This window comes from Artibeus jamaicensis, unplaced genomic scaffold (assembly GCF_021234435.1).
Source record: "Artibeus jamaicensis isolate MK-2021 breed Jamaican fruit bat unplaced genomic scaffold, CSHL_Jam_final contig_589, whole genome shotgun sequence".
Taxonomy (NCBI): domain Eukaryota; kingdom Metazoa; phylum Chordata; class Mammalia; order Chiroptera; family Phyllostomidae; genus Artibeus; species Artibeus jamaicensis.
Window position 1 is genome coordinate 2,185,618 of NW_026521896.1, and position 113,130 is coordinate 2,298,747.

At 38.6% G+C, this 113,130-nt stretch overlaps 1 protein-coding gene across 5 annotated transcripts; it reads right to left on the bottom strand.

The window, feature by feature from the left end:
- Positions 1-7,243: 7,243 nt before the first annotated feature.
- On the bottom strand, positions 7,244-75,008 carry ZNF569 (zinc finger protein 569). Of its 5 annotated transcripts, XM_053670542.1 has the most exons (6): positions 74,653-74,673; positions 54,181-54,238; positions 29,051-29,124; positions 26,866-26,992; positions 26,452-26,550; positions 7,244-10,811 (listed from the first exon to the last, which is right to left on the bottom strand). In XM_053670542.1, exons 4-6 carry the CDS (start codon positions 26,897-26,899, stop codon positions 8,989-8,991), a joined length of 1,956 nt encoding a protein of 651 aa, XP_053526517.1. In that variant the 5' UTR covers positions 26,900-26,992; positions 29,051-29,124; positions 54,181-54,238; positions 74,653-74,673; the 3' UTR covers positions 7,244-8,988. The 5 variants fall into 5 exon arrangements, with proteins under 5 accessions (XP_053526517.1, XP_053526514.1, XP_036997758.2 ...); XM_053670539.1 differs by lacking the exons at positions 29,051-29,124; positions 74,653-74,673 and adding an exon at positions 74,830-75,008; XM_037141863.2 differs by lacking the exon at positions 29,051-29,124 and having other exon boundaries at positions 74,653-75,008.
- Between the last annotated feature and the right edge of the window lie 38,122 nt (positions 75,009-113,130).

Genomic DNA, 113,130 nt, shown 5'->3' on the forward strand with positions numbered 1-113,130 from the left:
AATCTAGCCACTGGGTTGCCCGCCTTGGTGAACACCTAAGGCTTCACCACTCACTATACAACAGGCGTGACCAGATCAAAAAAAAAAAAAAAACCAAAGGCTCAAATGCAAGAACAAATCAAAGCCCCAAAGCCAATACTTTTAAGCGACAAAGAGATAGCCAACCTATCAGATGCACAGTTCAAAGCAGTGGTGATGAGGATGCTCACAAAATTGGTTGGTTTTGGTTACAGGTTAGATGAAAAAATGAAGGCTACACTAAGTGAAATGAAGGAAAATGCTCAGGGAACCAATAGTGATGAGAAGAAAACTGGGACTCAAACCAATGGAATGGACCAGAAGGAAGAAAGAAACAACCAAACAGAAGAGAATGAAAAAACAAGAATCCAAAAAACTGAGGAGAGGTTTAGGAACATCCAGGACATCTTGAAATGTTCCAACATCCAAATTATAGGCATACCAGAAAGGGAAGAGAAAGATCAACAAGTGGAAAAGTTACTTGAACAAATAATAAAGGAGAACTTCCCCAATCTGGCAATTAATAGACTTCCAGGAAGTCCAGGAAGCTCAGTCCCCAAGAAGCTGGACCCAAGGAGGAACACACCAAGGCACATCATAATTACATTAGCCAAGATTAAAATGAAGGAGAGAATCTTAGAAGCAGCAAGAGAAAAGGAGACAGTTACCTACAAAGCAGTTCCCATCAGACTGTCAGCTGATTTCTCAAAAGAGACCTTACAGGCAAGAAGGGGCTGGAAAGAGGTATTCCAAGTCATGAAAGGCAAGGAGCTACATCCAAGATTGCTCTATCCAGCAAAGCTTTCATTTAGAATGGAAGGGCAGATAAAGTGCTTCCCAGATAAGATCAAATTCAGGGAGTTCATCACCACCAAGCCCTTATTATATGAAATTTTAAAGAGACTTACCTAAGAAAAAGAAGATAAAAAATATGAACAGTGAAAGTACAGCAAACTCACAGTTATTAAAAGCCACACCTAAAACAAAAGCAAACTAAGCAAACAACTAGAACAGGAACAGAAACAGAGAAATGGAGATCACATGGAGGGTTAGTAAGAGGGGAGTGGGAGGAGGAGAAGGGGGAAAAGGCACAGAAAATAAGTAGCATGGACAGTGGGGAGGGCAAGAGTAATGTGGGAAACGTAGAAGCTAAAGAACGTATGACACCTGGACATGAACTAAAGGGGGAATGTGGGTGGGGGATGTGCAGGGTGGAGGGGAATAAAAGGGGGGAAATGGGACAACTGTAATAACATAATCAATAAAGTATATATTTTTCAAATGGACAAAAGACTTGAATAGACTCTTCTCCAAGTAGGAGATCCAGAGGGCCCAGAGACAAATGAAAAGATGCTCAGCATCACTAGCCATCAGAGAGATGCAAATTAAAACCACAATGAGATACCATTTCACATCAGTCAGAATGGCTATCGTAAACTGATGGGAACCCCGACTCCTGGAGTCCACCACATTGTGGATGAGGAACGAGAAATTCACACAGACTACCGAGTCCTGTGAAGGAAAAGGGGCAACATGGCTTCTCCCTCAAGAGGAGAAGAAGCCTTGGCCGTTTCTACGACAGCCCTTTATTTCTTTTCTGGGCAAATTACATGATGGCCCTCATTTACTATGAGGTTTGCTTTAAGTGGTTAACTTTTATAGAAGACAAAGTAGACGATGTTGATAATCACATCATAGAAGAAGGATATTTGCAAATGCAAAGGGAAAAGTGGTTGAACTGGTTACACTTATCCTTGGAAGGTTTAGCATGGATTTTAGGAAGTTACAGTAAGCACTTGCTATCTCAATTCAGGGTGAGGGAGTTTTAGCAAAAGCAAGTCTCATAGCAGTCTAGGAGCAATGCAGGACTGATTCCCCATGGGAGAACCTATCCGTGGGCATGGGTCCTGTGCATCAGACCTTGCTTTCCACTGGGAGCTGGGCCCACAGCACACAGAATGGTATCCTACAATAAACAAATCAACAAACAATAAGTGTGGGCTAGATTGTGGAGAAAAGGAAACCCTAGTACATTTTTGGTGGGAATGCAGACTTGTGCAGCCACTGTGAAAAACAGTATGGAATTTCCTCAGAAAACTATAAATGGAACTGCCTTTTGACCCACAAATTCCACTGCTGGGATTATACCATAAGAGTCCTGAAATGCCAATTAAAAAGAACCTATGCATCCCAATGTTCACAGCAGCACAATTTACAATAGCCAGGTGCTGCTATGGTGCTGCTGGAAGCAACCTACATGCTAATTTACAATAGCCAGGTGCTGCTGGAAGCAACCTACATGCCTATCAGTAAATGAATAGATCAAAAAACTTTGGTATATTTATACAATGGAATACTGTGCAGCAGAAAGAAGGAGCTCGTAACCTTCATGACAGCATGGATGGAACTGCAGAGCATTATGCTAAGTGAAACAAGCCAGGCAGTGAAAGACAAATACCACATGATCTCACCTATAGTGAGATCAACAAAACAAGCAAGCAAAACACAACCAGATACATTGAAATAAAGAACAAACTGACAATAACCAGAGGGGAGGGAGGAGGGGGATAATAGGTGAAAGAAAGGGAAAGGTCACTGAGAAACATGTATAAAGGGAGAATGGACAAAACCAAAGGGAGGAAGGATTGAAGGTGGGAGGTGGGAGTGGGTAGGGGAAAGTGGTGGTAGGAAAATTGAGACAATTATACTTGAACAACAATAAAAAAGAAGAAAAGGAAAAAAGAAACAGACTATAGTATGGTGGTTACCAGAAGGTAGGAGGGTGGAGGTGCAGTGGGTGGAAGAGGGTGGAGGAAAGATTTGAGTTTGGGTGGTAGGCACACAATCCAATGTACAGAGCAAATATCATAAAATAGTACATTCGAAACATATAATTTTATTAACTAATGTCATCCAACATATTTAATTAAAATAAAAAACCTTAAAATATCTACTGTAAATGTTTATATCTACCTGGATTATTAACTAGAGAACTGGAATTTTATCTCTGTAGTTTTATTGAGGTATAATTATCATATAGCACTATGTATTTTTAAGGTATACAACATAATGACCTGCATTGTACATATTGACTTGCACTGTACATATTGTGAAATGATTATCACAATATGTTTTGTTAACATTCATCAGCTCATGTAGGTTTAAGAAACAGAAAAAAGAAAAAAAGTGTTTGTAGTAAGGACTATTAGGATCTACTCTTCAGGAGCTTTTAAATATAGCAGTGTAAAATGTAGTTATCATGATATACATTATATCCCTAGTACTTATTTATCCTTTAAGTAGAAGTTTGTATATTTTGACCTCCTTCATCCAACTCCCCCTGCTTTATTCCCACCCTTTGTAACCATGAATATAATCTTTTTTTCTATGAGCTTTGTTTCTTTACTTGTCTTTGATTTTAGAGTCCACATATAAGTGATATCATAAAATATTTGCATTTTTTTCACTTTACATAATGCCCTCAAAGTCCATTCACATCAGAAAATGGCAAAATGTCCTTTTTATGGCTGAATATTTTACTATATTCATTCTTCTCTATCCTTTCATTCATTAGATACTTAGGTTTTTTCAATTTCTTAGTTATATAAATGCTAGTATGAACATAGAGGTGCAGTTATTTCTTCCACAGTTTTTTTTTTGGGGGGGGAGTTGTTTATTTCCTGTGGATATCTTTTCAAAAGTGAAATTGGCCAAATGTTTACAGTTGTTTTATTTGTAATAACCCCAAACTGGAAACAACCCAAATTTCATCCAGTGCCTGAATAATTAAAGAAACCACAGTAAAATTGTCCATACCATAGAAAATTATTAAATAAAAAAAAATAACCCCCTCTTCAGAGCAACAAATTATTGCACCTGAAAAAGTGGGATGTATCTTAAGGGAATTATATTGAGCATAAAAAGCCTATCTCAAAATGTAGTGTATAATTCCATCTATAAAATACTCTTGACATGACAAAATGATCAAGAACAGATTAGTGGTTGCCAGGGTTGAGTGGGAAGCAGGGAGAGGAAAGAACGGATGTTACTACAAAGGGGTAGAACAAGGGGTCTTTCTGGTGTCAGAAGTTCTATATTTTTATTGTGATTGTAGTTACACAAATTTCATAAGATAGAATTATCTAGAATTACATAGACACATACACCGGTGCATGTAAAACTAGTGAAATATGATAAGTCCTGTGGATCATTCCAGTGCCAAAGCCGACACTTTAACTAGTATAGTAGTTATACAAGCCGACACCTTGTATAACTACTACTGTACTGTAGTTATACAAGATGTTACCAATAGAGAAAATGGAATGTAAGGCACACCAACTAAATAGAACCATAGGATATTTTTTCTGTAACTTCCATAAATCCATACTTACTTTTTTTTTGTCAAATTCCTCTGTATTTTCAAAATGTTTTTTAATTCTTGTTCAAGTACAGTTATCTCCATTGCCCACCACCACCACACCCCCACCCCAACCATCTTCACCTCCCACCCTCAAACCCACCTCCCTTGGCTTTGTCCATGTGTCCTTTGTGCATGTTACTTGATGGCCCCTTCTCTATTTTCCCTGATTATCCCTCCCCTCTGGTTACTGTCAGTTTATTCTTCATTTCAGTGTCTCTGGTTGTATTTTGCTTGTTTGTTTTGTTGATTAGTTCTAATTCTAAACATTTTTAAAGTCCCAGTAGAGAAAATATAATCAAAATATATGAATGGGCTGTTCACACAAAAGGAAATTTGAAGCTCCAAAATATTTGAAAGTCCTCAATATATTATAAAGGAGCTGTGGCAATGACCTTTCACATCCACTGGGCCCTTACCTGATACATATAAAACCACTAGCATCTGCATCTTAATTTAAGGCTCCAGAAACCTTATTTTGTTTTTTTTAAATATATTTTATTGACTATATTATTACAGTAGATCCATTTCCCCACTTCACTCCCCTCTCAGGTACATGACCCCTCACCTATATCCGCCCCCTTTAGTTCATGTCCATGTGTCATAAGTTCTTTAGCTTCTACATTTCCCATACTATTCTTGCCCTCCCTGTCTATTTTCTACCTACCATCTATGCTACTTATTCTCTGTACCTTTCCCCCCCTCTTTCCTCCTCCCACTCCCCTGTTGCTAACCATCCATGTGATCTCCATTTCTGTGGTTCTGTTCCCGTTCTAGTTGTTTGCTTAGTTTGTTTCTGTTTTTGTTTTAGGTGTGGTTGTTAATAACTGTTAGTTTGCTGTCATTTTACTGTACATGTTTTTTATCTTCTTTTTCTTAGATAAGTCCCTTTAACATTTCATATAATAAGGGCTTGGCGATGACGAAGTCCTTTAACTTGACCTTATTTGAGAAGTGCTTTATCTGCCCTTCTGTTCTAAATAAAAGCTTTGCTGGACAGAGCAATCTTAGATGTAGGTCCTTGCATTTCATGACTTAGCATACTTCTTTCTAGCCCCTTCTTGCCTGTAAGGTCTCTTTTGAGAAATCAGCTGACAGTCTTATGGGAACTCCTTTGTAGGTGACTCTTTCCTTTTCTCTTGCTGCTTTTAAGATTCTCTCATCTTTCATCTTGGGTAATGTAATTATGATGTGCCTTGGTGCGTTCCTCCTTGGGTCCAGCTTCTTTGGGATTGTCTGAGCTTCTTGGACTTCTTAAGGAGTAGTCTCCCAAAGGAAGTCTATTTCCTTTGCCAGATTGGGGAAGTTCTAATTTATTATTTGTTCAAGTAACTCTTCCACTTGTTGCTCTTCCTCTTCTCCTTCTGGTATCCATATAATTTGGATGTTGGAATGTTTAGATGTCCTGGAGGTTCCTAAGCCTCTCCTCATTTTTTTGAATTCTTGTTCCTTCATTCTTTTCCAATTGGATGTTTCTTCCTTCCTTCTGGTATACACGGTTGGTTTGAGTCCTAGTTTTCTTCCCATCACTATTGGTTTCCTGTGCATTTTCCTTCATTTCACTTAGTGTAGCCTTCACTTTTTCATCTAATTTGCGACCAAATTCAACCAATTTTGTGAGCATCCTGATTACCAGTGTTTTGAACTGCATCTGATAAGTTGGCTATCTCTTTGTCACTTAGTTGTATTTACTCTGGTGCTGTGATCTGTTCTTCCATTTGGGCCATTTTTTGTTGTTGTTGTCTTGCTGTGCCTGTTATGTATGAGGGGCGAAGCCTTAGGTGTTCACCAAGTGGGGCAACCCAGTGGCTAGGTTGTGACGCTGTATGTGGGGGAGGGGTCCAAGAGGGAACAGTGGTGCTTGCTCTGCTCTCTGATGGATTTCAGTTACTTCCCCCACTTCCCACAAGCAAATTGGGCCCTTCTGGTGCTGATTTCCATGTGGGTGGGTTTGTGTACATTCCAGGACCCTGTGGGTCTCTCCAATGAACTCTCCTGTGAGGCTGGGAATTTTTCCTGGCACCTCAACCCCCACAGTTGTTTTCAGACTGTGCTTTGAGGTTTTATTTCCCCACACTGGGTCCCTGGGTTGTGTGGTCTGTTGCTCCCCAGTTTTGCCTGGTTTATCTGCACGAGAATGTGGGACCGCCTGGTGTGCCAGCTGCTTTGTGCGGCATGCCCCTCTACAATCTGCTGCCTGGCTTGGTCCACCAGCTGCTGCCTTGCATGCCTGGGGTCCACTAGCCACCATTTTGCTGCAACCCCTCTCCGCCTGGCCACTGGACTCTGCCCCTTCTACTGGTCTGGATGAATGAGTCTACTTTAAATTCTTAGTTTTTGGACTTCCATACAGTTCAATTTTCTGTCAGTACTGGTTGTTTTTGTTTCTAAATTGTTGTAGTCCTTATTTTGGTTATGCAAGGAAGCACAGTGTGTGTACCTATGCCTCCATCTTGGCTGGAAGTCTTATTTTGTTGTTTTATTGTTGTTCAGCTATAGTTATCCTCATTTTTCTGCTTTTGCTCTCCCCTGACCCATCTAACCTTTTGGGTACATTGGAATTGCTGCTGCTCTGATGTGAGATACTATACTTGGGCTTGACTTGTTAGAACATTAATCACATATTATAGTATGCATGGATGATTTTTCCACTCAATCTGAAACTAACCCAATGCATTCAAATTTTTTTCAACTAGAGTGTCAGTTATCCCAAATACTGAATATTTATTTTGCTATTTTACTACTTTTAACTGGGAAAAATAGTATTTGAAATAAAAATTAAGTTAAAAATCAGATGGCAATGACAAATGCAATATACCGCTTATTTTTATTATCCTAATTCAAATTATGAGGACACAGTAAGCAAAGCATTATCTTAATTCAGGTTCATTTTGCGTGTTAGCAAAAGGAAGTCTCTGTAAATGTTAGTATCTGATAAAAATAAGAATCCACTTAAAAGTTATTTACATGGGTCCAGGTTTCCTGTACCAACTCAATTTATTTTTTAGAATAGGTAATAAACAAAAGCAAGAAATAGTACAAAAAAAGCAATAGAATTTTCACAACCAGATTTGTTACCACTGTCATATTTGCTTTAATTCTTTAAGAACTATTACAGGTAAATGTAACTACTCCCTCCCTACCTTTCCCATGCCCTAAAAGTAGAAACCACAGTAATATATGGATCCATCATCAATACACAGTACCATTCTCTGCATTATTTTATTATATTGATACAAATGTATCATATTTTATTGTACACTTTGCTTTTTACTCCTTTTATGTTGTAAACTATCCAGGCAACTATGTCAAATTTGCGTTCTGTAAATACTGTATTATATCAAATAAGTAATCACATCATAATGATCTACCTCTATACCATAGAAATTTATGCTATGCCCAATTTATAGTAATACAAAGCATAATACAGTAAATATGTATCTCTTTGTGCATATATATTGGTGCTAATATGACAATATACCATAACAGAACACAGTGAACATATATAGTTTTTGAACACATATTTGGGTGCCTCTGAAAACAATACACCAAAATAGAATTGTTTCATGTGTTTTTTAAAAAATATCCTGTTACTCTATAGTAATAAATACATTATATTTTCATCATAGTTTTAGAATTTTGTTTTTTATATTGTTCTTTAATCTATTTGAATTTTACTTTTATATATGGTATAGAGAGCTAATGTTTCTTGTTTATATTAATCTTCCACTTTCCAATAGGCCATTCCTTCTCCAATGATTTCCATAGCACTGTCATACACAAAATCCACATATCTTTTTTCTTCAATCCTCAATTTGTTCCTAGTGATTTACTCATCAAGAACACATTGTTTAAATGATGCAGTTTTAAATAAAGTATGTGATATCTAGTAGACTATTTTCTCTTTTTTTGTTTTTAACATTTTCTTCAGCTACTTACAGTACTTTACATTCCAATATAAAATTTTGAATCAGCTTGTAAAATTTTTAAATTATAACTAATGAAAATTCTGAGTAAAAGTACTTTACAAGTATGTTAGAGATTTGTAAGAAAAAATATTGTTTATAATGCCAAGACTTTTCCATGGTATTTTTCCAAAATTTTAGCATTATCTAATGCTCTTCAAAATGTGATACATAATATTCATTGTGTCTATTTCTAGATATTTTATATCAATACATTTTCTAATTATTTCTCATATTAAAGTTTATTTTTATAGTTTCTTTTCCCCTTCAATCTTTTTCTTGATAATACATTGGCTAGGAGCTCAAGTATCATGTTGATAAGCTGACAGAAAATAACTTGTTTTAAGCTTTACTGCGAATGATTAATAAATAGCAATAGATATCTGCTAAAAGTTTTGGATAATCAGCTTTTTCACTACACAATTTGTAACCTTGGCAGTAATTCTCATATTTCACAAATGTGTGACTTCTTCAAAAGCTTTCCCATATGCAGTTTTTGGCTCTAGAATCAATTATGTAATATGTTAGAAGGTGCTAATTCCTTCTGAAGGTGTTTCCATATTCACAATATTGATAAGGTTTCTATTTCTAATAAGTATGAATTTTCTGGTGTCTAATAAGATGTGACTTTTGACTGAAAGCCTTACCACACTCATCGCAATGATAAGGCTTCTCACCTGTATGTTTTCTCATATGAAGTGTAAGAGATGAGATTTGAGAGAAGGCTTTTCCACATTTACTACAGTCAAAGGGTTTCTCACCTGTATGACCTCGTACATGTATAGTAAGGGATGAGCTTTGAGAGAAAGCTTTTCCACATTTATTACATTCATAGGGTTTCTCACCAGTATGACCTCTCATATGTACAATAAGGGAAGTTCTTTGAGAGAAAGCTTTTCCACATTCATTACATACATAAGGCTTCTCACCTGTATGACTTCTCATATGTAAATTAAGCAATGAGCACTGAGAAAAGGATTTCCCACATTTATCACATTCATAGGGTTTTTCCCCTGTGTGACTTCTCAGATGAAGAGTAAGGGATGCAATTTGAGAGAAGGCTTTACCACATTTATTACAATCATAAGGTTTCTCTCCAGTGTGAACTTTCTGATGTGTAATAAAGTTTTGCTTTTGGCTGAAGGCTTTACCACATTCATTACATTTATAGGGTTTCTCTCCAGAATGAATTTTTTCATGAGCAATGAGATTTGATTTCTGGCTAAAGGCTTTCCCACATTCTTTACATATATAGGGTTTTTCTCCAGTGTGAATTCTCTGGTGTCTAACAAGATTTGACATCTGAATAAATGCTTTCCCACATTCATTACATTCATAAGGTTTCTCTCTAGTATGAATCTTTTGGTGTGTAATGAAGTTTTTCTTGTGGCTGAAGGCTTTTCCACATTCCTTACATTCATAGGGTTTCTCACCAGTATGACTCCTCATATGTACAGTAAGGGCTGAGCTTTGAGAGAATGATTTTCCACATTCTTTACATTCATAGGGTTTCTCACCTGTATGAATTCTCATATGTATAATAAGCATGGAAAACTGAGAGAAGGCTTTTCCACATTTATCACATTTATAAGGTTTTTCTCCTGTATGACTTCTCATGTGAAGACCAAGAGATGCAATTCGGGGGAAAGCTTTACCACATTCATTACATGCATAAGGTTTCTCCCTAGTATGAACTTTCTGATGTGCAATGAGGCTTTGCTTCTGACTGAATGTTTTTCTGCATGCATCACATTCATAAGGTTTCTCTCCAGTGTGAATTTTTTCGTGATCAATGAGATTTGATTTCTGACTGAAAAATTTTCCACATTCTTTACATGCATAGGGTTTCTCTCCAGTATGAATTATTTGATGTCTAATGAGATTTGACACTTTAATGAAAGCTTTCCCACATTTATTACATTCATAAGATTGTTCCCTAGTGTGAATTTTCTGATGTTTTAGGAAGTTTTCCTTCTGGCTAAAGGCTTTTCTACATTTTTTACATTCATAAGGTTTCTCTCCAGTATGAATTCTCAGGTGTCTGATTAGGTCCAAGGTTTGACTAAATCCTTTTCCACAATTATCACACTTAAAAGGGGTTATTACAAGATTTGATAAGCTATTGCCAGATGATTTTATGGGTTCATTATATCCACAGTATTCCTTTTTTATAAGAATTCTCTCATTATTTTGACAGTCAAAATTACATTCTAGACATTTTCCAAATAAGTTATAGTCATGAAGGTTGTGACTAGAAGAAAAAAAGTCTGAATTTGGAGAAAATGAATCAGAAATTTTTTTATGACATTTACTGAATTTTTCTTCAGTTAGTGCTTTTATAAACTTATCTTCAAGTTGTGTCAAAAGTTTGTCCTGTATATTCTGATGGTCATCAATTCTGCAGATTTCTCCTACAACAGAATACAAATAAATATTACTTATAAATTCTTCCAATATTATAATAGCAAGAGGATTTCAAAAACATGCTATTATAGGATTGATTCATGGCTTAAGGCCTAGTTTCCCATTATTAAGTAAATTCCAGGTATAGATACCTCCTATTTTCTAAGTTTTAGAAAATTTCAGAAATGTAAATATGAGTAGAAGCAGACATTTATGAATACAAACAGATTTGATTGCTTTTAAATGGGATCTGAGAGAAAATGGATTAACTGTTGAATAAATTAAAAATGCAGAATTTACAAGTAAAGTAAGAAGAAATAATAATAAAGAAAAAAGACAGGAAGTAAAAATCATAAAATTTAGGACTCTACTAAAATACATTATTGCACATTGTTTGATATAAATAATTTCCTAGAAAATGTAAATGACAAAAATGACTCTAAAACATATAGAAAATCTAGTAGACCAATTTCCATAAAATAAACAGAAAAACATAAAAAGAAATCCCCTAAAAACAAAATAACAGAGGTTCACATGGAATTTTAACAAATATTTGAGACAACACTAATGTGCAAAATGTTACAAAAGAAAAAAAAAGAATTTTCACTTTTGTGTGTGTGTGAAATAAGAAATATTAATACCAAAACCTGACGAAGATGACAATAAAAAAAAAGCAAATTATGTACCAATTTCACTCAGGAATTTCAAAGTAAAAATTCTACATAAAATATCACAATGACCTGGAAGAAAAATAAAGCACCCAGAAAGCACATTAAATATAAGATATATCACACATGAGCAGATTTTTTTTCCCAGGAATATAAGTATGTTTCAATATTAGAAAAATTATTTACTCTCAGTAAATTGGTCAAAAGTGAAAAATCAAGAAATGATTTCCAAAAATATTAAAGAGATGACAAAACTCAGCATTTGTATTGCATTAAAAAATAACCTTAAAATTGGACTAAATACTTTATTTAACTTGAGAAATAAAGTACAGTGCAACTTAAACAAAAGCACCATAGTTAATGGGAAAATTCCCAAAGCATGCACATTAAAGTCAGGAATAAGATGAGTACTATGCCACTATTATTACAGGACTGAACAGTAAGTTAAATAAACAAAAGGTGTACAAAGTTGGAAAGCAAAGGTAAAATTAACATTATTTGTCAACAATAAAACAATTTACCTGCAAAATCAAGAGTCAGTTGACTTTTGAGAATATAGGTACCTCTATGTTCATTAGAGCATTATTTATAATAGCCAAGATATGAAAACAGCCCAAGTACCCATCAGTAGTTAAGTGGATTAAAAAAAAAAGCTGTGGTGTGATATATTTACACAATGTAATACTACTCTGCCTTTAAAAAACAAGGAAATGTTATATTTTGCAACAGCATGGATGGACCTGGAGAATATTATGCTAAGTAAAGTAAGTCAGTCAGAGAAAGACAAAAACCATATGATCTCACTTATCTGTGGAATCTAATGAACAACATAATTTAGCAAACAAAACAAACAGAAGCAGAGATATATAGAATGGACTGACAGCTATGACAGGGGAGCTGGGTTAGAGGGCTAGGTGAAGAAAAGGTGAAGATATTAAGCAAAATATGTATAAAACACACAGACACAGACAACAGTATGGTGATAGGGAAAGGGGATTGGGGGAGGTGATAAGGGGAAAAGACGGGATAAATGTGGACAAAAAAAGACTTCACTTTGGGTGACTGTTGCATAATGCTGTATGCAGATGTTTCACTGAGATGTACACTTAAAGCATGTAGGTTTTTGTCAACCAATGTCACCTGAATAAACTCAATTAAAAACTTTAATGATTAAATCATTCCCATGGCAATGAAAATAAAACTAAAACTTTAAAAATATTAACTTTTTAAATCTAGATGTACTTTTTTCCTTTTTAAAATACTATGTACTATATTTTTGCCATTACCATTTGTGTCCTTAAATGCATCTTGCCCCAGAAATCACCACCCTGTTGTCCATGTCCATGAGTCCTTTTACTTTTTGGCTTGATCCCTCTACCCCACTACCCTCCTGCCCCACTACCTGGAGGTGTGTTTTCCATCTATGAGTCCGTCTCTGTTTTGCTTGTTAGTTTCATCTGTTCATTAAATTCCATATGAGTAAAATCATACAGTATTTGTCTTTCTCTCACTGGCTTATTTCACTTAACATAATGTTCTCCGGGTCCATACATAATCTTGCAAAGGGTAAAATTTTCGTGTGTTTTTCTTTGAGTAGAATTCCATTGTGTAAACGTGGCACAGTTGTTTATCTACTCGTCTACTGATGGACACTTGGGCTGCTTCCATATCTTGATGATGGTAAATAATGCTGCAATGAACATAGGGGTGCTTATTTTCTTTTGAATTAGTGACTTGAGTTCCTTCAGATATATTCCAAGAAGTGAGATCTCTGGGTCAAAAGGCAGATCCATGTTTAATTTTTTGAGGTATTTCCATACTGCTTTCCACAGTGACTGCACTAGTTTGCATTCCCACCAACAGTAGAAAAGAGTTCCCCTTCTTCCACATCCTTGCCAGCACTTATTATTTTTTGATTTATTTATGATAGCCACTCTGACAGGTGTGAGATGGTATCTCACTGTGGTTTTTATTTGTATTTCTCTGAGGATTAGTGACGTTGAGCATCTTTTGATATGTTTACTGGCCATCTCTATGTCCTCTTTGGCGAACTCTCTATTCAAGTCCATTGCCCATTTTTTAATTGGGTTGGTTTTTTTGGTGTTGAGTTTTGTAAGTACTTTATAAATTTTGGATATTAACCCCTTATCAGATGTATCAGCAAATATGTTCTCCCATTCTCTGGCTGTCTTTTTATTTTGTTGATGATTTCCTTTGTTGTGCAAAAACTTTTTAGTTTGATGAAGTCCTATTTGTTTATTTTTTCTTTTGTTTTCCTTGCCTGGGGAGAGATATTCACTAAACAATTTCTATGAGCAATCTCTGAGATTTTGCTGCTTATGTTTTCTTTTAGGGTTTTTATGGTTTCAGCCACAGCAATCAAATGAGAAGGAGAAATAAGAGGCATCCAAATTGGCAAGAAGTAAAACTACCTTTACCTGCAGATGACATGATACTGTGCATAGAAAACACCAAAGACTCCATCAAGAAACTACTAGAACTGATAAATCAATTCGACAAAGTAGCAGGGTACAAAATTAATATTCAGAAATTAGTTGCATTTTTATATGCCAATAATAAACTAATAGAAAGGGAAATTAAGAAAATAATCCCATTCACAATTGCTTCAAAAAGAATAGAATACGTAGGAATAAACCTAACCAAATATGTAAAATACCTTTACTGAGAAAATTAGAAGTCACTGAAGAAAGAAATTGAAGAAGATAGAAAAACTGGAAGCACATCCCATGTTCATGGGTAGAACAGATTAATATGATTATTTTAACTTTTATTTAAGAGTCCACATAAACTTGTAACTTTTATTTTTATTATTTTCAAAGAGAGTCAATTGAAAAATAATTATAAAAATAAACTCACTAAATTCACCATATATAGCAAATATTCAGTTTCAATATGCTTCATATAAACAACTATTTACAAAAATAAAACAGAGGATTACACTTGTAAATGTAATAAAAATATTAAAATATGGAATAAATTTAACTAGAAAGGTCCCAAAATTATAAGGAAACTTTAAAATCCACACACAGATTTGAACAAATACAGATGTGCCATGGGTTGAACTATGTGCCCCTCCCCCACCCAAAAGTATGTGTGGAAGTCCTAACCCCCTGGAACCTCAGAATGTGAAGTTATTTAGAAATGGAGTTATCACAGATATAATAAGTTAAGATATAGTCATAGTTGACTAGGGTAACCCCTAAATTAAAATGACTGGTGTTTTTATAAAAAGAATAATACATGAAGAAACAGGAACACAAGACGAATGCCTTGTGAAGGTAAAGACAGACTGTAGCTATTATGTCACAAGCTAAAACAATTTCTGGGGCTACCAGAAGCTGAAATGGGCAAGGAAGTGTCCTTCTACAGGTTTCAGAGGGAGCATAACCCTCTGACACCTTCACTTAGTATTTCTAGTCTTCAGAAATGGTAGAATAAATTTGTGTTATTCTAAAGCCACCCAGTTTATGGTACTTTTTTATAGCAGTCCTATAAAACTAAGGTAAAATGCATATCACATTCTTGGAAAAGAACATTCAACAGCAAAGATGACAATTATCACAGGATAACCTAATAAATTAAAGTGGTTTCAATAAGAATGTTTGAAAATACAATTAAGTAATAGCTCAAAGGAACTACAGTTTCCTGATGCTAGGGTTTCCACTGTGACAGGATAGCAAAAAGCTAAGAAAATTCCTGGCAACTAGAATAGGGAAACTGAGACAAGAAAATTAAACAAGGCCAAACAGTAATTTACAGCCAGCTGGTAAATCAAACGACCTTATCTCCCCTAACCAGGGACACTTGAGAGTGAATGCTTTATATCACCTTGGTCTGGGAACATAAAGAACAGAGGCCCAATTAATGTCATTTGTGCTAGCTAAATAACAACAACACCACCACCAAAACCACTGGGAGCCAGACTCAACATAAAAATAAAACAAAATAGCAGACCAGAGAATAATTCCAAACTTCCCATGTGTTCATTTTGAAACAACAACATATTAAAAATGTACCTGGAAAGTTGATAAATATTCTGCTGAAATTCTCTCCTAAGATTCTCTACCACAGGAAAAAAAAAAGATAAAAAGCCCTTAGGACAAAGACTCAGCACAGGCTCTCTCTAGCGTATTCCATACCCCTTCCCAGGCATGAAGTTTTTACTTTCTCCTAAACTCTAAGGGGCCCCATGAGACTTGCAGCCAGGGTAGCAGCAGGCAGCGGCAGCTCAACCTAGGCTTACCCTGTGACCCTATCTCCAAGGCCCCCTTTTTTTCTGACTTCCCAGTGAGCTAAAAGAAGCCCTGCCTTGGCTTACTTCTGTATCTGTGACCTTCACTTCTCAGTGAGCTAACAGCAGCCCAGCCTTGGCTCACTCCTTTCCTATAACATTTCTATGGAACCAAAGTAGAGCACTGCCTAGGCTCTCTCCTCACTCTCTTGTTACTTTTTCTATCCTAAGTCCTTCCTTTATTTCATTGTCCCCAGCTTTAATAAATGTAGTGTCAATATCCGCTGGACTCGTGTTGTGAAATCTTTACTATAAGATATGAAAAACCCACATACTACAGGACAGCCCAAGGGAAAATTGTTAAGAAAAGTTTAATTACTTTTCAATATATATCTTTCAGTACTTTAAAAAAACTTGTAAGATAAGCATGTATTGTATAATTTAAAAGGTAAATACATAAAATTATTTTGAGTAATGCAGTAATTAATAAAAGGGGGAACAAACAACAGGAAGGTAACTATTAGGTGAAAGGGTTAGAACATGAAACTGAAAGAGCCTACCTAGCATTACTGGATAAGGAGTAAGTATAGTGAGTGGAAGGGAAAACAAAGAGTGAGAAACTGAGCTTAAATATGATATAATAAAGACATTAATTTATCTCTGACCCTATCTAAAATCACACTAATATGAGATAAGGAAAAAGGTATAAACTAACAAACACAAAACTACTGCTTTACCCTAGAGAGGTTGAAAGATTTCTCTCAAAGCAATATAGTTGAAAGGTGCTAGATTCAGGGACACCAGGCAGAAGAATACAGAAGAACTGGCTCAAGCACAGAGAGAATAAGTGAGGTCTACATTCTGAAGGGAAGACACATAGTCTTGTATTGCTGCTTAGCTTTAAGATGGGAAAATAAAGTTTTCTCCCCCTCCTAGACTGAGGCTAACTTAAGGGGAAAATTCCTGTGAAGAGGTAAACCAGGTAAATACAGAGACTTGGTTGCAGACAATAAATATAAAGAAGGAAGAATACTAAGCTTTTGGCTCACTTCATTTTGGGGAAAAAGAAGCTCAATTAAGCAAAATATGTTGAGGGAGGAGGTAAGATTAGGTCATCAAGGTACTATTCAAGGAGAAGTGAAAAAAAATTCCAAGGGCAAGGTCAAAATATCAAATGTGAAAGAGAAGATTCCATGATTTAAGATAGTAGAATTATAAACTATCTAATCTCCTTTCCTCTCTATAAACAAGAAGAAAGAAAAGTCATCAATTCTTCAATGTTCCTATGGGATGAATGGAGTTTTATTTATATTAAATAAACTAGTGCTAACAAATACAGTAGAGGCGGAGACAGAGGAAGAAGGATTCTAAAATAAGACACCTATTCATGCAGATGTTGGGTAGAGCAAGCAGCTGACTGTGTCAAAATGTAGATCACATCTTGAAGGGCAGAATTAATTATCTCATGATTACAACATTGAAATTCAAGAGTACAGATTAGCTGCAGGAAGATTTGATATATCCCAAGATGTCAGAGAAGCCAGGAATGAACAAGGAAACATTCTGACATACTATCTCTTTAGGAAAGTCTACTGAGGTTAGAGTGTAAGATTCAATTATGAGAAGGCTTGCAACTGCAGTTTCCTTTTTGAATGAAAATAAGTAAAGCCTAAATATCCTTCTATACACACAAACATGTAGAATAAGAGGCTTCAATATGAAGCACAGTCATATATAATGAATTGGCAAACTTTTTCTTAAAGGGTCAGATAGTAAATATTTTAGGCTTTGTAGGCCATATAATTTTAAATGATTTTATTTATTTATTTTTAGAGAGAGAGGAAGGGGAGGAGAGAAAAAGAGGGAGAGACACATCAATGTGAGAGAGAAACATTGATCAGTTCTCTCTCATATACACCCAAACTGGGCACTGACCCTGAAACCCAAACATGTGCCCTGCTTGGGAACTGAACCAGCGACCTTTTGCTTTGTGGAATGATGCCCAACCAGCTGAACCCCGGTCAGGGTTGTAGGCCATATAATTTTTGATGCAACTAGTAAACTTTGCTGTTGTAATGTGAAAAAAGCCACAGATAAGATGTCAATGATTGAATGTGACTGTGTTCCAGTAAAAGTTTATTTGCAAAAACAAGTGGTTGGCTTACATTCCAGTTTGCTAATCCCTACTCTAGATCGGAGCACTCATTTTCCTTCACCAAATATCATTCTTCTTTAAAGCAAGTCAGAAAAGAACTATTCTCACTCAAAAATCAAAAGGTGCTGGAATTCATCTATGAAAAGTATTACTAGGGTCTTGTCGTTAGCCGAAGATACATGCATAACACAGACACAGTGTGGTGATGGCCAGAGGAAATGAGACTGGGGGCAGGGGAAAGACGGGCAAAAGGAGGGAAAATTGGAATGTCTGTAGTAATGTAAATAATCAAAATAAAGAAAAATTTATAAAACATGTTCACAAAAAAGTATTACAAGGGAAAAATAACAGAAGCATGATATAAAGCAAGCAAAAAATACAAGGATATGAAAATCCTGATTAATTGTATTGCCATGAATTAAAAAAACAATGAAGTCAGCACCTATAAATCAGAATGTCAAAATATAAATGTAAATACTTCAAGAAGAAACAATGAGAAGGTAAACAGGGATGAAAAATTAACTAGCAGAAACAAGGGGGAAAATGGAAGAGAAAATAAAACCATCTAATACAAAAAACACCAGGAAGTGGTGAGGGAAAGAAGACACTAGTTAGGAATTTTAGTATTGAAAATATGGTGGGGTAACCTCACATTGTAAAACGGAAAGATAATGGATAAAACAGAAATTAGGATGCATCACTGGGCTTATAGGAAGTGGTATAAATATTCCAAGGGCACCTCAGTACTCTTCACCAACCACACCTGAGCACCATACACACAAAAATTAACAAAACAAAAATAAACAACTACTAGCCAAAATCAGATCTAAGAGAGGAAATTAGAAAACAAGCTGGAGAATGGGTCTGACTTGAATACCTATACAAACAAAAGCCCTGTTAACTGAAGTATAAGTCTTGGGCCAGCAATAAGAAAGAGAAACTCAACTGAGGTTCCTACAATAAATCAGGACCTTCAACTGGTCCTCACTTGATAATGTCTATTGGCACTCACCAGAAGTATATGCTAATAATCTTCATAAGAAAGCAACCTTGCCCCGGCTGCTGCTGTGGCTCAGTTGGTTGGTTTTCCCACGACAGAAACATTATGGATTTGATTCTGATCAGGGCACATACCTAGGTTGTGGGTTCAATCTCTGATCTGGGTGCCTATCATCCCTGGTCTTGTGGCATACAATAGTTGACTAATTGATGCTTCTCTCTCACTTGGATGTTTCTCTCTCTCCCTTCCTCTCTTCCTTCCTCTTTCTTTCTCTCTCTCTAAACAAAGAATGAAAAAAATGTACTTAGGTGAGGATTAAAAAAAATCAAGCAACCCAATTTTGGACAATAACATTATCAGAAGATTTTACAATTTCAATTTGTATTCAGAAACCATCAAACATGAAGAAGCAAATACAATAAGTGTGTCACTGAAAACACTATATTTAAAAGATACAAAATAAAAAAGAATGATGTAAAGATTTTTTTCTCAGAGAAGAAGAGAAAAACTTTCATTTCTAATTTTAATTCTAAACAAAATTTACAGTAATACATCTTTCAAAAAGGAGTATTCAGATCAGGAATGGTTGCTTTCAAATGAAAAGTAGTTTTTATGAAATTATGTACTTCAGGTACAGAACTTCAGAAACTTCAGAAAATTGAGTCAGTGGAGAAATTATTTTAGAATTAATAAGTGTGAATTCCAGATCCAGGAGCTGCAATAAGGAATACGAGAAGAAACACAGCAGTTAGGGAAGCAGCAACAAAGGGCACATCACAATGCTCCTACACTTTTTTAAAAGATTTTATTTAGTTAGTTTTAGAGAGGGTCATAGAGAGAGAAAGAAAGGAGAGAAGCATCAGTGTGTGGTTGCTTCTCACACACTTCCTACTGGGGACCTGGCCTGCAACCCAGGCATGTGCCCTCACAGGGAATCGAACTGGCAACCCTTTGGTTCATAGGCGGGCACTCAATCAACTGAGTAACACCAGCCATGACTCTCCTACACCTCTGAGTAAAACTACGACACAACTCATGATCTCAACATGCAAAACAAAATTGTGAGTTTGATTAAATCTCCAGCAATACAATTTTGTATCTCACAAAAACTGCATGTTCTTTAAAATGTCTACAAAACCTTGGTATATGTACTTTTGTGGATGTGTGGGGAGGGTTTAGAGGGGTAGTCTGTCTAGAAAGTATCCATCTATGCACTATAAAAAACAGAGACATTAATTGAAGAAGATACAAACTACAAGAAACACTGTACACAGGACAATGATGCCTCAGTCCCCTTCAAGGTAGGCACTTTGGAACCACACACGGTTCTCCCAATTATCATCAGCTGTCCCACAGTATTTTCCTGAATCCCATTTGATGGTCTGACAACTTTTCACTTTCAAGGGTGATTTTACTTTTGGGAAAAGCCAGAAGTCACAGAGCACCAAATCTGGGCTGTAGGGGGTCTGAGTCACCTGGGTATTTATGTTTTGTAAAAAACTTGCACAAGATGTTATGCACAAGTGGGCATGTTGTCATGATGAAGCTGCCAATCACCAGTTGCCCATAGCTGTGGCCTTCTAAATCATTGGAATAGTTTCTGCAGAGGAATGTTCAAACTTAATGCAAAATTTTATACAGATTCGTTACTCTACTTGCTCAGTCATTTTGAATGTGATGGCCACAGAGTACACATGCTCCCTCCCTCAAGGGCATCTACTGCCCCACTGACTAGTACAGTAAACTTGTCATTGTTCACATATGTGTGTTCCAGTCCACTTTCCTTGGCTTCCAGGTTACAATGATGTCACACAAACCATTCTCACTTTTCAAAAAGATTTTATTTCTTTTTGGAAAGGAGAAGGGAAAGAGAAAAAGACAGAGAGGGACATCAATGTGTGGTTGCCTTTTGAGGGTTATCTACTTGAACCTGCAACCCAGGTATATGCCCTGATTGAGAACTGAACGGACAACCCTTTGATTTGCATTCTGGTGCTCAGTCCACTGAGCCATACCAGCCAGGGCCCAATCTTGTTATATTAACAATGGTTAGACTTTTCATGAACACACTTCTGTGTGTGTGTGTGTCTATGTAAACAAACCATTATAAAGGCCATGTTTTTCTGATCGCAATATATTAACTATAAAAATTACCAAAAAACCTTAATCACAAGTACTAAGACAGTGAAAAAAATAGAAGAGGTGATTTACAAGTCAACCTTTTAAAAAATTAAATTAATGTTATGGAGATTTTTTGTTTTTTTAATTAATCTTTTTATTGTTGTTGAGGTACAGTTGTCTCCATTCCCCCACCCCTGCATCAATCCCCCACCACAGCCATCCTCATTTCCCAACCTTGATCCTACCCCTCTTTGGTTTTGTCTATCAGTCCTTTATACATGCCCCTGAAAACTCTTCACTGTTTTCCCCTCATTATCCCCACCAACCTCCCCTCTGGTTACTCTGTTTGTTCTTAATTTCAACATCTCTGGTTATATTTTGCTTACTTGTTTGTTTTGTTGATTAGGTTCCACTTACAGGTGAGACCATATGGTATTTCTCTTTCACTACCTGCCTTATTTCATTTAGTGTAATGCTCTCCATCTCCATCCGTACTGTCACAAAGGGGAGGAACTCCTTCTTTCTTTCTGCTGCATAGTATTCTATCATGTAAATGTACCATAGTGTTTTGATCAATTCATTTACTGATGGGCACTTAGATTGCTTCCAGCACTTAGCTATTGTAAATTGTGCTGCTATGAACATTGGGGTGCATAGGTTCGTTCTTTTGAATTGATGTTTTGGGATTCTTAGGGTATAATCCCATCAGTGGTATTTTGGGGTCAAAAGGCAATTCCATTTATAGTTTTCTGAGGAAATTCCATACTCTTTTCCACAGTGGCTGTATCAGCCTGCATTCCCACCAAAAATGAACTAGGGTTCCCTTTTCTCCACATCATCTCCACCATTTGTTGTTTGTTGCTTTGTTTATAATGGCCATTCTAATAGATGTAAAGTGGTATCTCATTGTGGTTTTCATTTGCATCTCTCTGATGGGTAGTGATGCCAAGCATATTTTCATATATCTCTGGGTCCTCTGTATGTCCTCCTTGGAGAAGTGTCTGTTCCAGTCCTTTGCCCATTTTATAATTGGGTTCTTTGTCTTCCTGGAATGGAGTTCTGTGAGTTCTTTATATATTTTGGAGATCAAACCCTTGTCTGAGGTAACATTGGCAAAAATGTTTTCCCATATGGTTAGTTCTCTTTTCATTTTAATGCTGTTTTCTTTAGCTGTGCAGAAGCTTTTTATTTTGATGAGATCCCATTTGTTTAGTCTTTCCTTTATGTCCCTTGCTCTAGGGGACATACTGGTGGAAACATTGCTGCATGGAATATCTGAGATTTTTCTCCTTTATTTTCTCCTCTAGGACTTTTATGGTGTCATGACTTATATTTAAGTCTTTTATCTACCTTAAATTAATTTTTCTGAACAATGAAAGTTGGTGATTGAGGTTGTTTTCTTTTGTTTCATTTTTTTCTTTCCATGTAGCTGTCCAGGTCTCCCAACATCATTTGTTGAAGAGGCTACTTTTGCTCCATTTTATGCAGCTTTTCCTTGTTGAATATTAATTGACTGTAAACACTTGGGTTCATTTCTGAGGTCCCTATTCTGTTCCACTGGTTCATGTGTCTATTCTTATGCTAGTACCAAGCTGCTTTGATTACAATGTCTTTGTAATACACTTTGATGTCAGGTATTATGATCCCTCCTACTTTGTTCTTTGTTTTGAAAATTGCTGTGTGTATTTGGGTCTGTTTATGGTTCCATATGAATTTTTGAAGTGTTTATTCTATATCTGTAAAATATGCCACTGGTATATTAATAGGCATTGTGTTGAATCTATTAATTGCTTTGGGTAGTGTGGACATTTTGATGATATTAATTCCTCCAATCCATGAACATGTTACATGTTTTCATATGTTTGTGTCTTCCTTATTTCTATCTTCAGTGTTGTATAGTTTTCTGAGTCTATTACCTCCTTGGTTAGGTTTATGCATAGGTACTTTATTTTCTTGTTGCTATATCAAATGGAATTCCTCCCCACCCTGATTTCTGTTTCTGATATTTTATTGTTGGTGTACAAAAATGCCTTTGATTTCTGAATATTGACTTTGTATCCTGCTGTTTTGCCAAACTCACTTATTAGGTAGAGTAGTTGTTTGGTGGAGTCTATAGGATTTTCTATGTACATCATGTCACCTGCAAACAATGACAGTTTTGCTTCCTACTTTACAATTTAGATGACTTTTGTTTCTCTTTCTTGTCTGATTGCTGTGTCTAGGACTTCTAATACTATGTTGAATAGAAGTGGTGAAAGTGGACAACCTTGTCTTGTTTCTGATCTTAGTGAGAAAGCTTTTAGTTTTTGCCAATTGAGTATGATGTTGGCTGTAGGTCTCATTATATGGGCTTCATTGTGCTGAAGAATGCTCCTTGTATTCCCACTTTGCTGAGTGTTTCTATCATAAATGGGAACTATACCTTATCAAATGCTTTTTCCACATTTGTTGATATGATCATATGACTTTTGTTTTTATTTTATGTGATGAATTATGGTTATTGATTTGTGCATATTGTACCATCCTGGCATCCCTAATATGAGTCCCACTTCATCATGGTGTGTGATCCTTTTAATGTATTGCTGGATGTGGTTTGCCAATATTTTGTCCAGGATTTTAGCATCTATATTCATCAGAGATATTGGTCTGCAGTTTTCTTTTTTTCTTGTGTCTTTATCTGGTTTGGGGATTAGGATAAAGCTGGCTTCATAAAAAGAGTTTGGGAGTTTCCTCCTTCTTGGATTTCTGGAATAATCTGAGAAGGATAGGGGTTAGCTCTTCCTTTAGTGTTTTTTAACATTCTGTGTGAAAACATCTGCTAGGGCTTTTGTGTGCTGGGTGATTTTTGATTACTCTTTCAATTTCACTAGCTATTATTGGTCTGTTCAGGCTTTCTGCTTCTGCTTTATTCAGTTTTGAAAGATCACATTTTCCTAGAAATTTGTCCATTTCACCTATGTTTTCAAATTTCTTGGCATATAGTTCTTTGTTGTAGTTTATTACAATCCCCTTCCATTTCTGATTGTTTTTATTTGGGTTCTCTCTTTTTTTCTTGATGAGTCTGCTTAAAGGCTTGTTGATTTTTGTTTATCTTTTCAAAGAACCAACTCCTGTATTTATTGAGCCTTAAAATTGTTCTCTTAGTCTCCATGTCACTTAATTTTGCTCTGAGATTGGTTATTTTCTTCTTCTACTTGTTTTGGGTTGTCTTTGTTGTTGTTCCTCCAGTTCTTGTAGATGTAGGGTTAGGTTGTTTATTTGAAACATTTCTATTTGTTTTAGGTAGGCCTGTATCACTACAAACATCCCTCTCAGGACTGCTTTCACTGTATCCCATAAGCTTTGAACTGTTACGAGTTCATTTTCATTTGTTTCCAGAACCTTTTTGATTTCCTCCTTGATCTCATTCTTGACCCATTCATTGTTTACTACCATGATATTTGATCTCCATGAACTTGAATATTTTTGAGTTTTTTTCTTTGAGGTGGGTTTTCAGTTTCAGTCCCTCATGGTATGAAAAAATTCTTGATATGATTTCCCTTTTCTTGAATTTGTTGAGGCTTGTTTTGTGTCCTATCATGTGGTCTATCTTTGAAAATGTTCCATGTGCATTTGAAAAGAATGTGTATTTTGTTTCTTTGGGATGAAAAGTTCTATATGTATCAGTTAAGTACATTTGATGTAGGGCACTGTCCTCTAAGATTTTTCCTTATACATTGGTGTGGTCCTGTGCTGGATGCTTATATGTTTATTTTGTGTTCTTGATAGATTCTTCCCTTGAGTATTATGAAGTCCTCTGGGTCTTTTCTGATAGTTCTTGTTTTGATGTCTGTTTTGTCTGATAGGAGTATTGCTACTCTGGCTTTTTTTCCCCTGTCCATTTCCTTGGAATATTTTTTTACAACCCTTCATTTTCAGTCTGTATAGGTCTTTTGTTCTGAGGTGGGTCTCTTATAGACAGCATATCTGCAGGTCATGATTCCTTATCCATGCAGCTACTCTATGGCTTTAGATTGGAGCATTTAATCCATTTACATTTAAGGTTATTATTTCTAGGTACTTATTCATTGCCATTTTGCTTCCTTTGTACCTACGCTCCTCTCTCTCTCTTTTTCTTCCTTTTCTTAACGCAGAGCCTGTAGCATATCTTGCAGTCCTGGTTTGGTGTAGTTGTATTCCTTCAATCTTCTTTTGCCTGGGAAACTCTTTATTTAACCTAACATCTTAATTGAGAGCCTTGCTGGATAGAGTAGTCTTGGTTGCAGGTCTTCTGTATTTGTTACTTGGAATATTTCTTGCCATTCCCTTCTGGACTGTAGTGTTTCCACAGAGAACTCATCGAATCTTCTTTCTTCCCTTTCAAAGGTGATTTTACTTTTGGGAAAAACCAGAAGCCACAGGGCAACAAATCTGGGCTGTAGGGCATCTGAATCACCTGGGTGCTTTGATGTTTTACAATAAATCTCTCCATGAGATGTGATGCAAAAGCAGACATGCTGCCATGATGAAGCTGCCAATCACCATTTGCTCATAGCTGAGGCCTTCTAAATCATTGGAATAGTTTCTGCAGAGGAATGTTCAAGCTTAATGCAAAATTTGATGCAGATTCATTGTTCTACTCACTCAATCATTTTGAATGTGACAGCCACATCGTAAACATGCTCTCTGAACAGCATACCACCCCCACTGACTAGTACAGTGGAGTTGTCACTATTCACGCATGCGCATTCCAGTCCACTCTCCTTGGCTGCCAGGTTACAATGATGTCATGCAAACCATTCTCATTACATTAACAATGGTTGGATTTTTTCCAGACAGATCTTGTATGTGTATACACACATCACACATATACACACAGGAATATAAGCATATGTATACAAGACAAATGTAGCAGATGGTGTGAGCAAACTGAAAAGTATCAATATCTTTAAGACTTTTCTTGAAGTAAAATGTAGCTATTATTGAAGTATGAGAGCAAAAGCTAACAATACAGTGGTATGATTATGGGTACAAAATATGATGTTAGGGCATTTACAATGGAGGAACAAAAGAAATTAGAAAGTAAATGTTAACAGGTCTATTTGAACAACTGTATTCCATGAATATCTGAACACAAAAAGAAAGGATCCTATATAAAAAGGTGAGCAGAGACACTGGAGATGTCAAAACCAGAACGATTATTAAATTAAAGCTGGAAATGAATTATGAAATATTGATATCTAACATCCAGGTAAAAAGGCTAACTGGTCTTTTAAGTTTCTTGAAAACAACTTCTGAGAAAAGAAGTTAAGAATCCTACCTAGGTTTTAAAAAAATTCAAACCAATTGTCACTATCAAAGCGCAGTCTTTAGGAAAATATTTTGAAGAGCACTTTAGAGGAATCAACTATTCATGTATTAATTATTCAAAGGTCCTGGCCTCTTCTCACCTATCTGGTTCCCTCCCACTAACCTGGACAGTGTCTCCTTAACACTTCTTTCTCCTCCACAGCCCATGGTTCTTCTTCTTGCTCCAACTTAAAAATCACATAAGGTTTGGTGAATGGACAGCCTGTCAAAGGAAAATGACACATGATTTAGGCATAACTACTATAACAAAGAATTATTCGAGAATTTAGGCTGTCCCAGGGAAACGAGGTTTTCTGAAGGACAAGAAAAGTGTGGTTTCTGGGGATGATGCCCCCTCCCAGAGTCATAACCAAAAGGGACCTTCTGTCCTGAAAGTGGCAGCATGCACATTCACATGAATAATGGCATCTAAAAGCTAAATTCAATTGAACACTTGAAGGTTTCTACACCTCAGAAACTTGGGAGGAAAAAGCAACTTTACTCCAAGAATTTGGGTTGTACAATAAACTACCCTTACCCACTGTGATTAAGTTGTTATAGTTTTCTAGCATCACATTCCAGTATAGGTTCCTCTGAGCAGAATCCAACTGCTGCCACTCTTCCTGGGTGAAGTCAATAGCCACATCTTTGAATGTCACTGTTCCCTGTAACAACACACTTCTACTCAATTTGAATTCATCCATCTTAGATGATGTGGAAAAAACATACTGAACTGGGTTCTCATGGTATGCACAGGTAAGAGGTATAAAAATTTACCTCTTTTTAAAAAATTTCTAAAAGGAAAACATTTCATTAGCAATATCTTGTCAGGTTATGTTCACTCACTGAATTAGTAAGCACATATCTTTAATAACCACCATGGGTTAAAGAGGTCTTGGGCACCAATTTACACTGAGTGTGGAAGATGTGCAAATATAAAACTTTATTCAATGTAATTGATTTGGGGATTCTCTAGATGTCTGTGATTCAGTGAGGCAGGAAACAATATGAAGTCAGGATCTGGATGGAACAGAAGCAGGGAGAGAAGGATATGCAAAATTTGTGGTATGGTAGAACATCCAACTGAAATAGAATTGGAGGCCTTGACAACTACCTTGGAGACCATGACAAACACCTTGTCAGGCACAGTAGAACATTAATAAGGTATGCATAGAACCTAAACCTAGGGCCAGAAAGGGAAGATGTAAGAATAATAATCTCTCTGCTAAGTTCTAGTTACAGAACCAAGGGCCAAGAGAGAAGGATATGAAATTGCAAGTATTCTGTGTTCAACACTCCCATGGAGAAAGAAAACAGAACAGAACACCGGCTGAGCAAAAACTGGCTGAAATCAAGCTATCAATATCACTAGCTGTCAAATAAAGACAAAGAACCCTTTTGTTAGACCCTATAGGCTAACAGAAACTCAAAACCCAGCAGAATCCAAAAAGCCTGTAAAACCTCTTTTTCTCTCACCTAGGCATTACTGACTGGTTCTGACATGCAGTTTCTGCCCTCTGCGGAGTTGAAATAAATATTACTTTCATTACTGGTATCCCTGAAATAAATTATTTTATTTAAGGAGACAAGAAACCAAGTGGTTCTAGTCTGGTTCAGTATCACAACTAAAGGTATACATTGACATATTGTTGAACATATTGTTCTTTAGATCAGGAGAAACCTAGAATGAAATGAGGAATGTTCATTAGCTTATACTAAGTGTCTGAAGCTATGAAAATAGGCTATGATTGCTCAGAGTTCACATACATTGAAAAAAGAGAGCTACAGACAGAATCACACAAATACCACGAAGGAAAAACTCATGAAGTTTTTCTCATGCTCTGAACTAAAATTATATGTAGAACTAAGAGAAAAGATGATTAAGAAAGAGCTTTGAATAAGTTTCAGAAATGAGATGCTGCTGAAAAATTTCTTGAAAGTGATGTGAATTAAATATGAGAAATATTACATATTTTTTCTCATTAAAAACTGAACTGGTCAAAGAAATATAACCAAAAAATCTTCAACAGCACTAGAACGAAGGAGGCTATCCATATTTCCTGCCCTTTTAGGAATTTTTATGAGTGATGGGTAAGATAAAAAGAAAGCACCAAAAGCCTTGGCCAGGTGGCTCAGTTGTTTGGAGCATCATCCCATGAACCAAAGGTCTGCAAGTTCAGTTTGTAGTCGGGAACACGCCTGGGTTGAGGGTTTGATCACCAATTGGGGCTTGTACAAGAGGCAACCAATCAATGTTTCTCTCTCTCACATCGATGGTTCTCCTTCTGTCTCCTTCCCTCTATCTCTCTAAAAATCAATAAACATATCCTCAGGTGAGAATTAAAGAAATAAATAAAAAAAGAAATCAGGAGCTAATTCACAATCATTGTTTCTAAGAATTTATTTCTAGGTCCTAAAAGGATACTATGAACATAAACATTCACTAACAGGGTCTGGAGTAGGCTGTGGACTAACAGTAAATCATCTTTTGGAACCCTTTTCTGCTGAAGATTAGGCCTTTGAAATAAACAGGTTTAAGAAACCAAAGTCAATTATGGCTGAATAAGACATCCTTTATTAGTTTTCCCCTCTCCTACACCAACAATTTGGCATCCATCCATGGACAAAAGTGCCTTTGTGGGAGCTGTGGGATCCAGCACCACATACCAAGGGGCTCAGAAAGAGTTTCGCTCAACCATGTATTGGATAATAGGTATACAGACCTTAGTCCCAGCTCTGGACCCTGCAGGAGGTCATGAACCAACTCTAGTCCCTCTTGGCCATGGTCCAGAAGCTCCTGGAAAAAAACTGTCTCAGACAATCACCCATGAATGACAGGTCTACAGAAGAAAAGTTCTAGTTCACCACTGGAGTAAAAATTGTTTTGACTCATCAGAAATAGTAAGAGAAACAGTTTGACTTGACTCATATCACCTCTCTGTCAGAGTAGCATAAATTAGGGACATGAGAGATCCTCTGGGCCCATGAGCTCATCTCATAGCAAATGAGCATCTGGCATCCTAGCTGTGCAGGATAGTGCCCAATAGGCTGATTTCTCTCTTGTCCCATCCAGAGGGCTGAATTCTGAGCTTAATAATGGGGGAAGAAAGTCTTGGAGACTTTTGCTGAGCATTAAAGGGACACAGATCCTACTAACTGTATTGCAGACTCCAAGAAGCCTGTCCATGGGCTTCTGGGAATGCTTTGCCTATAGATTCCCCCAAATGCTCACAGGCACCTCAGAGATTTGCAGGCCTCACCCACACACACCCGGACCTTGTAACTGACTCCCTGTTCATGCTCCTGGTGGTGGTGGAGTGAACTTTGGCAGATGACTAGTGAGCATGTGCAGAGAGCCAGCCTGAATCTACAGGCAAGGGGGAGATCACAGACATGAGCTTTAGCACTGCCTTTGGGAAAACAAAAGAGAGGCTCTAAGCAAGCATTTTGTGTAGTGTGTTGCAAGGTCAAGAGAAGGAATACAAGCTTAAGAATTCTGCCAAGAGAGAGCAAGAAGAGTGGAGTGGGTATAGCCATAAATGGCCTGAGAAAACCTCAGAATCCCTAGCAGGGCTGATGAAAGTTATTTCTTTCCTGAAAGTAGTTAGTAAAAACTGGAGATTCGATTCCCAGTCAGGGCACATGCCAGGGTTGCAGGCAGGTTCCCTGCAGGCCAGTTCCCAGCAGGGGACGCACGAAAGGCAACCATACATTGATGTTTCTCTCCCTCTCTCCTTCCCTTCCCCTCTAAAGATAAATAAATAAAATCTTAAAAAAAAACAACTGGAGAATGAGACTGTTACTTCAATGCAAAACTTTAAGGGACCTATAAAACAGCCAGAAAACAATGAATAAGATAGCAGGAGTAAGTCCTTACCCATCAATAATTACTCAAAATGTAAACTGATTAGATTTTCTACTCAAAAGGTATAAAGTGGATCAATGGATAAAAAAGAAGATCCAACTATATGCTGTCGACAAGAGACTCACTTTAGCTTAAAGTATATACACAGGCACAAACTGAAAGGATGGTAAAAGATATTCCATGCAAGAGGAAAATAAATAAGAGCAGTGGTAGTTACACCTATACTGGACAATATAGACTAAGACAAACAAGAAACATTAACCAGCAACAAAAATAAGGTCATTAGAAAATGATAAAGTGGCCCTGAACAATGTGGCTCAGTTGGTTGGGTCATCATCCTGCAAAGTAAAAGGTTGCCAGTTTGATTCCTGCTGAGGGCACATGCCTGTGTTGCAGAGTCAGTCCCTGGTAGGAGTGTGTATGAGAGGCAACTGATACATATTTCTCTCTCACACTGATGTTTCTCTCCCTCTCTTTCACCCCTTCCGCCCCTCTCTCTAAAAATAAATTAAAAAGTATTTTTAAAAAGAAAATAATAGTGGTCAAATCATTAAGAAAATACAACAGTAATAAATATATATGCACCCACACCCAATATGGGAGCATCTAAATAATAAGCAAATACCAATATATCTGAAGGGAGAAATAGGCAACAGTACAATAATAGGAGACTTTAACCCTACTTTTAACCATGAATAGATCATGAGACAGAAAATCATACATGAACACAATGAATTTTAACTATACTCCAGCCTACATGTACCTAACAGATATCTAAAGAATATTTTATTCAAAATCATCAGAATACATATTCTTCCAAGTATATACAGAATATCATACAGGACAGAACATTTGCTGTATCACAAACAAGTCTTAGCAAATTGAAGAAGGACTGAAATCATACCAAGTATCTCTTCTGACCATAGTGGGATGAAACTGGAAACCAGTTACAGAAGAACAGGTAGAAATTTCACAAATAGGTAAAAATTAAACAACATACTCTAATAACTAATGGGTCAAAGAACACATCTAAGGAGAAATAAAAATATATCTTGAAACAAATGAATATGGAAACACAGAATACAAAAACTTGGGAGATGCAGCAAAAAGTACTAAGAGGGAAGTTAATAACAACAAATGCCTACATGAAGAAAAAAGATCTCAAATAACACGTTACACTTCAAGAAACTGGAAAAAAAGAACTAAATTCAAAATTAGCAGAAGAAAGGAAATAAATATCTGAACAGAAATCAATAAAATACAAATAAACATTAGAAATAATCAACAAAATTAAGGGCTGACTTTTTGAAAGATAGACAATATTGACAAAACTCTGACTAGACTAAGAAACTTAGAAGAGTCAAATTAATAAAATCAGAAATTAAAAAGACATTAAATTTGATACCACAGAAATACAAACAATAATGAGACTATTGTAAATGAATATATGACAACAAATTAAATAACTTAAAGAAAATGAATAAATTTCTATAAACATGCAACCTACCACCCTGTGTGGTGTAGCTTAGTGGATGAGTGCAGGCCTATGGACCAAAGGGTCCCAGGTTTGATTTCCAGTCAGGACACATGCCTGGGCTGCAGGCCAGGTTCCCCATGGGGGGCATGTGCAAGGCAACTACACATTGATATCTCTCTCCCTCTCTTTCTCCCTCCCTTCCACTCTGTCTAAAAATAAATAAAAAATAAAATATTTTTAAAAACCAAGACCAGTTCATAAAGAAAGAGAAAATTCGAACAGACTAATAAAAAGTAAGGAGACTGAATCACTAATCAAAAACCTTCCAACAGAGAAAAACTCAGGACCAGATGGTTTCCCTGGTGAATTTCACTAAATATATAAAGAAAGAAAAATGGATGCTAATCCTATTCAAACTCTTCCAAAAATTAAAGTGGAAGGAACATTCTCAGGCTCCTTTCGAGGCCAGTTTTACCCTGATACAAAAACCAAATAAGGACACTATAGAAGAGCAAACTACAGACCAATATCCATAAAAATATAGATGCAAATTCTCAACAAAATATTAGTAAATCAAATCAACAGCACATTAAAAAAATTGTAAAATATGGTCAAGTGGGATTGATTCCTGGGATGCAAGGATGGTTCAACATATACATAACGATAAATGTGAAACATCACATTATCAGAATGAAGGATAAAAATCACATGGCCATCTCAACATATGCAGAAAAAGTATGCAAAAAGCATCACCTTATGATAAAAATTCTCAACAAGTTGAGTGTAGACGTAACATAACTTTATATAATAAATGATATACATGACAAGCCACAACTAAAACTGTACTCAATGTGGAAAGACTGAAAACTTTTCTTCTAAGAACAGGAACAAGACAATACAGTACTAGGCAACTTAAACAGAGCAATCAGGCAAAAAGAAGAAATAAAAGGCACCCAAATCAGAAAAGAACAAGTAAAATTATCTCTGTTTGCAGGTGACATAATCATTCATATATATATATATATATATATATATATATATATATATATATATACACACACACACACACACACACACAATCCTAAAGGCTCTATCAAACTGTGAAAATGAATCAATGAATTCAACGGAATTGCACAATATAAAATCAACATACAGAAATCAACTGAATATATACATTAACAATAAAATATCTATAAAAGAAATAAAGAAAACAATCCTATTCCCAACAGCATAAAAAATAGTAAAATATTTTAAAATAATTTTAACCAAGAAAGTAAAGGTAGGTAAAACAAAAACTGCAAGACTTTGCTAAAAAAAAAAGGCACAAATGGAAAGATATCTCATTGACATAGATCACAACAATTAATGTTGTTAAAATGTTCACACCTTCCAAATCTGTAGGTAGCATTGCATCTATAGATTCAATGTAATCCCTATTAAAATTTCAATAGATTTTTTCACATAAATTATCCAAAAAATCCTAAAATTAGTATGGGACCACAAAAGACCCTGACTACTCAAAGCAATCCTGAGAAAGAATAACAAAGATAGATCACCTTTCCTGATTTCAAACTTGAGTACAAAGCTACAGTAATCACAACAATATGGTACTGGCATAAAAACAGAATCAAGAGACTAGAAATAGACTTATGCATTTGGTCAACTAATATTTGATAGAAAATAGAGAATACTGAATAGGAAAAGGATGGGCTCTTCAATAAATGATGCTGGGAAAACTTGAAAAAATCACATGTTGAAGAATGAAATTAGACCCCTATCATACAACACTCATTAGAATTAACTCAAAACAGGTTAAAGATTTGAACATTAGACTTGAAACCATAAAACCCCTAGAAAACATAGGAAAAAAGCTCCTTGATATTGGTCTTGTTGATGACATTTTGGATATGATACCAAAAAAGCATAAGCAACAAAAGCAAAAATAAGAAATAGTGCCACAGCACACTAAAAAAATGTATACATAGCAAAAGAAATAATCAACAAATAAAAAGGCAATTGATGGAATTAACAAAATTATTTGTAAAATGTGTATGTCATAAGGGATTAATGTCCTAAATATATAAAGAACTCATACAACTCAGTAGCAAAAAAAAAATGTAATTAAAAAATGGGCAGAAGACCTGAAAAGGCACCTTTTCAAAGACATACAAATAACCAACAGGTACATTAAAAAGACCTTTGACATCACTATCATCAGAGAAAATTGACGATCATCTCAAACCCACGATAAGATCTCACATCTGTTAAAATGACTATCATTGAAAAGACAATGGATCAGTGTTGATGAGGATGTGGAGAAAAGGGTATTTTCTACATTACTGATGGGAATGTAAACTGTTACAGCCACTACACAAAACAGCATGAAGGTTCTTCAAAAAAATAAAGTAGAAGTACCATATGGCCCACCAATCCAACTTTTGGAAATGATATCAGGATCTCAAAGAAACATCTATACTGCCATGTTTATTGCAGTATTATTCAGAATAACCAAGATCTGGAAACAACCTGGTGTCTGTCTACAGATATGACATACAATTGAATATTACTCAGCCATGAGAAAAAAGGAAATGCTGCTCTGTGGGACAACATGGGTTGACCTTGAGGGCATTAAACGAAGTGAAATAAGTCAGAGAAAGACAATTATTGTGTCTTACTTATATGTGTAATCAAAAAGTCACACCCATAGAAACAGACTAGAATGATGATTGCTAGGGCTGTGGTTGGAAGAGATGGGGAGATTTTGGTTACTGAGTTGGTCACAAAATTCTGGTTGCGAATGAAAAACTGTAATGTCAGAAATGATGGCATGAGAGATCCCTATTGGTCTCTCCCCCTGAAATTTCAACAAGTTGAAGAACTGTAACTCAACAAAAGATTCCCTGCTCAACATACAGGCATGCCTGAGATATCCATGCATTGAAGCATCACAACCAAACCAGTCCAGCTGGAGACCTGGAGACTCCAAGGCGCCGCTTGTCCCACTTAAAGGGCCAGAACAGACCAAAAATGTCGCAGGCAGAACTCAAAGCCCCAGAGATAAATCTAAATGACGAAGAAATAGCAAAACTCTCAGATGCACAGTTTAAAACACTGGTCATCACCTTTCTCACAGATTTGGTGGATTACAGCCACAAATTAGAGAAACATATGGAGGCTAAATTAAGGGAAATGAATGGAATTCCACAGGAATCCCATAGAGATGAAAAGGAAACTGGGACTCAAATCAATGCAAGGGTCCAGAAGAAAGCTAATAATGGACAAGCAGAAAAGAGTCAAGGAGCAAGAATTCAAAGAAATGAGGAGAGTCTTAGGAACCTCCAGGACATCTTTAAACGCTCCAATATCCGAATTATAGGGGGTACCAGAAGGGGGGAAAGACACAACCACCAGTGGAAAAACTATTTGAACAAATAATAAAAGAAAATTTCCCCAATCTGGCAAAGGAAATAGACTTCCAAGAAATCCAAGAAGCCCAGAGAGTACCAAAAAAGTTGGACTCAAGAAGAAACACACCAAGGCATATTATAATTACATTAGCCAAAATTAAAATGAAGGAAAGAATCCTGGAAGCAGCAAGAGCTAAGGGGACAGTCACCTACAAAGGAGTCCCCATCAGGCTGTCAGCAGATTTCTCAAAAGAGACCTTACAGGCAAGAAGGGGCTGGAAAGAAATATTCCAAGTCATGAAATCTAAAAACCTACAACCAAGATTGCTCTACCCAGCAAAACTTTCATTTAGAACGGAAGGACAGATAAGGTGCTTCTCAGATAAGACCAAATTCAAGGAGTTCATCATCACCAAGCCCTTATTATATGAAATGTTAAAGGGACTTATCTAAGAAAAAGAAGATAAAGAAACATGAACAGTGAAAAGACAACAAACCCACAGTTATTAACAACCACACCTAAAACGAAAGCAAACTAAAAGGACAGCTAGAGCAGGAGGAAAAAAAATGGAGGCAGAAATGAAGATCACAGGAGGAGTCAGGGTGGGGGAAAAGGGAGAAGCACGGGGGGAGAAGATAGAGAAAAGGGAGAGAAAAAATAAAATAAAGTTGGGCAAGCACCAACAAACAGAAAAGATGACTGGCCACAGACTCAGCCATGTACCTGGGAGTTCACCGCAAGCTCAGCCAAGAAAGGAGAGTAAGCTGGCTATGACTGATAATCCCTTTAGTTGGGAGAAGCAGAAATACTTGGTGGGCACTCCTGCAGGAGTGAGCAGAGCAAAGTATGGCGGAGACAAGAGACCTAGGCAAGGACACAGCATAGGGGCTCTGTGGCAATTATCAGGCAGTTGGCATTCCAGACAAAGAAAGAAAACCAGAGTACTACCACCATGTAAACTCCCAAAACGTGCATCCAGTCACCCTTGGTGTTGGGTTGCAGAACAGATTATTTGTAAACTGGAGAACTATTACTACAGAATCACTATTTCCCCTGCATAAAGATTGCTTTCTGTGACTGATCTCCAGTTGGGGCACCTGTGGAAGATACCTCACAGAGGACTCACATCACCAATACCAAGAAATCAAACAAAAGCCCTGGCTGGTGTGGCTCAGTGGATTGAGCACAGGCCTGTGAACCAGGGAATTGTGGTTCGATTCCCAGTCACATATCTGGGTTGAGGGCCAGTTCCCAGCAGGGAACGCACAAGAGGCAACCATACATTGATGTTTTTCTCCTTCTCTCCTTCCCTTCCCCTCTAAATACAAATAAATAAAATATTTTTTAAAAAATCAAACAAAAAAGGCAGCTAGGATTTTCCCTAGACAACCCCACCCTCAAGAATCATGGCTATACTAATGGCAACCATAGAGGTCAGTTTTGGAGTTTCACAGAGCTAAAAAACTAGTGATTCACTCCCAACTACTTGGAAAATAACAGAAAGACCTCTTTAGGCCACTAATACACAGATTCCTAGACTGAAAGAAACACATCAAATACCATAAGTCACTAAGGTATCAATGCAGCTCAGAATTAATATAAAAACTCTAAGGAATCAAACTTAAACACATGGAAATATGTATAAATGACAGAGAATTCAAGATTGCAATTCTGAAAATACTCAAGAAGATGCAATAAAATACACATGTTCTATAGTAAATGAGATTCTTTTCCAGTTTCTTTCTGATATTTCATTGTTGGTGTACAAAAATACCATCAATTTCTGAATGTTAACTTTGTATCTCACTATCTTGTGAAATTCACTTATTAGGCTGAGTAGTTTTTCAGTGGAGACTATTGGATTTTCTATACTAACATGTATACTATCATGTTCTGTATGAATAAGAACAGTTTTAATTTCTCCTTTCCAATTTGGATTTCTTTTCTTGTTCATCACTGTGGCTAGAACTTTCAGAACTATGTTGAATAAGAGTGGTGAAAGTGGACACCCTTGTCTTATTCATGATCTTAAGGAAAAAGCTTTTAGTTTTGCCTGTTGAGTATAATGTTGGAGGTAGGTTTCTCATCTACGGCTTTTATCACGTTGAGGTATGCTCCCTGTATTCCTGCTTTGCTGAGAGTGTTTATCGCAAATGGGTGCTAGATTTTATTTTTAAAAATCTAATTTACTATAGCAACAACAAAAATAAACTATCTAGGAATAAATTTAACCAAGGGGGTAAAAGACCTGTACTTGGAAAACTACAGAACACTGAAAAAAGAAGTGGAAGAAGATACAAATAAATGGAAGCACATACCAGGTTCATGGATTGGAAGAATTAACATGATCAAAATGTCCATACTAACCAAAGCAATTAATTGATTTGACACAATCTCTATTGAAATACCAATGGCATATTCCACAGATCTAGAGCAATTATTTAAAAAATGTATATAGAACCAAGAAAGACCCCAAAGAGCCTCAGCAATCTTGAGAACAAAGTACAAAGTATGAAGGATCACAATACCTGATATCAAACTATAATACAAGGCTACTGTAATCAAAACAGTCTGGTCTTGGCATAAGAACAGACACGTAGATCAATGGAACAGAAAAGAGAATACAGAAATAAACCCAAGTCTCTATGGTCAATTACTATTTGACAAAGGGGGACATGAGCATAAAATGGAGTAAAAATAGCCTCTTCAAAAAATGGTGTTGAGACAACTGGAGTGGTACATACACAAAAAAATTAAACTAGACCACCAATGTACATCATACACAAAAATACACTCAAAACATAAAAGATTAAATATAAGTCATGACACCACAAAAGTCCTAGAGGAAAACATAGGCAAGAAAAATCTCACATACGCCATGTAGAAATATTTTTGCTGATATATGTCCTAGGGCAGGCTTAAAGGGAAATAAACAAATTGGACTATATCAACTAAAAAGCTTCTGCACACCTGAAGAAAACATCATCAAAATAAAAGGGAACCAACTCTGTGGGAAAAATGTATTGGCCAATGATACATTGGATGAGGGTTTGATCTCCAAAATATAAAGAAGAATTAATCCAACTTAACACCAAGAAGACAAACAATCTAATTAAGAAGTGGGAAAAGGGTCTGAGTAGACATTTCTCCAAGGAAGATACACAGAGGGCCCAGAGACATATGAAAGGATGCTCAGTATCACTAACCATCAGAGAGATGCAAATTAAAACCACAATGAGAGATCACCTCACACTGCTCAGAACTGCCATCATTAATAAATCAACAAACAAGTGTTGGAGAGGTTGTGGAGAAAAAGGAAACCCTAGTGCACTATTGGTAGGTATGCAGACTAGTGCTGCCACTGTGGAAAACTATATAGAATTTCCTCAGAAAACTATAAATGGAACTGCCTTTTGACCAACCAATTCTGCTGCTGGAAATATACCCTAAGAATCTTTGAACACTGATTCAAAAGAACTTATGCACCCCTATGTTCATAACAGTGCTACTTACAATAGCCAAGTACTGGAAACAGCCTAAGAGTCCATCAGCAAATGAGTGGATCAAAAACTGTGGTACATTTACACATGGAATACTGCACAGCAGAAAGAAAGAAGGAACTCTTGCCTTTTGCAACCGTATGGATGAAATTGGAGAATTTTATGCTAAGTGAAATGAGTCATTCGGTGAAAGACAAATACCATATGATCTCATCCAAAAGGAGGAATATAATGAAAAATATAAACTAATGAACAAAATAGAACCACAAGCATGGAAAAGTAGAACAGACTGACAGTAACTAGATGCAAAGGGGAAGAAGGTTAATGGGGAATGGACTAGTCAAAGAACATGGATTAATGACCCATGAACATGGACAACAGTGTGGGAATTGACTGTGGCAGTGGAGGGTAAGATGGGCAGAGAAGGGTAAAAGGGGAAAAATTGGGACAACTGCAATAGAATAACAATAAAAAATGACTAAAAATACAGTCTATATAATGCACTCAGAAACAAATTAATGAAAAAACTTTAACATAGAGATAGATTGGGACTCAAAAAAAGAATCAAACAGAAATCCTGGAGACGAAGAATTCAATGACAAAAATTAAAAATGAAATAGTGAGCACAGAAATAGAGCTGACCAAATGAAGGAAAAAAAAGTGATATCAAAAATAGAAACCTAGATATGATGAAGAGGGAAGAAGAGACAGACCTAATCATAAAAAACCAATAAAAAACCTCTACAAGAACTATCTGAGTCCATCAGAAAAAAAAAACAATATAAGAATGATGGGCATACCAGAAGAAAGGAGAGAGAGAAGGGAATGGAGGTTATTCAAACAAATAGTGAATGAGTACTTGCTGAACCTATGGAAAGAACTAGACCCTTGAATCCCAAAAGCAAAAAGTTACCTCAATCCAAAGAAGACTTCTTCAAGGCACATTGTATTAAAACTGTCAAAAAGTAATGACAGAATTGCCAAAGCAGCCAAGGAAAAAAGGAAATTACCTAAAGGAAAGACCATTAAGTTATCATCTGACTTCTCAACAAAAACTCTAAAAACTAGAGAAGTATGGACCCAAACACTCAAACTACTGAAAGAGAGAATTACCAGCCAAGAATAACATATCCACTAAAGTTAACCTCATAATAGGAAGGAGAATTACTTTTCCAGACATACAGAAGCTGAGGAAATTTATCATCGTAAGATCTCCAGGGCAGGAAATACTCAAAGGGATTATTCTAACTGAAAAAAAAATAACAAAAGGTCATAAAACCATGAATAAGATCACAAAAAAACTTACTGTATAAATAGGGTAATTTGTGGCAACAAAAAAATGAAAAGGGGGGGGTAAAGGACTGAATTTTCAAAGGAAAACGAAGACCAGATGAAATCAAAAGAAAAATAACTACTGTATTTATGAAATTTACTTTTTCATAAGCCTAATGGTAACCCCACATTTGAAACCCCAAACTAAGACATATGGCTTAAAAAAAAAAAAAAAAAGGAAAAAAATGTGGAATACCAACAAACAAAAGAATGTACAGAAACACAAAGAGAACCAATTAGGGCACAAAGATATCAGAAAACAAAGGATAAAATGGCTACAGAAAATTCTCACACATCAATAACTATCCTAAGTGTAAATGGACTAAATTCTCCAAGAAAGAGGAAGAGAGTAGCAGTCTGCATTAAAAAACAAAAATAAACCCACAGGCTACCTTCAGGAGACACATCTCAGATCCAAAACAAAGGTAGATTAGAAGTAAAAGGGTGTAAAATGATTTTCCAAGAAAATAATATCCACAGAAAAGCACATGTATCCATACTTATATCGGACAAAATAGATTTTAAGATAACAAAGGTTATAGGAGACAGATGAAGATGGATATTTTATAATGATAAAGAAAACACTACATCAAGAAGACATAACCCTTCTGAATATATATATCAGAAATCACCAAAATCAGAAAGCACCAAAATACATAAAGCAACTACAAACAGAACGAAAGGAAGATATTTGGACTTCCAGCCAAGATGGAGGATAGGTACACATGCTGTGCCTCCTCGCAAAACCAAAACAAAGACAACAACAATTTAGAAACAAAATAACAACCAGAACTAACAGAAAATTGAACTGTATGGAAGTCCGACAACGAAGGAGTTAAAATAGACAAATTCATCTTGACCGGTAGGTAGGGCAGAGTCGAGTGGCCGGGTGGAGAGAGGTCGCAGCAAAAAAAAAAAAAAAAAAAAGTGGCACTGGACGCACAAGAAAGCGGTAGGTGGACCCTGGGTGTGGGGTGGCAAAGAGCAGACCCAGCAAGGTGGCAATTGTGAAGCAAGGCATTGCGCACAAGGCAGATGGCTGACCGACAGTCCCACATTTGCACACAGACAAAACGGGAGCAAGACAGACCTCGCAACCCAGGGATTCAGCCCAGGAAATAAAGCCTCAAAACACCAAATGAAAACACCTGTGGGGGTTGAGGCGCAGGGAGAGACTCCCAGCCTCACAGGAGAGTTCATTGGAGAGACCCACAGGGTCCTAGAACATACACAAGCCCACCCACTGGGAATCAGCACCAGAAGGGCCCGGTTTGCTTGGGGGAAGTGGGGGAAGTGACTGAAATCTGGTAGCAGAAAGCGGAGCAAGTGCCATTGCCCCCTCTTGGACCCCTTCCCCACATACAGCATCACAACACAGCGACATGGGTTGCCCTGCACTGGTGAACACCTAAGCCTCTGCCCCTCATACATAACAGGCGCTACAAAACAACAACAACAAAAAAATGGCCCAATTGGAAGAACAGATCACAGCTTCAGAGCAAATACAACTAAGCAACAAAGAGATAGCCAACCTATCAGATGCACAGTTCAAAGCACTGGTAATCAGGATGCTCACAGAACTGGTTGAATTTGGTTGCAAATTAGATGATAAAATGAAGTTTATGCTAAGTGAAATAAAGGAAAATATACAAGGAACCAACAGTGATGGGAAGGAAACTGGGACTCAAATCAACAGTGTGGACCAGAAGGAAGAAACATTCAACCAGAAAAGAATGAAGGAACAAGAATTTTAAAAAATGAGGAGAGGCTTAGGAACCTCCAGGACATGTTCAAACACTGCAACATCCGAATTATAGGGGTACCAGAAGGGGAAGAAGAAGAGGAATAAGTGGAAAAGTTATTTGAACAAATAATAAAAGAGAATGTTCCCAGTCTGGCAAAGGAAATAGACTTCCTTCCAGGGAGTTCAGGAAGCCCAGAGAGTCCCAAAGAAGTTGGACCCAAGAAGGAACACACCAAGGCATATCATAATTACATTACCCAAAATTAAAATGAAGGAGAGAATCCTAGAAGCAGCAAGAGAAAAGGAGGCAGTTACCTACAAAGGAGTTCCTATCAGACTGTCAGCTGATTTCTCAAAAGAGACCTTACAGGCAAGAAGGGGCTGGAAAGAAGTATTCCAACTCATGAAAGGCAAGGGCCTACATCCAGGATTGCTCTATTTCATTTAGAATGGAAGGGCAGATAAAGTGCTTCTCAGATAAGGTAAAGTTAAAGGAGTTCATCATCACCAAGCCCTTATTATATGAAATGTTGAAGGGATTTATCTAAGAAAAAGAAGATTAAAAAAAAACATGAACAGTAAAATTACTGCAAACTCACAATTATTAACAACCACACCTAAAACAAAAGCAAACTAAGAGGATAGCTAGATCAGGAGCGGAACCATAAAAATGAAGATCACATGGAAGGTTAGCAACAGGGGAGTGGGAGGAGGATAGAGGGGGGAGAAGGTACAGAGAATAAGTAGCATAGATGGTAGGTAGAAAATAGAAAGAGGAGGGTAAGAATAGTATAGAAAATGTAGAAGCCAAAGAACTTATATGTATGACCCATGGACATGAACTAAAGGGGGAGAATGTGGGTGGGAGGGGGTGTTCAGGGTGGAGGGGTGTCAAGGGGGGGAAATGGCACAACTGTAATAGCATAATCAATATAACATATGTTTTTAAAAAGAACAAAATTGAACAAACAGAACAGAAAAATCATCAGATTTGGAGGGAACCACAAAGGACATCAAATATCCAAAACAATCCTGAGAAAAAGAATAAAGCCAGATGTATCATACCACTTGACTGCAAATTGTAGTATAGAACTATGATAAAATAGCATGATATTGACAAAAATACAGAACATTGGAATGAAATTAAGATCCCAGAAATAACACATATGTATGGGCAAATAATTTCTGACGAAGGAGCCAAAAACACCCAATGGGGAAAAGAAAGCCTCTTCAATAAGCAGTACTGGGAAAATTAAAAAGTCACTCGCAAAAGAATTCAACTGGATTAGAGTTTGTCCCCATGTAAAAATATTAATTCAAAATGAATCAAAGACCTAAATATAAAATTTGAAACAATTACATACAAAAAACATAGGAACTAAACTTATGAACCTTGGTCTTAAAGAACATTTTATAAATTGCACCCCATAGGCAACAGAAGTAAAGGCAAAAATAAATGAATGGAACTGTATGAAACTAAAGCTTCTGTGCAGCTTAAGAAAATGACAGCAAAACAAAATGGCAACTGACCAAATAGGAGAATATTTTAGCATAACTGATGTCTGACAAAGGGTTAATATCTAAAATATATAAAGAACTCATACAATTCAACTCTAAGAAACAATCCAATTAAAAAATGGGCATAACCCAAGAAAATATACAAATGGCCAATAGATACATGAAAAGATGTTCAACTATTTCTTGAAAAGGTTTTCACTACTATTAGAGAAATTGAAATAAAAGTTAAAATGAGATACCACTGCACACCCATTAGAATGGGTATTATCAACAAGACAAATAATAAGAAGTGTTGGAAAGAAAGGACCTCTCATGCACTGCTGGTGGGAATATGCACTGCTACAACCAGTGCACACTATGGAATGTACACCGTGGAAAAGTCTGGCAGTCTCTCAAAACATTAATAGAGTTACCATATGACCCAGGAATCATTCTCTTGCGTATCCACCTGAAAAACTCAAAAACATGTACTTACAAAGATACATGCACCCCTGTGTTTATTGCAGCATTATCCACAGTGGCCAAGACATGAAGACAACCTAAGTGTCCTTCAAGAGAGGACTGAATAAAGATGTGGTATACGTATACACTGGAACACCACTCAGCCATAAGGGAAGACAAAATGCTGTCATTTGCGACAACATGGACAGTCCTGGACAGTATTATGCTAATGGAAATAAGGCAGTCAGAAAAAGCTAAGAACCATAATTTCACTCTTATGTGAAATATAAAACTCAAACTAGAAGACATATACAGCAATGCGGTGGTTACCAGAAAAGAGGATCTTGGGGTGGAGGTGGGGGTGAAGGTGGAGGAGCCTAATGTATAGTGATGGAAAATGGTTTGATTTTGGGTGGTGGGCACACAGTGCAATATACAGATCTCATACAATAGAACTAGGTATTTGAAACCTATATGATCCTACTAACCAATGTCAACATAGGAATAACTTCTGGTGAGAGGAGACGAGATGGCAGAGGAGTGAATAGAAGCCACATTAACTTCCTCCCCAGACCAATCTGGAATTAAAACTAAATTCTGGAGAAATCACCCGGAACATCAACTGAGCAATAGTGAGAGAGAAAACTTATAACCTCAGACAGACAGAAGAATCATCTTCAGCGCCAACCTGTCTTACAAGGAGTGCAGTGGAGACTAGAGAAGACTGGCTAGGCACCCACGGGCAGCAGCGCTGGAGGAATTAAGAAACCAGTTGGATTCCCCTGAGAATTGTGGGGTCTAAACCCTAAGCTAGGGTCCTCGGCCTAAAGCAACAGAGCTCAAAAAGTGGCAAAAGGCAGTAGGGTTGCTCTCTGCCGAAGACAGATGGCTGGAGATGAAAAGAGCCATTTAAAGGGCTAACACACAAATTTTCATTTGCAGTCACTTACCCTGGGCTCCAGAAAAGGCAGGGACAGAGCGGCTAGAGACACCTCAGGAGAGACTAGGGATGGAAGCTTTGGGAAGAGAGTTGAGTCAGGATCTCAGTAGTGAGTCAACACCCATAGGGTAGCAGCCATCCTGTTCAGGCAGACCAGTCCACTCCAAGCAGCAGCAGCAGCAGGCAGAGGGGAAACAATAGCACTGAACCCAGGAGGGATTCTCACCTGCCCTATGGTACTTAAGCCTGACTGCTGAATGCAGAGTAACTAGATTAGTAACCGGAGGAGTCAGCCACAGACAGTAGATCCCTAGCAAAGGCATGGGGGACAGAGTGGACTAGAGACACTTGAGGAGAGACTGGGAATGCAGGCTTTGGGGAGAGAACTAAGAGAGTAGCTTCCAGGTTTTTTTTGGATCCCATTCAGCTTGGTTGGGTTGCCAAAAGGTGCCAGCAAGCCATGTAGAGCTGGGTTTCTGAAACGGTTTCACAGGCAGCCTTCTGTCCTGGAGTTAGACAAGCATTCGTTGGGCTCTGCAGCTGCATCGCAGGGAGGCACAGTGGACTTTCACAGCGAGTTCAGCCTGTGTAGCCATAGGAAGGAGAGGAAGTGCCCATTCCTCCTTTCTACAGAGTGCAAGCACTACCACCACCCTCCCAGACTTTTTGAATCACTCTTGCCAGGCCCTGGATACTCTTGCAAAGCACAGTTCCATGGAGGAAGGCACAGCAGCTCACAGTGAAGACAATCAAAGGGCAAGAACCCAAGAACTGAGGCAGACCCAACCTCTGTGCTGTGCAGGACCCACCCAAACTAGAAGCTCCAGGCAGAAAGAGTGTTGCACACTGCCTTGCAACAGAAAACCTCTCTGGAAGCCTGGGACTGGCACAAGTGCCCGGCTTCAGACAACACTGGAGCAGAATCCAAGAGGCTGTACAATCGGCACATCCCAAGGCTGACTGCAGCAAGCACAACAATCTGCAGGGACAAAACACATTTTTTCTTCTTTTATCTTTATTTTTTGTTTTTGATTTCATTTTTTCTTTTATAACTCTTATTTATTTCCTACACTTCTTTTTCTCTTTTCGTTTTTATTCTTTTTCCCCATTTTTCTTTTCCTAGTCTTTATTATATTTTGTTTTTATTTTTCTCTCTATATGTACTATTGTTATTTTATTATTTTTATTATAGTTATTTTCTTTCTTTTCCTTCTTTCCTTTCACATTCAGAACAAATGAAAATGAATGCAAAACAACATAGAATCTATGGGACACAGTGAAAGCAGTCTTGCGAGAGAAGTTAATTACAAGCCTACATCAAGAAGCAAAAATAACTTGAAATAAGCAATCAAACTCTATACCTTAAATAATTAGAAAAAACAACAAGACAAACCTGGAGTAAGCCAAAGCAAGGAAATAATAAAGATCAGAGTGAAAATAAATGAGGTACAGACTGACAAAAAACAAGACAAAATATCAAAGAAACCAAGAGTTGGTTGTTTGAAATGATAAACAAGACTGATGAATTTTAATAGCCAGACTCATCAAGAAAGAAAGAGAGGACACAAATAAATGATATCTGAAATGAAAAAGGTAAAGTGACAATTTACATTAAGTAAATACAAAGGACTGTAAGAAAATACTATCAACAACTATATGCCAACAAATTGGACAACTGAGGCAAAATGGAAAAACCCCTAGAAACATAAAATTTTCCAAAACTCACTCAGGAAGAATCAAAAGAAATTGAAAAGACCAATAACAACTAATGAAATTGAAACAGTAATCAAAAAGCTCCCAGAAAACAAAAGTCCTAGACAGGATGGCTTTACAGATAAATTTTACCAAAAATTCAAGGTTATATCTAGCACCTACCCTCCTCAACCCATACCAAAAAATTCAAAAGGAGGAAAGATTTCCCCCTTTTAATGAAGTCAGCATTATCAAAATTCTAAAATCAGGTAAAGACACTAGAAATAAACTTACAGGCCAATCTCCCTTTTGAACGAAGATGGTAAGATCAACAAAATATTAGCAAATCAGTTCCACCGATACATTAAAAGGGTCATGTGCCAAGTGGAATTTATTCCAACATGCAATGTTGGTACAATAGTCATAAATCAATAAATGTGACAACTCATGTAAAAAAGTGAGGGAAAAATCACATCATCATATCAATAGATGCAGAAAAAGCATTTGATAAAATCTAGCACCCATTTATGATTTAAAAAACTCTCAGCAAAGTGGGAAGAAAGGGATCATACCCCAACATAATAAAGGCTATACATGAAAAACCAAGAGCCAACATCATATTCAATGGACAAAATCTAAAAGTGTTTCCTTAAAATCAGGAACAAGACAGGGATGTTCACTTTAAACTCTCTTATTCAACATAGTACTGGAAGTTCCAGACAGAGTGATCAGACAAGAAGATAGAATAAAATGAATCCAAATTGGAAAGGAGGAAGTAAAATTATCAGTAGTCACAGATAATATGATACTATACATGGAAAACCCTAAAGACTCCACAAAAAATTACTAGATTTAATAAATTTGGCAAAGTAGCATGATACAAATTTGATATCTACAAATTAGTGGCATTTTCATACACTATAGTAAACTTTCAGGAAGAAACTAAGAAAACAATTCCATTTACCATTGCAACAAAACAAACTGTACCTAGCAATAAACTTAACCAAGGAAGTAAAGGACCTGTACTGGGAAAATTACAGGACAGTGAAAAATAAATAGAAAAAGACACAAACAAGTGAAAGCATATACCATATTCATGGACTGAAGAATTAACATCACTAAAAAAAGCAATCTACAGATTCAAGGCAAGTTTTATTAAAATACCAATGGCACACTTCAAAGATCTATAGCAAATACTCCAAAAAATTATATGGAATTAAAAAAGGCCCCAAGGAGCCTCAGCAATCTTGAGAGAAAAGAACGAAGTTGGAGAGATCATAATACCAGATATAAAACTACAAGTATACTGCAAAGCCACTGTAATCAAAACAGCCTGGTACTGGCAAAAGAACAAGTATATAGATCAATGGAACAGTACAAAGAGCCCAGAAATTAACCCATGCCTTTATTGTTGATTAATATTTGACAAAGGAGGCAAGAGTATATGATATAGTAAAACAGTCTCTTCAATAAGGTGTTAGGAAAATTGGACTGATACATGCAAAAAAAAATGAAACTAGATGACCAACTTATGCCGTACAAAAAAACCCCCTCAAAATGGATAAAAAACTTAAATGTAATTATGAAACCATAAAAATCCTAGAAGAAAACATAGGCACTAAAATCACAGACATCTCATGTAGTAATCCTTTTGCAAAAATATCTCTTAGGGCAAGGGAAACAAAGAAAAAAGTAAACAAATGGAACTACATCAAACTAAAAAGCTTCTGCACACTGAAAGAAACCATCAACAAAATGAAAAGGGAACCACTATATGGAGAACATACTCACCAATGATACATCTAATAAGGGGTTAACTTCAAGATATATAAAGAACTTATAAAACTCTATACAAAGAAGATAAACAATCCAATTAAAAGATGGGCATAGGACTTGAATAGACAATTCTCCAAGTAGGACTTAAAAAGGGCTATTAGACATTTGAAAAATGCTCAATCACACTAATCCTAAGAGAGATGCAAATTAAAACTACAGAGTCACCTCACACTTACCAGAATGACTACTATCAATTAATCAACAAACAAAAGTGCTGATGAGGATGCAGAGAATAGAAACCCTAGTGCACTGCTGGTGGGAATGCAGACTGGTGAAACTACTGTGGAAAGCTGTATGGAGTTTCCTCAAAAAGCTACAAATGGAACTGCCATTTCATCCAGCAATCCCACCTTTGGCAGTATTTCCTAAGAATCTTGAAACACTGATTAGAAACAACAAGCCCTGGCTGGTGTGGCTCAGTGGATTGAGGACCAGCCTGTGAATCAAAGGGTTGCCAGGTCAATCTCCAATCAGCGCACATGCCTGGGTTGCAGGCTAGGTTCCCAGTGGGGAGTATGTGAAAGACAAGCACATACTGATGTTTCTCTCCCTCTCTTTCTCCCTTCCTTCACCTCTGTCTAAAAGTAAATAAATAATAAAAATTAAAAAAAATAAAATTGAAGGAGAAATAAGATATTCCTAGACAAGAAAATGCTAAAGGAGGTTGCTACAGCCAAACCAGTATTATAAGAAAAATTAAAGGGCCTTCTTCCTTGGAGGAAGAAGTAAATGAGGAGGAAGAAGAGAAGGGGGAGGAGGATCAGAAAAACAGAAGAATAAAGTTAAAAGAATAATATGGCAATAAATATATACCAATCAATTTAAGCTATTGAAATGTAAATGATTCAAATGTTCCAATCAAAAGACACAGAGTAGCTGAATGGATAAGAAAGCAAGACCCAAATATTGGGTTAGCCAAAAAGTTTGTTGGGTTTTTTTTTCCATAAAATGGTTCTAGTAGTGTTTAGTTGTCTTTAACTTCATTCAAAATAGTTTTGTTAGATTGTATTATAATAGCTCTCACGTCAGTGTGCATTTAAAAAATACATCAAAATTGGTAAATATTTATGTAGCCATTTTAATATGAAAGAAAATACGTAACATTGGGGCATATTATGCTTTATTATTGCAAGAAAGGTAAAAATGCAACTGAAATGCAAAAAAGAAGATTTGTTGAATGTATGGAGAAGGTGCTGTGACTGACTGAACAAATCAAAAGTGGTTAACAAAGTTTCATGCTGGAGATTTCTTGCAGGACAATGCTCCACGGTCAGATAGACCAGTTGAAGTTGATAGCAATCAAATTGAGACACTAATTGAGAACAATCAGTGTTATACCATGCAGGAGATAACTGACATACTCAAAATATCCAAATCAATGAAGTTATTTCTGAAACTGAAAAATGTGTCATTTATTTTACAGAAAAAAAAATAAAGGAACTCTTTGGCCAACCCAATATATATTGTTTACTAGAGACCCACCTTAGAAAATTCTTATTGGACATAAAGGGGGAAATTGACAGTAATACAGTCATAATGAGGGATTTTAGCACCCCATTATTATCAATGAATAAATATTCAAAACAGAAATCAACAAGGAAACAGTGGCCTAAAATGATGCACTAGATTGGATGGAATTGATATCTTCAGAGCATTTCCTCCCACAGCAGCAGAATATACATTCTTTTCAAGTGTACATGGAATATTTTCTAGGAGACCACATATTAGGACACAAAACAAGTCTCAGTAAATTTAATAATATTGAAATCATATAAAGTGTCTTCTATGGCCATAATGGTATGAAACTAGAAATCAATCACAAGAAAAAAACTGAAAAACACACAAAAGACATGGAGGCTAAATAACATGTCACTAAATAACAACTCGTTTAATAATGAGATCCAGGAAGAAATCAAAGGATGCCTTGAAACAAATAAAAATGAGAACACAACATCCCAAAATCTATGGCACATAATGAAAGCAGGCCTAAGAGGTAAATTCATAGCATTACAGACCTATCTGAAGACACAAGAAGAAGCTCAAATAATCCATCTAACTTTACACTTAAAGAACTAGAAAAATAACAACAAACAAAGCCCAGATGAGTAGAAAAAATAATAGAAATCAGAGCAGAATTTAAAAAATAAAGTATAAAATAACAATGCAAGTCAATGATATCAACAAGATTGAAAAACCTCTAACCAGACTAATCAAGAAAAAACAGGAGGGGACCAAAATTTTTAAAAAATCAGAAATGAATGAGGAGCAGTAACAACTTACACCAAAGAAATACAAAGAATTGTAAGAAAATATTATGAAGAACTACATGCCAACATATTTGACAATCTGGAAGAAATGGATAACTTCCTAGACATACGATATTCCAAAACTGAATCAGGAATAATCAGAGAATCTCAACAGACAGATTACAACTAGAGAAATTGAAGCAGTAATTTAAAACTTTCAGGAAACAAAAGCCCTGACTGGATAGCTTCATAGGTGAATTTTACCAAACATTCAAAGAACTAACACCTACCCTTCTGAAACTATTTCAAAAAATTAAAGAAGAGAAAAGACTCCCAAGCTTATTTTACCAGGCCAACATGACCCTAATTGCAAAACCAGGTAAAACACTACAAAGAAAGAAAATTATAGGGCAACATCCCTGATGAACACAGACGCTAAAATCCACAACAAAATATTAGCAAACTAAATGTTTTAGCCAAATACATTAAAAAGTCATACACTATGATCAAGTGAGATTTATTCCAGGGATTCCAAATAGGTGCAATATTTGCAAATCAATAAACATTATACACCACATAAACAAAATGAGGGATAAAAACCACATGATCATATCAGTAGATGCAGAAAAAGAATTTAATAAAATCCAGCATTCATTTATGACAAAAACTCTCAACAAAGTGAGAAGATAGAACATATCTCAATGTAATAAAGGCCATATATGACAGACCCACAGCCAACAGCTTACTCAATGGGTAAAAACTAAGTGTTCTCCTTAAGATCAGGAGTGAGATATGATGTCCCCTTTCCCCACTCTTACTCCACATAGTACTGGAAGTCCTGGCCACAGAAGTCATTCTAGAAGAAATAAAAGGCATTCAAATTGGGAAGGAAAAAAGTAAAATTCTCATTCTTTGCAGATGACATGATATTGTACATTGAGAACCCAAAGAGTCCACAATAAAACTACTAGATTTAACAAATGAATTCAGCAAAGTAGCAAAATACAAAATTAATATGCAGAAATAAGTTGCACTTTTATATACCAATGAGGAACTCTCAGAAAGGGAAATTAAGAATTCACAATTCCTTCATAACAAATAATACACCTAGGAATAAGGTAAATTTAACAATGGACATAAAAGACCTGTAATTGGAAAATTATAAGATACTGAAGAAAAGAAATGAAAGAATATATAAGTAAGTGGAGGCATACACCATGTTCATGAATGGAAAGTATTAATATTATTAAAATGTCCATACTATCCAAAGCAAAGTAGGGATTCATCAAAATTACTATTAAGATACCAATGGTGTGTTTCACAAAATCAGAAAAAATATTCAAAAATTCTATATGGTACCACAAAGCACCCCCAAATAATGAGGGCAATCTTGAGAAAGAAGAAGAAAGTTGGAGGAATCACATAAAAATCAAACTAAAAGTTTAATTCTAAACTTTTCAATCACACTATCTGAAATCAAACTGAAGTAATCAAAACGGCGTGGTACCTGCATGAAAAAGCACCTATAGATGAAACAGTATCGAGAGCCCAGAAACAAATCCACGCCTTTATGGTCAGTTAATATTTGGCAAAAAAAAAAAAAAGGCAAAACACACAACAGGGTAAAGATATTCTATTCAATAAATAATGTTGGGTAAATTGGACAGATACATGAAAAAAAAAAGAAACTAGACCACCTTCCTATACCATACTCCACAAAAGAAAACTCAAAATGGATTAAAAACAAGCATCAAATTCAAAACCATAAAAATCCTAGGGGAAAACAAGCAGTACAATCTTGAAAATTTCGGGTAGCAATATTTTTCCTGATATATCTCCTTGGGCAAGGGAAACAGAAGAAAATTTTGCTGGCTGTGGTTAGGGTTTACAAAACATGCCATCTGTATTACAGAGATCAGGGTATTTTAAAACACCCAGATAATCAAATTGTGCAAATTTTGTCAATTTTCTATATTGTTAAATTACATAGTTAGCTATTTTTGATTTTTCCATTGACAAATATTTACTGAGTATTTTCCTGTAAAGTATTAGGGATTTTTAAATGTCTAAATTATGGTCTCTTCCCACAAAGTTTACAGTCCTCTTGAAAAACGAGGTGCCTGTGCATTAAAGTTGAAGATTTTAGTTCAGTAGGTTCAGGATCATGAATTTGAGAGAGAGAAAAAATAGCTGTTTAAGCTGTTACCATGTTGTATCTGAAGTGAAGATGTGATGTCCCAATTTAATTGAGGCCTTGAGCCATAGGACAAAAGATGGTAGATAGAGTTAGCTACATAAGGGGTTTTATACACACTAATAAAAAAAAAGTAGAATACTTGCACAATCTGTAAGTCTTACTCCCTGAACAGTAAGTATATTTGAAATGTTTTTTAAAGAGATCAAGTTTAATAATAGCTTTCAGTTATCTCTCTTTGTGACCTTCATTTGCTTAGAGATTTTCTAAATATCACTGCCTTCTTAAAGATGGAAGAATCTATGTTTGAAGGGCATCAGGAATATTTTAGGACTGTACCTTAAGCTCAGTCCACATCAGGCCACACATCTTTGCTACTTCCTCCAGATAGATACCCAAAGTCCAATTTGGTTGCATTAAGTGTGGGAATTAAAGGAAGAGGATGGAGAGCAGGCGTTGAGTGGGGGAGATGGAAAAGTTTCCAGTTTATGTCCAGAGGATGAATTATTTAATCAACTAAGTCAGTGAAGAGTTTAAATTCAGAAAGTTGGAGGCCATTATTGGCAAAATTCAGATTTCTGGAAAAAATTTTGGCACTATTCCAAGAGCAATTCTTAACTATCCTAGGAATCATTTGGTCCATACTGAAATGGGGAAAAACACAAACATGCATCCTAATTCAATGTTAAGGAATTTAACATCACCAGGTAAGGGAAATAGTAGCAATATTTATGTGAAATTGAGGCTACTTCTCCCAATTACATTTTTCAAAGGTTGTTATTATCTGTAATTTTTTCAAAGAACAAAAAACAAGCTGAATTCAGCTATATGTTATACACACATATACACATACACACTTTTATTTCTGGCTTCTCCTATTCCATATTTTTGTGAGATTTATCCATGTTTCTGTGAGAAGTAGTAACCTGCTATTTGTTTTATTGTGGTATAATCTTCTATTACATGCAATACTATAATTTATCCCGTTTTCTGATAATTCATGTTCTTTCCAATGCTAAGCTATTTTAAGATATATTCTTCATTTTATCATTGATCAAAACAAACCATCAGCCCTGGCTGGTGTAGCTCAGTGGATTGAGCGCAGGCCTGAGAACCAAAGGATCGAGGTTTGATTCCCAATCAGGGCACATGCCTGGGTTGCAGGCCAGTCCCCAGCAGGGGACCCACAAGAGGCAACCATACATTGATATTTCTCTCCTTCACTTTTTCCCTTCCCATCTAAAGATAAATAAATAAAATATTTTTTAAAAGAACCATAAAAAAGCTGTATTTATCAACTACAAGAAGTCATGCAATAATGTCTTCACTGACCTAGGTGCCAATAACAAGTTTACTTCCTCTAAGACATTGTACATTTTCATCCTTATGTACAATTAAAATTATGTAATGAATTTCTGCTCTGGTTTACTTTACCTATAATAATGAAACTCAAAATTGAAGCCCAACTTTAATGTCTCTGAATGACTGGTTTTCTGTATAATCACATATTAACTTTTTCCTGGTTTTAATCTTCTAACTCTATTTCCTCTGAAACTATGTATCTATATAATAGTTTCCAATTTACTGCATGGATTACTGCAATCCTCTTAAACTACACTGTAGAATAAGGCAAGGAAAAAATATAGTATTTAAAATTTACCTGGGGCTCAGTCATTTCCTCTTCTTTCTGGGAATGGGCAGAGCCTGAGAAGGCAGAGCTGGAGAAGAAAATAAAAGCCATTAAACCAGGCTTGCTTTGTGGTTTCAGAAACATGCACTCACAACAGATTAAGGTAACACTATAACAAAATGATATTTGGGTGCATCAGAAAGACCAACAATATTCATAGCACAGAGGTGCTAATAAGTACAAGGATGACTGGAGTGATCATGTGAAGCTTAAGCATAAGGTGAAAAGGAATAGGAGAGCAATTGTGGAAGAGGAGATGCAAAGGAATGGAAAGGAATAGGAGACGTCCCATGAATTTATCCACAGCTCTGCCACAGAGGGTAAACAGTTCGCATGGAGCTGGCTAGCTTCACGAAAGCATATAACCAAGAAAGTTATAAAACTAGCAGAAACCTAAGGTATTTTAGTGTACTGAAACACTTAAAGAGAAACATTTAAGTACCAACTAAATGAGAATTTAACTGAAATGGCAACTATATGGGCATTTAAGCAAAATGGTGACATAGTTGTATTTTGAGGAAGGAGTAGAAAGTTTGTGTGTGAGAGTGAAGTGTATCAAAGACATTGGCAGTGCTGAGTTAAATTCTTATTTTCCACAGTAAAAAAAAATCACTAATTTTAAAAGTGTCAAATAATAGCAGAATAAACATATGATTTGGAAAAATAGAGTAAAAACAAGAAATTAACTATTAGAAAGTGGTTTGGGGAGAAAAGGACAGAGTATAGTCAAACCTCAATTCTCAAACATCTTGGTTCTCAAACAATTCAGGTCTCAACCAAATTGTTCATGGAAAAAATGCCTTGGTTGACTAACAAAACTTCAAATCTCAATTCTCTATGCTACACCCGTATGATCAGTAATGCATCTCTCAGCCGACAAAGAAGATTCAGTTTTCAAACAAATTTCTTCTCGAACAGTTTTCCAGAATGAATTAACTTCTACAACCGAGGTCCCGCTGTATAGTTTTTCTCATTATTATTACAAGCCTGGTAGCAGTATTTGATTTTTTTTAAACAAATTTACATGTCATTTCCCCCCAAAACAAATTTAATTGAGATACTTACGCCACTGATATAGAATCAAGCAATATCGTAGTGTATAAGGAACGTGGATATCCTCTCCTGCCCACATGGACAGCCCCTTTCCCAGTTTTAATTTGACTGAGGAAAATTTACCGTTATTTTACCATACTTCTTCCTTTAATTTTTTCTTTAGTTGTTTTTGGCTTCTTTTAAGTGGTTTTTGTTACTCATTGAGGTTTTATTCATAAAGGATCTTTTAAAAGAAAACTTATGGCCAGATGAATTATAGTGGGAAAGAACAATAACCTGGGAGCAAAAAGATTTGCTTCCCAGTCCTCTATGCTACTAACAAGCACTGTAATTCTGGGAGCCCCATTTTCTTAGAACCATTATAATCAACATTTTTCCTTTTTTTATTGTCGTTCAATTAGAGTTGTCCCTGTTTGCTCCCCATTATTCTCCCCATACCCACCCCTACTGCCCATATTCAATCAGCTTTTAAGAGGACACCAGCATTGTGAAATTCTGTAAAGAAAATTTCATACTTAGTTAAGGATGAACAATCAGCATATTCTTCATCCTTAGATGGCTAGATGTGGCACATAATGTTTCTACCTAAAAATAACCATTGCCCTAAAACTGTGGTACATTTACACAATTGAATACTATGCAGCAGAAAGAAAGAAGGAACTTGTACCTTTTGCAACAGCATGGATGGAAGTGCAGAATATTACTGTAAGTGAAGTAAGCCAGTCAGTGAAAGACAAATACCATATGATCTCACCTATGAGAGGACTCTATTAAACAAAATAAACTAAAGAATAAAATAGAACCCCAAGCATGGAAAGATGAAACGGAATGAAAGTGACTAGAGGAGAGTGGGGAGGAGTATAATGGTGGAAAGAAGGGGAAGGGACTAGACAAAGAACATATACTAATGACCACGGACATTGACAACAGTGTGGGAATTAAATGCAGGAGGTGGTGGAACTGGGTGAGTTGGGCAGAGGAGGGCAAAGGGGGAAAATGGAGACAACTGTAACAAAATAACAATTTTTTTAACTTTTCCAAAAGCTTTAATACACATTACTATTTTTTTCTGGTTTTCTATTGAAATTTTTTAAATTTAATTGTTGTTCAAGTACAGTTTTTTGTCTTTTACTCCCATCCCAGCCCTCCTCCAGTGCTCCCCACCTCCCCCATTTTCACCCCCTTAGTTGTTGTCCATGTGTCCTTTATACTATTTCCTGTAAATCCTTCCCCTTTTCCCCTGAAATACCCTCCCCTCTCCCCTCTGGTCACTCTCAGCTGTTCTCTATTTCAGTGTCTTTGGTTACATTTTGCTTGATATATATACATATATATATAATTGATAATGCCATTACAGTTGTGCCATTCCCCCCTTCATTCCCCCTACTCTGCACACTCCTCCCCCACCATTCTCCCCTTTAGTTTATGTCCATGTGTCACAAGTTCTTTAGATTCTATATTTTCCATACTATTCTTGCCCCCCCTGTCTATTTTCTACCTACCATCTATGCTACTTATTCTCTGTACCTTCTCCCCCCTCCTCCTCCCACTCCCCTGTTGCTAACCCTCCATGTGATCTTCATTTCTATGGTTCTGCTCCTGATCTAGCTGTCCTCTTAGTTTGCTTTTGTTTTAGGTGTGGTTGTTAATAACTGTGAGTTTGGTATCCATTCACTGCTCATATTTTTTATCTTCTTTTTCTTAGATAAGTCTCTTTAACATTTCATATAATAAGGGCTTGGGGATGATCAACTCCTTGAACTTGACCTGATCTGAGAAGCACTTCACCTGCCCTTCCATTGTAAATGAAAGCCTTGATGGATAGAGCAATCTTGGATGTAGGTCTTTGGATTTCATGACTTGGAATACTTCCTTCCAGCCCCTTCTTGCCTGTAAAGTCTCTTTGGAGAAATCAGCTGACAGTCTGATGGGAACTCCTTTGTAGGTGACTGTCCCCTTATCTCTTTCTGCTTCTAGGAATTCTCTCCTTCATTTTAATCTTGGATAATGTAATTATGATGTGCCTTAGTGTGCTCCTCCTTGGGTCCAACTTCTTTGGGATTCTCTGAGCTTCCTGGATTTCCTGGAAGTCTATTTCCTTTGCCAGATTGGGGAAGTTCTCCTTTCTTATTTGTTCAAATAATTTCCACTTGTTGCTGTTCCTCTTCCCCTTCTGGTACCCCAATAATTTGGATGTTGGAACATTTAAAGATGTCCTGGAGGTTCCTAAGCCTCTCCTCATTTTTTTTTGAATTTTTGCTTCTTCATTCTTTTCTGGTTGTATATTTCTTTCATCCTTCTGGTTCACACTGTAGATTTGAGTCCCAGTTTCCTTCCCATCACTATTTGTTCCCTGTGCATTTTCCCTTATTTCACTTAGCACAGACTTCATTTTTTCATCTAATTTGTGACCAAATTCAACCAATTCTGTGAGCATCCTGATTACCAGTGCTCTGAACTGTGCATCTGATAGGTTGGTTGTCTCTTCATCACTTAGTTGTATTTTTTTCTGGAGCTTTGATCTGTTTTTTCATTTGGGCCATTTTTATTTCTTGACGTACCTGTTACATAGTGAGGGGCAGAGCCTCAGGTATTCACCAGGGCAGGGTAACCCACGTTACTGCGTTGTGACACCGTATGTGGGGAAGGGGTCTGAGAGGGAACAATGGTGCTTCTTCTACTCTCTGCCAGCTTTCAGTCACTTCCCCCACTTTCCACAAGCAAATTGGGCCTTTCTGGTGCTGATTCCCGGGTGAGTTGGCTTGTGTGTGTTCTAGGACCCTATGGGTCTCTCCAATGAACTCTCCTGTGAGGCTGGAAGTTCCTCCTGCTGGAGCCTCAACCCCCATCGGTGTTTTCAGGCTTTATTTCCCCATGCTGATATCCTAGGTTGCATGGTCTGTCTTGCTTCCCAATTGTTCCTCTTGATTTATCTGTGCACAAATGTGGGAACTCCTCCTCCACAGCCACTGCCAAAGTCTTGCTGGCCAGCTGCAGCCTTGTGTACCCCATACACAATCCAGTGCTGGGTCTGCCAGCTGCTGCCTTGCCCAACCTGGTCCTCCACCACTTTGCCATGAGTCCTGTCCGCACTCACATCTCTGCCCCTCCTACAGGTCTGGATGAGAGTGTCTTCTTTAACTCCTTGGTTGTCAAACTTCCATATAGTTCGATATTCTGTCAGTTCTGGTTGATTTTTGTTTTTAAACTGTTGTCCTTCTTTTGGTTGTGAGAGAAGGCACAGTGTGTCTACCTATGCCTCCATCTTAGCCGGAAGTCCACAAATTTGTTTTTTTGATACCATAAATGACTTGATATCACAAATGATAAAATCTTTTCAACATTTGGCCTCTACTTAGCTATCTTACTTCCAAAAAAATAAATGATGTCGCCAAAGTTAGCATCAATACTTTTAAGGAATTCCTGGAGTTGGTGATGATTCAATCCCTTGGCTCTTATGAAATTCACAGTCTTGATGATGGTTTGCATAATATTATCCATTTTTAAAGCTTTTATGCATAAATTTTCATGATGTACTAAGCAATAATACTTCATCAAATGTGAGTTTAGGGCAGCAATTGCATTGTCTTCTATTAATTTTACAAGTCCCATCATCAGGGAACTATCAGTAAATAAACCAGATATGTTGACAACGGGCAAAGAAAATCGCTTTAACATAGCTTTTACTTCATATAAATCTCTTGATTTAGTTGTGTCTTTTCATAGCAGTAAAGAAGTCATTGTTTCAGTGACATTATACTAGTCATTAATGCCTCTAATAAAACTGGCAGGTTGAGCCATGTCTGTAGCATCAGTGCTATCATCCATCACCAAAGCATAAAATTTTAAATTAGCAGCTTTACTCCCCAAGCTTCTTTCAACAGACTTTAAAATTTCTTCAATTTGCCTGGCTATAGTCAGGTGAGACAAACTGATTTTACAAATATTCCCCTTTTTTTCAGGGCAAATTATATCTTCCATACTTTCTATACATTGCTTAATATACTCACCATCAGTAAATGGTTTTGATTTTTTGTTATTAAATATGCTATCACATAACTGGTTTTTACAATGGAATCCTCCCAAGCTGTAATGTTCTGAAAAAAATTTTGTTGAGAAGAGACTTTTTTTCAGTTCTGCTACTTTGTCCTTATAATGACACACAGAATCCTTCCTATCCATTGAATTTGGCAGCATTTTTTTGCATATAATGCCTTCTCAAATCATAGTCTTTGAAAACTTATACAAATTCCCTATAAATTAAGCAGAGTGCCTTCCTATTTCCCTTGACATAAAATTAGTCATATATCCACTTTCTGTTGAACAATCTTCCTTCACACATAACTTTTCTTTTGGGGGACTCTGTTTTCTTTTGAGACATTGTAGAAGCGATGCTGGGATTAAAAATAATAATAATAGATAAGGGATTTTATGAACATTAATCGACAGGAAAAGACAAAGCAAAGTTTGGGCCCTTCCACACCTCTTTTGGTTGCTGGGGTGAGGCAAAGGGCGATATGTGAGGCACCACTGAGGCGTGGAAGTATCTTTAATAATCAAATAAGAATGCTTACCTCACTTCTAAATCACATCAAACACCTACCGTTGCAAAGGTAGGTTGGAATATTATTTATAATCACTGCCTCACTAAGTTACCACAAGCAGATGTAATGTCTGCTGGTGTCAATCCTACTGTCTGCACTTGGAAGATAACACACTGGAAGCCACACATGCATACAAATAGCAATAGTGAATAGCAATAGCATATGTACATTTATTTTACCTGACACTGCAACACATAATCACAAAAAAACCTCATTGTGTTTTAAGTAAATTTATCATTTTGTGTTGAGCCACATTCATAGTCATCTGGGGCCACAGGCGGCCCACAACCACAGGGCAGACACCCAATTTAAGTCTTTTTTAAGCATATTTTATTTATTATGCTATTACAGTTTTCCCAACTTTCCCCATTGATCCCCCCTCCACCCTGCAAGCCCCAACCCTCCAACATTCCCCCACCCCTGAATTCATGTCCATGGGTTGTACATATAAGTTCTTTGACTTCTGTTTCCTATACCACTCTTAACCTCTCCCTATTTTATGCCTACCAATTATGCTTTATAACTGGAAAACTGTACCTTCTTCTTCCCTGTACCTTCCCCCCCTTCCTTCCCTCCCCCTCCCCACTGAAAACCCTCCATGTCCATTTCTCTGATTCTGTTCCTGTTCTAGTTGTTTGCTTAGTTTTTGTTATTGTTGTTTTCAGGTTCAGTTGTTGATAATTGTGAGTTTATTGTCATTTTACTGTTCATAATTTTCGATCTTCTATTTCTTAGATAAGTCCCTGTAACTTTTCATACAATAAGGACTTGGTAATGATGAACTCCTTGAATTTGATATTATCTGGGAAGCACTTTATCTGCCCTTCCATTCTAAATGATAGCTTTGCTGGATAGAGCAATCTTGGATGTATGTCTTTGTATTTCATGACTTCAAATATTTCTTTCCAGTCCCTTCTTGCCTGCAATGTCTCTTTTGAGAAATCAGCTGATAGCCTTACGGGCACTCCTTTGTAGCTAACTGTCTCATTTCCTCTTGCTGCTTTTAAGATTCTATCTTTATCTTTAATCTTGGATAGTGTAATTATGATGGGCCTTGGTGTGTTCCTCCTTGGGTCCAGCTTCTTTGGGACTGTCTGAGCTTCCTGGACTTCCTAGAAGTCTATTTCCTTTGCCAGATTGGGGAAGTTTTCCTTCATTATTTGTTCAAATAAGTTTTCCATTTCTTGCTGTTGTTCTTCTCTTTCTGGAACCCCTATAATTTGGATATTGGAATGTTGCAGGTTGTCCCAGAAGTTCCTAGGCCTCTCTTCATTTTTTGAATTCTTGTTTCTTCATTCTGTTCCAGCTGGATGTTTATTTCTTCCTTTTGTTCCAAATCATTGATTTGAGTCTTGTTTTCCTTCCTGTCACCGTTGGTTCCCTGAACATTTTGCTTTATTTCACTTTGGGTATCCTACATTCGTTCTTTCATCTTGCAACCAAGCTCAATTAGTTCTGTGAGCACCTAGATCATCAGTGTTTTGAATTCCACATCAGTTAGGTTGGCTATCCCCTCATCGCTTAGCTCTTTCTCTGGAGTTTTGCTCTGTTCTTCCATTTGGGCCGTATTTCTTTGTTTCCACACACCTGTTAAGTTGTAAGGGGGCGGGGCCTTAGGTATTAATCAGGACAACACTTTGCTGCATTGTGGTGCTGTGTGGGAGGGGTCAGAGAAGGAACAGTGCAGCTTGCGTGATGGGCTCTAGCCCCACTTTCCTTTCCAACAAACTCTCACGTGAAACTGGGAGTGTCTCCCACCATGGCAACCTCTGCCATAGTCCACAGTCAGCTCTGAGTCTCAGTTTCCCTTTCAGCTAGCCCCACCCATGCGGCCTACCACCTTGCCCCAGGTGCTCTCCATCCACCTGTCTGTTTCTTTAATTCCTTGGTTGTCAGAGTTCCATGCAGTTTGACTTTCTGTCAGTTCTGGTTGTTTACTGTTTTTAGATTGGTTGTTATTCTCCTTTCAGCTGTGCAAGAAAGTGAAGGGTTTCAACCTAAACTTCCATCTTGGCTGGAACTCCCCCATGTAAGTCTTAAATGCTGGTTGATAAATGTTTTTCAGGTCTTCTATAACCTTTTTGATATTCTGCCCCCTTTTTTGATTACTGAGAGGAGCTTTGAAGCCCCAAGCTATAGCTGTGTATCTGTCTACTTCTCATTTTAATTTCATCAGTTTTTGCCTCATATATTTTGATGTTCATGTTTAGCTGCACACATTTAGGAATACTATGTCTTCTTAAAGAACCAGCCCCTTTATCATCATGTAATGTCTCTCTTCATCCCTAATAATATTTCTTGTTCTCAAGTCTACATGCTTAATATTAAAATTGCAACTTTGTCTTTGTTTTTATTAATATTTCTAAGCTATATTTTTCTCTATCATTTATTTTTAATGTATCATTCTTTTTTAAAAAATAGAAGTCCACGCTGCCACCCTGGGGGATAAACATAGGTGTAAATGTCTTTTTCCTAACTTGGGATGTTGAATTTGATGGGAGCCCAAGAAATGTAATTTTATTTTATTTCTTATAATCTTTATATAAGATTTTTATGAGGATTTTTCATCCTCACCTGAGGACATTTTTTTCATTGCCTATTAGAGAGAGAAGAAGGGAGAGAGAAAGGAAGAGACAGAAACCTCGATGTAAGAGAGAAGCATCGATTGCTTATCTCCTGTACATGCCTGGACCAAGGAGCAAACCTAAAAACTAGGTATATGCTCTGACCAGGAACTGGATCTACAACCTTTTGGTGACCAGACACCACTCCAAACAACTGAGCCCCACCAGCCAGGGCTAATGTATTATTCTTTATATTTAAAATGGGCTTCTTGTAAACAGCATTTAGGGGATCTTTTACCCAGTGTGATAAACTCAATTTTTATCTTTTAACTGTTATGTTTAAACCAATGACATTTAAAATAATTATTGATATAGTTGGATAAATTTCTACCATCTTCTTAGCTGTTTTTTATTTGCTCCATTTGTTCTGCTTCTTCACCCGCCCCCAATTTTCTGCCTTGGCTTGGGTAATTGAGCAATTTTTATTATTCCTTTTATCTCTGAAAAAAACTTAGTGGTTTCTCTAGGTTTTTACAATATCTATTTCTTATTAATCTGAGTCTACCTTCAAATAGTATATCTTGCTGTACAGACTTATAACAATGTATTCCAAATTCCTCCCTCCCATCCTTTCTGCTATAGTTATGATATATTTTAGTTTTACCTATGCTATAAACATATAATATTTACTTCAGACAATCTTGTAGCTTTTAGAGCAAATAAAAATAAAATAAATTTTATTTTACCCTTATTTACTCCAATCCTAATATTCTTCAATTCTTTGTACATATTCAAGTTTGAACAACTTCCACCTAAAGAACTTCCTTTAGCATTTCCTGTAGAGAAGGCTGCTGGTGCAGGTTTTTTTTAACTGAAAAAGTCTTTAGTCTTCATTTTTGAAGAGTATTTTTGCTTCATACAGAATTGTGGACTGATAGCTTTTTCCTTTTCAGAGCACTTTGAAAATTTGTCACTGGTATGTGATTCTTATCCTTGTTCTTCAGTAGGTAATGTTTCTATTTCTCTTGTTGCCTTCAAAATTGTTATCCTTATTGCTGTTTTTCAGCAGTTTAAATATGATATGAAACTTTTCAGAGAGAAGACTTGCTCATGCACAGCAACTGGGACACTTAGCTGATCTTCCAAAGGACAAAGTGAACATCCAACAGGATCTTAGCTAATTAAGAAGTTTGGAAGCCAACGTGCACAGAGAAAGCTTCAAAACAGGCAGTAAAGAGGTTTCACAGGCAGAGGTGGAAAGGCCGGGGACATGGCACCAGAAATCATGGATGCCAGGGAAAAACATCAGAGGAGAAACAGGTCAGTGAGAGCTGCCTAGCAGCTCCCTCCCCTTCCAGGATGGGCAAATTGCAGAACTGCTCTAGGAGAGATATGAACACTCTCTCATGAGGGGGATGAGGGAGGCAAGGCAGGCAGCCACACACACAGCTGGTGGTGCACCCAAGCTGAGGCAGCGATTGCCCGGGCAGTGCCAGAGAATGGTGAGAATTCTGGCGGCAACTGGAGCTGGCAGAAGAAGGGGGCCACGACTGTCCGTGCCTAAGAGGTGAAGTGTAAGGAAAGCTGGGCAGTGTCTTGGAGCAGCAGCAGCACCCAAAGAGACTTTTTTCAAAAGGGGAACTAGGGTACCCTGGGAAATGACCACAGACACGTAGCTGCCAGCCATCAGAGAGGGAGGATTGTGGGAGCAATTTGGTCCCACTCAGTGCCCCTCACAAATTGATCAAAGGGTTGCAAAGCGAGGTGGTTTATCAGCACTAGCCCAGCGCAACTGTGCAAAGTGGAGAATGCATGCCACACAGTGCTCTGAGGGCGTGGACTGGAATCTGGGCACCTATGATTACTGTAGCCCAGGATGAGCTCCCTTCCTTGCCCAACCACCAAAGAGGAAAAACCAAGCCCAACCCCCTACTGCCTGTGAAAGCCAGAAGATCTGCAAAACTGTCCTTGCAGGCTTAACAACAACCAGCAGGGGTCTTTTTATTCCCCCAAGAGTAAGGCAGGAAGACAGGGAGCTGAGACAAAACCACAGCTCCGCAAAGAAGTCAGAAGGTGAAATCAAAAGCTGAGACAAATTTCACCTTGCTCCTCATCAGAACTTACATAGTTTCTATTATTTCTCTTTCTTCTTTTCATTTATTTAGGTTTTTTGTTTTTTCTCCTTACCAGATTGCATTTTAATTTTTCTTCTTTCACTTCACTCATATTCCAAATAAGTCACTACTCTTGACCTTTTATTTTTTATTATTTACTCAGATTACACATTTTTTATCATATTATTTCCATTCCAAGTCCCACACAGCACCCCTCCCTGATCTTAAACCATTTCACCATCTTCCTAAGCTTTATTACTGTTGTGGTAAACTACTTTTTTTTCACCCTACACTGTGTTCCTATCTCTTACTCTCACCACTTCTCCTCCATCTAACCTTGCATGAGCGCTCTTCTTTCTTAAGTCAGACCACATTCTTTTCCCCCTCTTGTAAGAGTCTTATTTCTTTTCCACCTTTTATAAACAGTGGCTAGTTGGGCAAAATACCATGGTCATTGCTGTACTTCTCCAACAGACCTCCTCTTTGTTCACTATTTGTACTTTAAATCCCACAGAATATTCACCCCCTGTCTTACTCCATTTTGCCTTCCCCTGCCCCTGATCAGTTGAGTGAGGAATTTTATTTCATTTATTTTCTTTTTTCCCCTCTCTCAACGTGAGTTTTACTTCTTACTGTTATTAGTAACAGTAAGAAGTACTGTTATTTGCTTCCTCCATACTCTCAAAATCATTTTTCTTTACAGTAAACATCTTATATTCACTTTTCGTTTTGCTACAATATTCTTGTTCACAATCCACCTTTATTAAACTTTATTCAGCTGTTATTGCTCAACCCTGCTGTGGGCTTTCTGCAGTTTTGTTCTCATTGAGCCAATACCTTTCAATTTTGTTTCAAACCACATAGTATACTCTTCCCTTTCCTTACCTTACCCCATTGTTCCCATTGCCTTTCATGTTTTATGAACGTTTTAAATTTTGTTCTCTCCCTTTCTTCATATTGGTACTATCCCTACTCTTATCAACTCTCCTCCATATTACCACACAATAACATTTGCCCCTCTTTTAGTCATCTCATATTGCCAAACCTTTGTCAAACCTTATAATATCCATAATCTCTCTTCAATTTCATTAATCTTTGCTCAGCAGAAGCTCAGATTGCTGACATTATAGGGGGGTTCTTTTTGCTGACATAGATTTGGTTGTTAGGTAATACTGATTTGTTAACCAGTACTTGTACATCAGGATACAAGACAAAGTGAGAGTTGTGACTACTAGTAAGTCCATTAGAGGGGAGAAAACACCAATAAAATAGCCACAAACAAGTAAACACCAAGTACAATATGAGAGCCCATGCAAATGGAAGAAAGGGCAACCCAAGAGCATCCAGACAAGGAGATCAAAGAGATGGCACCACTGAGTTCCACAGAACTCCTACCACAGAAGCTCACCCCACAATGATTGGCAAAGCAGAGTATCCTGAGATGCAGAAACAAAACAAAAGAGTCACATAAAATGGGGAGACAAATAATGAAACCACAATCAAAAAGAATGGAAGACCCCCTACAGAACAGCTAAGTGAAATAGAAGCAAGCATCAGACACAGAATTTAAAAAAGTGGTTATAATGATGCTCTAGGAACTCAATGACAACTACATGGAATTAAGCAGAAACTATAACAGCACAAAAAAGGAAATAGAAACAATAAACAAAAACAAGAAAGAAATAAAGAATATAATATCTGAAATAAAAATACACGAGAAAAAATTACAAGTGGGCTAGATGAAGCAGAGAACCAAACAGTGAGCTGTAAGACAAGGTAGAACAAAATACCCATATAGAGCAGTAGCATGAAAAAAGACTCAAAAAGTCTGAGGAGAGCTTAAGAGAACCTCAGGACAACATGAAACACAACAAATTCAAATCATAGGAATACCAGAAGGAGAAGAAAAGGAGCAAAGGATAAGAAACCTGTTTGACTGCCTGGCTTATTTCACTTAGCATAATGCTCTCCAGTTCCATCCATGCTGTCACAAAGGGTAGGAGTTCCTTCTTTCTTTCTGCAGCATAGAATTCCATTGTGTAAATGTACCATCGTTTTTTGATCCATTCATTTACTAATGGACACGTAGGTCGCTTCTAGCACTTGGCTTTTATAAATTTTGCTGCTATCTCACCTTCAAGTGGAACCTAATCAACAAAACAAATGAGCAAACAAAATATAACCAGAGACATTGAAATTAAGAACAAACAGGCAATAACCAGAGGGGAGATGGGAGGGGATAATGGGAGGAAAAGGGTGAAGGGTTTTCAGGAACAACTATAAAGGACACATGGACAAACCAACTGGGGATGGAATTAGGGGAGGCAGGTGGGGATGGCTGGGGTAGTGGGGAGAGATGGGGGAAAAAAGATAGACAGCTATATTTGAGAACAACAATAAAATTTTTTTAAATGGGAAAAAAAGAAAGAAAACCTGTTTGAAAAAATAATGACAGAAAAAATTTTGAACCTAGACAGGGGGACAACCATGCAACCTCAGGAACCATAGAGGGTCCCAATTAAGATGAACCCAAAGAGGCCTTTTCCAAGACACACCATAATTAAAATACCAAATTTTAAGCACAAAGAAACAATCTTAAAAGCAGCAAGGGAGAAACAGGTAGTAACATACAAGTGCCAATTAGGGCTAGCAGCTGACTTCTCAACAGGAATACTACAATCCAGAAGGGAATGGCAAGAAATATTCCAAATAATGGGAAAAAGTCTGCCACCAAAACTACTGTACCAAGCGAGGCTCTCAATTAAAATGGAAGGTGAAATAAGGAGTTTCCCAGACAAAAGAAGTCTAAAAAAATACACCTCCACCAAACCAGGATTTCAAGATACAATAAAGGGACTGGGTTAAAAAGGGGAAAAGAAAGAGAGAGGAACACAGCTACAAAGGGGTAAAATGGCAATGAATAAGTCCTATGAATAATTACCTTAAATATAAATTGATTAAATGTCTCAATCAAAAGACATAGGGTAACTGACTAGATAAGAAAACATGACCCATGCATATGCTGCCTACAAGAGACACACCTCAGGAAAAAAGACCTATAGTGAAGACTGAAAGTAAAGAGTTGGAAAAAAAATATTCCAAACAAATGGATGGGAAAAAAAAAACCTGGGGTAGCAATACTTATTTCAGAAAAAATAGACTTCAAAACAAATGCCACTGAAAGAGACACAGAAGGACATTTCATAATACTCAAGGGAAGAATCCATCAAGAAAACATAAACATTGTAAACATATATGTACCCAACACAGGAGCACCCAAATATATAAGGAAAACCTTGGAGGACTTCAAGAGACAGAGAACAACATATTTATAGTAGGGGATTTTAACACCTCACTGTCAAAAATGGATATATCTTCCAAACAAAATATCAACAAAGATATTGTGATGCTGAATTGATGCATTACATAAAATGAAGTTAACTGATATATACAGAACCTTTCATCCCAAAGAAGCAAAATATACATTCTTTTCAAATGCACATGCAACATTTTCAAAGACAGACCACATGATAGGACACAAAACAAGCCTCAACAAATTAAAAAATATTGAAATCATATCAAGCATTTTCTCTGACCACAAGGGACTGAAACTAGAAACCAACCTCAAGGAAAAAATTCAAAAACACTCAAATTCATGGAGAATGAAACAATGAATGTGTTAACGAGATCAAGGAAGAAATTTTTAAAAATTTGGAAACAAATGAAAATGAAAACAAACAGTCAAAAACATACATAGTACACAAGAAAGGCAGTCCAAAGAGGGAAGATCATAGCAATAGAGGCCTACCTAAAAAAAGATAGAAATATTTCAAATAAACAACCTAACCCTGCATGTACAAGAACTGGAGGAACAGGAAACAAAATCCAGAGCAAGTAGAAGGAAGGAAATAACCAAGATCAGAGTGTAATTAAATAACATAGAGACTAAAAGAACAATTAAAAGGATCAATAAATCCAAGAGCTAGTTCTCTGAAAAGATAAACAAAATAGACAAATCTTTAACCAGACTCATCAAGAAAAAAGAGAGGGGACCCAAGTAAATAAAATCAGACATGAAAGAGAAGAGATTATAACTGATACCACAGAAATACAAATGAGTGTAACAAATTACTACAAACAACTATATGCCAAGAAATTAAAAAACCTGGGTGAAATAGACAAATTTCTAAAAACACATAATATTCCAAAACTGAATGAAGCAGAAGCAGAAAGCATTAAGATGAAATCGAAGCAGTAATCAAAAACTCCTGTCACACAAAAGCCCTGGAATAGATGGTTGCACATAGAATTTTATAAAACATTTAAAGAAGAGCTAACCTCTATCCTTCACAAACTATTCAAAAAAAATCCAGGAAGGGGAAAAGACTCCCTAACTCTTGTTATGAGGCCAGCATCATCCTAATCCCAAAATTAGATAAACACACAACAAAGAAAAAAAACTATGGGCCAATATTGCTGATGAACATAGATGCTGAATTCCTCAACAAAATATTGGGAAATCACATCCAGCAATATATTAAAAAGATCATACACCATGACCAAGTGGAATTTATCCCAGGGATGAAAGGACAGTTCAATATTTGCAAATCAATAAACAATACATCACGTAAACAAAAGGAAAGAAAAAAACCACATGATCATATCAATAGATGTGAAAAAATCATTTGATAAGGTATAGCACCCTTTATGATAAAAACACTCAGCAAAGTGGGAATAGAGGTAACGTTCCTCAACATAATAAAGGCCATATACAGAAACCTACAGCCAGTATCATACTTAACAGGCAAAAACTAAAGGCTTTCCCATGAAGATTAGGAACAAGACAAGGGTGTCTGCTTTCACCACCTCTATTCAATGTAGTATTGGTAGTTCTAGTCAGAGCTATCAGACAGAAAAAGAAATAAAAAGGCATTGAGACAGGAAATGAGGAAGTAAAACTGTCATTGTTTGTAGATGACATGATAGTGTACCTAGAACACTATAGACTCTACTTGACCTAATAAGTGAATTTGGCAAAACAGCAGGATACAAAGTCAATATTCAGAAATTGAAAGCACTTTTGTACACCAACAATCAAATACCAGAAACAGAAACTAGGAAAAATATCCCATTTGCTATAGCAACAGGAAAAATAAAACACCTAGGAATAAACCTAACCAAGAAGGTAAGAGACTTGTACTCAGAAAACTATACAATATTAAAGAAAGAAATTAAGGAAGACACAAATAAATGGAAGCATATACCGTGGTCATGAACTGGAAGAATTAACATCATCATAATGTCCATACTATCCAAAGCAATTTCTAGATTCAAAACAATCTCTTTTAAAATATGACTAACATATTTCACACATACAGAACAAATATTTCAAAAATTCATATGGAACCATAAATGACCCCGAATAGGCTCTGCAATTCTGAGAAAGAAGTACAAAGTAGGAGTGATCACAATACCTGATATCAAACAATATTACAAGGCCACTATAATCAAAACAGTCTGGTACTGATATCAAACAGTCAAAACTGTTTGGCATAAGACCAGATACATAGACCAATAGAACAGATGTGTCTGTTACATTAGAACAGATGTCTCCATTCTAATGGAATAGAGACTCCAGAAATAAACCCAAGTCTCTATGGTTAATTAATATTTGATAAAGGGGGCAGGAGCATAAAATGGAGTAAAAATAGTCTCTTCAACAAACTGTGCTGGAAGAGCTGGATGGGTGCATGCAAAACGATGAAACTAGACTGCCAACTTACAGCATACACAAAAAATAAGTTCAAGATGGATAAAAGACTTAAATACAAGTTGTGACACCATGAAAAGCCTAGAAGAAAACATAGTAAAATATCAGATATCCCACACAGCAATATCCTCACTGATATATCTCCTAGGGCAAGGGACATAAAGGAAAGAATAAACAAATGGGACTACATCAAATTAAAAAGCTTATGCACAGTTAAAGAAAACATCAGCAAAATGAAAAGGAGGGAACCAACTGTATGAGAAAACATATTTGCCAATGATACCTCAGACTAGGGCTTGATCTCCAAAATATATAAAGAACTCATATGACTCAAAGCAGGAAGACAAACAATTCAGTTAAAAATGCTCAGAGGGTCCTGGCTGGTGGAGTTCAATGGATTGAGCATGGGCTGAGGACCAAAGGGTAGCCAGTTCGATTTGCAGTCAGGGCATATGCCTGGGTTGCAGGCCAGGTCCCCAGTGGGGGCCACACGAGAGGCAACCACATACAGATAAATATTTCTCTCCCTCTCTTCCCCTCTCCCTAAAATTAAATAAAATCTTTTTTAAAATGTGTAAATGACCTGAAGGAGGTCACTGTATGACCTGAATGACATACAGTGGGCACAGAGACATACGGAAGGATGTGCAACATCACTAGCCTTCACAAAGATGCAAATTAAAACTACAATGAGATGCCCCTTCACCCCGTCAGAATGGCCATCATTAATAAACCAACAAAGAACAAGTGCTGGCGAGGTTGTGGAGAAAAGGGAACCCTAGTGCACTGTTGGTGGGAATGCAGACTGGTGCAGCCACTGTGAAAAACAGTATGGAATTTCCTCAGAAAACTAAAAATGGAACTGCCTTTTGATCCAGTGATCCTTCTGCTGGGATTACACCCTAAGAATCCGGCAACACTAATTCAAAAGAACCTATGCACCCCAAATTTCATAGCAGCCCAATTTTAATAGCAAAGCGCTAGAAGCAATCTAAGTGCCCATCAGTAAGTGAGTGGATCAAAAAACTGTGGAATATTTACACAATGGAATACTACGCAGCAAAAATAATGAAGGAACTCCTACCCTTTGCGACAGCATGGATGGAACTGGAGAGTATTATGCTAAGTGAAATAAACCAGGTGGTAAAAGACAAATACCATATGATCTTACCTATAAGTGGAACCTAATGAACAAAAGAGCAAAACAGAACCGGAGATTTGGAAATAAACAACAAACTGACAGTGAAAAGAGGGGAGGGGATAAAGGGGTAACGGGAAAGAAAGGGAAGGGTCTAGTCAAGGAACGTGTATAAAGGAGAATAGTATAATGGTAATGGAGAACAGCATGGGGACTGACTGAGGAGAGGCAGGGCAGGGGAGAGCAATGGGGGGGGGGGAATTGGAACAACTGTAACTGAAAAACAATAAAAAAATTTAAAAATAAAGAAATATTATCTACATGCTAATAATTTTCAAATGTGTGTCTCCAACCTAGATCTTAGATCTTTCTTTTGAAATTCAGACTTGTGTATCCCACTGCAAACTTAACACCTCCAACTGAATGACTTATAGATATCTCACACTTCCCATAATAAACCAGAATCTCACTATCTCTCTAAGCCTCAAGCCAGTTTCTCCTTCTTTCTTTCCTTTCTCAGTTAATGATAACTCTATTTTTCAAGTTGTTCAGCTAAAAAAAAATATCGTGTCATCTTGTCACATTTACATTCCACATCAGTTTTGTCAGCAATTGTATCAGCTTTGTCTTCAAGTTATATGTGGTACATAATTACTTCTCACCATTTTTACTTCTCTGGTCGCCAACATCTTTTCCCTAGTTATTGCAATAGTTTCCAGTTTTGTCTCTCCATCTCTCCATTCTTCTTCCCATAGTCTTCTCATCAGAGCAGCCAAAGCAATCTTAACTTATTTTCAGGTAATATCACTCCCGTGTTCAAAACTCTCCAACAGCTTCTCATCTCATTTAGATAAAAGCCAAAATCACTACTATGGCCCATAAGGCCCAACCTGATCTGCTCTACTTCCTTCCACTCACCATTTTTCCCTCATCTCTCACCATTCACACTCTCATTTGCTCTATTTCAGTCACACCAGCCTCTTCATTTTAACTGGCATGTTATCACCTCAGGGCTTTGTAACTGTCGTTAACTCTGCCTGGAATAACCTACCCTCAACTATGCACATACCTAGCTCCTTTACTTCCTTCATATTTTTTATTTATACATTTTAAGACTCCTACCCCATCCTAAAACTCCACCTCCCATTCCTAATTCTATTTCTCTTTCTGCTTTATATTTTATCTTAGTATTTTTCACTATTTAATGTATGTTATATTTAATTTACCTCACTTAGTATCTGGCCCATGACCACTTAAGTACCGTAACAGCAGTGTTGTCTCTTTTGTTCAATGCTGTATCCCAAGCATCTAGAATGGTTCCTGACTCCACCATTCAGTAAATGGTGGAGTAAATGAATGAATGAATCCGTAATACATTAAGAACTCTGACAAAATAAATTTGAAAATAGAACATCACTTTAGAAAAATATTTTTAATGCTTGCCTTCAGTAGTAATCAAATAACTGCAAATTAAAGAAATTATTTTATATCTATGAGGTTAACAAACTAATATTTTATGTGTGTGTTTATTTGTAACAGGTGTTAGGATTTTACATGTGGTTTGACTTATCCATATTTTTAGAGACTGTAAAATTATAAAGCATCTGACCTATGCATTAACTTGTTGTGTAGATAGTTACAGATACTTGGGTAGAATTTTTTTAAAGTTTCAATGAAACTTTTTACTTTGGGTTTGAAAAGGCTTAGTACTTTTCTCAGCCAGCTGATTTTACTCCAGGAAGCTAAGAAGAATATAATAAGAGACCTGTTCTTGTAAAATGTTCAATGTGAAACAAGTTTGAGCAAGAAGTGTTTGTGAAAAGCCTGTTCTCTCAGACTCTCCCTCCTGATTCTTCATTCTAGGAAGCTTCCTCCATACTCAAATGGGTACCTGAAATTTCAGTGATTTTTCCATTTATTACTAATACTATTAAGTGAAAAACAGGCAAGCGGGTCTAATGTGTCAATAAAGCCTAATAACATAGCTGGTCTAACATGCTTCTGAGGACAATGTCTGGATCAATTCAACATGGTTTCGTCATTCGTTAGAGCTGAACTTTGATACTTAAAATTTAGGGATGAGGCTAGTATTTCATGGCCCTTTCACCACTGCAGGCCCTCTGCACCACACTACACTCGGAGCTGTGAGAGCAGCAGCATTTTCTGCCTCCTTCTCTACTATATTCCCAGGATCCTCGGAAGTGCTGTTCACATGGAATGTGTTCAGTGAAAATGCACTAAGTACCTGAGTGACCAGCACACAACAACTGTCTGTCCATGGCAGCCAATTTGGAGAACTCGAAACCCAAACCAGACTCTAGGGAACTCTTCACCCAGAATTTACTGTATCATGCCTCCAGCATTTCTTCAATTTTTACAAAGATTACTAATGTTAATGATATCCATTGTTATCATGGGTGCATGAATATATGCAATCTTATACTATGACAATAATACTGTATAATCCAGTATTATACAATATGACAATAATCCAGACGAGAATAACTGGATAGATTTAGGAAGCCGTTAATAAGAGCATACGTTTTGACCCATCAGTTTCACCCCTAGGAGCCTGTACCACCCCAGACCCCAAAATTAGTAAGGTGCACTATAAGCACTGGTGTTTATTGCAACTCTCTGTATACTGCAATTTAGGGTAGAGAGTCAGGGGAAAGGAGCGTGAAGTTAGTATGCCATAAAACAACACGACTAAGACACAAAATACAATTTCAAATAAATATTAAAAAGAAGTATTCGGGTTACTGACGTCTCATATAAAAACACATTTCTTATCACCATAACCAACGAAATAAAACACTGATACAATCTCCCAAATCTACACACACAACCGTACTCTACCTTCCATCCACGGAGTTTCTCATTCACTCACCGACCCCAGCACAGTCAAGCACGCTCGCTCGCACGCATGTTCATATTGAAACATAAAAGGAAAATCACATCCTCCAAAATCGCTTATACACACGAACCCACGGCCACACTTTGTCACAGACAAATATCTGGTAAATACAGTAACACTGGTCCACGTGCTGCCTTCAACACGCCACTCACGCGGCCTCAGGTAACCACACGCACGGGCCAAGCCAGGCCAGGCATCCTCCTCCAACAACGGTCCGCAGGCCCCTACTCCCACCCAGCACTAAATCCCGGCCTCCGAGCTCGCAGCTGCCCGAGGACTCACCACCGGGCTCTCAGACAAAGGCCCCAATTCCACATCTCAGCGCCGACCAAGTGGCACAGCTGGTGCGTGGTGCTGCAGGGACGCCACGGGGGCCACTGCGAGCTTCAGCGGAGGGGCAGCACGAGCCTTGGGCTCTTAGAAGCGGGACGACACTTCCCACAGCCCTCCTCGGCTCACCCAGGCTGGACAGTTTTTCCCAGTTGCAAATACTCTCAAAAACCGACTGCGGCGTTTAAGGGCGCCCCGATCTGCAGAGGAAGCTCGGTTTAAGTTTTACCGAAGCAGCTTCCCTTGATCCCGGCACTCGGAGTCCGTGGGATTGCCGCTATGTGCTGAAAAGAATCTGAAAAGGTCCACACAGCTTTCCGGCACCGGACTACATTTCCCAGAAGCCTTAGCGGCACAAATCTGTCTCTGCCAAAAAAGCACTTTAGCTGGATCTTCGGGTTCCTGAGGTTACCGTGCTTGGTTCAATAAGGCAGCACAACTCAGTCGGTTTAGTTCCGTCTGGGGTGGGCTCCACCTAGGACTGGACTTCGGAGGGATAAAGGTGGTGGGAAAGTCAGGCCCGCTGGCGGGGTCCAGACCGAGCAGCCTGAGCCTCAAGCTTCTGGTGGCAGTCAAAAAAGGGAGGAGTTGCTTTGTATGATTGTGTGTTGAAAATTCTAGCAGTGAATTCTGTGATAGGGAGTCTATGGGGTTGAGAGATTCTGAGGTGCACTGACTTTTGGGCTTGTGCGAATTTACACCCATTTGTGTGATTGTGGTCGCATCTTATATTGTGACCATTTGATTCTGATCCTGAAGTTTTGTTGAAAGACAATGTCAATTTATGACAGGGTCCAGAACCTGGGGTGTCTAGGAATACAGGATAATAGGCCTAGCTGGGGGAAGGGACACATGGAGCAGGACCATTGAGAGTTAGTTTGCAGGCCAGCTTTATACCTGATATGCAAAAACAGCTATTTTGTATATTAGTAACAACAGAATGGAGCCGGAAGCAATGCATAACTTTGACCCATGATGTAACGGGGCGGGGGGGGGGGGGGGGCTGCTCCCGCTGGTTACAGCACCTGCCCTGAGAGCTTGGAGTATGTTGCACCTGCCAGGGACTTACTGTGGCAACCCCGAAAGGCTAAACACTGCAGAGTGCTAGCAGGTGAACAAATTCTGTGTGCTTCTGACTGGCCTCTGTTACAATATTACCAATAAGGTTAAGTTGATGAACCAAAATATTAAATGGGAGAAATTATAGAGATTTGTGAGTCTGTGTTAATGAAACACCCCTGCTTTTTTACACCATGTTACTTGTGTCGCTCCTGCCCAAACAACCTGTTTCTTTTCTCAGCATTTTGTGTGCGTCCCACTCTGACTTCAGAAGAATTAACAAATAATTGACCATGAAAGTTGAAGACTCACTTGAAATAATGTTGAACTAGACACAAAAATGGAGAGAATATCGATGAAAACATTAGCCCACCTTTTGGTATCATGATATGTTGATAAAGAGAACAAAATATTGGAAACTACAGCATACTAAATATCAGGACTTGTAGTCCTTGAAGGCATCAGGGTCTTCTGGCCCATAAACTTACCTCCCAGCTGCCGCGGACCAGCCTCGTCAGGAGAGGGGAGGGGGCGGAAATGAGTCAAGGACGCAGGGAGTCAGGTTGGAGAGGTCTCAGCATCCCGCTGAGCCCCGAACTCCGTTTATTCAAGGCTTTTATTACAATTATGGGGAATAAGGAGGAGGGGGCTGCACCCAAGCCAGTTTCTTTGTCCTTTCTGCAAAGCTACTCCACGGAACAACAGGGGAACACAGGGTGCTATCAAAACATCCCTGTTTATCAAGCACCGGTGCATGACCTACCCTTCTACAGGGAAACAGGCTGTCTAGCTTTCTTGGGAGACCTATTGTCTAGCCACAGCAGGTTCCAGGCAGGGAGCCAAGCAAGGTGGAGAGGAACTGTGCCACGGGCCGCGGCCTTGCCAGCTGACCCCGGCCCCCTGGCTTTGCCAAGGGGGGCTTACAGTCACGTCTCCACGAGCAGTAGCTATGCCGGCCTGACCCCCTGGCTTTGCCAAGGGGGCTAGTGGCGCCCACATCTCCCCCTTTTTGTTTTCTAAGCTGAAAGGTCACCACGGGCAGCGGCTTTGCCAGCTGGTCCAGGCCCCCCGGCTTTGCCAAGGGGGGCTTGTGGCGCCCGCATCTCCTCTAGATGGTATTTGAACTGTTGGAGCCGCAGGGATTGCCACTGTTTGCAGGAGTATCGGAGGAGGGCTGGAAAACAAAAAAGGAAGCAAATAAACAACCCAACTATTGCCGCCCCTCCAACCACTCGAGTCCACCAGTCATCGTTCCCCCAAGCGTCCCGCAGGCTGTTCAGAATGTCCTGAGCTGTGTCTGCAGCACTCAGGTCCAGGTGGGCCTTGGACATCCGCTGAATCTGCGCATGCAGTGCTGAGCAGTGAGGACAGCCACCATGGCCAATAACAGCGTGCTGGGACAGCTGGGAAGCCCGGCATGGGCCACGGCGGCTTGCGCCTCTCCGGTGAGGCGCTTGATCTGCCCCCAAGTGACAGGCAGCGACTCTCGCGTGGCCCGCGAGGGGGGGTCGCACGCGGCCTCTATTCGGGCAAGGAGGCGGGCCCTGTGCCTCAGGAGGCATCTGAAGCAGAGGATAGAGACGGTGGCCGACTAGGAGCTTGGGGTCCTCCTCCCCGAGCGACAACTTCTTCAAACGGAAGGGAAGATTTCTCTCCTCTTTGTTCTGCTTCTTCATTCTGGGGACGAGCAAGTCGTTCGGGAATCCAAAGGGAGGGCTGGCGCGTTCCTAGGGAAAACACACACATGTCCCCGCCTCCCCCTTTTGTTTTTTAAGCAAAAGCTTAAGTGATTGATGCGCGCGCTCGACGAGCGCTTGCCCCTGCGGATTATAAGGAATGCCCGTCACATGGGCAATAGTGAAAGTAGCACAGAAGCGGCGAAAGCTGTCGCTGGTATAAGTAGGGGCATTATCAGTTTTAATTTGGCGGGGCAGCCTAAGAAGAGAAAAGGACTGCAGGCAAATTGCTGTGGGCGCGAATGTGCCCTATGAAGCAAGGTTGAGTGCGTGTGCGAAGCAAATGTTGAAGGAGCAAAAGAGAAGGCATAACGGGAGAAGCCTCCGGTCCAGGCAACACAGCAGTCTCCAGGTGAGGAAAGAGAGATACAATATATTGAGCGTTAGAATATAAATTAAAGAGGTGGTTAGATGTTCAAAGACATTGATGACTGTAGCGAGTTCAACGCGTTGAGCAGAAGATTTTCCTGTCTGCAAAACATAAGGGGTGTTATCAATAACCCAGGCGGCTGTGCCGTTGCTGGAGCCATCCGTAAATGCCAGCGAAGCATTGGTGAGAGGGCGTGGAGAGCACACCTTAGGGAAAACAAAGGGATGAGCCGTCCAAAAGTTAAGTAAGGGATGTTTGGGGAGATGATATGTGAGTTGGCCGGGGAATCCTGTGAGAGCCGTCTCTTAGTCTTCATCATTCTGGAACAATCGTTACACTAGGTCCTTTCGGAGGGGGAGGACAATATGAAGTGGCTCCCGGCCGAAAAGCTCCAGGGCCCGGGAGCGCCTTTTCTGGATTACAGTGGCTATAGCCTGATGGTATGGATAAATCACCTTACGCCGCTGGCTGGGCAAATGCAGCCATTCTAGGGGCCCCCCCTGCCAGAGGAGGCCCGTCGGCAAGTAAGGGGTATCTAGAATTAACAAAGAAAAAGGTTGATTAGGAGACACTCTTAGAATCTGTTGCTGGCTCAAAGCTTGATCTATTAAAGCGAGCGCGTCCTCAGCTTCAGGCGTGAGGACACGCGGGGACGTGGGGTCAGGATCCCCACGCAAAATGTTGAACAAGGGCAGCAGCTGTTCCGTGGTGAGGCCAATGGAGGGTCTGAGCCAGTTGATATTACCTAGTAATTTTTGAAAATCATTAAGTGCCTGCAAACAATCCCTCCTGTCTCAAAGATAATTGCAAGGGGGTAAGGGCTCCCCGATTACGGGGGCTTACAGTCGGCCGGGGACCTGCTCGTAACGCCGCCGCCACAGCCGGAGCGGCGGCAGACACACCCTTCTCCTAACTTCTGGAGTTGGCACTGGGTTTTCTCTTTCATTCTCTGCTGGCGGCTTAACTCTTTAGTACCTGCCAGCTGCCTCAGCAACTGCAGAGTAACTGCCAGTCTAGCAAAAGCTCTAGGATCTAAGATAGCATCCTCATCTTCCCCCTCCTCCTCTTCTGCAGTAACCTCCACCTGATCACCTAAGACGGGGAACACTTGAGGGTCTCTTTCTACCTCATACGCTGTTGCTGCTTCCTCTAAGTCTTCTTGATCGGAGGGGGATAACATCTCCTCGTCTATAGGAGGAGCAGAGGCAAAAGGGCTCAGAGGAGGCGGGGGCCCTGGAGGGGCCAGCAACGTGGCACCCACTGGGGTCTTGGTATAAGAATGCTCGGACTTCACTGACTGGGTATCTAGCCGATCTTCTCTGGTGGATACTGCTAGACTACGGGTCATTCTCTCAATCTTTTGTACTGGATCAAGGCTGTCACGGACTAAGTTCCAAAGGGAAAAGGCATCAATGGGAATCCTCTCGGGTCCGCAAGCTAGATAAGCGTCGCGGAGCCTTTCTCCTATTCGCTCCCAGGTATGTAGGGAGACTGTCCCCTCCTCGGGAAACCAGGGACATGTCTCCTCTACAAATTTGAAAAACCTTTCCATCTGTTTCTCTCCAACCTTGGTCCCTCGTCCACGGAGCAACATTTTCTGCAATTGCACGTACATGTTCCGCTCCTTTGATTCTGAAGCACCCATAACGGCACTTCTTATTAAATCCCCCCGCTTTTTGCTACGGGCCCCCCGGGGGTTTCTCACCAAATCCCTCGTACCTCTTTGGGCCCCACGTTGGGCGCCACCTGCCGCGGACCAGCCTCGTCAGGAGAGGGGAGGGGGCGGAAATGAGTCAAGGACGCAGGGAGTCAGGTTGGAGAGGTCTCAGCATCCCGCTGAGCCCCGAACTCCGTTTATTCAAGGCTTTTATTACAATTATGGGGAATAAGGAGGAGGGGGCTGCACCCAAGCCAGTTTCTTTGTCCTTTCTGCAAAGCTACTCCACGGAACAACAGGGGAACACAGGGTGCTATCAAAACATCCCTGTTTATCAAGCACCGGTGCATGACCTACCCTTCTACAGGGAAACAGGCTGTCTAGCTTTCTTGGGAGACCTATTGTCTAGCCACAGCAGGTTCCAGGCAGGGAGCCAAGCAAGGTGGAGAGGAACTGTGCCACGGGCCGCGGCCTTGCCAGCTGACCCCGGCCCCCTGGCTTTGCCAAGGGGGGCTTACAGTCACGTCTCCACGAGCAGTAGCTATGCCGGCCTGACCCCCTGGCTTTGCCAAGGGGGCTAGTGGCGCCCACACCCAGCTACACAAAGCCCGAAGGGCTGTTATCCCTATGATGCAATAGCAGATAGCCTTCCTTTCAGTGGATGATAAACGACACAGTTTCAGTATGAAATGATGTCTGGGAAGAGACAAGGGATTCCCAGTCAAACACTGTGTGGAGAGAACAGTCCTCCAAATAAGTTTTGCTTCTTTGTCCCATGTCTTTAGCAACAGTAATTTTGAAATCAGAAAAGCTGGTATTTGTGCTGCCTGTCACATACCGAACCCAGTAAGCAGAGACAGGGATTGAGTCTCTATGGGCGCTTTTTCAGGTGGCCGGCGATCTGAGAAGATAGTGGGTTCATACCCTAATGGACCGTCTTACATTTTCTTTCAAGCCAGCCTTTTATTGTTTTTGTTTTTGTTTTCTTTTTAGTTATTGGTCTTTTTTTAAATTGTTGTTCAATACAGTGGTCTCCATTTTCACCCCGCCATGCCCCACTGTCCCACCCATCTCCTCCTCCCACTCTCAAACCTACCCCTTTTGGTTTTGTCCATGTGTCCTTTATAATAGGGAATATACAAAGTGCGGTGAGGGGTTTGGAAATTCAGGGGAAATTAGATTTAAAAATTGCAGCATTCTTGCCCTGGGCAGTTAGCTGTCCCCAGGCAGGTGGGTGGTGTCTGTCTCGCCCTGGAACCCAGTCTCTGGGGCATCTCCAGCTGCGCCCCAGGCAGTAGTGTTTAGCTGCGCCCCGGGAGGTTGGCTGTCTCTCCCGGGAGTGGTGAGCCATGCCTCCAGTTCCTGAAAGAATATGCATCACCTACTAGGCTTATTAGCTATTTACCTTAAACTAGAATTTTTCAACTCTTGAGTCCCCTATCAATGTTTTCTGCTTACTATTAGAATGGATTTTTTCTAATTATTTAATTAACAGATGAGAAAAGAGCAAAGTTGGTTCTATGTCCCTCCAGCTTCCTGATTTCACTTTTTATACTTGTAAAATTGTCTCTCCATTTGTTTGTTAAGCTTTGCTTTATATGTTTAGAAGCTCTCTAAAAATCTAAATTTTTAGACTTGTAATAGCTTTCCATTGGGTTGATCCAACAGGAAGTTATGGAATCTACATTGTTGTGGACTGCTCTGCCTTGTTTCAAGGTCCTAACCTCCCCCACCTCCCATGGCTAAGGCTATGAGTGACCTCCAGAATGTGAGCCACAGGAGACAAAGCTTGTCTCTGGTAGCAAACGCTGCCTCAGTTTCCTCTCCCTGCCCCCAAAGCTTGGTTGGAATGACAGGTAAGTCTCCTCACAGCAGGGAGCAACCTAAGCCAGACTCAACCACTTGAGAGGACTTCATGGAAGGGGGGGGGGGCTGCAACAAAGAGTGAGCAATAGACCTGTGTCTGCAGACTATGTGACATAGCCCAAGTCCCCACATCCTCTGGGAGAAGCTTCCTGGCTCTAATCCCCTAAAGCCTGAATACCTGATGGGGAGGGGTGCAGCTCCTTGCCTTGCTAGAGCGTGTGGTTGTGGGGAGGGAATCTGGCATAAGAAAGACTTCCTGATTAACCTGTGAAATCTGCTCTGCTAAGAGTGCTTTCATTCATATGATGAGTCCAAGCAAGAAATGAGTATTTCTCCCAAAATGTCTGCAAAACTCCTTTCCTGACAGACACTGACTCAGACTAAGCCCTCAGATTTCTTTGAAATGTTATCGACTGTTTGATCCTTGCCGCCCTGTATTCCTGTGTATTGCAATCCAATAAAAGCCCCTGGAAGAGGGGGCTCGAGGCCTTTTTCCCCTAAGAAACTGGCCACTGTGCACAGCCCTTGCCTCTTGAGGGATCGGCCACCTCTTTTCCCCAAGCAGATCATGTCATGTCTTGCTTACTTTCATCCATGGCAGACTGGGGGACTTGCGAGAAAAGTCGCCCCCCACACTACATTTTAATTATAATACTGCTTTTATTCTTAGTCTATTTTGATACTATAGCTTCACGTTCCTTTCTTTTGGCTAGTGCATGTTTTATCTCTTTCTACCTTTTAATTTTTATCTTTCTATTTTATTATTTATTATTTATTAATTTTATTTATTTCTAGAGAGTGGGGAAGGGAGGGAGAAAGAGAGAGAGAGAAGCATCTATGTGTGAGAGAAACATCAACCAGCTGCCTTTTGCTCACCCCCAACAGGGGACCTGCCCCACATCTCAGGTGTGGGCCCTGAATGGGAATGAAACCAGTGGCATTTCGGTTCACAGGCAGGCACTCAACTCACTAAGCCACAACAGCCAGACATTGTTTTATTTTGTAAGTGTCTCTTTTTAAATGCATAGTTTAAAAAATAATGGCAACCTTTTTTAATTTAACATATTTTGTGAATTTACATTTAATGTAGTTGGGTTTTTGGTCTACCATTTTAGAATTTGGTTGTTTTTATTTTTGCCTAGCTTTTTTTAAAATTTAACTTTTTATTTTCAGGTAATACTAGATTTTCATGCAGTTGTAAGAAATAATTCAGAGATCCCATGTACACTTTATCCATTTCCCCCTCAACAGTTTTACAAAAGTATATACAGTATCACAACCTGGGTATTAACATCAATACAGTCAAGGTTTGGAATATTCCTGCTATCACAAGGATTCTTTATGTTGTTTTTTTAGAGGCACACACACTTCTCTCCTCACTCCCTACAACACTCTCCATAAGGCCTGGCAATTCTAATCTGTTCTCCATCTCTATAATTTTACCTTTCAAGAATATTATATAAATCAAATCAAAGAGTATTTAATTTTAGTATTAGGTTTTTCACTCAGCATAATTCCCTGAAGATTTATACATGTTGTACATGTATAATTAATTCCTTTTTCTGAAGATTTTATTTATATATTTTTAGAAAGAGGGGGAGGGAAGGAGAAGGAGAGGGAGAGAAATATCAGTGTGTGCTTTTCTCTCACATGGTCCCCATTGGGGACCTGGCCCACAGCCTAGGCATATGCCCGGATTTGAAGTTGAACTGGTGACCTTCTGGTTTAGCAGTCTGCGCTCAATCCACTGAGCTACACCAGCCAGGCTAATTAAGTCCTTTTTATTTCATGTGAATACATCACAGTTTGTTAGCCATTCTCTCATTAAAGAACACATGGGCAAGTTTCCAACTTTTGGCTATTATAATTAAAGCTACTATATACATTCATGTACAATTTTTTTGCATGAAACACATTTTAAGTCCTTTTGGATAAACACATAGGGAAATTTTAGTAGGAATTTATCAATTTTTAACACCCCCCCAAAATACAAACATTTATCTGGTGTTTTGATTGAGTATATAGATCAATTTGGGGAGAACTAACATCTTTTAAACAGTGAATCATGACCCATAAACACTATATATCTCCATTTATTTAGATTTTTTTTATTTCTCTCAGCAGTATTTTATAGTTTTTAATGTTACAGGTAATAAACTCTTTTGCCAGATTCAGCCTGGTGTATTTCAGAGTTTGATGCTATTGTAAATGGCATTTTTTATTTCAATTTTCACTTATTCATGAGTATATAAAAATAAAATTGCTTTTTCTATTTTGATCCTTCAGCCTGTTACTTGCTAAATCACTATTGCTATTTCTACTAGAGCTTTTGAAGTTTCATTGAATATTCTATATAGATGATCATATCATTTGTGAGAAAAGACAGTAGTACCTATCCCTACATATGGTTGCCAATCTGCAGGTACAAGATGGACCCCCAACCCAAAATTTGGTTGGAATGTTGAAATTTTTGACCCCTGCTACATACATACATGCATACCAAGAAAAGCGTGAAAAGTTTAATTATTCACACAATGAATCTTTGCAGGGGAAATAGGGCAGGCTTCCCAAGAAAGTCTGCAAATGGTTTGCAAATGGAAAGACAAGAAATTGGCATGGAGTTTTTATGGCAAAGGCTTATAGTTATTTAAATTTCCTCCAAGTGCCAAAGGAGGGAGCACCTGAGTGTGTCCAGATGTGGGGCACAAAAGAAAGAAGGAGTGAAGCTTAAAAGTCAGAAGCAGCTGCTGCATCGGATGCTGTTTGTATGCTCCTTAGGGATGTGTACCTGGTACCTCCTTTGCAAAGTGGCAGCTGAGGAGTCCCTGGAGCTTCCCATAGCAGATGAAAAACCCAAAGGAGTCAAGGTTGAGAACAGAAATCATTAATTTGAAGGTAGTTGGGCTCGATGCTTCCAATGGTGCAGTATAAAATTAAGAGGTATACGCCACTTAGTAAATTAAGGAAAGTGTGTTGTAAACTGCAGGATTTGTGAAGGAGACAGATCAGATTTCAATTTGATGAGCAGCTGATCAGTGAAACAGACACACCTGCACTCTTGGAAATGGAGGATGAATATACAATTGATGTGTTCTCCAGCAGCAAAATCAGAGAACTCGCTATTTATTCCAGAACTCTGTTCCTCCAGATCAGGAAAACATTGTCAATTAGAAAACTGCCATTTTGTTCCACCACATTCTAATTATTACAGAACAGTTTTCTCTATTCTTTCATTTTCCACTTTACCATTCCTTTACTGTACATAAAGTAAGTGGTGTATGTACACGGCACATTTCTTTTTAAAACACATTTTATTGATTATGCTAGTACAGTTACCCCATTTCCCCCTTTCACTCCCCTCCACCCTGCACACTCCCTCCCACCCACATTCCCCCCCTTTAGTTCATGTCCATGTGTCATAAGTTCTTTAGCTTCTACATTTCCCATACTACTCTTGCCCTCCCTTGTCTATTTTCTCCCCACCATCTATGCTACTTATTCTCTGTAGCTTTTCCCCCCTCTCTCCTCCTCCCACTCCCCTATTGCTAACCCTCCATGTGATCTCCATTTCTGTGGTTATGTTCCTGTTCCAGTTGTTTGCTTTTGTTTTAGGTGTGAATGTCAGTGACTGTGAGTTTGCTGTCTTTTTACTGTTCATGTTTTTTATCTTCTTTTGCTTAGATAAGTCCCTTTAACATTTCATATAATAAGTGCTTGGTGATGATGAACTTCTTGAATTTGATCATATCTGAGAAGCACTTTATCTGCCCTTCCATTCTAAATGAGAGCTTTGCTGGATAGATCAATCTTGGTTGTAGGTCCTTGCCTTTCATGAGTTGGAATATTTCTTTACAGCCCCTTCTTGCCTGCAAGGTCTCTTTTGGGGAATCACCTGACAGTCTGATGGGGACTCCTTTGTAGGTAACCATCCCCTTATCTCTTGCTGCTTCTAGGATTCTCTCCTTCATTTTAATCTTGGCTAATGTAATTATGATGTGCCTTGGTGTGTTCCTTCTTGAGTCCAACTTCTCTGGGACTCTCTGAACATCCTGGACTTCCTGGAAGTCTATTTCCTTTGCCAGATTGGGGAAGTTCTCCTTTATTATGTGTTCAAATAAGTTTCCACTCGTGGCTGTTCCTCTTCCCCTCTGGCACCCCTATAATTTGGATGTTGGAACGTTTCAAGATGTTCTGGAGGTTTCTAAGCCTCTCCTCATTTTTTTTTGAATTCTTGTTTCTTCATTCTTTTCTATTTGGTTGTTTTTTCCTTCCTTCTGGTCCACTCCATTGATTAGGGTCCCAGTTTCCTTTCCATCACTATTGGTTTCCTGTGCATTTCCCTTCATTTCAATTAATTTAGCCTTCATTTGTTCAACTAATTTGTTACTAAAATCAACCAGTTCTGTGAGCATCCTGATCACCAGTGTTTTGAACTGTGCATCTGATAGGTTGGCTATCTCTTGGTCGCTTAAAAGTATTGGCTCTGGGGGTTTGATTTGTTCTTCTGTTTGCGCCATTTTTGGGAGGGTCTGGTCATAACTGTTATGTAGTAAGGGGCGGAGCCTCAGGTGTTCACTGGGGCGGGACAACCCAGTGACTGGCTTGTGATGCTGTATGTAGGGGGGTGGGATCAGAGAGGGAACAATGGTGCTTGCTCTGCTCTCTCTCAGATTTCAGTTCTTTCTGCCACTTCCCACAAGCAAATTGGGTTCTTCTGGTGCTGGTTCCCAGGTGGGTAGGCTTGTGTACGTTCTAGGACTCCATGGGTCTCTCCAACAACCTCTTCTGTGAGGTTGGGCATCTCTCTCAGCACCTCAACCTGCACAAGTGTTTTCAATCAGTGCTTTTAGGCTTCATTTCCCAGCTCTGGGGTCCTGGGTTGTGGTCTGTGTCACCACCCTTTTTCACCTGGTTTATCTGCTTGCAAATGTGTGACCAAGGTCTGCAGCCACCCTATGCACCTCACTGAGTCTGCTCATTTCCTCCCCATGCCTGGGGTCTGTCTGCTGCTGCCTGCTCACCGGGTTCACCAGCTACTGCTTTTTCCTGCCTCAACCCCTCTCCACCGGCCATGGACTCAACCCCTCTTACCAGTCTGGATGAATGGTTGTCAGACTTCCGTATAGTTCAATTTTCTGTCAGTTCTGGTTGTTTTTATTTTTCTAAATTTTTGTTGTCTTTAATTGTGGTTGTGTGAGGAGGCACAGTGTGTCCACCTACGTGTCCATCTTGGCTGGAAGTCAGCATATTTTATTTTTAAAAAAACCTTAAATGGCCAATGGCATGTTCTGATCAACATCAAATGAAGATAAGATATGGAAAAATAATGGTTCTTTGAAAATACTTTCTCATAAGTAACATGCTCATTCAATTCTTACCTTCATATTCCAGTTATTTTGCTCTCACTGTTTAAAAAAAAAAGAACAAAAACTCTCACATACCTTATTTAATTAGATAATTTTAAAGTTTTTCATTCATAACTATTAAACCAAGGACAATTTTATAACTTTTATATGTAGCTGCTACATGTAGGGCAATCTGTCTTTCAGTAGGGATAAATTACAGTAAAATAAATGAATCCTAGATAGTTTTTCCCTTCAAGTTAAACATCTTGTTTAAATAAACCTCTTGTTTAAACATTAAAAAACTATGAGCAGTCAAATATCAAAAAATGGAATTAGACTATGTATCACACTATCAAATCTATATGCTGTTTATTTCCTTCTCTTTTTTTATATCACTGGCTACATCTTCAACACAAGATTGAAGAGAAGAGCCTTGGCTGGTGTAGCTCAGTGGATTGAGCATGGGCCTATGAACCAAAGGATCTCAGTTCGATTCCCTGTCAGGGCACATGCCTGGGTTGCAGGCCAGTTCCCAAGTAGGGGACACATGAGAGGCAACCATACATTGATATTTCTCTCCCTCTCTCCTCCCCTTCCCCTCTAAAGATAAATAAATAAATTATTTTTAAAAACAAAGATTGAAGAGGAGAGAATGGATACTGTTACCAGGTATGGGATCCTAGGAGAGTATTCCATTTTTGTTCTATTAAGTAAAATAGTAGCTGAAGGCTTTTGCTACATGGCCCTCATTGGTTTGAGGAAGATTTTTTTTTCTGATTAGTGTATTTATCAATAATAGATGTTAAATTTTGTCAAATATTTTTGCATCTATTGAGATGATAATATTATCTTTCTCTTTTAGCTTGTTAATACAGTGAATTGCACTGGGCTTCAAACCTTATATTCTTGGGATTAACACTGCTTGGCCATTGTGCATTATGATTTTCATTATTGTTAAATTCAATTTTCTGAAATTTTGGTAAGTGTTGGACTTCCAGACAAGATGGGGGCATAGGTGGAAACACTGTACCTCCTCACACAACCAAATTTAAAGACAACAAAGTTTTAGTAACAAAAATGCAACCAAAACACAGAAAATTGAACTGTACGGAAGTCCGGCAACAACGATCCATTCATTCAGACCAGTAAGAGGGGCAGAGTCAGCGGCTTGCTAGTGGATCACTCGGGAAAAAGCAGCCTGACCTACCCAGGCACACAGGTGGTGGCTGGCAGATCCCCAGCGTGGGATGGCAACGGGAGGACCCAGTGGGGGCACAAGATAGCTGGCTGACCGTGGTCACATATTCACACTCAGATAAACCAGGCGAAGGAGTGAGCAGTGAGATAAACCACGCAGGTTAGGACCCCAGCGATGGGAATTAAAGCCTAAAAGCACCAGTTGGAGACGTGCTGAGAGAAGCTTATAGGCTCACAGAGATTTCCTTGGAGAGACCCAAAGGGTCCTGCAGGGTTCACAGGCCCACACACCCGGAAGCCGGGACCTGGGGCCCCAGTTTGTTTTTGGGAAGCAGCAGAGGGAACCAAGGTCTGAGAGAGAGCAGAACAAACACCACTGCCCCTCTCTGAACCCACCCCCACATACAGCGTCACAATCCAGCAGCTGGGTTGCCCCACCCTGGTGAATGTCTAAGGCTCCACCCCTCATACATAACAGGCCCAAACAGACCAAAGCATTACGGCTCAAGCAGAGCAGCTGAAAGCCCCAGAACCAATACTTCTAAGCAACCAAGGGATAGCCAACCTATCAGATGCACAGTTCAAAACACTGGTGATCAGTATGCTCACAGAACTGGTTGATTTTAGTAACAAATTAGTTGAACAAATGAAGGCTAAATTAATTGAAATGAAGGGAAATGCACAGGAAACCAATAGTGATGGAAAGGAAACTGGGACCCTAATCAATGGAGTGGACCAGAAGGAAGGAAAAAACAACCAAATAGAAAAGAATGAAGAAACAAGAATTCAAAAAAAAATGAGGAGAGGCTTAGAAACCTCCAGAACATCTTGAAACGTTCCAACATCCAAATTATAGGGGTGCCAGAGGGGAAGAGGAACAGCCACGAGTGGAAACTTATTTGAACACATAATAAAGGAGAACTTCCCCAATCTGGCAAAGGAAATAGACTTCCAGGAAGTCCAGGATGTTCAGAGAGTCCCAGAGAAGTTGGACTCAAGAAGGAACACACCAAGGCACATCATAATTACATTAGCCAAGATTAAAATGAAGGAGAGAATCCTAGAAGCAGCAAGAGATAAGGGGATGGTTACCTACAAAGGAGTCCCCATCAGACTGTCAGGTGATTCCCCAAAAGAGACCTTGCAGGCAGGAAAGGGCTGTAAAGAAATATTCCAACTCATGAAAGGCAAGGACCTACAACCAAGATTGATCTATCCAGCAAAGCTCTCATTTAGAATGGAAGGGCAGATAAAGTGCTTCTCAGATATGATCAAATTCAAGAAGTTCATCATCACCAAGCACTTATTATATGAAATGTTAAAGGGACTTATCTAAGCAAAAGAAGATAAAAAATATGAACAGTGAAAGGACAGCAAACTCACAGATATTAACAACCACGCCTAAAACAAAAGCAAACTAAAAGGACAGCTAGATCAGGAGTGGAAACATAGAAATGAAGATCTCAAGGAGGGTTAGCAACAGGGGAGTGGGAGGAGGAGAAGGGGGGAGAAGGTACAGAAAATAAGTAGCATAGACAGTAGATAGAAAATAGATGGGGGGCCAAGAATAGCATGGGAAATATAGAAGCTAAAGGAATTGAGACACATGGTCATAAACTAAAGGGGGGGTAATGGTGGGGATGGGGGGGTAGGGTGGAGGGGAATGAAGGGGGGAATAGAACAACTGTAACAGCATAATCAATAAAAAAAATTTAAAAAAAAAAGATTACTGAGGCCATTCAGGGTCTTTTTTTTATTTCATATAAAATGTTTAAATCTTTGCTTTAGACCTATGAAATATGCCATTGGTATTTTAATAGGCATTGTGCTGAATCTATAGATAGCCTTGGGAAGAATGGACATTTTAATGATGTTAATTTTTCCAATCTATGAATATGGTATATGCTCTCACTTGTTTGTATCTTCCTCTTTTTTTCTTAAATTTTCTAAGTGCAGGTTTCTTACCCCCTTTGATAACTTTATTTCTAGGTACCTTATTTTTTGTTGTTGTTGCAATGGTAAATGAAATTGTTTTCCTCTTTTTCTTTCTGGGAGTTCATTTTGGTATGTTAAAGTACCACTAATTTCTGCATATTAATTTGATATCCTCCTACTTTGCCAAATTCATTTATTAAATCTAGTAGTTTTTTTTTCATGGAGTCATTAGGATATTCATTGTATATAATGTCGCCTGCAAATAATGACAGCCTTATTTCCTCCTTTCCAATTTGAATTCCGTTTATTTCTTCTTCTTGCCTAATTGATATGGCTAGGTCTTCCAGTACTATCTTGAATAAGTGTTGAAGGCAGGCATCCTGCCTTCTTCCCAGTCTTAAAGAAACGCTTTTAGTTTCTGCCCTTTGAGAATGATTTTTGGCATATGTTTTTTATATATGGCCTTTTAATATGTTGAGGAATGATCTCTCTATTCCCACTTTGCTTAGAGTTTTTATCACAAATGAATGATGGATGTCATTGAATGCTTTTTCTGTATCTATTGGTGTGATATCATGGTTTTAATTTTCATTTTGTTTATATAATATATCCCATGTCTTGATATGCCAATATTGTATTAACCTTGCATTTCCAGAATAGAACCCATTTGTTCATAGTGTATGATTTTTTTAAATGTATTTCTGGATCCAAAGTGCTAATATCTGGTTGAGGATTTTGGCATATATGACCATCAGAGATATTGGCATATTATTTCTTTCTTTGTAGTGACTTCATCTAGTTTCGAAATTAGGAGATGGTTGGCCTTGCAAATGACCTTGGAAGTCTTTTTTCATCTTGAAATTTTTGGAATAGTATGTTAGTTCTTATTAAATGTTAGGTAAAATTTACCTGTGAAGCCATCCAGTCCACGACTTTAGTTTGCTGGAAAGTTTTGTTTACTGCTTCAATATTATTAGTTGTTACCATTCTATTTAGGTATTCTGATCTTACCTGATTGAGTTTTGGAGGGTTGTGCTTTTTTAGGAATTTATCCATTCCACCCAGGTTGCCCAATTTGTTAGCATACAGTTGTTCATAGTATTTATTCATAATCCTTTGTATTTCTGTGATTTCAGTTGTTACTTCATCTCTGATTTCATTTATTTGGGTTCCCTCTTTTTGTTTCTTGATGAGTCTGGTTAAAGGTTCATCAATCTTATTTATCTTTTCAAGTAACCAGCTTTTTGTTTCTTTTATCTTTTGTATTTTTTTTAGTCTGTCATTTGTTTTGGCTCTTATATTTATTATTTCCTTTTTTTCTCCCCACTCTGGGCTTTTCTTTTTGTTCTTTTTCTAGTTATCTTAGGTGTAGAGTTAGATTGCTTATTTGAGATTTGTCTTGCTCCTTGAAGTAAGCTTGTAATGCTATGAACTTCCTTCTTAGGACTGTTAACTGTGTCCCATGGATTTTGGGTTATTGTGTGTTCATATTCATTTGTTACCAGGTAGTTTTTTATTTCTTTCTTGATTCACTGGTAAACTATTCATTGTTTAATAACATGCTATTTAGCCTTTCAAGTGTTTCAGTGTTTTAAGTTTTTTTTTTAATTGTAGTTGGTTTTTAGTTTCATGCCATTGTGATTCAAAAAGGTGCCTCACATGATTTCAGTCTTCTTAAATTTGTTAAGACTTATTTTGTGCCCTAAATGTGTTTTGTCTTTGGGAATGTTTCATGTGTGGGTGAGAATAATGTATATTCTGCTACTATGGGGTAAAATTTTTAATAAATATTAATTAAATTAATCTGATCTAATGAGTCATTTAAGATCTCTAGCCCTGGCTGGTTTGACTCAGTGGATTGAGCACTGGCCTGTGAACCAAAGGGGTGCAGGTTCAATTCGCAGTCAGGACACATGCCTGTGTTGTGGGCCAGGTCCCCAGCAGTTGGCACATGAGAGGCAACCACACATTGATCACTGATGTTTCTCTTCCTCTCTTTCTCATGCCCTTCCCCTTTCTCTAAAAGAAATAAAGATCTCTGTTTCCTCAATGATTTTATGTAAGTCCATTGATGTCAGCAGAGTGTTAAATTCCCCTTTATTATTATATTGCTGTTGATCTTTTTCTTAAAGTCCACAAACTGTATTTTTTATATACTCAGGTGCTTCTCTATTGGATACATATAATTTTATCAGGTTTATGTCCTCTTGTTGGATTCATCCATTCAGTATTATGTATTGACCTTCTTTGTGTCTTCTATTTTTAAAGATTTTATTTAGTTATTTATTTTTTAGAGAGGGAACCATTAATGTGTGGTTACCTCTTGAGGGCCCCTCACTGGAGACCTGGCCTGCAACCCAGGCATGTGCCCTAGACTTGGAATCAACTGGTGACCCTCTGGTTTGCAGGCCAGCATTCAATTCACTGAGCCACACCAGCAGGGCTCCTTATCTCTTCTTGTGCCCTTTGTTTTGAAATCCAATTTGTCATATATAAGTAATGTCACCACAGCATTTTTTACTTCCATTTGCATGGAATATTTTCCTATATCTCTTCACTTTCTGCCTGTGTGTATCTTTTGTTCTGAGATCTCTTGTAGATCTGGGGTCTCTTGTAGAAAGCATATATGAGTCATGTTTTCTTATCTGTTCAGCTACCCTATGTCTTTTGATTGGAGCATTTAATTCATTTATATTTAGTGTTATTATTGATAGGTACTTTTTTATATTCCTTTTGCTCCTATTACTCTATTTCTTCTCCTTATGCAGTCCTTTTAACATTTTCTTATAATGCTGGTTTGTAGGTAATTCCTTTAGTCTTTTTTGTGTGGTAAGCTCTTTATTTCACCTTCAATTTTAAATGATAGCCTAACTGGAAAAAGTAACCTTTGTTACAGGTCCTTGCTTCACATTACTTTGAATGTCTCATACCAATCCCTCTGGCTTGAAGGGTTTCTGTTGAGAAGTCACCTGAAAGCCTTATAAGAAGTCTCTTATAGGTAACAGTTTTTCTCTTGCTGCATTTAAGATTCTTTCTTTGTCTTTATTTTTTGCCATTTTAATTATGATGTGTCTAGGTGTGGGTCTTTTGGGATTTATCTTTATTGGGACTCTCTGCACTCCCTGAACTTGTGTGAATTTTTTTCCTTTACCAGATAAGCGAAGTTTTCTGTCATTATTTCTTCAAACAGATTCTGTTTTCCTTGCTCATTTTCTTCTACTTCTGATACTGCAATGATGTGGATGTTTTCTATCTCATGTTGTCCGAAAGTTTCCTTAAACTATTCTCATTATTTTAAATACTTTTCTCTTTATTGCCACACTTATCAGGTGTTTTTTTCAACCTTGTCTTCCAACTCACTGATTCAATCCTCTGCTTATCCACTTTTAATTCCTTTCAGTGTATTCTTGATATCAGATGTGGTATTATTCTTTTCAGCTTGGTACTTACTTGTGGTTTCTATGTCTTTTATTATACTGTTGTAGTTCCCATTGTAATACTCAGTAGTTTTTCTCAGCATCCTTGATAACCATTGATTTGAACTCTATATGTGATAAGTTGTTTACCTCTATTTTACTTAGCTCTTTTTCTGAAGATGCTGCTTGTTCTTTTTGGGGGGTTTACTTCTTTATCTCCCCATTTTGGCTATTTCTTTGTGTTTGTATGTATGTATTAAATTGAACTGCAATATCTCCCAGTGTTTGATTTTCTGAATCAAAAGGCAGTTCCTTTTTAGTTTTCTAAGGAAATTTCACACTGTTTTCCACACTGGCTGCACCAGTCTGCACTTGCACCACAGTGCATTAGGGTTCCCTTTTCTCCACAACCCTGCCAGCACTTATTGCTTTGTTTATGATGGCTATTCTGATAGGTGGAGGTGATATCTCATTGTGTTTGTAATTTGCATCTCTCTTATGGCTACTGATGCTGAGCATCCTGTTATATGTCTGTGGGCCCTCTGTGTGTCCTCCTTGGAGAAATGTCTGTTCAGGTCCTTTGCCCATTTTTTAATTGGATTCTTTGTCTTCCTGGTGTGAAGTTCTTTGAGTTCTTCATATATTTTGGAGATCAAATCCTTATTTGAGGTATCATTTGCAAATATATTTTCCCATACAGCTGGCTCCCCATTCATTTTACTGATGTTTCTTAAGCCATGCAAGAGCTTTTTATTTTGATGAGATTGCATCTGTTTACTGTTTTCTTTATAACTCTTATTTTAGGGGACATATCAGTGAAAATATTGCTGTGTGGAATATATGATCTTTCCCTGCTTATGTTCTCCTCTATGACTTTTATGATGTTGCAATTTATATTTAAGTCTTTAATCCATCTTTAATTTGTTTTTGTATTTGGTGGTCAACTTTCATCTTTTTGCATATAGCTGTCTAGATCTCCCAACACAATTTGTCGAAGAAGCTATTTTTACTTTATTTTATGTTTCTACCTTCTTGGTTGAATATCAATTGAACATAGAGACGTGGGTTTATTTCTGGCTCTCTATTCTGTTCCATTGGGCTATGTGTCTGTTCTTATGTCAATACCAGACTTTCTTGGTTACTGTGGCTTTGATGTCAGGTATTGTGATCCATTCTACTTTATTCTTCTTTCTCAAAATTTCTGTGGATATTTAGAGTAATTTATAATTTAATATAAATTTTAGAAATGTTTGTTCTGTATCTGTGAAATATGTTGTTGGTATTTTAATATGGATTGCATTGTATCTATCAATTTTTTAAAGTAGCATGGTGATGTTAATTCTTCCAGTTAATGAACATGGTATATGTTTCCATTTATTTGTGTCTTCCTTAATTTCTTTCTTCAGTGTTGTGTAGTTTGCTGAGTATAGGTCTTTTACCTCCTTGCTTAGGTTTATTCCTAGGTACTTTATTTTTCTTGTTGCTATGTCAAATGTGATTTTCTCCCTGATTTCTGTTTCTGATATTTTGTTGTCAGTGTACAGAAATCCCTTTGATTTCTGGATATTTACTTTGTATCCTCGTTGTTTTGACAAATTCACTCATTAGGTCAAGTAGCTTTTTGCTGTAGTCAATAGTATTTTCTCTGTATACTATCATGTCATCGGCAAACAATGACACTTTAAATTCCTCATTTCCAATCTGGTACCTTTTATTTCTTTTTCTTTTCTTATCTCTGTGGCTAGAACTTCCAGTACTATGTTGAACAGAACTGGTGAAAACAGACTCTTTTCTTCTTCCTGATCTTAAGGAAAAAGATTTTAGTTTTTGGTTTTTGAGTATGCTGTTGGCTGTAGGTATCTTGTATATGGCCTTTATTATGTCCAATATGCTCCTTCTACTGCCACTTTGCTTAATGAGTGCTATACCTTACTATATGCTTTCTTAGCATCTATTGATATGATCATGTGATTTTTGCCTTTTCTTCTTTTTAAAAATATTTTTTTTATTTATTTTTAGAGAGAGGGGAAGGGGAGGAGAAAGAGTGGGAGAGAAAGACAATGTGTGGTTGCCTCTCATGTGTCCCCTAGTGGGGACCTGGCCTGCAACCCAGCAATGTGCCTGATTGGGAATCGAACCAGCGACCCTTTGCTTCACAGGCCCGTGCTCGAACCACTGAGCTACACCAGCCAGGGCGACTCTTCTTTTATGTGATGTATTATGGTTATGGATTTGTGAATACTGAGCCATCCTTGCATTTCTGGGATGAACCCCATTTAATCATGGTGTATGATCTTTTAATGTATTGTTGGATCCAGTTTGCCAATATTTTTTTCTATATCATAAAGCTTTAGACTTCTGGCCAAGATGGAGGTATAGGTGGAAACACTGTACCTCCTCACACAACCAAATTTAAGGACAACAAAGATTTAGAAAGAAAAACACAACCAGAACAGACAGAAAATTGAACTGTACCAAAGTCTGCCAACAATAAACCATTCATCTAGACCTGTAAAAGGGGTGGAGTTGGTGGCTGGGGGACAGGGGTCCCAGCAGGAAGAGGAGGTGGTTAGCAGAACAGGATGTGGGGAGGAAATGAGGTGTGCAAGGTGGTTGGCTGACCAAGGACACACATTCCCATGCAGATAAACCAGGCAAAAAAGAAAGGACAGTGAGACAGACTGAACCAAGCAGGACCCCAGAGATGGAAAATAAAGCCTAAAAGAACCAACTGGAAAAACTTTCAGGGGTTGAGGTCCTAGGAGAGGCTCCCAGCCTCATGGGAAAGTTAGTTGGAGAGACCCACAGGGTCCTTGAATGTACACAAGCCCACCCACCCAGGAACCAGCACCAGAAGGGCCCAATTTGCTTGTGGGAAGTGGCAGAGGGGACTGAAACACAAGAAAGAGCAAAACTAGTGCCATTACTCCCTCTCTGACCTCGCCACCACATACAGTGTCACAACCTAGCCACTGGGTTGACATGCCCTGGTGAACACCTAAGACTCTGCTCCTCATACATAACAGGTGTGACCAGACCAAAACATTATGGCTCAAACAGAACAGATCAAAGCCCCAGAGTCAATACTTCTAAGCGACCAAGAGATAGCCAACCTATTGGATGCACAGTTCAAAATACTGATGATCAGGATGCTCACAGAACTGGTTCATTTTGGTCACAAATTAGATGAAAAAAGGAAGGCTACACTAAGTAAAATGAAGGAACATGCACAGAGAACCAACAGTGATGGAAAGAAAACTGTGACTCAAATCAATGGAGTGGACCAGAAGAAAGAAACAACCAAACAGAAAAGAATAAAAAAACAAGAATTCAAAAATATGAGGAGAGGCTTAAGAACATCCAAGACATCTTTAACCATTCCAACATCCATATTATAGGGGTACCAGAAGGGGAAGAGGAAGAGCAACAAGTGGAAAACTTATTTGAACAAATACTAATGGAGAACTTCCCCAATCTGGCAAAGAAAATAGACTTTCAGGAAGTCCAAGAAGCCCAGAGAGTCCCAAAGAAGTTGGACCCAAGGAAGAATACACCAAGGCACATCATAATTACATTAGCCAAGATTAAAATGAAGGAGAGAAACCTAGAAGCAGCAAGAGATAAAGGGACAGTCACCTACAAAGGAGATCCCATCAGACTGTCAGCGGATTTCTCAAAAGAGACCTTACAGGCAAGAAGAGGCTGGAAAGAGATATTCCAAGTCATGAGAACCAAAGACCTACAACCAAGATTGCTCTATCCAGCAAAGTTTTCATTTAGAATGGAAGGACAGATAAAGTGCTTCTCAGATAAGACCAAATTCAAGGAGTTCATCATCACCAAGCCCTTATTATATGAAATGTTAAAGAAACTTATCTAAGAAAAAGAAGATAAAAAAGATGAACAGTGAAAGGACAGCAAACTCACAGTTATTAACAACCACACCTAAAACAAAAGCAAACTAAGCTGACAGCTAGATTAGGAGTGGAGCCACGGAAATGGAGATCACATGGAGGGTTATAAACAGGGAGGAGGAGAAGTGGGGAGAAGGTACAGAGAATAAGTAGCATAGACAGTGCGGAGAAAATAGACAAGGGGAGGGCGAGAGTACTGTGGGGAATGTAGAAGCTAAAGAACTTATGACACATGAACATGAACTAAAGCAGGGGAAGGTGGATGGAAGAGGGTGTGCAGGTTGGAGGGGAATGAAGAGGGGAAAATGGGGCAATTGTAAGGCATAATCAATAAAAAAATTTTTTAAAAGCTTTATATCATCAGTTTTTTAAAATTATTTCATTGTTGTTCAATTACAGTTGTATGCATTTTCCCCCCACCCCAGGCATACCCTCCTCCCTCCCCTAATTCTACCCTTACCTTGGTTTTTTCCATGTGTCCTTTATAGTTGTTCCTAAAAATCCATCTCCCCTTTCTCTCCATTTTCTTCTTGTACCTTCCCTCTGGTTAATGTCACATTGTTCTTAATCTCAGTGTCTCTGGTTATATTTTGCTTGCTTGTTTGTTTTATTGATTAGGTTCCACTTGAAGGTGAGATCATATGGTATTTATCTTTCACTGCCTGGCTTATTTCACTTAGCATATTTCACTTCCGTCCATGCTGTTGCAAAGAGTAGGAGCAACTTAATTGCTCATCAGTAATGAATGTATCAAAAAAGCTATGGTACATTTATACACTAGAATACTGTGCAGCACAAAGAAAGGAGCTCCTACCAGTTTGTCAATATTTTGTTGAGGATTTTTGCATCTCTATTCATCATCAATATTGGGCTGTAGTTTTCTTTCTTTGTTGTGTCTTTACCTGGTTTTGGAATTAGGAAGATGCTGGCCTCAAAAAAAGAGTTTGGGTATTAGAGTTTCCCTCTTCTTGAATATTTTGGAATAGTTTGAGCAGGATAAGGGTTTAGCTCTTCCCTAAATGTTTTAAAATTTTTTTCACATGAGGCCATCCAGTCCAGGGCTTTAGTGTGTCAGGAGTGTTTTTATTACTGCTTCAATGTCACTAGCTATTGTCTATCTATTCCAGCTTCCTGCATCTTCTTGTTTAAGTTTTAGAAGACTATGTTTCTAGAAATTGTCTATTTTGCCCAGGTTTTCAAATTTCTTGGTATATAGTTGTTCATACTAATTTCCTACAATCATTTGTATTTCTGTGGTAATAGTTGTAATTTCTCCTCTTTCATTTGATTTAATTTATCTGGATCCTCTCTCTTATCTTTTTAATGGGTCCGGTAAAAGGTTTCTTTTGTTTGTTTGTTTGTTTATCTTCTCATAGAACCATCTCCTGGATTTATTAATCTTTAGAGTTGTTCTATTAGTCTTTATGTCATTTACTTCTGCTCTAATCTTAATTATTTCCTTCCTTTTAGTCACTCTGGGCTTTGTTTGTAGTTGTTCCTCCAGTTCTTATAGTTGTATGTTTGGGTTGTATATTAAAAATTTCAAATATTTCTTTTTTAGGTAGGCCTGTCTTGCTAGGAACTGCCCTCTCAGGACTCCCTTCACTGTCTCTAGGTTTTGGGCTGTTGTGTGTTCATTTCCATTAGTTTCCAGAAAGTTTTTTTAAATTTCTTTCTTGATCTCATTGTTAATGCATTCATTGTTTATTATCATTCTCCATGAAATTGAATGTTTTTGAGCTTTTTTCTTGGGGTTGGTTTCTAGTTTCAAGCCCTTGTGGTCTGAGAAAACTCTTGATATGACTTCAATTTTTTAAAATTTATTGGGGCTTGTTTCATGTCCTACCATGTCATCTATCTATAAGAATTTTTCATGTGCATTTTAAAAGAATGTATATTTTCTTTCATTGGGGTGAAAGGTTTTGTATATATCAGTTGAGTCCATATGATCTAGTGTCCATTTACTCAGTCAGTGCCATAATATCTTTGTTGATTCTTTGTTTGGAAGATCTGTCCGCTGTTGACAGTGGGGTTAAAATGCCCTACTATAAGTATGTTGCTATCTATATCTTTCCTGAAGCCCTCCAAGATTTTCCTGGAGGAGGCGAGAAGGCAGAGGAGTAAATTGAAGCCAAACTAACCTCCTCCCATGACCAATCTGGAATTACAAGTAAATGGTGGACAAATCACCTGGAACAAACAACTGAACAATAGCAAGAGAAGCCTTATAACCTCAAACCAACAGAAGAATTATCTTGAACACTAACAGACTGGTAAGGAGTGAGGTAGAGATTTGAGAGAGCCGGCTGGATGCCCACAGGTAGCAGCACCAGAGGGATAATTAAGCAACTAGTTGGATACCTTTGAGAAGTGTGGGGTCTAAATCCTAAGCTGAGATCCCCAGCCTAGAGCACTGTGCCATTAAAGGGCACACATGAGATTGTGGCCCCTTAATTTGGAGGTTTGGATTTGCAGACAATAAAGACTCCAAATAAAAGGTGAATAATTGAGCACTTTATTAAGTGAGAGCAAAGAGAAAAGCAAGAATCAAGAGCATACATCACCGGATAGGAAATCACCAACGCCTGAACATAGACACTGGGGCAACATTTGGGGTCTGTCTGGGAACAGTTCCAAGCGAAGTGTCCTTCCCTTGGGTGAGATTCCAAAGTCTCACTTTAGGGTCTATGATTAAATATGTTTTAGACAAAAGTGGCTACATACCAAGGGCACTGTGTGATTTTGACTAACTAACCCTTCCCTCTGGGGGAAGGGCCAATTCTCCCCAGGGAACAGCTAAACATTGAAATGTACTAATCTCCTGAGGAGAAGGACCAATTCTCCCCAGGAGACAGCACTATATTTTGCTTTTCCAATGAAGGTCACAGCTCAGGCATAAACAGGGAGTACTCTCAAAGTCCCTTTAACCCTTCAAGCATCAGAGCCCCCAGAAGTACACAGATAACAACTGGTGGTAAAAAGTGGCAGAGTTGTTCTCTCCCAGAGTGGACAGATGGAGACACAAAGAGCTGTTTAAAAGGCCAACACACAAATTTTCACTTATACCCACTTACCTAGAGCCCTGGCAAAGTAGATGCAGAGTGGGCTGGAGATGCTTGATGACACACTGGAGACAGAGGCTTTGGAGAGAGAACTGAAAGAGTAGCCCTAGGATCCTGGTGCTGAGTCATCACCATTATGGCAGCAGCCATTCTGCTCAGGCAGACCACTCCCCTTCCAGCAGAAGCAGACTGAGGAGAAACAATAGCCCTGACACAAGTAGGGATTCTACCCCACCCTATGAGGTTTAAGCTCGACTGCTGAGTGCAGAGTGACTAGATTAACAACCAAAGGACACAGCCACAGACAGTAGATCCCTGGCAGTCTCAGAGCAGAACACCTAAGGTTAGACGGGGTCAATATCTGACATCATCAGAGGCAGATCGAGAATGGAGATATAGTGGTAAATACTAGAGACTACTGAGATGACATCCATTGTGGTCTTCTCCATGATTGTGATAATTTCCTTCCTGCATAGCTTCTTAACATTCATTTCTTGTTCAGCAAGTTTGTACATATTTAGTCATTAGATTAATGCTAAATTAGACTTTTTTAAAGATTTTATTTATTTATCTTTAGAGAGGAAGGGAAGGAGAGAAGGAGAGAAATATCAATGTATGGTTGCCTGTCATGAGTCCCCTGCTGGGAACAGGCCTGCAACCCAGGCATGTGCCCTGACTGGGAATCGAACCGAGATGATGTGGTTCACAGGCCCGCGCCCAATCTACTGAGCTACACCAGCCAGGGCAGTAAATGCTAAATTAGATTTTATACCATAGTATTTCTCTCCTTTGTCATAATAGTCTTAATCTCTTTATATCCTTACCAATACTTATTCATGTGTTGTCGATAGTGGGGTTGCGGGGGAGGGAGTAATTTTTGTGGATATAGGTTTGTTCCCTGGGATTTATAGTTATGTTCTGACAGCACCCACACAACAGCATATAAGCCATGGTATGTGCAGTGACTCTAAACCAGCAGCAGGAAAGGACTGACCGAAGAATGACCCGACAACAATCAAAACCCAATTATATGCAGAGAGCCAGCATAAAAGGCATAAACAGTGTTTTAAGAGCATCAAGTTCAGGTGATCAAGGAGACTGCACCACCGAATCTCACAGATCTCCTACCATAGAAGTTCACACCACAAACTCAGGGAGTCAGGACAGATCAATTTAAGAAGCAGAAGCAAACAAGAAGAGTCTGACAAATAATGGGAAGGCAGAGAAACAACCCCCAATCAAAAGGAAAGGAGGAACCCTCAGACAGAATGCTAAATGAAGTAGAGGCAAGATATTGAGTTCTCAGGTATTGAGATATTGAGTTAAGATGCAAGATATTGAACTCTCAGATATTGAGTTCAAAGCAATGTTTCTAAGGAAGCTCAATGAGCTCAGTACAAAATACGAAACCTACAGGGAAACTATGAGGAACTTAATGCAAACTATATCAGCATTAAAAAGGACACAGAAACCATCAACAAGGGCCAAGAGAAAATGAAGAATACAATTTCTGAAGTAAAGAACACAGTGGAAGGGGAAAAAAGCAAGCTCAATGAAGGAGAGAATGAAATCAGCAAGTTGGAGGACAAGGTAGAAAAAAACACCTGGAAAAAGAGCAAGAAAAGGAAAACAGACTGGAAAAGAATGAAGAGATGTTAAGGGAACTTCAGAACAACATGGAACATAATAATACCCCTCTAAAAGGGATACCAGGAGGAGACAAAAAAGAGCAAAGGATAGAAAACCTCTTTAATAAAGTAATAATGGAAAACTTCCCTAATTTGTTGAGAGAAAAAGTCTCACGAATCCAGGATGCACAGAGGGTCCGAATCCAGAGGGTACCCCTCCTAAGGAGGAATAGACACAGAGGACTGACTTCAAGACACATCATAATTTAAATGGCAAAATTCTAAGACAAAGAGAGAATCTTAAGGGCAATAAGGAAGGAATAGAAAGTAACATACAAAGGAGCACTGATAAGGCTATCAGATGACTTCTCAAAGGAAACACTACAAAATGAAAGGGAATGGCAAGAAATATTCAAAGTGATTAAAAGTAAAGGCCTGCAACCAAGACTACTCTACCCAGCAAGGCTCTCGATTAAAATTTCAGGTGAACTAAGTAGTTTCCCAGACAAAAGAAGGCTCAAAGAATATACCTCCACAACACCTGCACTAAAAGATATGCTAAAGGGACTGCATTAAGAAAAAGAGTGAGAGTGGCACACACATACAAAATAAGTAAAATTGCAATAAATAAGTACCTATCAATAATAACCTTACTGTAACTGGCTTAAATGCTCCAATGCAAAGACATGGAAGAGCTGAATGCATACAAAATCATGATCTACACATATGCTGCCCACAAGAGACCTACACCAGAACAAAATACCTACACCAACTGAAAGTGAGGGTTGTTAATAAACATTCCAATCAAATGGACAGGAAAAAAATCAGAGGTAGCAATACTCATATCAGACAAAACAGACTTCAAATAGAGACAAAAAGAGACACAGATGGACACTTTATAATATTCAAGTGAAGAATCCATCAAGAAAACATAAACATTATACACACACACACACACACACACACACACACACACCCAACATAAGAGCACCCAAATATGTAAGGAAAATCTTGAAGGATTTCAAGGAAGATACAGACAGCAACACACTTATACTAGATTTTAATAGCCCACTGCCAAAAGTAGATAGATCTTCCATACAAAATATCAACAAGAATATTGCAGAATTGAACAACACTCTATATGAAATGAATTTAACTGATATATATAGATCCTTTCATCCCAAATAAGAAAAATACACATTCTTTTCAAATGCACATGGAACATTTTCAAAGATAGACCACATGATAGGACACAAAACAAGTCTCAACAAATTCAAGAAAACTGAAATCATAGGAAGCATCTTCTGTGACCACAAAGGCCTGAAACTAGAAATCAAACTCAAGAATAAAATTCAAAAACACTCAAATTCATGGAGATGAATTTATCAACTCATTATTACCATGCTGTTAAACAATGAATAGATTAAGTATGAGATCAAGTAAGAAATCAAAAAGTTTCTGGAAACAAATGAAAATGAAGACACCACAGTCCAAAACTTATGGGACACCGCAAAGGCAGTCCTGTGCAGGAAGTTCGTAGCGATACAGGCTTACCTAAAAAAGACAGAAACATTTCAAAAAACAACCTGACGCTATACCTACAAGAACTGGTGAAAAAACAACAAAGACAGCCTAGTGCAAAAAGAAGGAAGGAAATAACCAAGATCAGAAAAGAATGAAATAGCAGAGACTAAAATCACATTCTAAGCAACAATAAATCCAAGAGCTGGTTCTTTGAAAAAACAAAACAAAACAAAACACAATTGACAAGCCTTAAGCAGATAATCAAGAAAAAGAGAGGACCCAAATAAAAATAATCAAAAGTGAAAAAGGAGAGATTACAACTGATACCACAGAAATAAAAAGGATTGCAAGAAATTACTATAAAGAACTATATGCCAAGAAATTTGAATACCTAGGTAAAAATAGACAAATTTCTAGAAAAGAATAATCTTCCAAAACTGAATGAAGAAGCAGAAAGCTTGAAAAGACCCATAACAGCTGGTGAAATCAAAGCAGTAATCAAAAAACTCCTGGCACGCAAAGGCCCTGGACCAGATAATTTCACTACAGAATTTTACAAAACATTGAAGGAAGAGATAACTACTATCCTTTACAGACTATTCCAAATAATCCAAGAAGGAGGAAGACTCCCAAACCATTTTTATGAACCCAGCATCATCCTAATCCCAAAATGAGATATAAAGATACAACAAAGAACACAAGCTACAGGCCAATATTGCTGATGAACATAGGTGCTAAAATCCTCAACAAAACATTGGCAAACCACATCCAGCAATACATTAAAAAGATCATATACCATGATCAAGTGGGATTCATCCCTGAGATGAAGGATGTTACAATATTCACAAATCAATTAATGTAATATATCACATAAACAAAAGGAAAGACAAAAATCATATGAACATATCAATGGATGTAGGAAAAGCATTTGATAAGGTACAGTACCCATTTATGATTAAAAGTCTCAGCAAAGTGGGAATAGAGGGAGCATTCCTCAACATAATGAAGGCCATATATGAGAGATCCACAGCCAACATCATACTCAATGGGCAAACACAAAAAACTTTCCCACTAATATCAGGAACAAGACAAGAATGTCTACTTTCACCACTTTTATTCAATGTAGTATTGGAGGTCCTGATAGCCACAGTAATCAGAAAAGAAAAAGAAATAAAAGGCATCCAAATTGTGAAGTAGGAAGAAAAACTATCATTGTTTGCAGATGACATGATAGTATATATAGAAAATCCTATAGACTCCACCAAAAAACTCCATCTGATAAATGAATTTGGCAAAACAGCAGGATTCAAAGTTAATATTCAGAAATCAAAGGCATTTTTGTACACCAACAGTGAAATATCGGAAACAGAAATCAGAAAAAAATCCCATTTGCTATAGCAACAAGAAAAATAAAGTACCTAGGAATAAACCTAACCAAGAAGGTAAAAGACCTGTACTCAGAAAACTATACAACACTGAAGAAAGAAATTAGGGAAGACACAAACAAATGGAAGCTTGTATCATGTTTATGGATTGGTAAAACTAACACATCAAAATGTCCATACTATCCAAAGCAATTTATAGATTCAATACAATCCCTATTAAAATACCAATGATATATTTCATAGATACAGAACAAACATTTCAAAAATTTATATAGAACCATAAATGACCCTGAATAGTCACATCAATTCTGAGAAAGAAGAACAAAGTAAGAGGGATCATAGTGCCTGATATCAAACTGTATTACAAGGCCACAGTAATCAGAACAGCCTGGTACTGGCATAAGAACAGACATGTAAACCAATGGAACAGAATAGAGAGCCCATAAATAAACCCAAGTCTCTATAGTCAATTAATATTTGACCAAGGGGGCAGAAGCGTGAAATGGAACAAAAATAGCCTCTTCAACAAATGGTGTTGGGACATCTGGACAGCTACATGCAAGGAAATGAAACTCTGTCACCAACTTACACCATACACAAGAATAAATTCAAGATGGATAAAAGACTTTTTTTTAATTTATTTTTTTTATTTTTATTTTTTTAAAAGATTTTATTTGTTTATCTTTAGAGGGGAAGGGAAGGAGCGAGGGAGAGAAACATCAATGTATGGTTGCCTTTCGTGCGTCCCCTGCTGGGAACTGGCCTGCAGGGAACCGGTCTGCAACCTGGGTATGTGCCCTGATTGGGAATCGAACCGTGCTTGTCTGGTTCGCAGGCCCGCGCTAATTTATTTTTTAATTGATTATGCCATTACAGTTGTTCTATTCCCCCCTTCATTTCCCTCCACCCTACCCCCCGTCCCCACCACTAACCCCCCTTTAGTTTATGACCATGTGTCTCAAGTTCTTTAGATTCTATATTTCCCATCATATCCTTGCCCCCCATCTATTTTCTATCTACTGTCTATGCTATTTATTTTCTGTACCTTTGCCCCCCTTCTCCTCCTCCCACTCCCCTGTTGCTAACCCTCCTTGAGATCTTCATTTCTATGTTTCCACTCCTGATCTAGCTGTCCTTTTAGTTTGCTTTTGTTTTAGATGTGGTTCTTAATAACTGTGAGTTTGCTGTCCTTTCACTGTTCATCTTTTTTTTAACTTCTTTTTCTTAGATAAGTCCCTTCAGCATTTCATATAATAAGGGCTTGGTGATGATGAACTCCTTGAATTTGATCTTATCTGAGAAGCACTTTATCTGTCCTTCCATTCTAAATGAAAGTTTTGCTGGATAGAGCAATCTTGGTTGTAGGTCTAAACATAAGTTTTGATACCATAAAAGTTCTAGAGGAGAACATAAGCAGGAAAATCTCAGATATTCTACACAGCAATATTTTCACCGATATGTCCACTAGCACTGGGGCATCAAAAAAGAATAAACAAATGGGACCTCATCAAAATAAAAAGCTGCCCTGGCTGGTGTAGCTCAGTGGATTGAGTACAGGCCTATGAACAAAAGGATCGTGGTTTGATTCCCAGCCAGGGCACATGCCTAGGTTGCAGGCCAGTTCCCAGCAGGGGACACATGAGAGGCAACCATACATTGATATTTCTCTCCCGCCCTCCTTCCCTCCCCCTCTAAAGATAGATAAATAAAATATTTTAAAGAATAGAAAGCTTTTGCATGGCTAAAGAAAACAGCATTAAAATGAAGAGAACCTATTGTAAAGGAAAATATATTTGCCAATGATACCTTGAACAAGAGTTTGAGCTCCAAAATATAAAAGAACTCATACAACTCCACTCTAGGAAGACAAACAAGCCAATTAAAAAATGGGCAAAGGACTTGAACAGACACTTCTTTAAGTGGGACATTCAGAGGGCCCAGAGACATATGAAAAGATGCTCAGCATCACTACCATCAGAAATATACAAATTAAAACCTCAATGATATACAACTTCACACTGGTGAGAATGGCCATCATAAACAAATCAACAAACAGCAAGTGTTTGGTAGATGTAGAGAAAAGGGGACCTTAGTGCACTGTTGGTGGGAATGCAGACTGCTGCAGCCACTGTGGAAAACTGTATGGAATTTCCTCAGAAAATTAGAAATGAAACTCTCTTTTGCCCCAGAAATTCCACTGCTAGTAGTATTTCTTAAGAACCCTGAAACACCAATCCAAAAGAACCTATGCCCCCCAATGTTCATAGGAGTACTATTTACGATAGCCAAGTGCTGAAAGCAACCTAAGTGTCCTTCAGTAAATGAATGGATCAAAAAACTATGGTACACCTACAGGATGGAATATGACACAGCAGAAGGATTAAAGGAGCTCCTCCCCTTTGGGACAACTGGAGAGCATTAAGCTAAGTGAATAGGCCACGTGGTGAAAAACAAATACCATATGATCTCACCTATAAGTGGAACCTAATCAACAAAACAAAGAAGCAAGCAATAAGCAATATAACTAGAGACACTGAAATTAAGAACAAGATAAAATAAGAATAGAAACAAGATCGATATGAAAGAAAAATGAAATACAAAAGTAAAAATAAAGATTAGAATAAAAAGGAAAAAGTTGTAGTTTGCCTCAGCTAATTTCAGTTCCTGCTGCAATTTCCCTTTGTATACATTATGTATGAAGGTTGTTGTGTCCTGCTTTGATATTTTCTAAAGCTGGCCACTTGGTGTGCTTGTTCCTGGCCTCCTAGGAGTTTCTCTGGTGCTAGCCAGTGTCAGATGCTGTCTATATCTGGCCCTTGACCCCGTTTGAATGTACAAATGATCCACAATTTGTGGCTGCCTCTGCTGGGCTCTTCTGTTCAGGGAAGGACCAAACAGTATTCCAAGTCCAGCTTTTACCAACATGGGACCCAAGGGTGGGTCAGCATATGTTCCAAGACAACATGATCCACCTTTGCCTGTCTCCACCTGCCAGCCAGCTACCACACTTAATTATTGAAAAGGCTCAGTCTCTGAAAGAGCCTCAAATGGAATAAGGATGGTGAGGCCATTGTGTCACAGGTGGGCACAGGTAACCAGGTTCTTGGTGATTGGGACTAAGAATTGGACCGAACACCCAGAGTTTATAGCAGAGAACATGGGAGCAAGCCAACTCCAAGTAGAGATTGACCTTACGGGCTAGAGGGACTCTGTTCTTATAGGGTGGATCCTTCCTGGCTAGTTTTGGCAGGCTTTTACTGTGACAAGTAGTTGTGTTACTTTAAAGCTACTGCTCATGTGGTCTCCCATGGTTTTCCCTGATTAGCCACCAGGGAAGGGGGGGGTCCCACAATGTTACTGAATTGAGCCCCCTTCTCCTGGGGTCCCCCTGTACTAGGTTCACCTTACCCATTGCCAGAGAATTATAGCTCTCCATGTTAGTGAAAACATGAGCCCTTCTTCATTGATTAAAAGGAAAACAATTATTTGTTCAAGTTATACAGACTTAAGAGTAATGACTTAATGTCTTCATCAAAATCCCCAGGTCCCTTAAAACACCCACAAACGCAGTCTTTCCTTCCCCACCTTTCCTCACTCTGGGGTACCGTATCTTAGGAAAAGAAATAGAAGTTCATGACTCAGGCAGCCCCCGGTTCTTCCCAGAAATCTGCTGGTAGGCCTCCCCCGGTTCCCAGAACCATCAGCTGTGTTACCAGGATCTCCAGTTTTTATTCCAAAACCACATGGCACTTTCTCATGGCCCACCAGCAAGAGTCCTTTCACCCCTTTCCTTCCAGCAGCATCTCTCCTGCATTTTTCTGAACCACTAAGAGAGAGCTCTGCATCGCTGCTACATCTTGCTTTCCAGCTTCCTAACCTGTGAGGCAAAAGGGAGCCCCAAAGCCGAGCGATTCTCCCCTGCCAAAGCCGCTTGGCGGTTCTCTGCCAAAGATGCGTGATGATCCTTGTCATGGCTGGCATGCCTGGGTTTAAATCCCAGCACTCATCTTCTTCTGCAGCCTCATTTCCAACTCCTCCTGATACAGGGTGCAGCCAAGGGGAAGGGCCCAAAATAAGATTTGGAATGGTGTCCAGAATTCAAAGTGTATAGGAATATTGGAGAGACATATAAGATGTCCTCACCTGCCCCCCAAGGGACGAATGGAGCAGGGACATTGAGAGCTGTTTTGCATAGCAACAGTTCTGCATAGCAACAGTTCTGCATAGCAACAGTTCTGCAACTAACCTGTGGAATGATTATTTAACATATCTATAACCTTTAACTGGTTTCATAGATATGTTAAATGGCTGTGGCCAAGTTTTGAGCAAGAGAGAAGGGAGTGGCTGGAACTCAAGGTGAAACTAGGGGCTGCTCCCCTGAGTGGGAGCACCTGTGTGAGAGCTTGGAAAAGATGGGCTCCAGGACATGAGGGGATAACTGCCCAGGTGAAAGGGAAAACCACGCAGCTTTTCCAGAATGGAGATCCCTGCAGCCAGGTGAAGAAGAAAGCCACATGCTTTTGGTAGAGTGCGAACCCCTGCAGCTTTGGTAGAAGAGGCCCACGCGGCTTTGGGGTGCCCCCTTTGGCCGCGTGGCCTGGAAAGCAAGAGAGACTTTGACTGGAACTCGGTACAAAGAACTCTTGCCAGTGGACCATGAGAGGGTACCACAGTACTTTGGATTAACCAGAGATCCTGCCTGCACGGTGACACAGCTGACGGTGCCGGTGGCCTGAAAAACAGACGTGTGCTCTTTTCCTGATTTATGGTACCCGGAGTTGGGACAGTGAGAGAAGGGAGCACTGTGTGGGTGTAGGTGTATACCCTAAAGGACTTTGATATTTTAGTGGAGGCATTAGGCCTGAATAGCATTAAATAAACATTTTGTGTCCTTTTCACAAATCTCTGGCATTGAGAAATGTCTTTCCAATTGGTGGTGGACAGAAGAGCCCAGTAGATATTAGTATTTTGTCCTTGGGAGGGGCCCCTGTTGTATAGCAGTTTTTGGCATCCCTAGGTGGGCCAAATATTGTATTGCCCCCCCTCCCTCGGACCTCTTATTCAGTAACACTCCTACAATCGGCTACACTTACCAGTGCTCCTGTATCTTCCAGCTTTTCTGGGCTGCCATAAGTCTGGGTAGGCGTGGCCCCATGGCGTGGAGCCAATCATCTCCAAGTTCTCACACAGGCTGTGTAACCAGGGGGAGTTACCTCCCAGTTACATTCTGGGTGGAAGTCACTTCCTTCTCCCTGGCTCAAAGCATGGCCACAGCTATTTAACATATCCATGAAACCAGTTAAAGGTTTTAGATATGTTAAATGACCATTTTAGAGGTTATCTGCAAAACCATTGCTATGCAAAACAACTGAATGGTCCTGCTCCATGTATCCCATCCCCCCAGCTCCAACTTGTAGGGGTGAGGACATCCCATATTTATAATATTTCCCGGACACCCTGAGTTCTGAACCCCATTACAAATTCTTCTTTTGGTGGCCCTTCTTATCTTACAATTGGATCTCCCACAAGGAGAAGTTGCCTTTCGAATATTAGGGAATGTGGTGGGTGTATTCTTCCACCTGAGCCACACATTTGAATCTGTCCCAGATCCCTAGTAGTATGGCAGGTGGGGCCTCAAGAGCCCAGAAGCGGGGTCTGTCTCAGGTCTCTCACTCTGAACATCACCCCCTGAGCTGCTCTTTTCCCCCACAGATGTGCACTCAGCAAGGATATGGGGGATTTGGCAGGGCTGATTCAAATGATCTCCCAATGAGGATGGTGTCCACAACCTGTAGCAGAGGTAGCAGGCACTTCCTCTCCTTCCTGGGGCAGCATGGACTGAACTTGCAGGTGAACTTGGATATGCCTTCCCATAATTTAGCCACAGAGCCCAGCACTTGCACTTCTATCTCCCAGACAGGAGCCTCCCCAGGAGACACAGTCCCCCAAATCCAACTGTGTGGCTCCCCAACACCCCCACACTGCCAAACAAAGCAGAAGAGGGCCAAAAATCAGTCTCTTTCATCATTCTTATCTCTTTGTATGGCGGTCACAGCAGAGTGGGGTCAAACTTCTTAGCTCCACCCAGGCTCCAAATGGGCCAAAAGTCTGGCTCCCCCATGCTGTCAAACCAAGGCAGACTGAAAATCCCAGCATGGTGCCATTTCCCCTGTGCCTAGGAACCCAGCAGGACATTACAGATGGAGCAGTTCAGCAGGTGGGGGAGGGGCACTGCCCATGCACTTTAGGTGTGTGAGACCAAACCTCTTTCCCAAGACACACAGTTTAGTCACTGACCAGCTCTCTGCCCAAAGCTTTTCCAGAGCAGTCACTTCTGGGTGTACCGAGCAGACCCCTCTGCAGGGCCTATTCATGCAGCATGACCTCGCCAGCAGTAACACACTGCAGTAAACTTTCCAGGCTCCTGTTGTGACAACAGGTGCCTTCCTTCCTTGGGACGGTGCAGTCCAAGTCGCCCAGTTTGACAAAATCCCCACTGATTCCCATAGCGCAGTGCTATTTGGGCTCCCAATCCCATCTCTGCTGCTCTGGGCTGGGAATCCCTTCATGAGGCTGAGACCCCACACTCCTAGAGGGCGTTCTGCAGCTGCAATATTACCCCCACTTTTGGCTGTAACTGGGTAAAGGCTCACCCTCTCTGTGTCTTTGCCCCTCTTACCAATCTCCTCCTGGCTAACCTCTGTGCATCTTTTAGACCAACTGTACTTCAACTGGTTTTTCATGTTTAGCTGCAAGTCCAGTGCAAGGCTGGGAGCAAGTGGACTGAGCTTCCAGCTACTCAGGAACTCCCATTCCAGCTTTCTTTGCACAGCATTACTGTAGTTTATCTTTTTCCATTCTTGTCCTTTTAATCTTTTGAGTTATATTTGAGGTGAATTTCTCCGAGGCAGTATATGATTAAGGTGTACTTTTTTAAAGTACACCAATCTTACACTCAGTGCCTCCTAATTGTGTTATTTAGATCATTTATACTTAATATGGTGATTGAGATAAACCTTTTATCCTGTGATTGGTTTCTCATTTGTTATTCGTTCCCTTCTCCTCTTTCAAACTATTTTTATTATTCCATTTTATCTCCCTTGTTAGATTGTTAACTATAACCTATTGTTAGTTTAGTAGTTTTAGGGCTTAGAGTTTGCATATTTCATTTATCACAGTGTCTGTTCAAATGATATTCTTCACATAGAAGATACAGTAGTCTATTTTCATATACTTCTCTTCTCCTGGCCTTTGTGCTATTGTTTTCATACAATCTGCTTCTATATGATATGTATCCTAAACTACATTGTTTTTATTTTGGTTTTAATAGTAATGTATCTTTTGGTGAAGTTTAAATAATAAAAAAAGGTCTTACATGTGTACGCTGTCATTATTGTCTCTGGTGCTCTTCACTCCCTTTTCTGGATCTAAATTTCTATTTGTTGTCTAATTACATATATATTAAGCCTCTTGAGGTTGCACTTCCACTCGCTAATATTCTACTTGCAGTTTTTTTAAGTATATTTTCTCTGTTTCAAAAAGCATCTGGTATACGGTTGATGTTTTCTAATCAGATAGCACAGGGAAGAATTCCACACACAAATCCACATCTATTAATCTGATCCTCATGGTCTGTCACACACGCTATCATATCGTACTCTTACTTCGCTCTCCACAAGTCTGACCCTTTCTATTCTAGCACGTTCTCAGAAGTAACCTCACAAATCTCACACATACAATCACGCACGGTCACAGAAATGCAGCGTGCCCTCCACAACACAGTTTTCACATACTCTCACAGAAACACACACAATGGCAGAATCAAAGGGTCATGCACCAACCCAGTAAATCAGTCTGGTGACAGAAACTTGTGGGTAGACAATAAACAAATAAAAAACTTAAAATATTAACACTATTGTCCTAAATGAGTATAGAATTACTACACATTAAGGAGCCATGAAGTGCCAGGGGAGAGGTGAGATTAGGAAAAGCCTCTTTGGAAATGTGACATTTGTATCTGGATGTAGGGAGTAAGCGAAATTTGAAGATACCCGCCAAAAGGGCCATTTTAGGAAGAGGGGGCACATTCACACCCACTGTTACCAAATCACAAATACCAGAATGGGTACACCTTCTACCTGGACCCCATCCTCTGGTCGGCAAGGTAAGCTATTCCCTAAACAAGACCGCCTTAGAGGACCATGTAAAGAAGTATAAAGCGCCTGTACACTGTGGCCCTTATTTCCTCTGCCTCCAACCCCTACATCCACCTATTTTATTCGTGGACCTTTACAAAATTCTAGGAACTGTCCCTCCTCCCACTTTGCGCAGGACAC

What these genes read in the sequence shown, in the direction of transcription:
- ZNF569 (XM_037141863.2), bottom strand. Translation starts at nt 74,687, where the DNA reads ATGTGGAATTGGGGCCTTTGTCTGAGAGCCCGGTG. An exon ending in AGGAAATGACTGAGCCCCAG is followed by an intron (nt 26,993 to 54,180) that starts GTAAATTTTAAA and finishes GTGTTGTTACAG; the next exon opens with GGAACAGTGACATTCAAAGA. An exon ending in GTTAAGGAGACACTGTCCAG is followed by an intron (nt 10,812 to 26,451) that starts GTTAGTGGGAGG and finishes ATTCTGTTGTAG; the next exon opens with GAGAAATCTGCAGAATTGAT.